At 48.4% G+C, this 142,591-nt stretch overlaps 1 long non-coding RNA gene across 1 annotated transcript, besides 6 other annotated features; it reads left to right on the forward strand.

Moving 5' to 3' along the window:
• Positions 18,740-19,240: an enhancer, noted in NCBI's record as "H3K4me1 hESC enhancer chr13:112041571-112042071 (GRCh37/hg19 assembly coordinates)". NCBI's record gives its function as "activates a minimal SCP1, AML or CMV promoter by ChIP-STARR-seq in naive H9 embryonic stem cells {active_cell/tissue: H9 hESC(naive)}" and the evidence as "EXISTENCE:reporter gene assay evidence [ECO:0000049][PMID:30033119]".
• Positions 30,067-30,236: an enhancer, noted in NCBI's record as "experimental_32439 CRE fragment used in MPRA reporter constructs". NCBI's record gives its function as "activates a minimal promoter by MPRAs in K562 erythroleukemia cells, with activity observed for both the introgressed and non-introgressed 13:112052983 variant alleles {active_cell/tissue: K562}" and the evidence as "EXISTENCE:reporter gene assay evidence [ECO:0000049][PMID:34662402]".
• Positions 32,318-32,863: an enhancer, noted in NCBI's record as "H3K4me1 hESC enhancer chr13:112055149-112055694 (GRCh37/hg19 assembly coordinates)". NCBI's record gives its function as "activates a minimal SCP1, AML or CMV promoter by ChIP-STARR-seq in naive H9 embryonic stem cells {active_cell/tissue: H9 hESC(naive)}" and the evidence as "EXISTENCE:reporter gene assay evidence [ECO:0000049][PMID:30033119]".
• Positions 32,864-33,409: an enhancer, noted in NCBI's record as "H3K4me1 hESC enhancer chr13:112055695-112056240 (GRCh37/hg19 assembly coordinates)". NCBI's record gives its function as "activates a minimal SCP1, AML or CMV promoter by ChIP-STARR-seq in naive H9 embryonic stem cells {active_cell/tissue: H9 hESC(naive)}" and the evidence as "EXISTENCE:reporter gene assay evidence [ECO:0000049][PMID:30033119]".
• Positions 33,410-33,953: an enhancer, noted in NCBI's record as "H3K4me1 hESC enhancer chr13:112056241-112056784 (GRCh37/hg19 assembly coordinates)". NCBI's record gives its function as "activates a minimal SCP1, AML or CMV promoter by ChIP-STARR-seq in naive H9 embryonic stem cells {active_cell/tissue: H9 hESC(naive)}" and the evidence as "EXISTENCE:reporter gene assay evidence [ECO:0000049][PMID:30033119]".
• Positions 35,955-82,243, forward strand: LOC107984618 (uncharacterized). Its single transcript, XR_001750032.2, has 3 exons — positions 35,955-36,185; positions 40,633-40,995; positions 80,468-82,243. It is a non-coding gene; the product is annotated as an uncharacterized LOC107984618 (long non-coding RNA).
• Positions 104,382-104,882: an enhancer, noted in NCBI's record as "H3K4me1 hESC enhancer chr13:112127213-112127713 (GRCh37/hg19 assembly coordinates)". NCBI's record gives its function as "activates a minimal SCP1, AML or CMV promoter by ChIP-STARR-seq in primed H9 embryonic stem cells {active_cell/tissue: H9 hESC(primed)}" and the evidence as "EXISTENCE:reporter gene assay evidence [ECO:0000049][PMID:30033119]".

The raw sequence follows: 142,591 nt of genomic DNA on the forward strand, positions 1-142,591 counted from the left end.
TGTTTGATCAAGGTGGCATCTGCCAGGCTTATTCGTGGCACAATTCCTGCTCAGTTAGTGTTTTGTGTGTTGGGCTTTGAGACGGTGCATACACGAGGTTACCATCATTCTTCATTTTGATGCTTAAAGTCTCTCGTGTTCGGCCAGGAGAAGCCGTGCAGGCTGGTTCCCGAGTCTCTCGGGCACGTCGCCATCATTCTCCGAGGATGTTCCTGCTTTGTGACACCACGCAACATCCCACGTCCTTCCCAGCCCTGGGGTTCTCCGTCCCTGCAGGGAGCCCTGGTTCCTGTCAGTGGTGCCTCCTTTATCCCCAAATTTGAGACGCTGGCTCCGGCCAAGCAAGGGGGTCAGGGTCCGGGAGGGGATTTTTCCTTGTTTTTTTGGGGAGGAGGCGGCTGTAAGGCCACCTCCATCTGGGCCACCTTTGTTTCCACACCTCTGGGGAAGCCGAGGCCCAGCATGGAAACAAGCCCTTCCTGGTGGCCCTGTCTTCCCCGCCTCCCTCCTCCGAGCAGGAGCTCTGCACCCGTTACCAGGGCCCTGCTTATGCGGCTCCGTGGAGTTCTCTTCTTTTCTTCTTCTTCTTTTTTTTTTTTTTTGGTTGATTTTTTAAAAACCCGCTTATCTATTCTGCTTCAAATTAATCCCCAAATGTTGCTTTATCAAACCATTTGTAGTTGCAGTGGCTGTTGATTACAGATGTACATCATTTCTCCCCCAGCCTTTTTAAAGGGCCAATCACTATGGTAACCATATTACAGAAAATTACTGCGTCTCCTTAAAATACCCTTCAGAAAAAGGTCATTCGGTATTAACATGTTCCAGCTAAACCAGCAGCGTGAGCAGTGCTGGAGCATTGTCACCACGCACTGTGCTTCCGAGTGCTTGGCTTTGGTTGCGTAATTTCAGGAAACTCTCAAAACAGGACTAAAGATTGAGAGTGGAATGTGCTCTAATGCTGCACTGTGTAGTGTGTGTGTGTGTGTGTGTGTGTGTGCAAATCTAAAAGCCACACTCAGTTTAGTTCTTGTGCTTACAGGGCAAGGCTTGTTGGCTCTGGGTTCCATTTTGCTGCTGCCCTGTTCTGAGTGTGGGTTGAGATTGAGGGTGCCTGCCCTGCTCAGACCTCAGGCTGACCCTTAGAGCAGGGCAGCCGTGGGCCGGGTGGATGAGACAGCTGCCCCCGGCATTGGAAGCGCTGCACCCAGGCAGGCTCAGGCCAATGAACATTTTTGTTGTTTCTCATGAAACCTCAGGGTTTTGATAGAATATTCCATTGCTGGTGGGGTTTTATTTCCCAGAAATAAACGGCAACTCTCTCACCTCTTTCATCTTCCAGGGGAGGAGACAGAAGCACAGAGGCCCCTGAATCTCACCACTAACTTTTGTCCAGATGGCACCAGACGTTCCACCTTCTGATCCTGCGCTGCTGCTTTCTTAAAAATTACTCACTCGAGGTCACCCATGAGCACAGTGTAATGAGCAAGTAATCCATGTAGTTCACAATGAAAAGCAGCAGCCCTCCCTCCACACCTCCTGCTCCCCGAAGTGGCCACCGCCACGTGTTTGGGTATTTTCCTCCTAACTTCTAAACAATCTCCTTAATAGCCCCTTGGATCTACTGAATAGCTATTTCTCCAGCACGCACTCTGCCAGGCTCTCCTGTGGGGGGGGGCTTTACATGTTTCAACTCTTACTTCTCTCTGCCCAGTGAGGAAGGTATTATTGTTCACCCCATGAGGAAGCAGAGGTCCTGGGAAGAGATGTAGGCGGCCCCAAAACAGGGAGTGAGAGACAGAAGTGGGGTTGGAACCCAGCACTGTGCCTGCGGCGTTCTTGGTTTATCAGCTTTGTATGTTATGCATGGAGTTAATTCCATGAAAGATGAAGATGGACGCCCCATATCCACCAATTCTCATAATTCCTTTCCCATCTTCCCATCTGCATCGCTAACCACAGTGTCCGCACGTGCTGTCTCGCTGTTTCTCTGACCCTGTGCCTCTATATCTGTCTCTCTCTCTGTCTGTTTCTGTTTTACACACACACACACACACACACACACACACACACACACTTCTTGAATCATTTGCAAGGACCCCCACCTGTGTCTCCAGGAACAAAGAGAGCCTCCTGTTTAACTACAGTTCTATTGTCTCCTCAATAAATCGTACACACCCCATGATATGGTTTGGGTCTGTGTCGCCCCCCAAATCTGATGTCAAATTGTGATCCCCAGTGTTAGAGGTGGGGCCCAGTGGGCGGTGATTGGATTATGGCGGTGGGTTTCCTCTTGGCCCTGTTCTCGTGATAGTGGTGAGTGCTCGCGAGAGTGTGGTTATTTAAAAGTGTGCGGCACCTCCCCCTTCACGCTCTTCCTCCTCCTACAGCCACGTAGAACGCACCTGCTTCCCCTTTCACCTCCCACCACGACTGAGTTTTCTGAGGCCTCCCAGCAATGCTTCCTGTACAGCCTGCAGAACTGTGAGTCAATTAAACCTCTTTTCTTTATAAATTACCCGGCCTCCAGTGGTTCTTCATAGCAGTGCAAGAATGGACTAGTACATCCCATGTCCCCACGGTGTCTTTATGTATTTTTAAAATCTCGGGATGTAACCCAGGGCCCTTGGATTTTTGATTACCTACTTGTACCTGTTGCACCTTGAGTTCCTACTGTTTCAGAAGCTTCCAGGAAGAAGCTCAGGCCCCGGGGGGAGGTGAACTTGGGTGAACCCTCCTCATTACCATCCTCAAATCCCCACCCAGGGAGGAGCTCATTCACCATTTCCTATGCATGTGGCGTAGAAGCAAGATCGGAACCTGTGCTGCGCTGCCTTGACTCCCAGCCACATGCCATGACGCAGCGCACCAGCCCAATAAAAGCCCCTATTTCACTTTTTTGGGGGAGGAACTGCTTTCGGAACTACCCGAGTGCTCTCCTTAGTTGTTGCAAGTAGTAAAATCCCTCTGGGTTGTGGTCATTAGACCATCGCCCACCCTGTGGTCAAACCCACCTGTTGTTGGGGGAACAGGAACAGTTAAGGCTCGCGGGTTACATTTGTTTCCAATGTCTCCCTAATTGCCTTTAATCCAGAGTGTGCCCACTCCCTCTACTTTCATTTTAAGACCCCAGTCAACATTCTGGAGTGCAGGTGCGCTCTCCTGCAGCACGCCCTCACTCTGGTTTGTCTGGTTATTTCCTCGTGATTAGCTCAGGTCACAAATTTCAGCAAGACCTCTCCATCGGTGATGTGATACACTTCCTGTTTAATTGCATTAGGAACATGTGACCCTTGTTAAATTTGATCATTTGGTTAAGGTGGCTGCCAATGTGACTGTGATTGTGTGAATATCCTGTTCTCCAATAACTTTTTACCTGGTGATTTTGCTTAATTATAGATGCAGAATGGTGTTCTAATTCTATCCTTCCTCCCGCATTTATTAACTGGCCTTTTCCTGTAATGAATAACTGTCCCTCTCCCCCGTTCCCTGTTTTTTTAAACAATTATAGACTCACATATTCTTTTAATCTGGTGTATTATAATCCACGGCCCTCATTGTTCTTTTTGATGATGGAGTTGTTTCACGTGTGGCTAGTGAGAGCCTCTGCAGTCAGGCTCTGACCTCTGTTGTGCCCTGTTAGTCCTCGAGTGCTTCCCTGCTTCCCAACACAAAACCTGGTCCAGGCTCACTTTGGCCTTTCCCTGCTTAAGACCTGGAAGAGCTGATTTTCTAAGTAGTCTTGGTTACTTTCAGTGGAGAGTGGTATTTGTGAACAAAACCCTGGGTACTGGTGTGTTCATTACTTCTGGGGTGTCATTGCTCCTGGTCCTAGGAATGAACAGAGCAGAAGTTTTATATTCTTACTAACTTCTCCAAACCGAGCCAAACACAACAGCTCCTCCTTATTCCACATTGATATTTCACTTCTATTATGGTGAGAATCTTGGTTTCCCCAGATGTAATATATTTACCTGTTGGCTTTCTGCCATGACATGTACAGAATTATCTCGGAATTACTACGCTGACACCTCCACCAACAGAGTGTTAAGAAAAATTCAAGATTTCTTTGTCATAATTTTTGTCTTTAGAGTATATCACACCAGGTGTGTACAGCCAGAGAACTAGGTCCAAATTTACTTGCATTGATTCTCCTTTCTGTGTGGTTGTGGTATCAGTTTGATATGGCATTAAGTTCATTTGTCTGTTTTCAATTTTAGGGTATGCCTTTTATCAATATATTTGACATTTTTGAATATGTTAAGTTTCTATATGCTCAAAAGACACTATATGAAAAAAAGCATAGTCAGATAATTCTTACTCTCATCCACAACACTTTCATTTATCTCTCACCAGCCCCTAGGATAATAACACTTTTTTTGTTTCTGGTGCATCCTCCTGTATGAGTGTGTATGTATATATGTATTAGGCATGCTTATGCATAAGCAATGGTTTTTTAACATAAGACACTATATGTATATTTCTCATTTAACCTCCTTGTGTATGCAAAAGGTAGAATACTACATATAATCTTTTGTATTTTGCTTTTTAACTTAAAATATATCCTGGAAATCATTGTATATCAATATATAGATGTATTCATTTTTACAGCTGCATGATACTCCATGCAGCTGTACTATCATGTATATAACTGGTCGCTTTTCAAAGAGCACTTGGGCAGTTCTATATTTTGCTGTTACAAATAATGCTGCAATGAATAACCTTGGACATATCTTTGTGAAAATGTCTTTTTCAGGGCTAATTCCTAGAGGTGGGATTTCTGGGTCAAAGGGTAAATGCATGGTTTTCTTGGCTATTGCCAGATTCCCCTCCATAGATGTTGAATCATTTCACATTCCCACCAGTGAGTTATAAAAGCGTACACTTTCCCTAGAAGGTTTGCCAACAGGGTGTGTGGTCAAGCCTTTGAATTTCTGCCAACATGATGTGTGTGATATGGAGTCCCAGAGTAGTTTTAATCTGTATTTATATGTGAAGTTGAGCATCTTTTCATACCATTAGGGCTTTGTGTATATTGTTTTCTGTGAACCATTTTTGTGATCTGTCCATTTTTCTGTAGATTTTTGATCTTTTTTTCCTACTTTTAACAGCATTTTATGTATTAGGGAGATTATTCCTTTAACTCTGAGAGATATTGTATGTATTTTCTATCATTTTATCTCTTGTTATTTGACTTTGTTTATGGTGTTTTTCAGAAGCCAAAAGAATTTATAGTCAAATTAATCCAGTTGTTGCTTTTATTGCTTATGAATTATTAGTTTAAAAGGCTTTCTTCACATCCTTCATCTCCAGATTATATATAAAAAAACTCTTGTGTTTTCTTCTAGAACTTTTTCCATTTAGAACACTGATCCATTTGGTGTTTATTCAGATATGTGGTAGGAGGTATGGATCCCTTTCTACATTTTTTCAAATGGTTATCCAGTTAACATATTTTATTAAGTCTATCTGTTCTCCAGAATTTGAAATGTCACCTTTATCATAGACTGTATTTCTATAAATACTTCCATCTGTTCCTGGACCCTTAACTCTGCACCATTGGTCAGTTTGCTCATCTGTCAACAGCACAGTTTTAACTAGTAAGGCTTTTAGAATACTTTACAATTTCAGAGGGTAATCCCCCTGCCATTGTTCTTCTTGTAGAGTTTTTCTAGCTTTTCTAGTATGTCTAATTTTTCATTTAAACTTTAGATTCAATTTGACTCAGTCCAGGATAAAAACTTGTTGGGAATTTTATTTCAATTTTGATAAGTTTATGTATTATCTCTAGGAGGGCTGATGTTTTTATAAGATGGAATTATCCAAGAACAAGGGATTTTTTTTTGTCATTTGTTCAAGTCTTTTCTATGTTTCTTAGAAGTGGTTTAAAATTGTTTTCATATTGGTTTTGCATATTTCTTGTTAAATTAATTTGTAAGTACTTTATCTTTTTCACTGCATTTGTTGTAATAGTTTCTCTTCCATTGTATATTATTTATGTGCACACACATGATTTTGTTTGGTAAATGATATTGATTTTCATTGTATAATCTGCTAATTTTGAATTCTTTTATTTTCATTATTAAATCTTTTGGGTTTCCAAGTGTATTATTACATCATCTATAAATTATGTTTATTTTCCAAATGTTTATTCTTTCAATGTTTTTTCTTCTCTAATTATACACATTATATTTCTAATACAGTGTTAAATAATAATGCAGATAGTGTGTGTCCTTGTTTTATTTCTGACGTTAGTAGGAAATGCTTTGTTTCCCTATTAAGAAAGATGATGACTTTAAGGTTGATTTTATACATCTACACATACATACATTTATATGTACATATACACGTGGGTGTACATAAAGACATGTGGATACATACATGTGTATAGACACACTCATATATACACATGTTTATATACACATACATATATATCTATATACATATGTGTATTCATATATCTATTGATGTGTGTGTATCTTCTTAGTATGAATAAAATTATGCACTTTTTCCTTATGTCTACTATTAATAGGGCAAATTATTTGGATTTTCTAATATAGATCTACCCTCACATTCCTAGAATAAGTTTTACTTGGACATAATGTACTATTTTTAAGCATGTTTTTCTATTCTTTTTGCTATCATTTTATTTAGAATTTTTTGGCATTGGTATTTATAAGAAATATTAAGCCATAGTTGTCTTTCTGGGGCTATCTCTATTGGCTTAGAGATTAATGTTATATTTGTTTTTAAAAAATTTGGAAGTTTTCTTCTTTCTATATTCTGGGACAAATTATGTGATACTGAGATTATCTTGTATTTTCTTAGTAGACCCTCTGTGAAACCATCCAGGTCTTGTCCTTTTTTATGGGACAATTCTTCGATAACTTTCTGTATTCTGTCTGTGGAAGTAGGACTGTTTAAGCTTTCTATATTTATTTGGATCAATTTTAGCAAATCATATTTTCTTAAGAAGTCATTTATTTTATCTAAATTTTTAATTTGCATAGAGTTGTACAACATGTTCTTATGAGTTTTTTATGTTGTTTTTTCATGGCTATTTTCCCCTGGTTATTTCTTTTTTATTTTTTTCAAGACAGAGTCTCATTCTGTTGCCCAGGCTAGAGTGCAACGGCATGATCTCAGCTCACTGCAATCTCTGCCTCCAAGGTTCAAGTGATCCTCGTGCCTCAGCCTCCCAAGTAGCTGGGATTAGAGGGGTGTGCCACCACACCTGGCTAATTGTTGTATTTTTAGTAGAGATGGGGTTTCACCATATGGTCCAGGCTGGTCTTGAACCCCTGACCTCTGGTGATCTGCCTGCCTTGGCCTCCCAAAGTGCTGGGATTACAGGCATGAGCCACCACACCCAGTGAACCTCCCTGGTTGTTATTTTTTTTTTTTTTTAACTTTCTTCATTAGGCCTAGTATAGGAGAGTCATTTGTTCATTTCTTTGGAAAGAAATAGCATTTTGAATTATGTAATGGTTCTACTTTTTAAAAAAAATTTTCTGTCATGGGATTTTTCTGTTTTCATCCTTATTTATTTTCTCCTGCTTTCTTTTGGTTTATTGTTATTTTTCTAGTTCTTTTAAGTTGAGAACTTAATTCCTTTATTTTTGTTTTTAAATATATTTGTATGATTATTTAAAGCTGTAAAATTTCCCCTGATTGGTAGTTTAGTTCTATCCCACAGATTCTGAATTGTCTTGAATTATCATTTTATTGAAATCTAGTTATAAAAGTTATTTTTCATTGTTGTACTGTTTTTTGAATTCCAATTATATGCATGTTAGATCTTCTTTGTCTATCTTCTTTATGTACTGTTTTATTTGATCCTTTAAAAATCTTTCTTATTTTAATTCTCTTCTTTATATTGTATCCTCAATATTACTTTTATATATTCAGTTGCATACATTTTTCTCCTGACCACTCAATAGTTTAATTTTATTTCCTTTTATTCCGTTTTTCTTAAATTTAGCAAATTCTCATTTTATATATTTCAGTATTTTTTAAAAAGCCATGTTTTGTTTTTAGCTGTTGAATTTTTGATGTAAAGTTTTTTTTAAAATCTATAATTGTTTAATAATATTTAATTTGGTTTGGAGTGTTACAGTTCTCCACTGCTCCATATTTTCTTTTGGGTGGAGAATTTTCACCAGCTGAAGTGCCTTCTACTTTCTGTTCATTTTGAAATGTCTTCTATTTTTCTAGACTAGCAACAATGAGTGATGCTATGTGGGCAGTAGTGAGGAGTTTGGTTCAGTTCAAGAACACACTCTTACAGATGGTGCCTTTGTGGGGTGTGAGTCCTTTTTCTTTCTTGCAGGATTTGTTTTTTTGAGACAGAGTCTTGCTCTGTTGCCCAGGCCAGAGTGCACTGGCACAATCTCAGCTCACTGCAACCTCTGCCTCCCGGGCCCAAGTGATTCTCCTGCCTCAGCCTCCTGAGTAGCTGGGATCACAGGCACATGCCACCATGCCTGGCTAATTTTCATATTTTTAGTAGAAATGGGGTCTCGCCATGTTGGGCCAGGCTGGTCTCAAACTCCCGACCTCAGGTGATCTGCCCACCTTGGCCTCCTGGAGTGCTGTAGTTACAGGCGTGAGTCACCATACCCAGCCTTTCCTGTAGGATTTTTAATTTGCACCACTTGCTTCCTCCTTTTCCTTCACCAAAAGTCTACAAGTGATGCCTCACTCTCCCCAAACATGGTGCCTGCTAAGACTGCTACCTCCAGTCCCACACATTTTCATGCCACTTTCTTTTTAGGACTTTTGATTTTAAAATAATTTTAGATCTTTAGAAGAGATAAAAAGACAGTACAAAGTGTTCTCATATGTACTTTCACTTAGATTTCTCTAATGATGACATCTTAAACATGGAATATTTATCAAAACTAAGAAGTTAACTTTGCTACAAGACTGCCTACTAAACTATGGACTTTGTTAGGCTTACCCCAGTTTTTCCACTAATACCATTTTTCTGTTCTAGGATCCAGTCCAGGATACTACAAGTATTTGTTAGGTCTCTTTAGCCTCCCCAGTCTATGGCAGTTTCTTGGTTGCCCTTTGCCTTTCATGACCTTGGCACTTTTGAAGAATCATGGTCTAATATTTTGTAGAACATCCTCAATCTGACTTTGCTTAACGTTTCTCATGATTAGGCCAAAGTTGTGGATTCTGGGTAAGAATACTGCAGAGATGATGTATCCTTCTCATCAAATCATATTGGATGCACATGATATCAATATGACTTATTACTGCTAATATTTATTTTAATCACTCAGTTAAGGTGGTGTTTGCCAGATTCCCTCATTGTTAAATTAACTGTTTTTTCATTTGCACTCTTTGATCATTATCTTATTCATACTTCTTCATAGTGAGTAAGTAGGTCCAGCCCACACTCAGGTGGAGGGAAAGTAAGCCCCACGTCCTGGAAGTGGGTATCTGAGGATCTGTGGGACTCACATTAAAAACATGATGGTAATTATCACATTTTAGGGGAGATATTTTGAAGTCATGTAAATATTCTGCTTTAAGTTTTGCACATTAATTTTAGCACTTATCAACGCATCTTTATTGTAGCAATTACTCCTCTGGTGTGTTAGTGGTGATTTTCTATTTCCCTTGTTCTTTCTACATGCATTAATGAGAATTTTTCCATAAGGAAGATTTGTCTCTTCTTCCACATTTATTTATAAACTCAGTCATTTATGTCAGTATGGACTCGTGCATGTTTGTTTTATTTTAGGGGTAATAATCCAGTGCTATCATCATTTATTCTGTTGTTCCTCACATTGCTTCAGTTTTAGCCCTCATGACTACCCTCAGGTTGCTTCTGGGTCCTTCTGACACAGCTTCATCTTGTTTGCTTGAGCACTTCCTTGCTTTCTGGCTCTGAAAGGTACCATATATATATACATCCTGTAATTTCCCTGCCTTCCCTGGAATCAGCCATTTCTCTAAGGAGCTTCCTGACTAGAGGATGGTGTTAGAAACCACCATCTGGGCATGGGATGTGCTCACCACTTCTGGGGTGTCACAGCCTCCAGTCCCTCTCAGCACTTCCCTTTCTCTGCTCACTGGATTTCTGGGCATGCACTGGGACCTTCTGTTCAGGTCAGTCTGCATCCTGGCACGGCTGCCCTCGGCTGTCCTCGGCCATCTCCCACTGGCCCCTCTCCCTGAAGGCTCCTTGTGAAGCTGCCCTGGTTCAGGCTCCTGGCATGGCGCTTTATTTGCTGCTTGTTCTCGGTCTCCAAGTTGGACAGAAATGTAGACATGTTGTTCCCAGGCTTCACAGTGGAGGAACTTGGTGTCATTTTTTTGTTTTGTTTTGTTCTTGTTTTTTTTTTTTTTTTTTTGCATAGGTCAGGGTAACCAATTTGTTAAAGCTATTAACCTGGAAAGTCATATCATCCTTTGATTCTCGAAATTTTTAGTTTTTTGCTTTTTAAAATAATTTATTACTTTCCTTTTATCCACTTAGATATGAATTTAATAAATAACCCTTATTGGAAGATTCAAATAACTTTTCAAAAAAGGAACTTTAATACAACATACGTAAGTGAATTTAGTTGCCATGGAAGTTGATTGTAGATTCTTTTGATCATATTTTATTCATCTTATTTTTTCCCCTCCAGCATCTCTTGGCAAAAGAAATTAGTGGAGAGATTTTAACGGTCTTTCGGGTCATTGGTTGTTTTTCCAAACTGGAAGGTTATGTTGGATGCACTGATGTGGTGGGTGAGCAGTCCCAGGGATGTCTGCTTAATGACTGAGAGCACTGGGGTCCTTAGGAAGAAAGTCTGTGAGGGTCTCTGACTGTCTGCAGACACTTTCTCCACTTTCTCCTCATCTGTTCTGCTGTGTCTCCTTACTGGAGTATGATTACAGATGTAAAATCCCTGTAAAGTGACCAGCAGAGCAGCACTGATGCAGATGAAGGTGTGTGTGGAGGCAGCTGGTCCCAGGAGTCTGGCTGTGCTCTGCACCTCTGGACACAGTAGGCGTCAACTCAATGCACATTTATTAGTTGAAGGAATAAGGGAGGGCACTGGTGAGTGAGGGAGCTCCCAGGGCCTCCTGCCCCTTTCAGATGGTGAGATAGTCATTCTGAAGTCAAGGATGTGTGTTCTGATGCAGATGCAAACTCTACAGTAGAAGCTGGGGCAGGGAGAGCTCTGCAGAGATGGTGGAAGGAGTGGCTGTTCCAGGGCTGTGGTGACTGCGGGGTGGGGTCTGCAGAGATGGTGGAGGGAGTGGCTGTTCCAGGGCTGTGGTGACTGGGGGTGGGGTCTGCAGAGATGGTGGAGGGAGTGGCTGTTCCAGGGCTGTGGTGACTCAGGGGTGGGGTCTGCAGAGATGGTGGAGGGAGTGGCTGTTCCAGGGCTGTGCTGACTGGGGGGTGGGGTCTATAGGGATGGTGGGGGGCTGTTCCAGGCCTGTGGTGACTGAGGACTTGGCTCTATAGAGATGGTGGGGGCTATTCCAGGGCTGTGGTGACTGGGGGTGGGGTGGGGTTGCAGAGACGGTGGGGGCCTGTTCCAGGGCTGTGGTGATGGGGGTGTGGGCTCTATGGGGATGGTGGGGCTGTTCCAGGGCTGTGGTGATTCGGGGCTGGGCTCTGCTCTGTAGAGATGGTAGAGGGGGCTGTTCCAGGGCCATGGTGGCTTGGGGGTGGGGTCTATAGAGATGATGGGGGGTTGTTTTAGGGCTGTGGTGATGGGGGGATGGGCACTAGAGAGATGGTGGAGGGAGTGGCTGTTCCAGGGCTGTGGTGACTTGGGGGTGGGGTCTGTAGAGATGGTAGAGGGTTGTTCCAGGGCTGTGCTGATGGAGTGGGGGGTGTGGTCTGTAGAGATGGTTGGGGGGCTGTTTCAGGGCTGCAGTGACTGAGGACTTGGCTCTATAGAGATGTTGGGGCCTGTTCCAGGGCTGTGGTGGTTGTGGGGGTGGGGTCTGCAGAGATGATGGAGGATGTTCCAGGGGTGTGGCAATGGGGGGATGGGGTTGTGGAGATGATGGAAGATATTCCAGGGCTGTGGTGATGGGTGGGGGTCGGGTTGTGGAGATGGTGGGGCCTGTTCCAGGGCTGTGGTGATGGAGGTGGGGTGGGGTTGTGGAGATGCTGAGGGGCTGTTTCAGGGCTGTGATGGAGAAAGGTGGGGTCTGTGGAGATGGTGGGGCCTGTTTCAGGGTTGTGATGGCGGGGGGTGGGGTCTGTGGAGATGATGGGGTTGTTTCAGGCTGTGATGATAGAGACAGGGTGGGGTTATGGAGATGGTGGGGGCTGTTTCAGGGCTGTGGTGGTTGTGGGAGCCCTGCAGAGATGATGGAGGATGTTCCAGGGCTGTGATGGGAGACAGAGTTTGGGCTCAGGGCCACGCACCCCTGGGGATGAATCCAGCTCTTTCCTTGCCTACTGGGTTACCAGGGCAGGTCCTTTTGTGTCTGGTCACAAAGTGAAATTCCCCTTCTTGGAGAAAACTCCTCTGGGTCCTCCCACTGCCCCCATAGGAGACTCTTGTGTGTGGAAGCTGCTGCTCATGCACTAGGTCCCTTGGGCTGGAGACGGGGAGGCCGTGGGCTGGAGGGGACTTGGGCCACTGCACTGGGATGAGGCCACCTCACCAGCTGGTTCTCAGCTCTTTTGTTTTGCATGACATTTCTATTGAAAATAGATAATAAAATTCCTAGACTAATCCTTAAATTGTTTCTTTCCATCTCTGCCTTCCTTTTCTTTGTTTTGTTTTCTATTATCTGGGTTGTTTTCTCCATCTCTATTCCCCAATTAAGTTAAAAAGTATTTTTCTCATGTTGTCTTTTTTGTTTCCTGAGTGATATTTCTTTTATGGAATCCTCTCCCCGTTTCATAGAATCAACCTCTCATCTCTTTGGTATTGTTAGTTATCCCTTTCAGAAAAGTCTTCCCGGTCACCTTGATGACACGTACTCGCTCTGAGTTCATTCTCGATTTTCAGCCTTTCCTTCTCGGTTTGTTATAGGAGGAACTTTTACCAAATGCCTGGGATTTCTGATATTGAGTCCATGTCTGATGCTTGGTTTCTGTGGGTGAGGTTTGCTGGCTGGCGGGTGATTGTGTAGGGACTTCACTATTTTGTCAGAAGACCCCTAACCTCTCTTGTCTTTCCTTGTGGGCATCGGACGGCCCTCCTACTGCTGATGGTGGCACAGGCCAGGCAGCAGGTGGCCCAGACGCTGGGCTCCCAGGGATACGGGCCTCAGTCTATGTCCAGGTGGCACCACATCTTCTTCACCTGTGGCTGTTCCGCTTTGCTTAATGCCACGATTATGGATGCCTCCCACTCAGAGACTGACCTGCCCGCTTCTGCTAGAGCAGAGGGGCTCCATTTCCTGGCTGTGGGGCTGGGAGAAGGGACTTGGGGCTCTAAATGGTGTCTCATTGGAATTCGACGACTCCGTGTCCTCCACACCCCTCACGTCTTGCCTCAAGAGACACAGGTGCCCCTGGTTCCTGAGCTGCTCCGTGGCCCTGGGTGTCTCTGCTGGCTTCTCAGGGCTCCTCTCATCTGGAGGCACCCATTTCCTGGAGCTCTGTCTGCGTCAGTGGCTGGTACCTGTCTGTCCTCATCATCCAGGGGTGCGTCCATACCTCCCGCCGGCTGCCAGCCCCCTCTCCTTTCCATTTGTCCTTGCAGTTTGCGTCTTTCCTCTCTAGTGCGATTAATGTGTAGGGAGTAGAGATGGAGGATGCTTCCCCTGCTCTAAGCAGGAGGCGCTTTCTGCTGCTGTCTAGCCACACCTTGCCTCGCTTCCCAGCACACCTTCTTCCTTTCAACTGTCTGCCTGAGATGTTGACATCTGAGAGTTTCTCATTTGTTGTTACGAAAATGATTCCTGCCTGGAAAATTTGAACATTTCTAAATGAAAACAAAATTAATAGTATTATCTCTCAAGGTGTGAGTTTATTTGTGCATGTGTGTGCTTCTGCATGTGTGTGTATCTGCATGTGTAGGTATCTGCTTATGTGAGCATGCATGTGTGCATGTGTATCTGCATGTGTGAGCATATGTATAAGCGTGCATATGTGTGTACATGTGTGTATCTGCATGTGTGCATGTGTGTGCATGTGTATCTCTGTATCTGCATGTGTGAGCATGTGTGTGTCTGTGCATGTGTATCTGTGTATCTGCATGTGTGAGCATGTGTCTGTGTGCATCTCTGCATCTTGCATGTGTGTATATCTGCACGTATCAGCATGTGCGTATGTGTGTCTGTGCATGTGTGTATACCTGCATGTATCTACATGTGTGAGCATGTGTGTGTGCATGTGAGTGTGCATGTGTGTATCTTTGTGTATCTGTGCATGTTTGTGTGCATATATGTGTATCTGCATGTGTGTGTGTGTATCTGTGTGTGTGTGTATGTACATACCCGTGAAGCAGGGCGAGGAAGTGGTGTGGCAGGATGTTGGGGGAAGGGTACTGGCAGAGGAAGACCTGATGCACAAGTTTAAAAGATGCCAGAAGCACAGCTGAGGCTGAGGCTGGGGTTGCTAATTCCCTCCGATGTGTGCATGCCGCTGATAGCAAGTTATGCGTATGACATTCTGACACTCTCTCTCAAGAAAGAGGAAGAGTGGCGTGAAAGATTCGGAGGATGCTGATTTAATTGGAAAGCCACTGAGGGCTGAGCAGAGCGGGGTGAGGAGCTGCTGTGTCTCTGCACAATGGCGATGGTTGAAGGTTGTATATAAGGTGGCCTTATTAAAGTGACAAGGCAATTTAATTCCTTTGTGCACAATGATTCTACTTCATTGATTTACAATGGGAAGGATATAATTTTGCTAGTGTTGGCAAAAAGCTCAAATGTCAGCCTTTTCAAATCGCCATACTTGCCTTGTTCAGGATGAATAATGAATAAGTCACCTTTTGTCTACAGTTAAATATTCTTGAATAAATACAAAGAACATAAAAGACATAAATGATTGCCTGATTTATATTTAAAATAAAGATCAACATTGTGATAAATGGTTGAAAATGCTGTGTGTGCAGCAATATGACTCTCCTGATAATTACATTATCAGTTAGGGAGCAGCCCAGGTGTAGACCGTGGTTGCGTGCACACACCCACTAACCCACAGCCCCGTACGGGAGCAGGCCCCAGGCTCTCCATGAAGGGGAGCTGGGGCCCTGGTCTCCTCAGACTCCTCTACATCCTGCAAACCCCAGCCAGGGAAGGCCAGGGGCTGGGACCCTTCTAGCTCCTCAACAGAGGGAGGAGGGCAACTTCAGTAGAAGCAGAGTCACACTGGGCCTGGGGGCCTCCAAGGCCCCTGGATCATTTTCTGTTTGTCACCTTTGAAAGGAAGTTTGTAGGAAACATAGGAGAATAAGAAAGCATGTTCATCTGACAATTCAGCAAATCCTTGGCTAAAATAACCCTAGCTTATCCACACCATGGAATTCTATGTAGCTATTGGAAATGAAGGAACAGGGAGAAGAATATTTTATGAGCAAATTACTATCTTCATATTCTCAAATGAATAAAGCATGCTTCAGTAAGATTCAGTAAGATTCTATTTTTATTACAAATGTGTGTGTATGTATATGTATATATATGTACATACATATGTATATATACACATATGTATGTGTATATATACATACACTATATATAGTGGATATATAGAGTGTATATATGGTGTGTATGTATATATATAGTGTATATATATAGTGTATATATATAGTGTACATATATAGTGTGTATATATATAGTGTACATATATAGTGTGTATATATATAGTGTACATATATAGTGTGTATATAGTGTGTATATATATAGTGTATATATATAGTGTGTAATATATAGTGTGTATATATATATTTATATGTGTGCGTGTATATATATATATATATATATATATAGTGTATGTATTAGGGTTCTCCAGAGAAACAGAGCCAATAGGGTGTGTGTGTGTGCGTGTAGAGAGAGAGATTGATTGATTTTAAGGAATTTGCTTACATGATTGTGGAAGCTGGCAGGTCTGAAATTTGCATGGTGGGCCGGCAGGCTGGAAACCCAGGGAAAAATGAATGCGATAGTCCTGAGCCTGAAGATGGTCTGGAGGCAAATTCCTACTTCCTCAGGGAAGTCAGTGTCTTTCTCCTTAGGCCTTCAACTGACTGGATGAGGCCCGCCCGCCTTAGGAAGAGGCACCTGTTTCACTTGAAGCCCAGTGGTCAAAGATTAATTTCACCTAAAATTACCTTCAGAACAACATCTAGACTGATGTTTGACCAAACATGTTGGCATCAGGGCTTAGCCAAATTGACACATAAAATTCCACCATCCCAATGTGTGTATGTATGTGTCTCATTAAAAGAAAACACATCAAAATGTTGACAATACTTGTCTCTGGACAATTGTTCTTTTCTGTATATTTGCATTTTCTCATTGCTTTTGCAACAAATGTGTTTTATTTTTGCAACAATGAGATGATATATTTTAAAAATATCTTGAGACTCAAATCTGTTGTGTGCAATCCACCTGAATCTTGGCATTTCCAGGACCGTGGTCAAGGGCGACATATCTGAGCACTTAACAATTTTCTCCTGCAGCGAAGGAGCCCCTCCCTCCCAGGGTGTCCACAGTGATGGTGGTGCGGCCGGTCCTGGGAGGGGAGGTAGATCTTGGTTCTGGCCTCAGAGCAGCCACTGAGCAGCTGTGTACCCCTGCGAAAGCACCTTGATTCTTGGGGCGTCTCTGTCCTCGCATGTCGATGACATGCCTGCTAGGGCCACGTGAGTAGCTCTGACAGGAAGGGGCATTTCCCAGTGTCCTGTGATTGGGAGTAGGCAGAGATACACTTAGCAAGGGTTTAGGGATGCCACACCTCTCTCTGCTCATACGTGGGACAGTGCCAGAGCACAGAGCTGGTCAGCATCCCACTCGCCCTTTAGTATACTGCTGGGCATCCACGCAGGTGAGAAACTGCTGGGATCGGCTGGGCTGAGCCCTCACCCAGTTTTCCATCCACAGATGCACACGTGCACACGCAGTGCAGTTGCCCTGCTTCAATGCACACTCTTGTTTTCTAAGATGCAGCTGCGATGGAAACTGAGGAGACGCTGCACTTTGTGCTGTTTGGAAGTTGCTGGGGCTGTGCGTCGTGGCAGAGCCTCAGTGCCTGTGGCTCAGCTTGGCAGCTGTGTGTGCACGCTCCCTGCTCAGGTGACTCATACAGATCCACCACGACATCAGCATGTCCTTAGAACGCCTGTGCGTTTGCATATTGAGGACATTACCTTAATAGAAATGACTTTTGCTTATTATAGTTGCAATATTACATATTGCTTGAAATAACAGATGTAGGAAGATCATGGAGTCTGTAACTATTTTCAGGATGGTATAAAGAGGCTGTTACAAAGCACTCATCATGAACAGTGGACTTTGGTCAACTGGATGAGGCAGCACTGCGAGGTGGCACTCAGCATCCATAGCATCCTGACCCTGTGTCACAGCAGATAAGGTGTCCTCATCTGTGCTCTCCCATGTGTGTATCTGACTCCCCTTAGTCCGGGTTTGCAATGGGGCAGGAAGGAGATGACCCCCAGACAACTCTGAGCCCACCTGTTTCTCCACCTCTGCTCTGGGCACCTGCCCCAGCGGCTCCATCACTTACCGGATTATTGAAATAACCTCCTGGCTGACTCCAGTCTCCAGAGGGTGAGTGATTGGAGGCCTCTCTCGGCAGTGCAGAGCTGCTCACGGAGGCCTTTCTCGGCAGTGTGGAGCCGCTCATGGAAGCATCTCTCTGCTCACCCCCTTGGCCTACAGCCTCAACAACGTTGCACTGATCGTAGGATAAAGAGCTGCTCGCTTAGTCATGGGGCACAATGTTGATGCCAAGGTTAGGTGGCTGCCTTCAGTTTTCCTTCCTAGCCGGATGAAAGGCTGTGGGCACGTCACTACTTGTGACCACCTGATTGGTGCTGTCGTGTCCCTCTGCTGGGCCTCGGTCCAGCCCTGTGTCCAGTCCTGGGCCTGCCTCGCTCTTTATGCAGAAATGGAAGGGACACTGACTCTAAAGTACCACTCCTCACTCCTCTTTCAGCCACGATAGCGCTCGCTTAGGGGCTGGATCCTGCTTAAACAGACGTCACAGGACGGCTGCCCCTCCTCGCTTCCCTCCTCCCTCTCCTCATTGTCCTGATAGCCCAGACTAAGAGGCACCATGTCCTTTCTCTCCTTCGGAAGACCAGCCTTTCCGTCATGAAACTTTTATTTTTACTATTCAGTATGTGAGAACGGGTGTGTGAGAGAGTGTATGTGGGTTTGTATTTGAGTGTGTAAATGTATGTGTGAGTGGGCATATATGTGTCACTGCATGCAATAGTGTGCACGTGTGTGTGCACGTAAGTGCACATTAAATGTGTGTGTAAAAGTCCGCGTGTCTGTGCCTGAGTGTGTGCATGTGTGAGTGGGCATGTGTGGGGGAGCAGTGTGAGTAGCTGTGAAGGGCTGGCATTCACTGTAGAGGTCCAGGCTCTGCCCCTTGCCTGGCCCTGGGAGCAGCAGGATGCCAGGGGAAGGACGCAGGGGGTGGTAGGTGCCCAGAGGGCAGGGAGCAGAGCATCCATCAGGTGTTCACTGGTCCCCAGTGAGTCCTGCCCTTTCTGCTTGACTCTGCCGTCAAGAGCAGTTTTTCCGAATGAGAGAACCAAGCAACGCCAAAGTAACCACACGTGGGGCCGTGTCCTCTGGTGGGGGTGTCTCCCACCCAGCTCCCGTGCCCTGGGCTGGAGTTATGGTCCAAGACCTGGAGCGGCGCCATCCAGACCAGAAGGAGATGGTGCAGGAAGCCCTCATGCAGGGAGATCAGCACCCAGCGCCCGTCCGCACAGGAGGTGGTGGGCGGGCACCAGCGAGGAGGAAATGCAGGCAGCACTGAAGTCAGAGCTGCTGCTTGATAGGGCGACAGCCTCATGAGAGAGAATGGAGCTGGCTGTCCTACTTGGCAGCAGGGAAGTAGAAGGAGAGAGGCAGGCAGCCGTGTGTGAGCCCAGGTGTTTGGGGACATGATCACACATGCACACACGTGTATACACAACACACACGTACACACAACACACACATGTACATGCATGCACATGAAGACAGTCCCATGCACATGTACATGTGTGTACTTGCCTGCACAATATGCACACATGCACACACAACATACACATGCAACTGTGTACTCACATGCACACACACACGAACATGAACAGATGGCACACATTTCTCAGTCTAGGCCCGTCAGGAAGCTGTGCCTGGCTCGCTGCAGACTGGAGACCATTCCCGGGTGGAGGCCAAGGCTGTGGCTGAGAGACTCTGGCTGGAGCTTGAAGTTGCTGGGTGCAAAGGCTCTGGGAGCCAGTGCTGAGGAAGTGCGTGGAGCACAGAGGCCTGCGGGTGACACTCCAGGTAGCAGGGAACAGGCGAATGTGTAGAAACTAAGACAGAAAAGTTTATCTACGGGAGTGGCCCCTGGAAGAGGCAGGAGGACTGCAGAGAGAAAGTCTGGGGGTACCTGCCCCGTAGCCCTTCTGCTCCCCTGCCGCTCCTACCCTTACCTTTCTCTGTCAGAACTGAAGAGATCGTGCTCTGTGCTTTAGGCACTGTCGACATGAGGGTGCACATGGCCCATGCTCAGTCACCTGCTTGTTAATCGTTTCAGTCATGTGATGAACACCCACAAACCCACCGTCCACCTGGGCCGAGGATGTCTTGACACCCCCCTTCTGAGCCCTGCACCCCCAGAGACAATCACCCGTTGGTGCCGTGTGGATCCTCACTTTGACTTTGGAGCAGTTTCTGGCTGGTCCCTTCAGGTGGGGTTGCGTCTCCTCCATCTGATGTGGGCAGGAGACCAGTGCGAGGGGCTGGGAGGCTTGCCCCAGGAGTCTGTGCTGCAGATGGGGCTGGCGTTGGGGCCATTCTCAACATCTAGCACGCCCCTCTTTTCAGGCTAGACACTGAGCTCCCTGGACCTCTCAGGAGTGGGCCACATGGAAAGTTCCGGCCATGTGGTGGGTAAGAAAGATGCGAGTGTAGTCAGTTCAAAATTCACTGTACTGGGCAGTCAGGTGGCGAGGCCATGGCTTGGGAAAAGGGGGGCTTGGTGCAGCTCACATGTCACACGTAGCATTGGCAGGGACCTAGCACAAGGGCAGGCTGCTTGACACAGGCTAAGTGGAGAAGAAATGCAAGATATGACAGCGAATTGGCTCTGCCTGAGGAGGTGTGAGGGTTGGGTCATCTGAAACGGGGTGGGACAGGGAGGGCAGCCGCTGAGCCTGGAGCTGTATCTGCAATGGCTGTGTTGCACAGGCCTGCTCTGTGCTGAGAGATGGGTGCCTCTGTCACCGCACACTGTCCTCCAGGACGCAGTGCTCCTGTGATGCTGATTGTATCCCAGCATCTTGCGCGCTCGCTCTGAAATGAACTTGTGTTTCAAGACCATGTTGTGGTGGAATGTGGCAGTTTCCAGGCTGGGGCACTGGTGCCTGGGAGGCGGCCATCAGAGAAAGTGGCTTCCTGCTGCAGTGACCAGCACCATCCAGGCTCTAGCTGCTCCATTCACCTGGGGCTGGGGTCAGCAGGACGGGCCGGTCGGCTGTGGGCATAGAATACGAGAGAAAGAGCTTTATTTTAAGCCACCAAGATTTTTGTTTCTCACCTTGCCATCACCTAGTCTCCTTAAGTGACACATATGCACACAGTCGGTGTGACTGGCCAAAAGGTTTTCTATTAATTCAATACAGTCATCCCTCTATCCTCAGGGGGTACGTTCCAAGACCCCCAGAGGATGCCCGAAACCACAGATAGTACTGAGCCCCATGTACACTATGTTTTTCCTATCCATCCACACCTGGGATAAAGTTTAATTTATAAATCAGGCACAGTAAGAGATTGACAACAACTAGTAAAATTGAACAATTATAACAGTATAGTCTCAATTTTACAAAAAGAAGATTCATTCACACTGGAGATCTTAGCAACCTCAGCGTACTATTTCTTTCTGAAGCCGAGAACTTTTGCTTTCACTTAAAGGAGCACCTTAAGGTTTCTCTTAGGTGTATCCACATCGCCAGCCTCACTGCCCTTGTGCTTTGGGGCCATGATGAAGTCAAACGAGAGTTCCTTGAACACGAGCACTGCACCCCTGTGACTGTTGAGCTGATAACTGAGAGGGCCCCTAGGTGACCAGCAGGGGCTTAAGGGGAGTCGGCAGCTGGACAAAGAGAGGGTTCACGTCTGGGGCAGGGTGGAGTGGGCAGCTGAGATTTTATCATACTGCTCGGAATGGTGCACAATTGAAAACTTATGAATTGTTTATTTCTGGAATTTTCCATTTAATATTTTCAGACCTTGGGAAACTGTGGAAAGTGAAGCCATGGATAAAGGGCCACTATCCTATTTCTCTTCTTCTAATAATTGCTTATATATTGATATCCTACCATGTGGCCTCAGTCCATTGATCCTTTGAGGACAAACACCAAAGCTCTATATACCAGTCAACAAAAAGGGTTTGCTGAGGCCAGGCGCAGTGGCTCACGCCTGTAATCCCAGCACTTTGGGAGGCCGAGGCAGGTGGATCACCTGAGGTCAGGAGTTCGAGACCAGCCTGGCCAACATGGTGAAACCGCTTTCTACTAAAAATACAAAAATCAGTCAGGTGTGGTGGCGGGCACCTGTAATCCCAGCTACTCGGGAGGCTGAGGCAGGAGAATTGTTTGAACCCGGGAGGCGGAGGTTGCAGTATGCCGAGATCATGCCATTGCACTCCAGCCTGGGCAACAAGAGCAAAACTCCATCTCAGAAAAAAAAAAAAAAAAAGGGTTTGCTGAGAATTTATTCATTCTTCCGTCCTGCCCTGGACACCATGGAATTTAATGAAGTGAAGAAGATCTGGAACTGGCCCCCAGATATACTATGAAACATGTAAATGGTGAACAAATAAGGCTCGTTCTTAGGAAAGATTTTCCATGCTGTTTTCACAAGTGTGAAACATGATGATATTTGGTCGGTGCAAAAGTAATTGCGGTTTTTGCCTTTAAAATTAATGGCAAAAGTTCTTGCCTGAGTTCATGCCTTCCTGGGGCCTGTCACGAACGCAGGGGCTTATCTTTCTGAAATGACCAACCTAATATGTTGCGTGTAGATTTCTTGCGACATATGGAAAGTGTTTGCAACATGCAGTATTTGATGAATGTTTATCCCAGATCCCTTCCTGGTGGTTCAGAGGGAGAGTGAGAGGCCAAGGAGGGAAAGGGGGGTTCAGACATCCTGGCTCTGAGGAAGGGGTCAGGGTTTGGCTACTGGAGGGGACGAGAGAGGGAAATAGGGTGAGTGAAGACGCGCCAGCTATGCCTGACCAGGGCCTGAGATGATTGTGGCCTTCTGCTATGTAGAACTTCTCTGTTTATAACCCTATGCGTGTTTTTGGGAGAGCAAATTCACTGTTCCATGCTGCAGATACAGACCACGTTGAGGAAACTTCAACAACACTCGAGAAAAATGCAAGAGAATCCTGCTGGCCATTTTGAGACTGATCACGCGGGCTTCTTCGGCTTTGTTTCTGTGGGATTAGCACTTGTCATCTCTCTGACCGCCTATTGGTTCTTTCTCCTTCCTAGCTTTGGCATTTGTTTTTTCCCTCTCTCCTTATGAACTACAGACTTGACTTTCTGGTGTCTGCTCTGCCCTGGGACAGGGAAGGTCTGCAGGCCGTCTGCTTCCTTCACTGAGGATGTCTCTGCACTGGCCATCTATGAAGGCCTGTAGGCCGTCTGCTTTGATAACTGAGGATGTCTGTGTACTAGCTGTCTGCAAAGGCCCGCGGGCTGTCTGCTTCCCTCACTGAGGATGCCTGTGCACTGACCATCTGCTACTATTTGGGAGGTCCTTGCCTGAGTTCACACCTTCTTTGGGCCTGTCATGAATGCAGGGACTTGTCTTCCTGAAACGGCCAAATGTCTTCTGATTGCATTATCTTCCAACTGCAGGCCCCTGAGTCCTTCATAGCCAGCCAAATGCTGTGTCCTGGGGAGAAGGAATGGCTGGGTGCTGGTCTCTGGAGCCTGTGTGTTGCTGGGAGCTGCACTCAGGCCACTGAGATCAGGAGAGGCCTACAGGGACACACACCCAGCCCCTCCAGTCACTTCCCCCTGGATTGACTCTTTGAAAGTTCCCTGTGTCCAGTGTTAGCACCGCAGAGTGACACACATCTCAGACACTGCAAGAGCGTCGGGATTTATCAGCATCATTGGAAACAGATGTGCCAATGATGGAGCGACTCCTTAATACAGCTCTCCAAGGTCTCTGCCATCCATTGGAAAGGACTCATAAGGTCCCTCCAGCTTCCACTCCTGCCCATGCTCATTTAAAAACTACAACAAAGGCCAGGCTCAGTGGCTCACGCCTGTAATCCCAGCGCTTTGGGAGGCCGAGGCAGGTGGATCATGAGGTCAGGAGATTGAGACCATCCTGGCCAACATGGTGAAACCTCATCTCTACTAAAAATAGAAACATTAGCTGGGCGTGGTGGCACGTGCCTGTAATCCCAGCTACTTGGGAGGCTAAGGCAGGAGAATTGCTTGAGCCCAGGAGGTGGAGGTTGCAGTGAGCTGAGATCATGCCACTGCACTCCAGCCAGGGCTATAGAGAGACTCCATCTCAAAAACCACAACACATAATCTAAAGATGGTGCTGGCTGAAACAGAGCAAACAAAACAGGAAAAAACACTGAAATGAAACCTGTTCTTCCTGCATGATCCAGCAACTGGGCTCCTTGGGATTTATCCAAGGGGTTGGGAACGGTCCTCACAGACCCCTGCCCAGGGATGTTCACAGCGGTTTTATTCGTGTGGCTGAAACCTGGAGCCACCACAATGTCTGTCAGTGGGTGGGTGAATGAACTGTCGCTCCCTAACCCGACAGCAGAATGCTTCCTAGCACTGAACAGAAACGAGCTCTCAAGCCACGAAAAGATGTGCAGGAGCTTTCCTGCATATTCCAAGTGAGAGAAGCTGGTCTGAAAGGCCACAGAGTATATGATTCCAGCTGTTTGTTGTTCTGGAAAAGGCACCTGTGGAGACAGTAGAAGGACCAGTGGTTTGCAGGCTTGGGGACTGGGGAGGAGGGTGAATAGGCAGAGCACAGAGGACTTCCTGGGCAGTGAAACCACACTGTGTGATACGACAATGCTGGGGACAAGTCGCCGGCATTCGTCCAAACCCACGGAGTGCCCAGCACCAAGTGTGTGCCCCCATTTGGGGACTGTGGACCATGCAGGGCTCCTCCGTTGCAGCCAATGGGCCACTCTGCTGGGGGTGTTGATCTTGGGGGAGGCTGCGGGAATTGGGGGCAGGGAATATGGGAACTCTCTGAAACTTCTGATCAATTTTCCTAAATGCTCTAAAAAAATAAAGACCATTTTTAAAAAGTCAGAGTCACTCATACGGTTGGAGGAGAAGACCTTCCTTTTGGTCTGAATCTTGACTTTCTTGAACTGGGAGTAGATTCCTGTTCGAAAACACAACTCAAGGAAAATCCCATTGTGTCATGGGGGACTTAGGAAGAGAGGGCAAGTGACTGCTATCACTAAATAGTGTTGGGTTCCAGGTCTGGCTCTAGACTAACAATAACATGCTGAGTGATTCATCTTGAAGGTTGGGGTTTGGATTCTCAGGTAAAGTTTGAACCCACTGTGATATGTCACTGGCCATAAAAATGCTTCTTGGCCATTGATATGGTTTGGCTGTGTCCCCACCCAAATATCATCTTGAATTGTAACCCCCCACAGTTCCCATGTGTTGGGAGGAACCCGATGGGAGGTAATTGAATTATGGGGCCGGGTATTTCCTGCGCTGTTCTTGTGATAGAGAATGAGTCTCATGAGATCTCGTGATGGTTTTAAAAACGGGAGTTTCCCTGCACAAGCTCTCTCCTGTCTGCCACCATGTGAGATGTGCCTTTCACCTTCTACCATGATTGTGAGGCCTCCCCAGCCATATGGAACTGTAAGTCCAATAAACCTCTTTCTTTTGTAAGTTGCCCAGTCTCGGGTATGTCTTTATCAGCAGCATGAAAACAGACTAACACAGCCATGATAAAGCCTTGCTTGCTCTGCCCACTGGCAGGACTCAGGCGTCACTGTGCGGATGTGATGGGGCATGAAGAGCTCTCCAAGACCCTGCCTAGGGTCACAGCTAAGCCCCAGAGCCCTCACCTGTGCTGTCTGTGCCGGCCTTGAGGCCGTTCCTCCACTAAGCCTACCCTGTGGCTTTCCTGCAGCTTGGTGCTGAGGGAGTTTGCCCACCCTCTCCTCTGTCCTCCTGGCATCCTTCTCAGTGTCTATGTACCATCTCATTTCCCCGACTAGATGGAAAGTTCCCTGAGTATTGATTGAAGCGCAGGCCCTGCTGTGTTCCCTAGGGTGGTGAGAGGATGGTAGCATTTTCTGAGGACATGGGTGGAGTCACACAGGGTTATGGCTGCTGAAGGAGGGCCATACTCCCAGAGGCCTATGGGCATCAGGGCATTAGTGAGGCTTTCAGGGGTGATGGACCCCCTCCTGGCAGTTCTGAGGCCATGCATCTGCTGGGGTGAGCTGTCCTAGCTGCCAAGTGCCTTGCTGGCCTGAGCTGTGGCCACTGGGCTGGGCTCTGTCCCTTGCATCTGACTCCTCTTCCCCCAGCATGCACCGAGGGAGGAGGGGCTCTTGGGACCATGGGCTCAGGGCCGGGCAGGGTGCATTCAGACACCTCTCTGCCTACTCAGTCCCCCTCCTTGTCTTTGGCATTGACACCTTTGTGGGTTAAGAAGTATGTGGAAGTCCCAACCCCCAGTACTTTAGAGTGTGACCTTATTTGAAAATCACATTGTTGCAGGTGTAATTAGCTAAGGTGAGGTCACAGTGGGATGGGCCCTGATCCAGTCAAACTGGCGTCATAGGAAGAGACGCAGAGGAAGACCACAGGGAGGAGCCCTGTGGGGGCGGAGGCGGGGTGGGCACTGCAGCCCAAAGCTAAGGACTGAGGTCCAGAGCAGGTGGGGACTGGAAGGGGCTGAGGGGCGCGGTTTTAAGGTCCTGACACTCTGACTGCAGGCTTCCAGTTGCTTTTGTTTTCAACTTCTGTCTTGCAGTGCTGTTACGGCTGCCCTAGGTGTCTCGCGCAGGGCCCCGTCTTGCACGTGGGAACCACTGTCCTTCACTCAACACTGAGGCACCACCGAGTGGATGAATCCCTGGGCTGTGAGGTCTGGGAAGGATCCACCTGGCCAGTGAGAGGCACCTGGGAATATCTGTGGGCCTGCTGGAAGATGAACCCTTTTCCACAGAGGGGTTTGCACACTGTGCTCCTAGGAACGCTAAGGGTTTTTAGAGACCCCAGAGACTGAGAGATGGAGGGGCAACCCTGCCCACCCTGTTCTGGCAGAGAAGCGCCCCACTGTTCGCTTAATTTATATATACTCATATTCCATATGAAAAATAATGCCCTAGATACAAATTTTCACACTTCTAAACTCTTAGCTGGTTGGGCTCAAGAATGATGGTTTGTTCCCTTTTTCATCCCCTAAGTGAAAAACAAAAGCCTAAATTTCAAATTTGCAGATAAGAAAACCAAGCCAGAGGTCACATAAAACCCAAGGCTTCTGACTCAGCACGAAGACCAAAATTCAGATACTTGAATACGCCATGAACTCTGTTAGTAAACATCACTGTATTCCTGTGGGGAGGTTTACGGGTTAGAACAAAACAGACCTTGAGTTCTTAGTCCATGGACAGAGTTATTTCCCGCCTTGACCCGCACATTGCCATGTGCTGAACAGAGAAACGAGGGGCGATGGGGCTCCGTGAAGGAGCACGAAGGAGCTGCGTGCGGAGCGTCCTGCGGTGGGAGCGGTCCTGATTTGCTGTTCACACAGTCGGGACCCTTCTCACAGTCTCACATGAGCCCTGCATTCAGGTGCCCAGAAGGAATGAACTTCAGAAGCTGTAACAGAGGGACACACGCTTCCCATCCCCACCTCCCGCTCCTCAGCCCCTGCTTCTCCTTTCTCTCTCTCCCTTTCTCATATGGGTTATTTAATTTCCTCCCAAGGGTTCCATGCTGCCTTTGTCAGGTGCTGTCACTGGCAGGCACTTGTTTGAGTGAAGCCATCTCCATTCTGTAATTAGAGTCTGGGCAGGGAGCATCCGGAGACCCCGGGCAGGACTCTGTGGGAGGGTGAGCCTCACCTCACCTCGAACGAGGGGCTGCTCAGGCCCAGACTGAGAACAGCGTGCGGGGAACAAACCCTTCCATTGTTATCCGCACGCGCCAAACCAGCTCCTTTCAAAATGATTTCTAAAATCACTGCGATCACAGAGCTCCTGCTCACTCCTGCCCCTTCAAGCCAGAGGGCCTCACCCTCAGAAGCAGAGGTCCCATGGTCTAGACACGCCCAGTGGGTAAGTGTAGCATGCCTACCTTTTTTTTTTTTTTTTTTTTTTTGAGAAGGAGTCTCACTCTGTTTCCCAGGCTGGAGTGCAATGGCACTATCTTGGCTCACCACAACCCCCACCTTCCCGGTTAAAGGATTCTTGTGTTTCAGCCTCCCGAGTAGCTGGGACTACAGGCATGTGCCACCATGCCCAGCTAATTCTTGTATTTTTAGTAGAGACAGGTTTCACCACATTGGCCAGGCTGGTCTTGAACTCCTGGCCTCAAGTGAACCACCCACCTTGGTTTCCCCAAGTGCTAGGATTACAGGTGTGAGCCACTGTGCCTGGCCTCCTGCCTGCTTTTTTAATGCATATCAGATTAACTCTTCAGTGTGACAACAGCCATTTACCAAGTGGCACCATTGCATGCTCCACCAAAGTCTGAGGGGACAAGCGGGGCTTCCCCCAACCTGGGCTGGATCTGTTCCTCCAAGTAACAAAAATGTGTTCTTGTAACGTGCACCATGGCGTCCCATTTTTCCTGATTGGGTTCAGTCTGAAAGCACAAGAGGTGGGTAATGTCTGAGAGAGGACTTCAGGGAGAGGAGTTTAGGGCAGCAACTGGTCAAACAGGTCAGCCAATAGGAAGAAAAAGATTGGTAGTGTTTAAATGGTTCTTCATCAACCCCAGAATAGGTGGTAGATGAATGAATGAAATTCCTACTTCAGAGAAAGTGATGCCAGATGTTTAGGATGTGGCCCAGCCTGCTTTCCCAGCTCCGGAGTCCCACATGTCCTCCCTCTTGGATGTGCGAATAGAAACGGCAATATGATTTGCACTGAATTTGTAACAGAAGAGATTGGTGGTTTTGGAATTTCAGAATGTTCAGGGCAGCCTCTTCTGTGTGAGACATGTTGCAACACAGGGCTCTTGTCTCTACAGCGTGTGGACAGCGCGCGCCCTCTACAGCGTGTGGGTGCGCGTGCTCTCTACAGCGTGTGGATGCGTGTGCCCTCTACAGTGTGTGGATGTGTGTGCAGATGACAGGGCTGGTCACTGGAAGCAAGACAGGCACTTCCAACCATCTCAGCTTCATGGGTATCTTCTTGTGGCCAAGCTGGAACCGAACCTAGACCATGGGAGGTTCTGGAGGAGAGAGGCTAGATCAGGCTGGGTACTCCTACAGGACGGGACGAGTGTGAAAAGGCTGCCATTTCATTGTTTCTGCAGGTGACATCCATCCTGTTAAAAAACAAAGAGCCCGAACCCATCGTACATGAAAACAACAATTGTGTGGTTCCTCTCCTTCCCCAATGTCAGGCTGTTCCGTGAACATGCTTCATCCTGGCCCCATCTCTGGGAGGACAGGTACTTGGCAGGAATGATGTCTCTTTCCCTCACAGATGGAAAATTTGGGACATAAAGAAGTGAGGATGCATTCAGCTCATCTCTCTGGCAGAATCAAAAGTGGAGTGGGGTGTCTGGAATCTGGGTGGGCAGACCTGTCAACTACTGTCCTCGGGAGAGACGGAACAGGGCAGGATGGGCCCTAATGAATGCAAAGACGAGACTCGAGAGAGAGGAGGAGAGAGGAGCAGAAGCCTGGAGCTGAGCGCAGCAGGGCCCTGTGTCCCCTCGAGTGCGTATGTGCTCAGGAGGAGTGGGTCAGGCGGGAAGTGGAGTGAGCCCTGCTGGCGACCAGCTCCCATCCCCTGCTTCCTCTGTGCAGGCACAGTACCTACCACAACCCCGAGACAGATGCAGCAGTCACCCCGTTTTCCAGTGAGAACCTTAAGGAACTGGACGGTTCCGAAACTTCCCATGGTTGCACAGCTCAGGATTTGTCTCAGCCGTCTCCAAAATCCAGCCCTAAGCTACCCTGCTGCATGGGTCTGAATCTTACTGGCTGGGAATGCCAGGGGTGCTTGGCTCCATCTGAAATTCCCTCCTAGGCTAGTGGAGCATCCCAGGCTCAAACCTGATCTGGGAGCGGGACTGGTGTGGAGGACAGGCCCAGGCAGCCTATTCTGAGCCTCTGTCTGCAGAACTGGACCAGGGGTGAGCACAGGGCTCCTGTGGGGGAGCTTCTGTGCCCAACCTGGTGTGGAGCTCTAAGCTGGAAGCACCCGGGTGAATTGCAGGAATGAGCCTTGGGTTCCTGGCTGCTAAAGTGGGGACAGCTTGGAAGATGAAGCGCTGGCCTCAGGGCATCGTGGCTTAGCTCCCGTGGAACAGATGAGGCCCAACTCTGAACAGGCTGGGCCTGTGGACTGTTTTTGCCTCCACTGGTGGATAAGGTCACAAGATGGAGTGAATCAGTAGGTGAAATTTGTGTAATTTTTCAGTTGCCCTGGGATCCGGTTGCGACGACCACAGTCTTGTCCAAGTGATCTGGGAGCGGCGTTTACTGGGACTCTGTGGTGTCTGCTCCGCCTGGCTCAGGGCGCTCTGCAGACGGAGTCTTTCCGCCCTCATGCTCCAGACACCCACGGTGCACATCCATCCCAGGCCATCACTCACCACCGCCCCTTTACCAACCTTTCCCTCGCCTTTCCCTCCTCCCTCCTCCCTCCTCTCTCTCTACCAGTGTATTCCTCCTGCTGACAGTACCTCTTTCTCCACATTGTGAAGGGACTTTGTGCTTCTGCCATTCAACTCTCACAGAAAGCGTTGCCTCCCATTTAGAACGTTTAGAAACCTCCAGAGTATTTATTTCCTTGCTTTGATTTGGACACAGAAGCAATTCTAGTCCTTTTTTTCTAAGCTGTGTGTGTGATGAAGATAGACACAGCATCGACACATTATTTCAGCCATTTCTATACCAGGGAATCATTCATTCATGGTTCTTCTTACTGCAAGCCCAGCTTTCAAGGGTGATTTTGACTTTCAGGGTAATATTCCAATATTTTGGGTAACATTTTCTCTCTGTAAGATAAAAGGTGTTTTTGTGGTGGCAGCTGCATCCTGTGCTTGGGGGAATGGACACGTACTACTTGTGTTAAGTGATCACTGCACGTGTTCACCGCCTCACCTCTCTCACCACGCCCACCCTTGGCTCTCACACCATCCCTGCTCTCCCTCTCTGCCTCATGCCAGGATTTCCTTCTATCTGGATTTTATTTTCCTTCGCCTCTCTCTGTTTCCAAATCCTCATCTCTTCTGTTTCACTGTTTCTTTTCACCGTCTTCAGATATCTTATTTAGATTTTTTCTATCTTAACCTTTTTTTAGTAAAAAGAAAATACCAGAGGTTTTTCTGATATATTCACTGATCATTTCTGAATTGACATACATTCAGCTATAAGGAGATTCTGAAACTACAGTGTGGCATGTGAGAGCAGATGCGTGTGACTGAGGTCGTGCCAGCACACCTGCAGTCCTGCAGACCTGGGAAGCTCCACTGACAGTTGCAAACCCCACGCCTGTGACTGCCTCCCCCACGGGGCAGGACCTGGCATGAGCAGAACCCACACCCAAAGTACTCTAGTTGAAATAGATGAGAAAAACAGAAAGCCATTAAATAACAGATCTGGAATCCATTCCACGTTTGCTGTGTGCAAAGCCCACGGTAGGTAATTTCACTGTTGAGGGTTCCTAGCCTCAGAGATGTCCTAAAGGCTGCATTAGCCACAGAGCCCAGGTTCGAGGCCAGCTCCCTCTGCACCAATGCCTCTGCTCTTCTCCAGCTCGCACTAGGAAGCACTGACCAGACCAGGCTGGTTAAATGGTCAAAGCAGACTCTATCCTAACGCACAAACCAGAGGTCACTTATCAAAGGCACTTCTGTGTTCACTTCATGAGGCCTGTGGACTTCTTTGGAACATCTCAACCTGATCTTAGCTCACCTCAGACTGCTCCCTGGGTTCTCCCTGACGTAACAACCTCGTTTCCGTCTCCAGCAACTGCCCGTTTTCCTCCTGGATGTGGCCAGAGCTCCTCCCCCGACCTGTGTGTCCACCCCAGCAGGCCCGCTGACCACCTAGAGCAGCGCTCTCCCACCTGGAAGTGGCCCTCCCGACATGCTCTATAGAACACCTTCCTTCAGGCATCATTGGCTGCCTGAGCTATGTCCAGGCTGGATAGAGGTGTAGGCTGAGGGAGGCCCTGGATCCTGGGGAGACTCTGTGCACACGCCAGGGAAGACGCTGGCCCCGGATCCTGGGAAGACTCTGTGTGCACACGCCAGGGAAGACGCTGGCCCCGGATCCTAGGAAGACTCTGTGTGCACACGCCAGGGAAGACGCTGGTCCCGGATCCTGGGAAGACTCTGTGTGCACACGCCAGGGAAGACGCTGGTCCCGGATCCTGGGGAGACTCTGTGTGCACACGCCAGGGAAGACGCTGGTCCCGGATCCTGGGGAGACTCTGTGTGCCCACGCCAGGGAAGAAGCTGGTCCCGGATCCTGGGGAGACTCTGTGTGCCCACGCCAGGGAAGAAGCTGGTCCCGGATCCTGGGAGGATTCTGTGTGCACACGCCAGGGAAGATGCTGGCCCCGGATCTTCGTGGGACTTTGTTGGTGTACACCAGGGAAGATGGTGGCAAAAGTGTGAGAGGCCGAGAGCTCCTCTCTCAGTGCCCCTCAGCTCAGAAAAATATAGGGCTTCAGCTGGGGCTCAGGTCTGCATGATTAAAACGGGCGTGAACGTATGACGGGCCTGAACTCCGAGTCCAGATGGAGCGTGCCCAGGGAGTGGCTCTGTGAGGTCTCCGGTCTCCCCTGCGGCGGCATTGCTATGCCTGTGCTGGCATCCGCCTCGGCCTGCACTGGTTCTCCTCACACTCCCTTCTTGATGTGTGCCCCCAGTAGCCAGAGCACACCTGCTCCAGCCCCCTTAGCAAACCCAGGGCCCCTTTCGTGTTCCCAAACCAACAATCCTGGCCTCATATGGGATGGGCCAACCCATTTTCCCCAGAGCTGGTGTGGAGCTCGCTAACCCCCTGGGTGGGGCGCTGCATATCACAGGAGTGGGGAACGGAACCAAAGTCGCCTGTTCTCAGGGACTGGGGCATGGTTGCTTAGGAAGCAGGCAGTGATGCCCAGCATGATGTGTTTCCTTTTATCTCCACTTCTGCCACTCTGCGGAGTCAGGCTCAGTCCATGCCCCAGGGATTGTGGGTCAGTGTCTCACGTGCTCTAATCAGAGACTCCAGGGACCTAACTCAGCATCCACATGGCTAAGGCAGCCGTGAGGAGTTCTCCAAGGCCCCTGCACCCCTACGTGACTTGTCCTGGTGGTGTGTTAGGCAGACTAGGGATGTTGGAAATGGATTTTCATTGGTTGGCAAGTGTGTGGATGAGGAAGGAATGTGTTCTGGGGCCGTGGCCCCTGCATGACTGGTGAGTCCAGCAGCCCTCGTACCCTGGAGCAGGCTCTGTGTTTCTATCACCAGAGGCCTTGAGAGATGGGCAGCTTACCCCAAACTCAGCAGTCATCTTGTTGCCTTGGAGGGAGTTCCCTGCAAAGCACTTGGAGCATCTGGGAGATGCTGCTGCTGAATGCAGGTGTGTGCCGGAGCTCCGGTGACCAGGCTGGGGGAGCCGGGGTCCTCCCCTCTGCGGTCACATGGGCCGCAGGAGAACCAGCATCAGGGAGCCGCTTCCAAGCCAGAGTCTGAAGCCGAGTGGGTTATGGGGTTGGTGTGTTGTGAATCCCACACTTTTTAGCCACATGACGTAACCCCTCTGTACCTAAGTCCTTTCAATGAAGTGGGGGTGATAATGGCGCTGGCCTCATGGAGTTGTTGGATTTACTGAGTTAAGATGCCCTGAGTGCTGAGGATGTGGGTGACAGAGAGGGCCCCCCCGGTGCTGGCCAGTCTCGCTGTCCTGAGGGCCGCCAGCGCCATTCCTCCTGAGCAGCCCCTTGGACAAGGGTGGTGACGAGATGAGCGAGTGTTGGCCGACACATGTGTTTGGAGGGGCTTGACTGGGTCTCACGTCCCCATTCCCTGTCTTCAGGAACCAAGTGTGAGCCAAGGGGGGGAGGTGCAGGATGGATACAGGTGACCAGCCCCGGGGGCAGGAAGAGCTGAGGACCCATGGCAGCAAGAGGCCCCTTGGCATGTGGACTGACTCCTCCACTTGAGCTGTTTCCTTATGTCCTCGACCTTAGGAAAAACCCCAAGCCTAGGCAGGCCTTGCTGAAATGCCAAGAGGGTCGCACATCGACGGCTCACCTGGGGACACCAAGGGGCTCCAACGCCACCTTGCGGTGGGGGGTGGGGGTGGTGCGTGATAAAAACACATACCTAGTCCTTGCTCCTGTCTCCTGGCAAAGAACTCCTAAAACACTTGGAATTCCCTGAGTGGTAGGAGGTAGTGCCTTTCCTTCTTCCTTTTCTATATTTTCAAGACGGAGTCTCGCTCTGTTGCCCAGGCTGGAGTGCAGTGGCACGATCTCAGCTCACTGCAACCTCCGCCTCCTCGGTTCAAACGATTCTCCCACCTCAGCCTCCCAAGTAGCTGGGACTACAGGCAACCGCCACCACTCCCAGCTAATTTTTTAATATTTTTAATAGAAACAGGGTTTTACCATGTTGCCTAGGCTGGCCTTGAACTCCTGACCTCAAGTGATCCGCCCACCTTGGCCTCCCAAAGTGCTGGGATTATGGGCATGAGCCACTGTGCCTGGCCTTTTCTTATTCCTGAGGAACCCCTTTGATGTTGGGTCTGTGCTAATGAGGTGATGTGTGTCCTCCTCTCCCCACCAGCCACAGGGTGAGAACTTTCAGTCTCACCCTCTGACATCCAGTGACCTCATCTCCCCCCAAAAACCAGCCACAGGGGTGAGAACTTGTGGCCTCAACCTCCGACCTCCAGGGAGGGAAGAAGCACTGGGGTTGAGCCCCGTCAGTCATGCCTTTGGGATGAAACTCTGCATGGAAACCCTGGAAAGACAGGGCTGGAGAGCTCCTGGCTGGTGAGAGTGTCAGTGGTGGGAGGGCAGTGTCTGGAGAGGCGTGGAAGCTCCGTGCCACCCTCCACTCCTGCAGCCCCAAACCTTGCTGGCCTACGCATCTCTTATCTGGCCACGTATTTGTATTCTTCAAAATAAACCTGTCACTTAACGCGCCCGCCTCCCAAAAGCTCCACGTGCTTTGCAGGGAAATCCCTCCAAGGCACCGAGGTGACCGCTGAGTTCTGGGTAAGCTGCCCATCTCACAAGGCCTCAGGTGACAGGAACACAGCCCACTGCAGGGTGCCAGGGCTGCCGGATTCACCAGCCCCTTAGACCACTCATGCGGCATTTTTCAAGTTCCGTAAGTCATTCTAGCAATGACAAAACCTAAAGAGGGAGTGTGGGAACCCCAGAGTGTATAGCTGACAGAAGTACGGGTGGTCTGGGAGCCAGGAGCTTGTGGCTGGCATCTGAACAGGGGCAGCCTTGTGGGATGAGCCCCTTAGCCTGTGAGGTCCGTGCTGACCCCAGGTAGCCAGTGTCAGGATTGAGCTGAACCATTGGACACCCAGGTGGTGTCAGAGAGAGGAGGCCAGGACACACTGGGTGAACATCTGACGCTCCAAGCTTGTTCATGCCGCTCTCCCAGCCCCACAGCCGCGTGTGCTCTTCATAGTAAAATACACTTCCCAGAAGCCTCCCTGGAGGCAGCAGGTCGCCTCTGACTGGAAGCAGGAAGGCTGTAGGGTGTGAGCAGAGGTTGGGGGGTGAACGCACATTTCCTTCTCCAGAATTAGGGAGCATTTTCTAGATGTGTGGAAGTATTTCCTGGGGGGAAGGTTGAGTGAGGACAGGTCCGGTGCATTTGGGGGCCCAGTTCTCCCTCTGGGTGCAGGTGGGTGTGGCTGGGCTTTGCACTCTCTGATAAGGCATGGGACGGCCATGCCCATCCCCGGGGACCGCCTATGACTTTGGAGCCTAAGATGCCTATCACGGGAGCAATGTTGCTGGACCAAATTCAGAAAATTCTCGTTAATACGGAAGGATTTAAAATAGAAACTTCCTAACTCTGGGTTGAACCTGGCTCACTTTCTTACTGTTACATATGCAGGAATAGAGGGTAAAGTAGCTGATACCAACCCTGATTCTAATTCTGAATGTGCATTCACTGTCACAAGCTATGAGCCGACTACTACAAAGGTAGGGCCAGATTCTCCATCTTTTGAGAATTGGAAAGGGGGGAACGAAGGGGTGAGTACACAATGCAAGCACTGATTTAACATGTCTAGGCTATAATTTTGAAGCATGAAGTAGAATAAGATAAAAGCTGGACAATGAATAAAAAAATGGAGTCGGATTTAATCCTAGCGTAATTTTTAGATTTTCTTCTTGAGAAGTGAATGACAGTTTCACCTGCTTCTTGAAATGTCTAGTGAATCTTGAACGTCTCCTATAATACCATCAGACTTATAGAAAGTATCTTCCCAAGCTAGCTAGAGGCTCTGAGGAAACAGTGACGTTTGTTATGTCATATTCTGATCAAGGCACTCACGCATGTCACTGCTTGTCAGCAAGGGGGGATGCGGCCACTCAGGATGGATCAGGGGGAACTTTGGTTGCTTGTGATCACATGGTTATTTCATTTCCTTGGCCTCCTTGGTTATAATCTGTTGCAAAGCTCTGATTTTCAGAGGTCTCAACTCTCCCTACAGGACAAAGATTGGCAGGATATCCTGAAACTCTGGAAGATCAGATGTAACTTTCTGGAACTCAAATTATATAGTTCTGCTGATGGGATAAGGAAGCTGCCTACAGGATAAGGTATTTTCTTGTTGGCACAGTGGTTTTATTTCTTTGCTTCCAAATTCTGGAAGCCAGGGAAGTCTTTGGTTGAAAGGGAGTTTATGTGCTTATGGATGAGGCGGCAGGAAGAGAACCAATTCACTGTGGTGGAAAGAAGCTCTACATTGTTTGGAAATGTGAGTGAGGGTTCACAATTCCAAAGATCTTTTCCTTTTTTCCTTTAAGTAAACAAACTCCTATAGTATTTGAATCCATGGTTTTCCGTAATTGCCTTGCTTCTTGGCATTCAGCTGCAGTCAGAGTATAATATGACACTCAGGATTTCCTCTTTCCGAGTTCTCTAGCCAGTATATCTAGTCTAAGCCATTGCACAGTGGTATTTTATTGAGCAGCTACTGATGTGGCAGGTGTCCACTTGAATAAAGGTGCACCTGCCTTTGAGGGGTTCACAGTTTGACAAAAAGGCTGGGTTGTCCCATGAGCAAATTGCAGGTGTGTCTGACAGGAACACCCAGTCTGATTTTGATATCCTTTTTGGCTTTCTGGACAGTGCCACAGCTGGGAGGATAAATGCCCTTCCATGGTCAGTGCGCCCTTTGTATTTATTTTGAACATAAAATCACTGACTGGGGAGTGTGCATCTATTTTGTACATGATTTTGCCCCTCAGATTTAGGGCTCTTAAGGGTTGAGAGCACCTACACTTTGTAGGTGTCACTGGGTGGCAAATCAGAAAAGCAGGTTGCCAGGGCCCCACAACAGGGATGCCAAGCTGACCACGCAGGACAGGCCCGGAAGCTTCTATTTCTCATCATCCGCCAGGTGACTGTGCTGGTAGGGGTGCGAGACCCACATTTGGAGAAAAGGTCCCGCCACCAGGTGGTCACACAGGCTGCAGCCTCATCTCCCAGCTCCCCCAGATGGGCTCAGGCTGGGCCCGGCCCTGTGCCCCTGCCGAGGAGCTGCCCTTCTCTCCCTCTGGCTGTCGCTTCATTCTGTAGCCTCGAATGTCACCACTCCTCGAAACGCGGGCCCAGCGTCTTCCAGGGCGCTCCTCCGGTCTCACTCTTTGAGTCCCCCCCACACTCTGGGACTCTCCAGTCAGCTCTGGTCCGGCTCATGCAGACACCAGTTGGTAAACAGGAGGTGCTCAACGAGTGTTGGCTGGTCATAGAGCGTGCCTCATGGATGTTCCGCTTCTAGCTTTTATCTTCATCAGCTTGGGTTGTTACAACACAGTACTGCAGACTGGGTGGCTTAAACAGCTGACATTTATTTCTCACTGTGGCGGAGGCTGGAAGTCCAAGGTCAGGGTGCCAGCTGTTTCGTTCCTGGCGAGGGCCTCCTCCTGGCTCACAGATGTCCTCACCATGTCCTCACGTGGTGGAGAGAGGGAGAAAGAGCCCTCTCTCTTTTCCTTGTCTTACAGGGCCACAGACCTATTGATCAGGACCCCACCCTCATGACCTTATCTAACCCCAGTTACCTCCCAAGACCCCATCTCCGAATCCGGTCACGCTGGGTTTAGGACTTCAACATATGAGTTTGGGGAAGATGCAGTTCAGTCCACAGCAGCTTTGCTACTTGCTAGAATTTGTAACCCCCCCAAAATGAATAATCTTGGAGATTTTGCGGTCGTTTGCAGGCATGCTTAGAATGGTAAAACGGTAAAACATGTGTCACTGGGCCAGGCGTGGTGGTTCACGCCTGTCATCCCAGCACTTTGGGAGGCTGAGGCCGGTGGATCACTTGAGGTCAGGAGTTTGAGATTAGCCTGGCCGACATGATGAAACCCGTCTCTACCAAAAAAATACAAAAATTAGCCAGGCATGGTGGTGCACGCCTGTTGTCCCAGCTACTAGGGAGGCTGAGGCAGGAGAATCGCGCGAACCTGGGAGGTGGAAGTTATAGTGAGTCGAGATCGCGCCACTACACTCCAGCCTGGGTGACAGAGTGAGACTCTGTCTCAAAAAAAAAAAAAAGTGTCACCAGACGTGCGTATCCCCAGATGATAGCAAGCAAGGAGATACTGAGACTTCCTCTCATCCTGTGGACAGTGTCCTTTTTGCAGTCTCTCGAGTGCCATGTTTTTCAAATTTCTGTGCTTTTGCTGGTGATTTCACTATGTAAGATGACCCACGAGAACAGGACTGAAGGGCTGTCTAGGGTTCCTAAGTGCAAGAAGGTTGTGCTGTGCCTCATGGAGATAACATGTGTGTTCAAGAAGCCACTCAGGCATGCTGCTGGCTGTGAGTTCAATGTTAATGACTCCACAATCCATATTGAATAATGTGTTATTAAATAGAAACAAACATTAAACAAGGTCATGTATGAATTGATTGACAAAACTGTTGTGACCAGATGTATTTCTCTGGGAGCAAAGGCTCAGTACTTGCAAATTCAGTATTCACAGTAGCTTTAGAACGTCACCACCATCAACGTTTCACTTTAGAACTGACTGTATATTGTTAATGAACAGGCTGCGTGTGCAGAAACCGAAGCCCTAAGAAAGGCAAAATATGCATGGGTTACTTGTCTTTTGTTGTCAGCCCAATGCCAAGCACTGAGATATCTGTAAGCACATGAATTCTTGATGGAAGTTTGCTTTTGTAAATGATCAGCCTTGACATTGTGGAAATACAGTGCTAGTGGTTACGAGATTGTAGCCACTCTGGGGCCAGGACGAGGGGAGCCATGGAAAAGGATTTAGCACAGCTGACATCTTCCTGTGTTCTACCAAACAGTCATGTTCAGGTGCCTTTAAGTCATTCAGTTTAGAGCAATGATTCTGAGAACCTTCAAGGCACATGTGGCAACCCCGAGACCCCAGAGGATCTCCTGTGAGAAGCCCCAGATTTCAGGTGGAGCCCCATGGGGCGGGTGGTTGGGGATGAGTTCGAGGCGGCAGGGTTGAGCCGGGCCAGCCTCTCCTGGTGTGTGCGATCACCTGGGAAGGACGCGTGGCTCCTATATCAACCCAGCTCCTCCCCGGAAGACAGCCAGTATAATTTCTGTGCTTGAGAACCTGTCTGAGAGAGAGAGAGAGAGGTGACAGATTGCTTGACTCTGACAGAGAACTGAGAAAACATTGATGCTGTTTGAATTCAACAAGTCTTTTGAAAATGCAATGGCCAACGGGGGGAGTTTTACCTTTTCTCTGGCATGTTTTAAAATACGAGCACTCCTTACCAAACAAAACATTGAAGATCACAAATTCTTCGCTTATAAATCCTGACTGTGCTGGATGAGTAAGGCAGGAGAGGAGAAGGGTCCCCAGGCTGATGACAGGTTTTAAGGCACCTTTCAGTGCTGGTTGGCCAAAGTCATTGGATCTCACCTGAGGCTTCTACGTGAACAGGCTGTTGGCTGGGGGCCTTGAGGACACCAAGTTATTACACTGCAGGCTCTATTTGCATAACCGCAAGTGCAGGTTTCTTTGGCAACCCCACTAGCTTAGCCATTATTGCTCAAATTTTAATGAAAGGAAAAGTGCCGTGCATGTGGAGAAAGTCATTTAAACAAGAACTACCTGTATCATTTAAACATGTACCCCTAAACCACTCTTGTGAGCACTCCAGTCCTCGCAAACTTCTCACTTCTTTGGGGAATGAGAACAAACAGGCGGAGGGGCACAAGCCCACCAGGGCCCTCCGCCGCACCGCGCAGGTGCGGGGCAGGCACATCCGCCTCCGGGCCCCTGGGCTATTGTTTGCTGGTACAGACTTTTTTTCCACTTTAAAATTGTGAAGATGAAAACCTATTCTGGCGTGGGGTAAAGATTCTCCACAGAGCCCGAGTCAAGTCCAACGACGACCACCCTGACAGCTCTTGGCGCGCAGCGTGGGGTGTGCAGCGGCGGCTCCTGGGTGAACTTTGTCCCTGGGCGTGTGGTTTTGGAGCGTGCCGGGGTGACATTCAGCCTCTACATTCATTTTTATGATAATTCCGAGTAAATTGTGGTGCAATAAACTCTTCAAGCCTGTCTTTCTTGTGAAAGCCATGAATCAATCAGCTGTGGGCTTTTTTGGGGGCCTTTCAATGTATAGTGATCATTTAGATTTGACGTGCATTGTGAGACCTTAGCGTGCCTCCTCTCCCTGGTCTGTCATTAATTCCAGCCTCCGCTATTCTGGAGTACAGTGAAGGATGACTGAGAAATCATTGCCCCTCTTCAGCTCTGTTATTGCACAAAATAGCAGCGCAATAATTTTTTGTCAATGTTTTACTCTAAAAGCTTTCTACGTCAGTTTTGAAAAGGAAGCAATAAAGCCCATTCAATGGTATGAATAAAAATCCTTTGAGGGTTAGGAGCAGAGCTTCTTTTCTTCAGCTGGTAATCAAATTGGAGCTAAAATGAAATTGAGTTTTCTTATGAAAATAGCCTTTGTTGCTGGGAAGGCTGGTAATTCATAAACAATAACCTGCTCTTTTGTGTGGATAATAATATATTCATGTTCTTTCAATAGGGTAAAAGCCAGACCTAGTGCATTATGGTACAGTAAAAATAGCAGAAGGAGCTGGCTGGAATGATCTTGAAGAAGAAATGAAGCACTCGGTGGCTCTGCCCTTCTGCGTCCCTCGGAAACGGCAGCCGGCTTTATTTGCGCGCCGGTTTCGTTGTTGATTTGTTGCCGCTATACAATATTCGGTTAATTGTGGACGGGCTCAAGCTGTGCTCATCCCTGCGAAGGCTGCCGCGGCTGCACGGTGCTCACAGGAGCAGGCTCGTTTCTCCGGGACCCGCCAGCTCCACAGCCTGGCACCAGCAGGCGACGGGACGCGGCGCTCGGGAGGTGAGCAGGCGGCGTCGCGGGCTCAGCTGGGACCAGGTAAAGTGTTGGGGGGACAACTTGCTGTGGATTTTCTGCTAAGTCTGTGGGGGTGGGGGGCAGGGTGGAGAGGGAGAGAGCAGGACACGGTGCGTGGGTGCGTGGAGGGAAGCGGCGTCTGGACTGCGGCGGCTTCCACCTGGCTCCCAGGTGGATCTGACGGCCGCTGTGCCTCTCGGCCGCGCGGGACCTTTCGAGGGAGCCTTGTGGTCATGTCTGCTGGTCACAGGAGCTGTCCTGGCCCTCATGGCCATGTCTGGGGTCCTTGGAGACCCAGTGGTACCTGCCGGCGCCGGGCATAGTGTGGCCTGGAGGCGGAACGATGGCTTCTTCTGGTGAAATCTGTGTTTGCTGAACTTAGCTTGGAAGTTGGCTGTGCAGTTGCAGGAGGCTGCTGGCATCCGGGGGGGGGGGGCTGGAACTGCTGCCTGCAGACAGCTCACTGGACGCTGCTCCTTGGGCAACAGAGACTTTTGTTCTCTATCTCAAGTTGGTGAAAAGTTGTGTTCTGGTGATTGCAAAAACGTGTGCCATCCCCATCTTTATGTCGGCATGTGGAAATAGCCTCCGTCTTCCCAGATCCACAGCCCTGGGCCGGGGTCCGGGCCAGTCAGATAAAAGGGGACTTTTCCATGAGGTCATTTGTTGTTACCATGCAACACAGTGCTGTAGGAATGATTCAGCTTAGCATGTCTACTGAGATTGTAAACATGAGATGAGGCTCCTCATGGAATACTCTACTTGCTCTTTTGGGAATGATTTTTGGTTGCTGTTTTAAGTTCCATTTGCTTGGCTCTAGACACAGTTCAGTGGACAAAAATAGAAAGAAAGAAAAGAAAACACACCTTTGAAAGCAGAGAAGTGTCCAGAATGAGGTGGGCAATGACAGCAGCAGGAAGGGAAGCGTCAGTCTGGCTGGACTGCGATTGTCAGGGGGGACAGCGGTGCTTTCCGTGTCCCTGGTGGCTTCTCTCCGGGTTACCTTTCCTGTGAGGCTCCTAACGGATAGTGGGTATCTTCCTGGCTTAGCCTAAGGGCTCTACAAACTCTGCACTTGGTCCAGAACTCAAGAATGGAGAAATTGAAATGAGTACCACGATGTGCAATTTTAAACGACTAAACTTTGACAGTGTCCGGAGAAGCTGAATCAGTGCATGGTGAGCCTGCCCTCATGGAAATGAGAGCAAAATGGAAACGGACAGAAGCGCAGGAGTGCTTGCGTGCACACAGCTATGTCAGGGATGTGTGCCAGGGTTAATGCCGGCTATCAGGTATTTGTGTGTTGTTTTGGTGTTTTAAGAATGAAATTACATGCTTAACAAAAGGAACTTTTTAAAGGCGCAGTAGAAGTTGACAGTTGTGGTAACATATGTCATTATCCAATTAGTTGATGCAAGTGCATGTTTTTATGCCTTCCTGAAATGCCTCCATGCGTTTCAGCTCTAGCAAATATTACTTCATTGAAGTCTTTCAAAATGAGGATTCTAATTGTATATATTTTACTCTGCCTCAGTAAGTGTTCTGTGCTTTTCAATATCATGAGCACCTTAATACATTCTGATTTTTAAATCTATTTCATATTTATTTGGGGGGAAAAAACCCAGGATTCTTTTGGCTCCCATTGTACACTTTGTCAAAAACCCCCTGCAAGTGACAGGTTCCTTCTGACTTTCTCCTGCTGACAGAGCTGCAGCTCATGGGGGCTTTATTCTTATGCTGAAGTTGAATCGCTGAATCAATGTGAAAGAAAAGATTGCTAATTGTCAAAGAATTACCCTTCAACTCAAGGTAAAGGAAACTGTGGAGGAACGCTCCTGGAGCATTTTTACTGTGGAAGAAATGATAAATAGATTTCGTCTGGATGCAAATCGTGGATCATATGTCACAGCACAGTTCAGCCTGAAAATGATAATTTCCTTCATTTTAACTCTTTGGTAGTGTTGATGCAAAGTTCTTCCCTTAACAGTACATGTTTTAACGGGTGATAACTTGGCTTTTTTTTGCCTGAGGGTGTGCAGGCTGCTGATTCTGAGCTGTGCAAACCTTGCTGCAGAAGTGTGCAGAGAGGAGAGGGGAGGGAAGGAGGGGTTCTGTCGGGTGGGTCTGGGCATCTGGCCCCGAAAGGGGAAGCCCACTCAGTGGGCAGGTGTCGGAAAGGACGGCTTTGGCCTGTTGGACTCTGGTCTTGAGTCTGATGTTCTCTCCGGTTATTTGAAGAGATAAAAGCCACTTATGCTGACTGTCCCCTGTTTTCCACGGCCAAGCACATGTTTTCCCTGCACTGCTCGGGGTAGCCCTACTCTCGGCAGAGGAACAGTTCCATGGGGAGGGCTGGTTACAGACGGTGGCTCACACACACCACTGGGCACTGCACAGCCCCAGAGCTGAGCCAGGTGGCATCTGGGTGTGTGGTGGGCATATGGCCAGAGCAGGCCTTCAGAGGGGAGCCAGGACTGAGTGCCGACACATCGGGGACAGGGGACCTCAGCAGACAGAGGGCCGGGACGTCGTTGTGCGTGCAGCTCTTCACCCAGGCCCTCTTCCCAGCTCCACTGGATGCCAAGGTCCCCTCCTATCCCCTGCTCGTGCCCCGAGCCCACTCTGCCCTTACTCCGGCTAAAGCCTAGGGCTGACCCTGAGGAAAGACTTCTTCCTCCTGACTCAGGGCCCCAGCAGCCCATGTGCCAGCCACAAGTCCCTCTTGTTGGGGAAAGAGCTGCTCCTTTCTTTTTGAAAGGCTTGATCTCCCCGGGGACCAATGTGGGGCATATGTGTGGGAACAAGGGGGCCCAGGGACAGGATAGGGGTAGATGAGGCAGGGACTTGGGGGTGGGGGGGATCACTGGTGATCTGGAACTTTTCCAGGTGAGTGCCCCCCAGCCCACTCATCTGCCCTTGCCTGGTGTCTGGCCGAGGCTTGCTGTACCCGGACGGCAGGTTGTCCGCATCCAGTCTGAAGACCCACAAGGGTCAAACATCTACCACCCACCTCCAGGCTCCCATCTTGTGCCCTGGGGCCACCTGCTGTCATGACCATGGTGGGTGGTGGCAGTTTCTTTGGTTCTGTAAGGAGACCCCATGAGGAGGTGACCCATGGGAGTGTGACCACCTGCCCCCTCTGACCGTGGCTGGCTGCTCACGTCTCCTCGGACACACTGGGACAGCGCCAGTGCTGTTCTGGTCTGGAAAAAGACTCAGCTAGGTCAGTGGGTGTTCCTGATGGGTATGAGGGCCACGGACTCACCTGGCTCTGATGATTTCTTTCTTAAACTGTAGGACTAGCTATCAAGGTGGAGGAGGGAGACAGAGAAATGGGGAATAAGATCCACAGTGCAGCACCGATTTGTTCCCTGTGACTTTTCTCCTCCGGCTAACATTTCCTAATATGGGGAAGCTGATCTTTTAAATTAGAGGCAAATACAATGAACTTACGTTAAGGTGAATGTAAATAAAGTCAAAGTCTTTTCATTATTGTTACTGATCCTCTATTTTCCCATTAACTTCATTTAAGCCTTTTAATCCTTAATCATCAAATAATTTGTATTTATCTTGGCTGGACTAGATTATCTACAAGATAAGAAAGTCTACACATATGGAATAGAGGTGTTTGAATACATATATTTTATTTGTAAGGGAATAAGAATGTAGATTAAAAGTGACGAGTTTTGGTCATTAGAAAAATATTAGGGAAATCTGGGACCAAATCAGCAGGTGCATTTTCATGTTGCAGCTAATGTCAACAATTTCAAAGGACATTATGGCGATAATTATCTGTCAAAAATTGCACCACAGCACGTCCATTTCTTTTTTCTCTTTTAATCCTGCTCTACTCGACCTTCTCCTTTCTGAAACTTTGGGGGCGTGGGTTAAGTGCTTTTTTACTGCTCTATGCAAATTGCACCTCCAAAGTTCAAAGATCTGGTACAAAGCCTGTCACTACTTGGAAGATTTCCTTTTTTTCCTTGTGCTATTGAGAATTAGGAGCTTATTTACAGATGAGTGCTTCTTGTATACTGCCGACACAGAAGGTTTGCCAATCTCATTCTCCCTGTGCTCTCCTGAGCACATGATTCAGAAACCTACGGCTGAAGCTTCCTCCGGCGATTTCTGAAAAATACACGTTGCTGACAGAAAAACCTGAAAATATCTAATTATATATTTTACATCAGTTTTAGTTTTGCCTTATGTATATTATTAAGGATGCCATATACCAAGGATGTGTTATCTCAAAAACGAAAAAAAAAAAAAAAAAAAGGCTCCAGTCCTTTCTGCAAAGTATTAAATACATTCTTAAAATATCATTTCTTTTCTTTTTGAAAAGTTAAAGTGTTTTAGGAAACAATTGTTATATCAAAGTTCCTGGCCCTTTGGAGAAAGTGTTCAGTAGAGAATTTGTTAATCATTCTAGAAATATCTGGTATGTATTTTCAACATGAAGAACACATTTATTTCCTATACCATGACTGTGCAGAATTGATGTTTAAGGACTTACAATTGTACTTATTTCTGGAGACAATGGTTAATTAATGAGAGTTAATTTTTATTGTATCAATATCACCTTATACTGCAGCTATCTTTAATTTTAAAGAAAGTATATAATAGCGATACATTTTATAACACAAATCACCTATCTAACTGGTTTTACTGAAATGGCTGTAATTGAGTTCTGCTATAGACATTTTTGCCATCATTTTTAGGTTTGCAGCAAAGATTGTGAAATCATACACTTAAAGGGAAAGGAATTAACCAAGAAAATCCACACAGCGCCACACTCAGCAACACCGAGCATTCAGCAAAAGTCTAGTGCAGTGTGCGGTGTCTGGCAGGGTGACTGTGTCTTACCCTGGTCATTTTAATTCTTTAGAAGTGGCTTCTTACCTTTGCATATAAACATAGGCGTTTCCCTTCTTTTGGATTTTGTTAATTATATGAAACCACCCGTCATTTCCAATCCTGACTCTAGGCCTTATTTCCTTCAGCCAAAATCAAAGTGCTGACCCCCGGGCCTATCTAAATCCTCACATTCTGTCTTTTGTGGTACCGTCATCCATGAAAGCAGGCTTCCAGCCAGCAAGCCACTGAACTCCATAAAAGCAGGCTTCCAGCAAGCAAACCACCAAACTCCAAAACAGGAAGAGTTGGCTTCTCCTCCCTGATGTTTGTGTCGTCCAGAGCACGAGTGCAAGAGTAGCTCTTATGTTTCATGTCTAAGCATTTCAGTTATAAATCAGGTTGCACAAGCAGGGTCTGTCTCCTACCTGCATGAATGTGCCTTCACGTTCGTGAACCTAAAAGTCTAATTTAAACGCAGAATCCTCACCTTCTAGGGCATCTGCACAGGAGCTGGGTGGATTCAGGCCAACCAGCTTCAGTGCCATGGTGAGCTGCCCCCTTCCTGCCCTGTGCATCTCAGCTCCATCCACACGCCCCACAGAGAGCCTCTTACATCTTCTTTGGGAAGACATGTCTGGGAGAAGTTCCCTGCAGGCTCAGGAAGGGGCCTTGTGGGTGTCTGGGGAATTCCGAGGTCCTGGCACCCATGGTATGTCATGGGGGGGCCCAATCTGAGTGGGTGTTTCTCCTGGGTCAGGATCCCTGAGGGATGCCGTGTCCCGGGGAGGGTGAGAGAGGGAAGCTCTGAGGTGTGGCATTCAGTACAGGTGTCTCTTTGCCCTGGTCTAAGGTCAGAGTCATCTGGCTTCCCGGATTGGGCACTTCTCCAGAAAATGGCTGAGGTTATAGAATGTGTGGACTGCATCTCTGTTGGGCAATGTGGTCTTAATATGATGGTTTATTTTCTCATCTCACGGCAAGGACTTCTCTTATGAAAGGTTATTAGTATTATAAATGGCATGTGTTTAAGTTCACAAATAATTGGACATTGTGGAGCCTGAACTGGATGCTGAAATGTAAGCATAATGCTGCCCAGAAAGAGCGGACACCTGGTCAGTTGGTGGTGGGAGAAAATGATTGGAGAAAAATGGGGAGCGTGAGACTCCGGAGTCCAGCTGTCTGGACAGGCACCTGGCTAGACCACCTTGAGCAAGTTCCCACATCTCTCCAAGCCTTCACCTTCTCAGGTGAAGCTGGGGAGATGGTCAGGTCTAGCTCATGGGGCTGGTACAGCTCAGGCTTGGAATGACAGCTCGGGATAAGCTCTCAGTAAGTGTTAGCTCTTGTCACACTGTATCTCATGAATTCTAGCATGTGCTTTTCTCCATGTCAATATCTTTAAATCAGGATGTTTCTTTCCATTTTCATAGCTTGGATTTGGTGGAAGATGGTAATCAATCTGCGTGACTCTTCAACAATAAAAGGATTCTTTAATTTGAGAATTTCTGAGAGGGAAAGAATATCTGAATTGATTATTGTGGGAAAATCTATCCCCCAGGATCCATTTCCCTGAGATATGTAGGTAGAAGGGAACCGTGGAGGTAACATTTAGATTTATAATGGTCAACGCTTTAAAACAGGTGTGAAACAAACAGAATCTCGAGGCGATCAGCCGCACAATCATTGCACTGAACACCTGATGCTCAGAAAGACACAAAGTGCTCGATTTTGAAAGGGATAAAATATTCTCTTTTATCCTGGGCACAAACAGACTTTACAAAAAGAAGGCAATTTAGTTGAGATCTTCATTTTCCCCTTGAAAAGAGATCAACTATATTCAGGCTCTAGCAATAAATGCAAAACCAAAAGTTTTCTCAGAATCACTATGCTTCCCATTGGTTTGTGAAAGCCCTCTCATCTCAGCTTCCACACACGCTCCAGGGTTCCGGGGAAGCCCGTGCCTGGGCCTCGTCTTGTTTTCAGGTGAGTGCCCTTCAGTGCTGCTGACTTCATTCACCCCAGTACCAAACCCTCCCAGGATGGGGGTCCCGGGATCTGTGTTCTTTCCATCTCCCACCAGAAATGCAGCACTCAAGCTTCACCAAGCTTGTCTGGTCTGGGCAGATGCCGCTGCCTACTCATGAGCCTGGGAACTTCCCTCAAAGGAGCTCTGGGGCTCTGTTCCTGAGGAGCCCCGAAGATGCTCTAAACAACGGCTTCTGCAGAATAAAGCAAATGAGTGCTTTATGACCAGTACCCAAGACAAGAACATGGTGTCCTTTGTTGATTCGGGGCAAGACTGTACGTGGTGGCTCCGGGAGCTGGCCGGATCCTGGGGGCTCATCTTCACGGGGGAGACTCAGGCATCTTGAATGCTGAAGAGGGCAATGGGAGGGGATGGAGAAGGCTGAGTCTCCTGTTTGAACATGTCCTGCCATCCAGATTGTCTATGTGGACTCTTCTGTAAATTTTTATAATTAAATATTTAAAAAACTTTAAAAGTTCCCCGAACAGGAAGGAACCCATTCAGAAGAGTCCTTACATTGACCCCGAGCTGTGGAGAAGACATGCTCCTGGGTGGCGGTCTTGAAACCTTGTTAAGCCCCTGCATGCAGGAGAATTTGCAGACACTCCCAATCCATGCATGTTCATTCTTTTACACAGTTTGGGAATCACTGTTCTAGACTCTATGTGCATTTATTAGACCGGGTCCCGACAGGAAAACCATGGCATATTCAGAAGGGAGGAGTGAGAGGCTAAGGGAACAGAAGCATCTGTAGAGAGGTGGGCAGGGCAGGAGAGCCAACCACGATGGGGAGGCCTGGGTGTCCGAGGTGGCCCTCCTGAAACCGTGGGCTTAGTAGGGCATGTAGACACTGCTAGCCCACAGCCTGGCTTGATGAACATGTGACCGAGCTCTCTTTTCTGAAATACTCTAATTTTGTACAAGCTTCTGCCATTGGCCCAAATCAACCTGGGGTGGGGCTGGTGACAGATGACAGCATCCCAGCCTGGGGAAGGACAAGCCCAGACGGCCCAGCAGGGGTTTAGTAACAGCCATCCCTTCAAAACAGGTGATTGCAAAGACGAATTCCAACAGAACAGACTTCGGGCGTCCTAGAACTTGTCTCTAATGTCAGTCCAACAAGAGAGAGAAGGGCCCCGCTCACTCGTTTCTGCTGCTGTGGTGGGAGCAGAAGAGATGCCAAGAGAGGCCCAGGGAAGGTGTCTGCAAACTTGAATTGGGCCACAGAGATCCTGCAGCCTGAGGACCGGGCCCTGGTCACCGGCAGCCCCTGGAGCTGCGGTGGTCCTAAAAGACCCCTAGGATCTTCTCAAACACAACGTTGACGGTCTTCTCTCTGTGTAGGGTATTCGCTGATGTGGCCAAATGTGTTCAAATAGAATTAGCCATGTGGTATGAAAAAATGATAGAATTACCACCTGAGGGACAAGAGGAAGGGCAGTGCAGTCTCACTGAGGTAGGCTTTTTATTTTTTTAAAGTGAGATGGGACCTTATGGTTTTTACATGTTTTGAAATTACCGTTAAAACTTGCTACCCATATAAAATTCACCGGGTCATCACTTAATTTCCGAACTTTATTTTTCTTTATAAAAGTAATAAAAGTTCATTCTAGTCAATTTAAGACTAGACAAGCAGAAAAATAATACACACCACCCAGACAACTGTTGGTGATCTCTGGAATGATTTGGAGCTTTACCTGTATGAGCAGGATGCCTCCTGAGCCAGAGGAAAAGTGTCCCTGAACCTTTGTGCTAAGAGGGGCAGCCCCACCCTGAGCACCTCATTCCTCCAGAGCAGCACACAGGTGCCAGCGTCCGCAGCCTTTAGGGCTCTGAAGGAGCGAGCACGTCGCTGGGTCTTTGTAGGAAGAACCACCTTTGTGTATGGGGAAGTTGTGGACATAAAAGTAGGGGAGGGGCACAGGAAAGGAGCTGGAGCAGGACCAGCCTGGCTGTGTCTGGAACCTCCCTGTGCCTCTGGGCAACCTCCGCCATGGGATCCTGTACTGCGGGACCCTGTGCCGCCCTGAGTCGAGAGGCTGGACACAGGCTTTGCCTACTCACAGTCAGCTCCATTTAAATTTCTAGTCCTCAGGAGAATGTGAGCAGAGGTGCTCGCCCCTCTGTCCTCCGTGTACTGTGCATTCGTGTATTCGTGTCACAGAGCATGGAGCCAGCATGGCTGGGGTGAGTGAGCGATGCCACGTCCCATGCTTTACTTGTACTGTGGTCAAAGGGGCTGTGAACTTCTCAGGTGCTCAGTCCCCATGCCCTGAAGTCCCCTAGAAAGAAGGCAGGCTGCCTTCTTCCCGGGCCTGGGCCTCCCTCCCCTGAGCATGGCTGCTCCCCTTGTGTGGCCACTGCGCTGAAGGCTAGAGAACACCACCGCCACCACCAACTGTGGCCCGAATGCTTCCTTGAACCCACGGTCCACTCATGAGATTTGCTGGGATGTGTATAAAATGTCCAATTTATAGTCACAACTCAGCTTTGGAAGCTGGAACTCTGCAATGTCTGAAGGGACTGAGGGAGCCCTGCCTAGCTCTCTCTTCTCAGGAGATCAGCTGTGTAGGGAGGGCTCAGGCCGAGAGGGGCGCTGGGTGGGGGGCAGCAGTGGCCACATGGGGTGCTGGGGTGGCTGGTGGCTCCCTCCCCTGGGAGTGCTGATGAAAACACCCCCTCGATTCTCTGCACTTGTACTGGGTGTTCCCTTGGCCCTGGTGTGTGCCTTTTTTTTTTTTTTTTGATAGTGGGAACTTTCCATTAAAGACTTTGAAAGGACAGCTGGCCCCTGGCCTGGGGGCTGAAGCTACATCGGTAGAAGGAAGGGAAGAATCCGATCGGGTGGTGGGGACCCAGTTCTGGCCATTTCCTCTTTTATTTTGGGACATTCTGCTTGGCCTTGGCCTTCTTTAATGGGTATGCAGTTCAGGGATGAACTACGACGGGAACCTGTCAGGGAAAGGGCTGTGAGAAGCTGGGGCGAAGGGTGCAGGGGATGTGACGGGGGACCGGGGACCTGTCGTCCTCGTGCTCAGGCCAGGGCTGCTCCAGCAGGAAGGGGGTTGAGGTGCAGTCTTGGGAAAGCGGTGCGTGGCTTCTCAGGCCCTTCCAGGGTGCCATGCGTGGGAGGGGCTTACCCTGGAGTAAGTGCATGGAGGGGTCAGGGCTGCCTGGCAGGAGCAGGGGTGAGGTGGGTGTGGTTCCACGGGTGGGACCTGCCTTGGAGGGCTGTGCATTTGGGTTCCTCTCTCTTGTATGCATCAAAGGCCTGTTTTCAAGAGATGGATTAAGTTTTGTCATATATCTTCTAGGCAAACATACTTTCCTGATATTTCAAATATCGGTAGCTTCCAGGACTGGGGGCGTAGGAGTGAGCTGGTGATAGAGCCAGCTATGTGGGAATCAGCACAGAGCACAGGCCGGGTGTGATGTGTGCCCTGCAGGCAGTGAAGGTCTTCCAAGAGCTTGCTTTAGCTAAGCCAACCCAATTAAGATACGCTGCATCTCTCCCGTGCACCAGGAACGTGCCCTGCATGATGGCCTGGCACTTGGGGCCAGCATGGGCCTCTGCTCCTCAGACCTAGATTCAGTGTCCTGGCCCATCCCCCCTTGAGACTCTGCTCGTGGGCTCTTGGCCGTGTGAATGTCTGTCCTGTGACCCTGGGGGTCTCTCTTGCTTTGTCCCAGACCTGGAGCACATGGACCCGGCAGGAGAACCCTCCAATGCTCAGTAGCACCAAAGTGCCTTGTATCCACAGGCCCCACTCTCCCGAACAGCCTCAGATAGCAGCTGGTGTCCTCTGTTGTACATTCCTACTTCGTGTAACCTTCACGCAGGCCCTAGGAAGCCAACTTGATTTCTTTATCATACAGACAAAGAAACCAAGGCCGGGAGGTGTGCGTTCACTCACCCAGAGTGACATCCCTGCAAAAGGGAAAGGGCAGGATGAAGTCATCATGGACCCTCTGAGCCTGACTCGGTGGTTGCGTGAATCTTTGCAACTCACCAGGTTTGCAACAATGACCCTTCATTGAATGAAATGATCAGAAGTTGCCACTAGTGACAAGTTCTGAAAATGCCACCGTGAGCAACAGGCTTGAGAGGGTGGCAGGAATTCCCTTCAAATGCAGAAGCTGGCACTCGGGCAGCAGTGAGGCGTTTGGGAGGGACGACGTTGCCATCTGCCCGTGTTAGGTTGGCACAGTGCCCGCCTCAGGAGGCGCTTGATAAATGCTTCCCTGTTTGCATTCTTGCTTGGGGCTGTCTAAGGGGAAACGCGGTAAAGATTCGGGACACACGAGACCAGAGATTTCCAATAGAGGAGGTGGATGTCAGAGAGAGAGAGAGGGGCTATAGCCATAACTGGGTGTTCACTCTAGAAATAACCATTTCGTACCATGGCTGAGCCGCCAGACCTTTGAGCCTGATGTACCCAAGGCTCTGTCATCACGAGGCTTTTCGAGGGATGCATATCCCTCTTCAGTAATGTGATGCATACTTTTTTGGGTTCATGTCAGCAAGAGAAATGTAAAATTGAGGCATTGAGAAGAAATGTACAATTGAGGCATTGAGGAAAATTCTGGATTTTCCATGGATGGAGTGACCATGAAATTCTTGAGCGACAGAAACAAAGTAATCTGAGCAAAATGTCCCCAAACAGAATTTTTTCCTACAACATTAAAATGTGGTTAAATAAATGCAGTATTAAAAATCATGTTGCAGACTGGCCACAGGGATGGAAACGACCCAAAGGCCTCCAGGCTGGCTGTGAAGAGAGCCAATGTCCCTGTCGCCAGGCTCCGGAGGGCAGGGGGGAGGGCAGGTGTCTTTGCCTCACTTTTCACTTTTCATCTTACTCCTTTCACAAGGAATGCATACATACACCAGGACCTTGTGGTTGTGAGAATGAAGGGATCCTAAAACCTGGTAGAGATTTTAGCTTCTGCACTGTCTCAGGGTGAGCAGGGCTCCGCGTCTCATCCCATTGCTGCGATGACCACAGGATCACACCACCACAGGGCTTCCCCTCCCACGCCTGTCCCTCCCAATGGCTGACGGGTGTCAGGCATTTCCAGACATTCCGTACAACATGGTTGAGTTCAGGAGAGCCCTCCCGCTCTGTCTGATGTTTTCCAATGATGATTTTGGCAGTCAGATCTGAGGTCCCTGTGTCCTCCTAGCGCCTTTTCATGCAGAACTCTTCACCGTGAATTGTAATTTCCTGCTCACTCGCTGATTTCCCCATGACTCAGAGAGTTATGACATGGAGCGAGGGGAGGGACAAGGTCTGTCTCAGGTGAGACTCTCGCTGCTGGGCACAGGGGCTCGGAAGTCTTGTTGAATGCACGGATGAATCATCGTGGCCCTGGCGTATTTTGAAAGGAAGAATCTGGGTAGAGTGAAGATAACATCTGAGTTATTTCCTCAGCTCTGCCACTCTGTATCTGGGGAAAGATATGGATTTTGGTTTTTTCATTTAAAAAATTTGAATAACAACATCTGCTTTGCATATTTCATAGTTTGCTTGGAGGATCCAAGAAAAGTGCTTTGAAACGCAAGAGCCCTCTCTGGAGCAGGTGTGGTTGGTGGAAATAGCATGAGTGTGGATTCCAGGAGCCCAGGGCTTAGAGTTGGCTCCTTCCAGGCACTGCGTTTTAGGAGGGGTGGATAGTAAATGGTCGATCCTTACCGCTGGTGGAATCTGCACTTGCAAATTTGCCTGCTCACTAAAATTTATTTATAATTCCAAAGTCAGTACTTGCAGAGCTTTTGAGGACGTGCACAGAGGGGAGAAAAGAATTGAGTCGCCAGACGTGTGTGTGTTTTTCCTACACATGTTCCCAGCTGAGATTGAACAAGGCCACACGGCCTTCTTGCTTCAGGGCTCAGGCTGTGAAGAAGTATCCTTTTCATGGTCGCGCGTCTTGTGTTTAAAACAGGCCACGCACAGTGCTGACACGCTATCTGATGTCCTAAGCGCAAGGGGAGGGGAGGCCCTCTCGCGAGAACACACGCGTGAGCTGAGCTTCACTCAGGTGTGAGTGACGATGCTGCCGGCCCAGAGTCAGTGCCTCTTAAATCAGGTGCCTTTCAACAGGACCACGCACAAAACGAGGCTATGCCTTGGTCCATTGACAAAAATGTGACTGGAGGCTCGCGGGAACCTAGCCCCGTGTCTCCTGAGTAGCGGTGGTTCAGGATTCACTAATTCATCATTTGTGTTAACTTCCTCAAATATACCTGCTGTGAGTAATGAGAAGCCACTGTATGTGGGAATGTCTGGCCAAAGACAGCCCCTCAAAAGATTCCCGTATGCCCTATTATTTTTCTGACCCTCCAGAAAAAAACGTACACATAAAAATCTAATTAAGGCCAGGCGCGGTGGCTCACGCCTGTAATCCCAGCACTTTGGGAGATCGAGGCAGGCGGATCACAAGGTCATGAGATTGAGCTCATCCTGGCTAACACAGTGAAACCCCATCTCTACTAAAAATACAAAAATTAGCAGGGCCTCGTGGTGGGTGCCTGTAGTCCCAGCTACTCGGGAGGCTGAGGCAGGAGAATGGCGTGAACCCGGGAGGCGGAGCTTGCAGTGAGCCGAGATCGCGCCACTGCACTCCAGCCTGGGCGACAGAGCGAGACCATGTCTCAAAAAAACAAACAAAAGTAATTAAATCCTGAGGGGAGAAGAGTTGGAAGACGAAGAAGCATTTACACAGCTGCTGTCCCTCCTGACACCACGCGAGTCACCTTCTCCTTCCAGCAGTTGCCCTGTCCCTCCAGCTGGGCATCGTGTCACGTCTTGTTTCTGTAATTTTATGGAAGTGCCATCTGACGGAAGTTTCTGTGGTGGTGGAAATGTTCTTCTGTGGGCTGTCCACTACTACAGCCGCTGGCCACGTGTGGCCGCTGAGCACTTACCATGTGGCTTATGTGTCTAATGAACTATATTTTAAATTTTACTTAATTTTGATGTATTTAAATCTAATTTGCCATGGTTGGCTGGTGGCTGCTGTTTTAGACAGTGTGGATTTCTACAACTGGTCCCTGGTGAATGGTCTGTGGTTGGGGTGAGCTGTGGACTCAGCTGGCTTGTCCCAGCTCTCCCAGGAAAGTGTGGCTCATATGAGGAGGTGCGGCGGGCTCAGGCTGGACACGGGAGCTGCCGGTCTGGCGCAGAGGGGAGCGAGGCAGGGCTGTTTGCCGGGGGTGCTTCCCATCCTTTGTGTCCTTGCTTCTCCTGATCCCTGGAGCTCCTTCATCTGATTCCAAGGACCCTGAGGCATGGTGTCCGCAGTGCCCAGGTGGGCAGGCATTTTCTGCCAGGGCCCCTCCTGCAAGTTCTGCAGCCCTGGTTGGGTCCTGCTCTCTGGGAACTGGCCCCTCCCTGGCACTTTCTGCCCCAAGACGAGCACTGACCCACCCAGAAGTGCCTCCTTCTCTAAAGTGACCCTCTCCCGTCTCTCACTCTTGGCCTCTCCTGCAGGGCTTCTGGCCTCCACTTGCTGGTAGAGCATTTGAAAAAGGACTCTTTTATCCCAAATGAAAGCTCGCTTGAGAGGTTTTCAGACTTTTGACCAAGGAAAGTAGAGTGTTGTGGGTGCTCGGGGGTGGACAGGCCTCTGGCGGCTGTGGGATGCTCTGCCCGCGTGGCTGTGGAAGGAGACTGAAGTCAGAGATAGGTGGTCAGGCTTTCCCAGTTAAAAAAAATAGCTGAACTTGATGGCGTGTTTAACATGCACCTGGCATTTTGCCACACACTGTCTCATTTAACCAGCGCCGCTGACTGGGAAGGAACCACTGCGGCCACCTCCACCTTGTGAAAGAGTGGCTGAGGCAGATCCCGCAACCTGCCCACCGTCCCCTCATCAGGAAGTCATGGTGTCAGGTCCAGGTCTTGGGCCCAGAGGGCTTTCTCCCTGAAGGGAGGTGAGCATCCTGAGCAGCCCTCATGCTTCCCCAGGTACAGTAAGACGCTCGGGCTTCTGGCACACACCTCTCCCGTGACGTTCAGTGACACCACGAGAGAATTGTTTGGATCTTCCAGCCGAGGCTCTGTAGCCTCGGATTTCCATCCAGCGTTGATACCAGATTTTGACACGCCACTGTTCCTGCTACCGATCTCCCTCCCTGTTTCCTAAAAGGTCCATCTCAGCCTCCTCACTGCCTCTGTGACTTCAGTAGCAGAGACAAGGTGGTGGAATCCACCACAGGAAATGGGGACCAGGTTGTTTTCCCATATTTAATTAGCAGGATTTCTCCTCATTTATTGCCAACAAAAGAATAGGGCTGGTAATGAATAGAGTTACACAGTTATTTTTTGGAGGGGGATAAAGTGGAAACCTGTGTAGACGAAGAACCTGTTTCTCCAAGTGTCTGCTCCAACTGTGGAAAATGGCCAAGCTGTGTAACCGTGGCCCTCAGGAGGGAGGACAGAGCCCCTCTCGGCCCCTCTCCCTGCCTGGCTCCAGAGTTTCTGGATCAGAAAAGGCAGCTATTGTGATGGGTAATTCTTTAATCATTGTAGAAATGCTGTGTTTTGCAAGCACTTTTATATTGTATTGAGCTGGTATTGAAGGTACTGAGTCCTTCAGACTGGTCTGATGTCCTTCCTTTCCCCAGGTAATTGCAGAACCCAGGTCTGGATGGAAGCAGAGGTGGTAACAGCAGGTTTTATCCTTTCCTGTGTGGTTCAGGAATGGCCTCGCCTCAAAGGGAGGACTTTAGGAATCACTGTCTTTTCTATCCTGGGACCCTACCAGCCTCCATTCAGGTCGAGCTGCCTCACATCTGGTCTGTGTTGTGCACTTGAAGCTAACAAAGTCTTTGCTTAGCTATTTGGACTTCTGTGTATGGAAAAAGGTTCCTTTGTTCTTTTCCTTGGGCATACATTTGGCAGCCTACATACCGGATGATGTTCTAAATATTTAACGACCAGCAGGCTCGGGACCCACCAGCCAGGAAGGGTGACTGCAGTGAGTGCCCAGGGGTATGAAGCTCGCAGCAGCCTTCCTGCCTGGGGCTCCCTGAACCTACTGAAGACGGCAGGGAAAGCTTAAGTTTTGTTCGGAGTTCACAGTATTTTCTGTAGTGCAGTGATGCTTATTTTTTCCCCAGTGGTTCAAAAGTTAAGGACCCATTCCCAGGAGAAAGGTACACACACGCTCCATTTTGCTTGCAAATGAAAGGGCTCATAGATTCACTGAAGCTCTCAGTATCAAAGAGCACTTTCTCTGAAGTGGGAGATCCACAAAACCAAGTCCTAGCACCCCTTTGCAGGCGCTAGCATCCATATGGGTGGAGTCCCAGAGAACAAGGACCTTTCACCATTTGTAAGAACTGCAGGAAAGGGGTCATATTTTATTTCAATATTTTTAGTAACTTTCAATTTTGATAGCGTTTCAATTTTAAGGAAAAGCTAATAAACAGCAAGAACAGCCTAATACATTTCCATATGTCCTTTAGCTAGGTTCAATTATTATTGACCTTTTACACCATTTGCCTATCTATCTGTATACACACACACACACACTTTTCAAGCCATCCGAGATTAAGTCAAGCCCCTTTAAGTGTGCATTTGCTAAGATCAAAATATTCTTATACATTTATGCAACTTAACTATCAAAATTGGGAATGTTAACATTTGGCTCAGTTATGTTTTCTAAGCCAGTGGTTCTCAAAGTGAGGTCCCCAGATCTGTGGCAGCATCTCTTGGGACCTTGTGGGCCATGGAAACCCCTTGTGGATGGAAGCCTTGGTGATGGTGTCCGACAGCCTTCCCTCTACATGCCTCCAGGTGATTCTGACATCAGCTAGGGTTGTGGAATTGCTAATGTAATCAACCGACTCAATAACATCAGCCCTAGGTTTTTTTTTTTTTTTTTCCTGTCCAGAATTAAATCCAGGAATCCACATAGCACTTAGTTGTCATGGCTCTTTAATTATCTTCAATCTGGGACAGTTCTTCAGCTTTTTCTGGGTCTTTCTTAATCTTGAAGTTTTTGAAGAAGACAGGCCCATCCTTCCGCAGACTGCTCCTTAATTTGGATTTGTCTGGTGTTGTGTATGATGGGATTCGAGCCATGCACCTGGGGTGGGCCTGTCACTGAAGCCACACTGCATTCCTTCTGGGCTGCACTTCAGGGGCCACCTGACATTGGTAGCTCCAGCATTGGTGACATCAGCTTTGATCCTGTGATTAGTGTAGTGTCTGTTATGTTTATTTGTTTGAAAATTTTATTCTAATTAGTAATTTATGGGGACATACACTGAGACTATGGAAATATCCTATTCCTCATTTTAGCATCTACTGGTGGTTCCCTAGCTTCATCATTTCTTCTATATTATTAGATATTATAATAAGTATTATTGATATATAAGATATAACAACATAAAATATAACATATAATATAGAGACAGACATAGGCATTCTTTTATAAGGGAGACCTTTCTCTTCTCCCTCATTTATTTATTATTTATTTACATCTATATAGTCTTTTTTTTTTTTTTTTTTTTTGAGCTGGAGTTTCACTCTGTCGCCCAGGCTGGAGTGCAGTGGCATGATCTCAAGTCACTGCAACCCCAGCCGCCTGGGTTCAAGCAATTCTCCTGCCTCAGCCTCCTGAGTACTTGGGGTTACAGGTGCCCACCACCTTGCCCAGCTAATTTTTTTTATTTTTAGTAGAGATGGGGTTTCACCATGTTGGCCAGGATGGTCTTGAACTCCTGACCTCAAGTGGCCTCCCGAAGTGCTAGGATTACAGGTATGAGCCACTGTGCCCGGCCCAGTCTTTTTCATTCTCATTTTATTCAATGGGTTATATGTAATCCAGTAGAATTATCTTTCATTTTGATGCCTACATTGTTCCAGATTTGGCCACTGGGGGAGCTGATGGGACATTGTGGCATAGGACATTATCCGACAAGCTTGTGGCCCCAGGTCATAGGCAGCCAGCAATCGGAGCTAAGAGTGTACAGTTCTGAAAAACCTGGACCTTGACCTTAGAAAAAGACATTCTGGCTAATGAAGCTGGGAGTGCAGCGCGTCTTCAATGCCCTCGAATCTGCTCTCTGACGGTGCCTTCCCAGTTCCCACACCCGTGCTGCTCTCCATTCCCCGACCCCTCGGTGGCTCCGCCCACTCCAGGGCTGCCCCTGCCCTCTGGCTGCTGCCCCTGGCTCTTCCCAGTGGCTCCATCCATAGAGCTGCTCCACTCCAGAGGAGTGCCTTCTCCACTTGAATGTCCACAAGCAGCAACTTGAATTAGGTATTGCTCCCTTCCCAGCCTGATGTTCCTCTTCCATGAACTAGCTCAGCTAATGGTGTACCCAGGTGCCCAAGCTAGGACCCTGGGCTCATTCTAGACTCTTTCCTCGTGTTCAAACTTCATATGTTATGAGGCACGTGATATTCAAAGTCCTGGAAGCGTTAATTCAGCTCTGGCTAGAAATGGTAATTCTGCATGAAGTCTGACGGAGGTCATTGCAACAGTGGAAAGCTGTTGTGCCCCGAGTGCAAATCTTGGGATAGTCCTTGTGTCTTGTTAGATGCTGGTGAGTGTTACGAATGCAAATCTTGGGATAGTCCTTGTGTCTTGTTAGATGCTGGTGAGTGTTACGAGTGCAAATCTTGGGATAGTCCTTGTGTCTTGTTAGATGCTGGTGAGTGTTACGAGTGCAAATCTTGGGATAGTCCTTGTGTCTTGTTAGATGCTGGTGAGTGTTACGAGTGCAAATCTTGGGATAGTCCTTGTGTCTTGTTAGATGCTGGTGAGTGTTACGAGTGCAAATCTTGGGATAGTCCTTGTGTCTTGTTAGATGCTGGTGAGTGCTACGTAGCAGCTGAATTGTTAACTTGAATTGTCTTAACAATTCAGGTTAAAACTCTATGCATTTTGTATCTTATAATCATGAAGTTGAGTGTCTACATCTGTTTATGAAGAGAAGCAAAGCCCTTTTCTGCACTTATTGAAAGTCTTGTTTTACTATTTCCAAGATTTGTTGAAGGGTAACTTTGAGCAGTAAATGTGTGTGTTAGAAATCTATTTTTCATAAAGTGTTTGTTGTAGAAAATAGAGTTAATTTAAATTTAAACTTGTGTTTGTCATCAGAGGCAGGTTTTACTGATCAACTGTGTGATGATTAACTCAGCATCCTTGGCCCCAGGAGGTTTGTTTCTTCCTCCTCTGCTACCTGTTGCCTCCATGGTTAGGCAGCCTCAGGACTCCTTATGGACATGTGTGTAATAAACCTGGTGGCTTTTGCTGATTTGTTTCCTTAAAAAATACGTGTAAATTCAAGATTGGCTTCATCCTATAATCCCTCCATCTTCTTAGTACTTTTCACATCTTTTCTCTTCCCACAGCTGCTGTTTTATTTTTTTTTCTTCTCTAGCTGTGGCCATTCCACTGGTCCCCTAATCAGTCTCTCTGGACCGGGTGTGCTGCACTCATCCCGCCCCCGACAACCTCCCTCTGCCTTGGGTGGCCTCTGTGGAATGCAGGTCTCTGCTTGCTTTGCCCCTCTGTTGAAAGCTCTTCGTGTCTCCCCAGATGGAACAAGGCAGGTTGCTTGGGTTGACAGCGAGGCCTGCGCTGGGCTCCATAGCCTTGTTGTGTGTCTCTTTCCAGCGTACCCACTGTTTTGTCCACCCTGAACTGCTCATAGCTGCCCAGCACAGCGTGCCTCTTCCGCCTCCTTCCTCTCTGGTTCTGTTCAGGTCACCCCTCCCCTCCCCTTTTCAGCCTGGTGAATGCCCGTTGCCCGACACGACCACCTGCAGGCCAAGCCAAGCTCTCAAGCAGCTACTGATGGTGTCCTTCTCTGTCCTCTCTCAAAGCATTTGACTGCTTTTTGACACCCACCTCTGTTACGTCATGCATCCAACCAGACTTTAATTACTTGTTTACATTAACTATTTCCTAGTAGGCTGTTAGCAACTTGAGAGAATGTCTCTGTCTTTTAATTATCTTTTCCCACCTAGATTACTACCTGGCACACAGCAGATGTTCAACAAGGCTCTGCTGGATGAGAACTTAATGACTCCCTAGCATGACGGAAAGAGGTTACATAACAGAATTGAACACAGAAGAGTGTCACCTAATGACAGCTGCTAGGAAATCAGCTACTTTAAATAGACTCTAAAACATCCATTCCCTCCCTTCACGGAGGGCCTCACCTGAATAGACTGCCTCCACTAGAGGAGAAGTTGTTCTGTGATTTGTTTTTATGATTAAGGTATTTTAAATAGTTTATAATTACCACCACCACTAAACTTGAGCCCATTGTTGTCATTTTGTTGGTTTTTCATGGAAAATTTGCTACAGTTTGAATCCGAAATATGTCTGTAAGCCTTTAGGCAATCTCTTTCTGGAGTCATGTTTGGCCCCCCATGATTGGGGATTGGCCATGAGATTGGCCCCCCATGAAAATTCTACTGCAGATGGAAATGATGTTTTCAATGAGTTAGCAATTTTTGGCCCCATTAATGACTAAAATAAACCATTGAAAGTGCTCAATTTGAAGTGGGTCTTGAAGAAAGATGTGAAGTTAGGAATGAAAATAAGGTTTTCCAGACATCACAGTAAAATGCATAAAAAGAAGCAAACAGAACCAGCAGGAAGAATATGAAAAGATCTTAAAAGGAAGGCAAGAAGGAAGACCAAAAGCCTTGGAGGGCATCTTCAGCACAGGGTAGAGGGCCAAGGGTCTTTCTTGGGTGGGTGTAAATAGAGCCAAAGGAAGTTTCAGGAAAGAGATCATTCACACATCAGCAAGCACCACACACTGCACTGCAACAAGGTCGAGTTGTGCACGTGGGCTGTGCTTTGGAAGCGTCCAGACGTCCGTGCAGGTGTTCTCTTTAGAGTGTGCCCTGAATGGCAGTAAGCAGACAAGGACATTTTATGTAGAAGAGCATCTGGTATAGAAGGAACTGCTTTGATCAGTCCCACGCTCTCTTCTCTTTGGATGGTGACTTGCATCACAATCAGAAGCTTCTAAAGTTAGTAAAAAAAAAACAAGTGGAGACACATTTATTAAACTCCCATCATTGCATATGTGGTATGCTCCACAAATGTGTGCCTTAACACCACAGCTGTGTTGTCAAAGGTGTTTTGTGTAGGCATTTACTCTAGAACACTACTGATTCTTAGGAGAAACAGAGTTTAGACGTATAGAATCACAGAAATAAGGTTTAGGTAGTTCACTTAAAAGTGATCCAACTTCCTTAGTTTACATTCAAGGACATCCTCCATCTGACCTTAAATTTTCTTCCTGCTTTTCTTCCTCCCTCCCCCAACCTTTTTTTTTTTTTTTTTTTTTTGGAGATGGCATCTCACTCTGTCACCCAGGCTGGAGTGCAGTGGTGCGATCTCAGCTCACTGCAACCTCCACCTCCCAGGTTCAAGCGATTCTCCTGCCTCAACCTCCTGAGTAGCTGGGACTACAGGCGTGTGCTACCACACTTGGCTAATTTTTTGTATTTTTAGTAGAGACAAGTTTTCACTGTTAGCCAGGATGGTCTTGATCTCCTCACCTCGTGATCTGCTCTCCTCAGCCTCCCAGAGTGTTGGGATTACAGGTGTGAGCCACCGCGCCCAGCCCCTCCCTCCCTCTTTTCTGACCATCTCTTTATGCTGCTTATGTTTCCCACAAAAGCTCCACCTCCCATGTAGCATTTGGATCATGTTCTTTTCTTCTTCCTGCTCTGCAAACTCTTCAAACTTTTCATCCATTTTCCAGGTATTTTCCGCACACTTTTGACCCCCAAGACTGTATGTCAAGCCTAGACATGTTTCCTGAGGGCCAGATCCCTGAAAACCTACTATAAATCTCCAATTAAATGTTTCACTGGCACCTCAAACTCAATATGCTCCAAGATGGACTTGTCATCTCTCTTCCACCTTACCCTGATATTGATGTCTCTGATAAGCTGTTCTGTGTCTTCCCACCTGATGGCATCACCATCCTCCTGGATTCCTTCAACTTCCCCTTCACCCCATGTTCCCAAGTCCTTTGTGTGACTCTAAGTCTGACCTTGCACCAGACTTTCCCTATGCCTTCGCCATGGTAACCCACTCTAGGCCAGGGGTCTCCCCACAACCCTCCTCCCTCCAGTCTACTTTCTTCATGGCCCTACATTTCTCTACTGGCTACTAGTTGTGTATACAATAAATGTCAGAACCCTTTATTCTGCCTTATACTGGTGGACAGTGTCCCTTTCAAGTGGACCCCATCCTACTCCTGGTCTTACCTCCCTCTGCCCCAGCCCATATATCCTTCACCCCAGCCATACAAACTTTTCAAGCCCCCACATCACCTTGTCTTTTCATGGTTCTGAAATTTTCACATATGTTCCTTGGGCCAGTAATACCCCTTTATTATTTCTTATTTTGGCAGACTTTTACCCATAAGATGTACTTCTTTTTGCACTGGAATTTGTCAGTGAGCAAATGTTGTTTAATCACTTACTAAGAAGGTAAGTTAGGATGTGAGTTCCTTAACTTTTCCAAGGTTCATTTTCCTCATCTTTAAGATGGCAATGATAATATGCACATGGATATCCATCACATTCATGAGTGCCTGTGTTCCAGGGAGGAATTGTGCCAGCCTTTGTTCTTGAAGGGCTTAGGTAAGTGGAAAGAAGTGGGGAAGAACACAAATTAAAAACAGCATCTACAGGGAAAACCCATGGCAGGTCAGGTACACAGGCTGTGGATGACCATCTGTAGGGTGGGGAAAGGCTTTGTTAAGGGGGTATTGGTTTCATGGAGGGGACTCAGGATGATCATGAGAGCTGGCAGGTTTTAAACATTTATGTACTCGGTGTTATGCTCCATGTTTTACATGCATAATTTCACTTAGTGCCCACAAAACTCCTCTGAGGTAGATTCTTGTTATCCTCTCAGATTTGGGGTGTGGGGGTGTTTTGGGAATCCTTCTGAAGGAAGTCACAACTAAGCTAAGACCTGAAGGCTGAAAGGGCTTGGTGGTTGACTCTGTTCTATGAGACAGTATCTCATAACAGGTTGTGCTAAGACCTAGATGGAGTGAGGAACTTGAAGCATGACCTGCTCGAGAATGGGATGAGTTCCTTGTGTGGAGATTGGAGGGAAAAGGGTGGAAGGAGAGCAGGACATGAGATAAGGACAGTAAGTAAGCAAGTATCAGACCATGAAGGACCTTGTCTATTGCTTGAAAAGTAAGCCATTGCAGGAAAACCTACATGCCTTCCCACTAGATGGAGCACAATGGCTATGGTGTGGCTACTAGATTGGTGGATGAATGGATGGGTGTGTGAGTGGGCAGAAGGATGAGTGTGTGGATGGATGGATAAATGGTGGATGTGTGGGTGGATGGATGGGCAGATGAATGGGTGGATAGATGGGTGGTATGAGGATGTGTGGATGGATGGATAGGTAGATGGATGGATGAATGGGTGAATGCGTAGATGGACGAATGAGTGGGTAGGTGTATGGATGAATGGATGGATGGGTGGGTGGATATGTGGATGAATGGGTAAGTGGGTGGGTGAAACGGATGGAGATGTGGATAAATGGATGGATGGATAGATGGGTGGATGGATGAGTGGGTAGATGTATGTATGGATGGATGGATGAGTGGTAGGTGGATGTGTGTATAGATGGATGCATTGATGAGTGGATAGATGGATGGGTGGGTGAATGTATATATGGATGGATGGATTGATGAGTGGATAGATGGATGGGTGGATGAATGCATGAGTGAGTGGGTAGGTGGGTGGATGTAGGAATGCATGGGTGGATAAGTGGATGTGTGGGTGGGTGAGTGGGTGGCTGTGTAGATGAATGGATGGGTGGTGGGTGGGTGGGTGAGTGGATGTGTGGATGGATGGGTGAGTGTGTGTGTGGATGGATGGATGAATGGATAGGTGAATAGATGGATGGGTGGGTAGATGTGAGAGGGGAAGTTGGGAACAGAGCCAGGAGGCCGAAGGCAGAAGATAGGTGAAAAGGCTACTGTAAGAACAGGTGGGACAGATCAGCGGTCTTACATGGGGAAAACAATTGGGGTGGAGTGAAGTGATCAGAATTTAGAAATACTTAGAAACCAAATTAATGGGATTTGGTGATTGGTTGAGTGTGAGGAGATTAAGGGAAGAGCCAGGAGTGACTCTGCCACCAAAGAGGGCAGAAAAATTTAAAACAGATCCCTGAGGACAGTGACTGGGAGGCCATGGTGGAAGAAATGAACTGACTGAAGAGTTAAAGGAGTGAACTTTTGAAATGGAAACACCATGGGGATCGGGGAGGTCTGCACAGAGGCTGTGGATGGAGCAGTGCGGAGGCTCCTGGCCACAATTTTTATGAAACATCTTTTAGTATTAGTGGCATGGAGTGAACAGGTCAGAGTTCTCCCTTTTCCTTAAATACCGAAGAGTTGATGCTGCTTCAGATTCCAAACTCAGGCTCTTTCCTGAGTCCACACAAGGTAACTGGCCGTCCAGCATGGAGATACTGGCTTAGGTGATGGTTTCTGCTCAAGGGGGTGGAGCTGTGATGCCACTTCTGTCCTGCTTTGCTCTCTAGTCATTTGGAAGTCTTCATTTTGTCTTTTCTGGGATTTGAGAGGGGATATTATAATCACTAAATACCAAAGTCTTTTTATTTAATGTATTCCTAATATTCTGAAAGTTCTATTTTAAAGATAACAATTTTCCTTGTTCCCATTAATAGTCCTTGAAAATCTGGGATTTGATTAGGGAAAAGATCACTTACGTACTAACACAACATAAGGATATACATTATTAATGGAAACGAATGCAAAGCCAAGGTTATTCAGGGACTCCTTGGCCTCTGGGGCTGATATACAGCAAAGTTGAAATGCTCCCCACTCAGGTCCAGCTGGACCCTCTGAATTTCTTGCTTCACCTCCCCACACCTTCCCCTATAGTCTGAACCCTCACTCCCTCCAGATGTTTGGCACAGAGACCAGAGTTTAGACCTTGATTCCTACTACCTATTGGGTGTATTCTGCTGAAGGTTCTAAAATTTAAGCAGTCTACACTAAGTGTGTCCAAACGGGTGTTCATTTCCTTGGTGCATTGGTTCACTGGAGAACGTGGCTGGATGCCCCTGCGCACTCCTGCCCATCCCACTTGGCACCCCTGCTCCTCACTGCCTCGCTCCCCCACCTCCAGTCCAGGGCATCGCCCTCCAGCTGATGTCTCGGTGTGGACTCCGAGGGTGCAGGGTGAATCTGAGCCGCTTGCAACCTGTGAGATCTTGAGCAAGCTTTGTGATTCCTGAGTCCAGAGCCCTGACCCGTGCACCGAGACAGAGCAGCCTAAGCCTCCTGTGCTGGGGAGGCTGCTCCATACTGAGAGGGACAGGGGCTGGCCTCATGCTCAGCGCGCTAGTGAGGAAGGAAAGCTCTTCTGTAGCATCCTCTGCCTTCTGGATCCTTCCTCTTCCTCTTTGGTGCTGTGGTGTCAATGCGAGTCCTCACTGTCTCTGGTCTGGTGCACGGATGTCCTCTCTTCTAGAGGCACTACTTGAAGCAGGAAGCTGGACACCTCCCTTCCCTATATAAAAACATTTCCTTTCAGAAGACTAAGTCATTTCAGAGCCTGACCTCAACCTACCTAGTTGCTTCTCTCTCCCTCTCCCTGCCCTCCCATGACTGAGCGCACACATACACTTTATGCAGGACGTGGAGCTGCCCAGACGCCTCGGAGCACAGGCCCCTTTACCTCCTCTGAAAGGTCTTCTTCTCCTTCTGCCCTGTGCATGGGGTAGGAGGCCCAGCCCCTCCCCTCCAGGCCTGGCTATAGGATGTTTAACTAACTTGTGATTCTCCTACAAGCCTGGGAGCTTCTGAGGATGACAAACGTGTCCTTAAATACTGAGCACCTACAGAGGCTCTTTGTACCCACCCACTCCTGTGGAATTCCCTCCAGGTCATCTCGTTATCCCCATTTCACAGATGGGGAGACTCCATTGCCCAGAGACTGAGCAGCATTCTGAAGGCCAGTGAAGTAGCAAGTGCTGACACCAAGATACTGTCCCTCAGCTGGGGCCCCTTTACGTCCCAGCTGGAACTGAGCTCGCCATTTGCAGGATGGGGGAGCCACAGCTGCCGCAGGGGTGTCCCGGACACTTCCCAGCCCAGATGGAGCTCCCAGGGCACCAGGGACCCCACCTGCCGGGACCATCCAGCCGGAGGCTCTGGTTGCTACCCCTGACCCCCAGGCTGCTGGGTTCACTTCAAGTCTCTGCTTGGAACCAGCGCACAGGAGGCCTCGGCCTTCGGTCAACTTCCCACACCCCCAGGGAAGAGAGGTCCACAAGTTCCCAAAGTGTGGTCCCAGGCCAGCCTTGCCTGCCTCCCCTGGAGCTGTGTGGACATGGGAGGACAGGTCCCACATCGGCCCAGGGACTGCCGCCTCCTGCTTCCGCCCTGGGGAGACCCCCCTCATCTATCAAGGCCAGTCTGTGGGACTCAGAAAATCCATACCATGAGAAGGCGTCACCCCTGGGATCGGGAAAAGGCCCTGCTTCCAGCACAGGCTCTGTCTTGGCTCTTTATCTTCTGGATTCTTCACTGTGGGGACAGTGGCCGGTACCTTGTGGGTGCCCTGGGAAGAGGCTCACATAAGGAACTGGGGAAGCCCCGTGACAGCTGAGCTGAGGGCATGGCGGCCGAGGGCATGGCAGCTGAGACTGGGGCGCAAGATTCTGGCCGAGCTCCACGGCAGCCTCGTGGAACCTGCCCCCGACCCACCAGGCAAAGCCGCTCCTGAATTTAGACCCACAGATGCTCGGGGTCAGTGGTGGTTTCAGTTTCTAGGCTTTGGGGCAATCGGTGCGCTGCCATAGACAGCAGACACCCCCGGGAGTCAGAATCCTGGGAGGGTGTTCACAGGCCTCCGGGGGTTCTGACACGCACTCAGGCCAGAGAACTGGTTTCCTTTGCACCAGTCATTTATTCCTCCACTCTGGTGATTTCGCGGCTGAGGCCTGTGCCTGTTGGGCTCCCAGCCTCCTCCGACTTTTCACGGGCTCCTTCCCTTTAAGGGCTGATGCTCCCAGGGGCTCCCCGGTGTCCGGCTTTTAGCAATCTCACTGCTGTCACTGCTGCAGCCATCGCCCCTCTGGGGACAGCTCTCGAGGGCACCAGGCAGCCCACCACCGTCCTGCCCTGATAGGGGAGGGGCTTGGGGCCAGGCAGCTCTTTGAAGAGTACCTGGGTCAATACGTCGGAAGGCAAGGTGGCTAGAGCGCTTGGCCTCGTGGGCAGGAGGAGGCTGAGCAGCCAGGAGCATGGCCCTGAGGTCACCCACGTGGGTTCCCCACCTTGGCTGGGCACTGACCCAGTCCGTGACTTAGGCCCACCTCACTCCCTCTTCTTTCAAATGGTAATAACTGTGGAAACTTCTAGAGGGCTGTTGCAGGGATGACATCAGCTGGGTATGCGAGCAGGTAGCAGAGTCCCTGCCCAGGTCCAGCACTAGCCCGGGCTGTGGCTGTGGCAGCCCGTGTGAATGGCTGGCTTGACCACTTGTAACGGTGTGTCTGGGAGACCCGCATGTCTCAGTCAGTTGAACCAGTGATTTTAGTAAAGCTGGTTATACAAGAGGTGGTTTCTGGAGAAGGACTGCGCTCACTGGCAGACTTAAGTGTTTCTTGCATTCGGGACCTGGGTTGGGGCAGGGGCCTGCACAGGGTCCTGTTTCTACCAGCTCTTCCACTCGCAGCCCTGCTAATCCAGGCCTCATTGTTTGGGGCTCCGTGAGCTGCTGCCTGGCCAAGTCATAGCCTCCTCTGTGGTCCTCTGCTCTGGGCTGAGCTGCAGACTCAGGAGGTCTGGGATGGCTGGCTGGAGTCAGGAGTGGGGGCCCATCCTCCTCTCCCCCCATAAACATCCCCCCACCTGAATGTGGCTTATGTAACATGACTCTGGTGCAGTCCTTCTCTGAGGGAAAGGAGCCTACGGCCTCCAATTAACCCAATTAGAAGTCATTACAGGCAATCCTGGCCTCCCCCTAACTCTTGGATTAGCATAATGAGCCTGTATGAGTCGCCAATTATAAACACATTCTCCATGGATTCATATTTCTCTAAATTGCACTTCCCCTGTTGATGACAAGTTTTCTCCAGAACAGTTCCCTCTACACAGAAATACATTTTCCTGTTTCTTCCAATATTCAATCTACTTCCCACCTGGGGAAAGGCACATTGCTGGATGTCTGATTCTTTTCCTGTGCTTAGAGATTCTACAATTCTGTGTTTTTGAAGTTTTGGCACTTAGCAATAGGTCACTGGGAGGGACGCATGTCTTAGCTAGGGCTTATGTTATGAAAATGACATTTTCTTGGGCACAATTTCTGTGTGTGGCACAGTGGTTGGTTTGTGTGAGGACTGGGCTTTTTGAGCCTCTTGTTCCTTCTCCTGCTGTTTTCCTGAGTATGAGGAGCCCAGCTCTCCCTGCACGCTGTCGAGGCTCATCAGCCCAATGCCCTGGGCACCCTGGAAGAAAGTGCTATGTGATACGTGCAGTCGGCTGGGTGCCCCATGCTGTTTCCCGCTTTTCTTCCAGCCTCTGTAGAGAGGGGTGAATTAGGCATTCACAGACCTTCCTGCGGCATAATGGAGACACTGGTGGAGCTTTTTGTTGGGGAGGGGTCAGAGGGAGGTGGATGGTGTTTCCCTTCCTCCCTTCCTCTTTTCTTTGGAACCCCACAGCAGGGGTGGGACACTTCCAAGGCTGGCAAGACCCTTTTGAGAGATGTGGGTGCCTCTTGGGTGCAGAGGGCAGGGAGGTGGCAGGGATTCAGGTGGCCCAAGGGGTGAGGAGGAAGGGAACGGCCTTCATAGCCCCATCCCACTGACGCCTGCACACTACCAGTTGCCCTTGGAGAACATGGATATGCTGGGAAGCATCTCAATGCATGGAAGCAGGGAGGCAGTTTCTGCAACTGTGGAGCCCCCGGACCAGAAGTGCAGAGAAATTCCACAGCCCGCGTAGCGTAAGCGAAAGAAACCTTGACTGCTCAGCTCCGTTTGGATGTTCACGGACATCTCAGCTCTTCTTGTCCAAAGCAGAGATCCTTGCTTTCCTTTCCAAACCTGCCCCCTGCAGCTTCCCCTGCAGCTCCCCCTGCAGCTTCCCCTGCAGCTCCCCCTGCAGCTTCCCCTGCAGCTCCCCCTGCAGCTTCCCCTGCAGCTCCCCCTGCAGCTTCCCCTGCAGCTCCCCCTGCAGCTTCCCCTGCAGCTCCCCCTGCAGCTCCCCCTGCAGCTCCCCCTGCAGCTCCCCCTGCAGCTTCCCCTGCAGCTCCCCCTGCAGCTCCCCCTGCCTGTGCTGAAGGTCACTGCATCCTTTCAGTTGCTCAGACCAAACCTTTCAGCAGACCCCACTTTACTCCATCCAAAGGTCTTGTTGGTTCTACCTTCAGAATATACTCAGAACCCACCCCTTCCCACCTCTCCATCCCCGCCACCCTGCTCTAAGCCCCTAACCACACCCTCTCTTGCCTAAATGACCAGCCTGCTAGCTGGTCTCTGTGTCTTCTTCCTTGCCTCTTCCTCCTATAGCCTCTTAGTAACACTGAAGCTAGGGAGATCCATTTAAAATGTCACTCCGGGCTCTGCCCTGCTCAAAACTTGCCAATGCCTCCACCCCATGTCATTGAGAGCAAAGCCCAAAGCCCTTACCGTGGCCAACAAGACTCCATGTGTTTTCACTCTGCCTAGCCCACCTCTTTGCCCTCATCTACTACTTTCTCCAGGCTCTCTCATCTCCAGCCTCTGGTCTCTCTGCAGCTCCCCAGACCTTCCAGGAATGCCCCTACTCTGGGGCCTTTGCCCTGGCTGCCTGCTTTGCTGAAAGCATCCTTCTGCAGACATCCACACACATGCCCCCTCAACTCCTCCCGGAACATCCACACACATGCCCCTCACCTCCTCCTGGTACATCCACATGTGTACCCCTCACTTTCTCCCTCACCTCCTCCCAGCACATCCACACACATGCCCCTCACCTCCTCCCGGTACGTCCACACACGTGCCCCTCACCTCCTCCTGGCACATCCACACACGTGCCCCTCACCTCTTCCAAGTCTTTGCTCAAACATTGCCTTCTCAAGGAGGCACCTCAACCACTCTCCTTAAAAGTAGACTGGGTGTGGTGGGTGGCTCACGCCTGTAATCCCAGCACTTTGGGAGGCCAAAGTGGGTGGATTACCTGAGGTCAGGAGTTTGCCAGCCAGCCTGGCCAACATGGTGAAAACCTGTCTCTATTGAAAATACAAAAATTAGCTAGGCATGGTGGCACATGCCTATGATCCCAGCTACTCAGGAGGCTGAGGCAGGAGAATCACTTGAACCCGGGAGGCGGAGGTTGCAGTGAGCTGAGATTGCGCCACTGCACTCCAGCCTGGGCTACAGAGCAAGACTCTGTCTCAAAAAAAAAAAAAAAAAAGTGATACCAGTGTTCAACCTTCACTCTCCCTTAGTCCTTACCTTGCTGAATTTTCCCTGGAGCCTTTATTGCCTTCTAGCAGACTGTGTAATTTATTTACTGATAGTGTTTATTACACACCTGTTCCTGACACTAGACTCTAATCTCTACACGGGCAGGGCTTTCATCTCCCTTGCTTTCAGACGTGTCCATCCTAAGCAACTACACAGTGCCTGCCATGTGTGTAGTAGGCATCTGTCAACTAAAGGAAGGAATATGAAAATTGTTCCATATGTGGGTCTTACTTTTCAGCTCCCAAGTTCTCAAGATCTCATCTTGAATGAGGTTCAGGAAAATATGCTTGATAGTTTGAGCCAAGTCACGTGGCTCAGTGTGGTAGTGGCATCCTGTAAGATTTCAGGGATTGGGGAAGCTATGCACACCAGTGGAATTGAGCATGGGGTGAGTACTGGTGTCCTGGGGCAGCCACAACAGCAAAGACCTGCAAACAAGATGGCTTAAACAACAGAAATTTATCATCTCAGCCTGGAGCTGAAAGTTTGGGACCAAGGTGTCAGCTGAGTTGGTTCCTCCTGGAGGCTCTGGGCAAGAGTCTGTTCCAGACCTTGTCCCTGGCATCTGGTGACAGCTGGCTGTCCTGGGCATCTGTTGGTTTGTAGACACATTGCTCCATCTCTGCCTCTATCTTCACATGGCCACCTTCCTGTGTGTCTGCCTTCACATGGGGCTCCTCTCTGTGTCTTACACATTATGGTGATGATATCATCACCAAAATCAATGCATTTAGCTTTAATTCAATTCCTTTTAAGTTTGTGTCCAAATTTTGTCTGTTGTTACAATCATGTCCTCTGTAGGCATTCTTTTTCTAGTCCAGAATCATCTCCTAGATTTGGAATAATGCTTCACATTTTTTTTTTGGCCTTTCTTGATAATTTTGAAGAGGTCAGGCCAGTTATTTTGCAGATTGCAGAACATCAAAGAAGTGATGTTGTGTTCTTCTCAGTGCGCCCTATCAGGAGGCACAAAATATCGATTTGTTCCAATATTGGTGATGTTAGCTTGGTAAATTGATTAAGGTGGTGTCTGCCAGGTTTCTCCAGTGTAAAGTGACTCTTAATTTTTAGATGACCTGGCCCTGCATGTGACACTGAGTAGGTCATGGTGATGTTGGCAGTTTGAATGCCAGTGAGCCTCTTTCCTTTTATCCTCCACTCTCTTTATTTGGAATTAGTGAAAGCTCTGGACTGGGGGGACAAGATGGGAGGTAGATATGATTAAGGTGGGTGAAAGGCAAGGCTATTTTTGAAGTTTCCGCTGAACTCTACATCCACAAAGCACCATCTTAGGATGAAATCCCTAGTGCAGGTCAGCCTGCTTTTTGATCTCACTTGTGACACAGACAACTCAAAGTAGGACGTTGCTGACCACATGAACTTGTAAGGCTGTGCCTGAGTGTGTGTGTGTGTGTGTGTGTGTGTGTGTGTGCACCATGCTCATGTTTTCCTCCCACATCCCAGCTTGGTTATGATGGTTTCACATAGTCTGAGAGGTCAGTTCTGTTGGAGGTGGCAGGAGGCGGGCCTGGACACACAATGGCTTGCCTCATTCACCTTCACACCCTCCATCTTCATGTCTTTTGCCTCTAGTGCCTTTTCTTGCATCCCTGTAGCCCAACTCACTTCAGAGTGACCTCACAAGGCCTCACTCAGGTTAAGCTCTGCCTCTCCCGGTCTCTTCACTTGCCTGCATGACTCTAATACCTAGTGATGCTGTCTGCATGGAATTTGTGTTTGGAGGCCACCAGAATAAATTAATGCCCCCTTTATAAATTTTAAGTTTTTAAATTGTGGTAAAATAGATATAACATAAAAATTTGCCATTTTAAACATTTTTGAGTGTACAGTTCCGTGGCATTAAGCACACTCACATTGCTGCTCAACCATCGGCAACACCCAGCTCCAGAACTCTTCATATCCTAAATGGAAACTCTTTCCCCCAATCCCTGCACCTACCATTCTATGTTCTGTCTCCAGAAATTTGACTACTCTAGGGAGCTAATACAAGGGGAATCACATAATATTTGTTCTTTTGTGTCTAACTTCTTTCACTCAGCATAATGTCTTCAAGGTTTGTCCATGTTGTAGCACGTGTCAATTTCATTTCTTTTTAAGGCTGAATTATATTCCATTATATGTACATACCACATTTTGTTTACATTGTCATCTGTTGATGAATACCTGGGTTGCTTCTGCCTTTTGGCTATTGCAAAAAATGCTGCCGTGAATTTGAGCATACAGACATCTGTTCAAGCCTCTGCTTTCTCTTCTTTTGAACACACACCCAGAAGCAGAATTGTTGGATCCTGTGGTCGTTCCCTTTTTTAATCTTTTGAGAAACCACTAAACTGTTTTCCATAGCAGCTGCACTACTTTACATTTCCACCAGCAGTGCACAAGGGTTCCCATTTCTCCATATCCTCACCAACACTTGCTATTTTTTTCTTTTTCTTTTTTTTTTATAATAGTTATCCCAGTGGGTATGAGGTGGTATCTCATTGTGTTTTTTATTGCATTTCCATAATGATTAGTGATGTTGAGCATCTTTTCATGTGTACAGTCCCTTTTTAAGAATATAAATGTACCCTTTTTTTGGTGGGTGGGGATGGATATAGCTTTGTTAGTGTCAGTGTTTCAAAAGCAGCTATGAAAATGCTCAGCTGTCTGTGGAGGTGACCTGCTGGAGGGAATTTAGAGGCTTTTCTGTTCATCTTTTCCCTACTCATTGCTTCCCTTTATTAAATGTAGAGAAAAGTGAAGGCCCTGGTTGCCAAGCACTGCCCATTGGACTTCCTGTCCCCATGCCTTCTCCCTGTGCCCGTGAGCTCTCCCCTCCACATCAGCCCCTGCCATGGCACACAGAGGACCAGCCCTAGACCCTGGCAGCCCTTTGCTGTCATTTGCACAGTTGGTGGTGACGGTGGACACTGAGCTGACTCTTCAAGCCCCGTGGGAGGACAGAGGACTGGTGCTAAAAGGAGCAAAGGGCTGAGCATCTCTCGCTCGCTAAAGTGAGTACAAAAGCTAGAACAAAAACGAGAACCCGAAAACAACACAAAACGTGAAAGAAACTAAATAAAAATGTGTGAAAAATAGAATGTCAGCTGGATGAGGACAAAAATAAAATGACTGGAAAAATATTCCAAGTAAATACTGCTGATTGTCGTCAGAAAGCCATTGAATTGGAGATCACTGAGGCAGCATGTGCATTTTAATCTTTTGAAACTGTAGCCCAGGTGCTGGAAAAGTCTATTCTTGGAGGGAAGACATCACCACAAATGGGACTGAGCTTCACAGATCTGTGTGCCAGATTCACAGGTCTGCTGTGGGGTGCTGGGGCTCAGTCTTTTTGTCTAGATGCCATCACTTTTTTAAGATTGTGCCTTCTCACAAATACACCCCCTGCCAACAAAATTATGACTCTAAGAGTGAGAAGGCTGGACTGAAGCCCCCAGCTCTCACTAATACCATCTACGTAGGAGAGGCTGTACAGTTATGGCGGTGGCAGGTACAGACTTTGTATCCAGGGAAGCATGGACTGAAAATCCAGGTTTTCCATTCACTATAAGTGCAATGTTGTGTGACACATTTAGCCTTGCACACATTAGTACTCTAATCTACACACTGAAGAGAATGCCTTATGGAGAGTTGTTATGATTCTATGTGATAAATGATATAAATCACCTCACTCAGGTCCTGGAACATAGTATGTACTTGATAAGTGGTAGGTGGTGGTGTTATCATAATCATAATCTTGTACGGCTGATTAGGAGATTGAAAAGAGGTAAATAAGAGAATATGAGAACAGTGGACAATCAAAAATATGAGGCAAAGTGGTCTTGGGTACTGCCTAATTAATTTTGGTATGTTTATTTTGAATCTGGGTACTTCATTTACTTCATTGATTCCTTATTAAAATAGTTTTGTTGTGCTAGTTGGCAGTTATTGTTGATTTTGGTGACTGTTTTAAGCATACAATTATGTTACTATCTGCAAATAGTGATATAATTTTCACTATCTAGAATGGACACTTCTTATTTCAGTTTCAAGTAGTATTGCATTGGATGGAAGAGTGGCTTCAGGGAGCGTGTTAGTCACCTGGAGAGCTTGCTGAGAAGAGATCCTATTTCAAAAACCGTTCAATTTGATACCGTAAAAACTATTCTAGGAGTAGAAAAATATGGAACATTTTTAATTCCTGTCTTGTTTTATGGATTCTTTTATGCCTTCTGTTACTCTTTTAATCTGTTGATCATTTCATTTTCACTATTTTAGCATGTATATTTCTGCAGTTATTTTTACCTCTAATGTTTTCTAAACCTCCTCCTGTAAACTACATTTTTCTGGTTAAAAGAATGAAAGGTTTTTGATTTCATCTATGTCAGATGCCCTTCTTCACTGGCTTATCCATCATATTTCTTAGCCTTTGATGATGTAATCTGTGGTTTGAAACTGAGATTATTGTTGTTGTAGTCCTATTAAAACATGCAAGTGGTCTAGTCTCAAAAGCTTTAGGTCACAAGAAGATATCCCACCAAAGAGGAGTCAATTTAAAAATAACCACATTTTTTACATATCCATCTCAAACACCACACTGGGGCTGTGGAGATTATGACAAATATTCTAAAAAACCTTATTTTCTCTCTTATCTACTTTCTTCTATCCATCAGCTTCTCCAATACTTTCTTTAAATTCTTTAAAAATTTATATTCCCATTCCTAACCTTTATATCTCTTGTCCTTTTCTGTTTTCCTTTGATTTGGTGTTACATATATCATCCCCTACCTCCCCCCAAAAACCCAGCGTAACAATGCAAGAAGATTCTTGGAAGGGAGAGGGTGGATGATTTAAACAAATGAGCATAACCGGAATTTGTGTCATTGATTTACTCCTTTGTTTTTCTGGAATACATTCTTGTTTTTGTTCTATTAAAACAGTACATCCTAAGTCAAGTTTCTTTGTATTTGTATGCTTGGAAGTATATCTTTAAGCCTTTACTTAAAGCCTTTACAGCAACTGAGATAAGAAAGTGGCACCAGCAGGAAATTGTAGAAATTCTGTTAATTTTTCCTGAAAGTTTTTAGGACCTTTTCTTTATCTTTGATATTCTGAGATTTCTTTCTCATTCTGCTGGCACTTGTTGGCAGAATATTCTGTGGTTATGAGATGTTTTCTTGTATTATATCTTGGATTATTTTCTCCCCATTTTGTCTAGTCTTTCTTTCTGGGTCTATTTGGAGGATGCAGCTTGGAGGAATCCTTCCTGCTCTCTCCTCACTCTTGGACCACCAAGGTGGCACCCTGGAGAAGAGATGATCAGAGTACTTGGCTTACTCCTGTTGCTTCATGTGTTGGGGGATGTGTTCTCTTCCTTGGTCTACTTTTCTGTTTCTTCTCTGTTCTTATCACCAGAGTGGCAAAATCTTAAAAATCTAGAAATCTAGGTTTTCAATTAGGGGCAATTGCTAGAATTGCCCAGGGGATTCCTAGCAATATCTAGAGACAGTTTTGATTGTCACACTGTGTGTATGTGTCAGGGCTTGGGGGGTGTGTTATTGACGTATAGCCAGTGATGCTGCTAAGATACACAAAACCAACCAAGAACTCTCTGGTCCTGAATGTTGACGGTGCTGAGGTTGAGCAACCTGCTCTAGAGGACTGAGATATGATAAAATCCTGGAAGATGCAGACTAAGAAGGCTGCTGCCTGATTTTAGTCTCTAAACCACAGAAGCAAAAGAAAATGTGTGCCTCCCATGTAGCCAGCCTGATTTACTGGGGTCAGAGACCTGAAGAGGAACCACTTCCAGGGGTAACTCTTGCATCTCCCTTTCCAGAAAACTGCCTGAGCTGGAGAAGTTAGGTAACAATATAGGCATCCTGAATTCCAGAAGTCTCTTTCAATCTTTAGTTTGGGACAATTGATAAGTGCAATAAATGTTTACATCTCACCTCTGTGCTCAACTTGCGGATACAGCAGTCATTGGAAAGGATGTGGTTTTTGCCTGCAGAGTGTGGAGTTGAGTGGGGAAGAGAGGTAATAATACAGATAAGAATCACTGCATTGTGCGTGACCATGGGAGGTTATAGAGGCTTATGAGGGCCTGTGGCAAGGAGACTGAAAGTCGTCCAGGGGCACGGGGAGGAGGACGCCTCACTGAAGGAGTGGTGTTTAAGGGGAATCTGGAGAATAGCTCAGCAGAAGGGCAGTGTCCAGGCAGAGGGAAAAGCATGTGCAGAGGCTCAAAGACAAGGGAAGGCATCAGCACGAAGACGAATGGAGGAATTGCAGCGTGGCTGGGGCATTGATGTGAGAAGAAGGGGTGTGTCAAGGGCCAAGGCTGGAAGGATGGTGCCCTAGACAGCAGAGGGCTGGTGAGATCGATGGACATGGCAGATAATTCAGTGTCTGCTGGGCGTGGTCACAGCATCCAGGTATCTGGTCACACACCAGCCTAGGTGTGGCTGAGATGGTATTTTTTAGATGAGATTAACATTTAAATCTATTGACTTAGAGTAAAGGGGATTGCCTTCCATAATGTGGGCCTCATCTAGTCAGGTGAAGATAGGTCTCCCAGAGGACAGCAGACACTGCCACCAGCATCCTGGGATCACACATCTGTCTTGACTGCTCAGGGTTTTGTGTGATGTGGGCAGGAAGCCTGACTTTCAGGGAACGGGTGGGATGTGGTGTCTTGATGTCCAGGGGACCGAAGTGTGGCCGCATGGTCTCTTTGGCTCAGAGCAGAACTGACAACCCCATTTGCCTGATGGGGAAACTGAGGCCCAGAGGGAATGATGTGGTGTGCAACAGGTCCCATGGAGACCAGGAGCCCTGATGCCCCAGCTCACACTCTTGGCCACATGTGGCTCGACCTCCCCATGTGGGATTCTGCCACAGCCAGAGGGGAGAGAAGGAGAAGCAGCTCGATTTACAGAGAGGGCGTGGCTGGGGGCCAGGTGGGTGCCAGCCCCACAGCCTGACCTTGTCTCTGCTGTTTGAGATTATGGGGAAGTCTCTGATCGTTGTTCATATCTGATCCTATTCCAGTTTATATCTCTGAAACCAAACCTTGTATCGCCTCGTGAGAAATTCTAACTGTGGAAGGATTGACACCAGCCTCCAAATTAATGATGGCAACAGGGCCATGATGAGGCTTTCCAGGTGGGTGTGGTCACCCGGAACGCCTGGCACTACCACAGCCTCTCGCACTTGGGTGGTGCTCTGCTGGCTGGGGCTGGAGTGACCTGTGGCTGTTCCAATGGCTTGAAGAGGCCTCCTTCCCACTCCCTCCCTTCCCCTGCGCAGCCTCAGAAGGCACCTGAGGTCCACCCACCAGGCGCTACCTGCTCCTCCAGGCCTTAGGCACAGGAGGAGTAGTGCACGGGAGACTCCCCGGCCCTCCTGGCCCTGTGACGTGTTCTGCAGTTGCCAGCGCAGAATGCATTACAAGGGCTGCATTGTCTCTGGGTTGTGGCATGATGGTTGTTTCCACTGTACTCTCCCCAGTTGAGTAGTAAGTTCTCTGAGAACAATGAAGTAAGGCCTTTATACTTTTTAAAAAATCCTTCTAATGCTTAGCATGGTATCTTGGGTTTAACTGTCACTTAAGAAACTCTGAGTGATGGTGATTCATGAGGCTGACCCACAGGTGGCAGGGACTGGTGTGAGGGGTGTCTTTTGTCCTCCACCCAGGTGGTTACTCTTTGATAATTATTGGGTGTGCTCCTGTCCATCAGGAAGAGTCCCTTGTTCTTGGAACATCTGGTCCCTCCCTTGCTCATCAGACATGAGTGGCTCCTGTTGCCCTGGCATGGCTTCCTACATTCCTGCCACAGGGCAAGTGCAGGTGTGCCCCCCTCGGTATGCTGACACCAGCCTCAGTGCTGTCAGCCTCCTCCTTCCTCCCAGCTCAGGGTGTTCCAGGTTCCTCCTACGTGTATCCTTGGCCCCCTCCCCGCACTGACAGGAAGGCCCTCCCCTCTCTATTCCACAGCAACTTTCACTCTTCTCCCATCTCCCAACTTTAACTGTCCCAACTTTCACGCTGCTCCCAGCGAAGCACGCACATCCCATGTCACAGCATATGTCTCTCCTATTACTGAAATGATCATGCTTTCTTGATCTCCCAGCTAATTAATTCCATGAGTCCAGGGACATCCTTCTCATCTTGTCTGTTCCATATTCCTGCACATAGCAGATGTTCCTGGCCAGTTGGGTTTGATGGGCTATTGTGAGATGTGACTTCTCGGGACTCCACCCTGGCTACAGCTAGTGCAAATGCTGAACGTTGTCATAGGCCAAGGACACTGGAAGGCATTCTTGCTCTGTGGCCCAGTTTGAGGCTTGCATTTGGTGTCTGGCCCTTTAAGAAGGAAATAGTTGGGAATCTTTGGTGGATCCTGGCCGGACAAAAACCTGGATATTTATGGAATATTTGCATCATTCTGGACAATTTATTATAGACATATATCTGTTCTATCGTCTGTCAAATGAGAAAATGACATTAACATGTGAGTGGGAGAGGCCTCAGAAGAGATGGATTTAATAATGAATGAACTCAACCATGCAGAAACATCTCAGTTCAGGGTGGCTAAAAAGGAAAATTTGTCTTTGTGCCTCAAGCCTTCACTGTCTGTACAGAATTTCTCCATTCCTGAAACATTTTATTCTTGTAACTTTTCTACAAAGAAAAAACTGTGTTTCAAAATCTCCAATTAAGTTCTTTCTCTCTCTCTCTCTCTCTCTCTCACACACACACACATGCACACACACACACACCACACAGTAACTGATAGCAAATGCTCAAAAATGGCCCCTTTGTAATTTTTATGATTACTCGGAAGTGAGATATGGAGATGGCAAGAGAGACCCTGTTGTGTGGCTGTACTGGACACCGTTGCCAAGTGTTTACTCAGAATTGGCTGGAGGTGAACAGTTGAGTGTGGGAGACTCTTTGTGAAGGTGTGACTATCGTCACAAACCTACTCAGCCTTTTTATTCTGTGTTAATCTGTGAATTGGATTTGAAAGAGATGGGATGGCTCTCCATGGCCCAGAAGAACTAATTTAATTTCTCTGTGTGTCTACTTAACAGGCATGGGTAATATCCCGGTCATTTGTCTAGAAAAGACAGAAGCCAGCAAGCTCCTTTTGTACATTCCACCTGCATCCCAGACGCTAACTAACCCGTATGCAAACAGAAAGAACCCTTCCTATTGTTGCATGAGAAACAACAAAGGTCTCCGTCAGCAGCCAGCCAGCAATAGACCCAGAAGTCACTTGGATTCTGTGTTTTCTGGCACAAAACCCAACGCCACACACTCGGGCTTTGTTCTCTGTGCTTCATTTCCAGAATGTTTTATGTCTCAGCAACAATCGGGCATTCAGCAGTCCATTAGCCATGTTGCCAATCTGTTACTCCATCTTTGATTTTTTTTAATGTGCAGTAGTTTTCCAAAGATCAATATCTGACATTAGTTGCCTTGTGCAGTGGCCAAAAAATGATAGGGCTCTGACCTTGAAGAATTTGGGACTGGTTTTTCCTGGGGACATGTCTTAGGACAACATCGAGAGAAGCAATCTTTCATCTCCGACCCTCCTCCGATGCGCCCTCCTCCAAATGGCACTGCCCGGGTTTCACTGATTCAGTGAGTGAATCTTTCCTGAGCAGCCGTGTACCAGGCACTGCACTAGGTTTGGGAACTTAAGGCTCTGCAAGGGAGCAACAGAATGAGGTGATAGGTAAAGCAAGTGCCGTCCACGCGTGGCACCACAGCTGCCTACTTCCTCCCGTTTTGTCCACTTCGCTTTTTGGGACACTGTTACGAGTTCCGTGATCTAATAACTGCTGCCACTGCCCTCTCTCTCAGCATGAAGACTGTGGTCAGATTTCACAGGTCATGTCTCACTATTCCATACGTGACTGCTGGAGATGCCTCATCAGAGGCTGGACAACCTACTGCCAAGTGTCCTATAAAGAGGATAGAATCTTGCTTTTGATGGGAGGTTGCATAAGCTGGCTTCTAAGGTCTAATGCTGATACTGTGCGATTATTTTTTCAAACCACGTCGGGATAGAAAAACAGATATGTCAAGTGCTTAGCATCGTTCCTAGAGGATACCAAATGCTCCCTAAAGTGGTATTGTTATAATTATTGCACACAAAATATTTCAGTGATTTCTCTCTTCCCTTTCATTGTCCCAGAGCCTGTTCTCTGATTTCCAACCTCCTACTTATAAATTCCAAAAGAAAAGGGATCTTCTCTTAGCTGGCATCTCCCACAGTGTGTTAGATAAAATTGGCAGTCAAATATTGATTGAACATAGGCCTTGTACACCACACAGAACTAGCAGATAATTTTTAGGGAAGTGTGTTGTGCCATACACCATAGGGAGCTGGGAGGCCGAGGAAGAAAGCACTGCGCCTGGGAACACATGCAAGCTTGCGTTCACGGATCCACACGCTGTGCCAGACTCCTTCTAAGGCCTTTCATTAAAGCCATTTCTATGTCAGGACAAGCAGGTAGGAGGAGGGTACAGGTGATACTTTCAGACTTGGTCCTACAATGGGCACTGCTGCCTAACAGAGTGTGAGTGCAAGAGGCTCTCACAGTGTGTGGCTGCTTCCTCAGGGGTAAGACGGGGTGAAGCCCCACACCCCAGCTGGCAGCCACCGACACATGGCTGGATCCCAGTACAGTTCCCTCCTGATATGGTTTGGCTTTGTGTCCCCACTCGAATCTCATGTTGAATTGTAATTTCCAGTGTGGATGGAGGGACCTGTTAGGGGGTGATTAGATTGGGGGGTGGATTTCCCCCTTGCTGTTCTTGTGATGAAGTTCTCAGGAGATCTGGTTGTTTGAAAGTGTGCAGCACCTCTCCCTTCTCTCTCTCTCCTGCTGCATCTTGTGAAGAATGCTCACTTCCCCTTCGCCTTCCGCCATGATAGTTAAGTTTCCCGAGGCTTCCTAGTCATGCTTCCTGTACAGTTTGTGGAACTGTGAGTCAATTAAATTTCTTTGTATCATAAATTATGCAGTCTCAGATAGTTCTTTATAGCAATTCAAGATCAGACTAATACACCTCCCCATTCTCCATCCTTTTAAACCTTATTCCAATGTCAACATTCACTCTAACATTTTTTAAGATTCCTACAATGAAGAAAGTAATGTCCTTAACTTTACATTAAAAAGAAAAACAAACTCGGAATATAGAGTTTCTCTGCTGTTTTCTATCCAGGCATGGAATAGAAATTAATGTGCATGAGTGTTTTCTCTGGATGTAAATGACAGGCTGGTGTTTCTATTAGAAGATGCCATTTCAGACCAACTCTCTATCTGGGAATAACTCTCCAGGAACATGCTGCTACATTTGGTGAACCCATTTACAGTTGTGGAAAAGCCACAGTGAAGTCTCTTTGTGGAATAGAAGTGACATGATTTATAATAAGATCAGATCTGCAATCTATGACCTTTGATATAAATTATTTAGGACCAATAATATCAGAAAAGATGTTTAGTTCTAACTTGTCAAAAGTATTTTTTTAAAAGACAGCTTTTTTGAGGCTTAATTGACACACAATAAACTGTTCATCTTTAAAGGGTATAATTTGATAAGTTTTGATAAATGTATAGAAATGAGAAACCATCAACACAATGAAAAGAACAAACGAATTTCTCACTCTTAAAAGTTTTCTTATTTCATTTTGTAACCTCCTCTCTCATTCCCTTGTCCCATCAAATACTCTAGATTAGTTTATATTTTCTAGAGCTTTATAAAGTGGAATAATATAGTATGTGGTCCTTTTAGTCTGGCTTCTTTCAGAGTCCAGTGGGATTCTCAAAAACAGCTACTGGAACTAATCAGTGAGTTTAGCAAGGTTGCAAGATATAAGGTCAATATGTAAAAATATATCAAATTTCTAGGTACTAGAAGCTAACATATAGAAACAAAAACTACTATTTATGAAAGTAGCAAATAATATAAACTATTTAGAAATACATCCAACAAAAATATGTAGAAAGTTCACTGCAAACTATAAAATATTGCTGAGAGAAATTAAAGAAGCTCTAAATAAATGTAGAGATATACCATGTTCATGGATCAGAAGATTTAATAGTCTTAAGATGTCAGTTCTCCCCACATTTATCTGAAGATTCAACATGATACCAATTAAAATTCTAGCAGGCTTTTTTGGTATAAATTGATGAGATGCTTATGAAAATTATACGGAACTGCCAAGGACCTAAAGTAGCCAAAACAATTTTGAGAAAGAGAAACAAGTTTGAAAGACTTACACTTTCTATTTTATGATTTATTATAAAGTTACGGAGATCAAAACAATGTGATTTTGGTGTACAGAGAGAGACAGACAATTAAAGGAAGAGAGTAGAGAGCACATACATAGAATCACACATATATGGATAATTGATTTTTGATAAAGATACAAAGGCAATGGAGTAGAGAAAGAATAGTCTTTTCAATAAATCATTCCAGAAAAATTGGGTATCCATTTACAAAAGGGAACTTTAATTCATACCTCACACCACAAGCAAAGGTGAACTCAAAATAGATTGCACTTATAAATGTAAAACCTAAAACTATAAAACTTCAAGAAGTAAACACAAGATAAAATCTTTATGACCTTGGATTAGGTAAGATTTCTCAGGCATATTATAAAAAACACAATTATAAAAGAAAATAATTGACAAATTAGGCTTCATAAAAATTAAGATCATCAGTTTTTCAAAAGATGTTTTTTGGAGAATGAAAAGTCAGGGCACAGACTAGGAGAAAACCATGTGTCTAATAAAGAACATGTATTTAGACTATCAAAGGGACTCTTAAAGAAGATATGCAGATGAGGAGCTGGTGGTTTCCTAAGTGGTTAGACATACACCTACCATAAGGTTGCCATTCCACCTATGGGTATTTACTCAAAAACAAAACAACAACAACAAAAAAAACCTTGTATGTCCAAACAAAGACTTGTACATGGATGCTTAGCATTTTTTTTCTTTTTTTGTGATGGAGTTTCACTCTTGTCACCCAGGCTGGAGTGCAATGGCATGATCTCTGCTCACTGCAACTTCTACCCCCTGGGTTCAAGCAATTCTCCTGCCTCAGCCTCCTGAGTAGCTGAGATTACAGGTGCCCACCACCACGCCTGGTTAATTTTTATATTTTTAGTAGAGGTGGGGGTTTCACCATGTTGACCAGGCTGGTCTTGAACTCCTGTCCTCAGGTGATCTACCCACCTTGGTCTCCCAAAGTGCTGGGATTACAGATGTGGGCAACCACACCCAGCCAAATGCTCAGTATTTGTAATAGCCCAAAGTGAAACAATTCAAGCACCCCTCATGTTGAAATGTAATCTTCAATGTTGGAGGTGGGTCCTACTGGGAAGTGTTCGGGTCATGGTTGTGGATCACTTATGAGTGGCTTGATGCCCTTCCCATGGTAATGAGTGAGTTCTCACTCTATTAGTTCACAGGAGAGCTGGCTGTTAAAAGGAGTCTGTCACCTCCTCCCCCGTCTCTCATGCTCCTTCTTTTGCCATGTGACACACCTGTTCCCTCTTTGCCTTCTGCCATGATTGGAAGCTTCCTAAGACTTCCTCAAGAAGCCGGGAAGATGCTGGTGCCAAGCTTGTGCAGCCTGCAGTACTGTGAACCAATTACACCTGTTTTCTTTATAAATTACCCAGCCTCAGGTATTCCTTTATAGCAACACAAAGCAGACTAATACATGTACAATAGAATACTACTTAGGAATGTAAAGGAATAAATATTGATACTTACAACAACATGGATGAATTTCAGAATAATCATGCTGAGCAAAAGTCAGGCAAAAGGATGCATCCTTTATTCTTTCATTTATATAAAATTCTAGAAAATGTAAACTAATCTACAGTGACAAAGTAGGGCAGGGGCCTATGGGAGGGAGAGAGGGAAGGATGATGAAGGAGCATGAGGAAGCTTGGGCTGATGGACGTGTTCGCTATCTTGATTGTGGTGATGGTTTCGTAGGCATATGTTTATGTCAAACCTCAAATCACACAATTTAAGTAAATGCCATTTATTGTATGCCAATTATATTTCAATAAAAATATATTCTTCCATTTCCCCCAAAAAACGCTAGAGAAATGCCTCAGGCAGAACCTTAGTGAGACAATGTATTTAATGCATCTAGAGCAGGGCCTGATGTATCAGGTGCACTCAATAAAGGGTACTTTTCTTTCACTTTCCTTCCCCACCCCATCAAAATATTTAGATTACTGTACATCCAGTACAGAAACTTGTAGTTTCTCCTGTACAGATTATGGTGGAGCAGAAAGGCACTCATGTTTTGATCCTCAAAGGTCATTCAATACTATTTGTTTGAGGCTGAAACTTTTCAATGCTTTCACAGTATTTGGAACAAGACATGATTACCAGAAGCACATGTAGTTCAGTGTTGAAATTTCATTTTTTTGAAATGCATCTGGGTTTTAAAAATGTAGTTGCATGATTGAGCTTTTGCATGGAGGCCATCTTCATCCAGGAAGCATTTATTGAGGGCCCTCCGAGGTGTTTCTGACGCGTAGCAAAGGCTGTTAAATGAGTTACAGAAACGACCCAGCACGGCCGACACCTCCTTGTTCGGCTGTTGGCAGTTCTGTTCTTTGCCGCCTCCTTCCTGGTGGGCTCTGGGTGAGCCACTGCCATATACACTCTTTTATGTTGGTGTCTTTCCCTTTATCGCTGTCACTGTGTGCCTGTCTCAGCAGTGTCGTGCCTAAGTGTGTTGCGACATCTCCACTTCCACCCATTTCTGTGGAGGCTTCCTTCATTTTTGGTGCCAAGAGGTACCACGTGCCTGAAGCTGAGTTGCACCAAGGGAGGCTCTGGAATGTCAGGCACCAGTCTTTGAACCTACATGCAAGAAACGGTGAAATAATTTGATTTCCTCTCAAGAGGGGAATACAGGATGCAAAATGGAGACCTTTGTGTATGGAAGCCTTTGATGAGACTTGTGCCTGGAGGCCTTCTTTCAATGGTGACCGCAATGTGGGCAAAGCCTCCCTTGCAGAACCTCCAGCGAGTGTGGAAGAAGCCGCCCAGGAAGCTTTTGCCATATGGTGAGGGGGACCCACAGGAGGGAGCCATGCTCCCTGAGAGCAGGCTTCATCCCGGACGCTGGCCTGGGGTGTCTGGCACGTGCTGCCATTCCCCCATTTCCACCAGCCTGGCGCTGGGATGCAGCAAATGACTGCATGCAACTTACAAATGCATCGTGGATTCCACCAAATGATAAACGAGAGGATATTGTCCCCTGAGCTCACAAATGAAAAGTCAACAATTTAAGCAACAGTTGATGTCCCGCTTGTCTACCCCCAGTGACCCTGGTTTCATGGGGCAGAAAGGGCTCTTGCCTCTGTCTCTGTGTAACTGCTGACTGTACCTTGAAGTGCACCCTTTATCAGAGATAGATGCTATCAGTCAAAGTCGGTATCAGGACAATTCTCCACTGATACATGGAGTTAAATCTACAGTTGTGTGAGTTCCCAGGAAGCTCTTAACTCCAGGGAAAGTGGAGAGATGGAGAGCTTATTCCATAACATTTTTGTTAGACTTCCTCTCATTCTTTTCTTTGCAGCATCTACACCACTTGCAGAGACCCTGAATTAGTGTTTTTGGGATTATGTATGTGTACTGAAGACAGCAATTTAACTCTGAGTGTACCCTCCTAATATTCATGGAAACTGATTCTAATTACACTCTTGTCTCTTGGGTTAACGACTTCTAAATAGTGCCTTCACTCACCGCCCTTTCCCGATTGTCTGGCATTGTAAAGCCTCCATGCAGCGTGTGCGGGGAGGTAGGGTGCTATGCTGTTCTTTCTCAGGGAACTCCCTGGCTGCTGTAGTGACCGCCATTCCTTATCTAAATACTCACAGTGGGAGCTTTTGAATTTTCCTCCGTTGCATGTTTTTGGCACTTCTCAAGACAAGGTCCATGGGGCATTGGTGACCTTCAGGGGTCCTTTGGTGCTCATGGCTCAGAATGCAGGGGAGCAGCACCAGGGCTGGCTATCTCCTGATGGAGGCGGGGCGCTGGGGGTCGGAGGCACGGGCCCACAGCACGGGCAGCCCTAGCTCCGCTGCTCCCCAAGCTCTGCTGCTCCCCAGCTGTGTGGCCTGGGGTGCAGTAACCGGGTCTTTCTCTTTTCTCTATTTCTGAGTCTTTGACTTTGCTGAGCCTGGAAGGACGGCCCATTGCAGGGTCGGCCAATTCCTTGATAGTGATCACCTCACCTATGCACGTGCCTATCGCATGCAAACCCACAGTCTGGAGCCCACGCCCCACCATCTCCTCCTCTGGGCACTCACATGGCTCACACTGCAGTGGCCACTGTCCCCCTGCCACGGTCACTCCAGGACAGGTACCAGACACTTAGGGGCAGCCCCAATTCCCCAGAGCCCACTGAAATCACTCAGTAACTAGGACTGAAAGCAGCCAGTCCTGAGCTTGTCCCACCCCACCCAACCTTCCCACGAGGAAGGCTCCTGCCCCACGTTCCAGGCCTGGCCCCAGTGCCTGCCTTTGCCCAGGCTGCTCTGAGGGGCCGGTGGTGCTGGTCACCTGGGACACTTTCAGGACTACAGGTTGCCGGCATCTCTTTCTAAGCGTTCCTGTTTAGTGTAGGGCCTGGGGTCTGTGTAAGACACAGTCAGCGGGGATTTTCTGGCTCCTGCATTTGACTCTGGTACCTGGGATCCAGGATCCTAATGGCCTTTAAACGTGGAGGGTCTTTTTTGGTGCCTGTCTTCTTAGCACCCAGCATTGAGAACCTATGAAATCTCAGAACCTCAGGGTTGGGGGCGGTTAGGCACCCTTTAGTCTCCCTCGCTAGTTCTTGACTCCCCATTGGCACAGGCAGAGCTGCCTCTAGGCGACTTGCAGTACCTGGTGCGTAGGGAAACCCGGCTGTACCAGGTGCACAGAGAACGGGAAGCCGGCTCCACGGAGGCCGTGTGTCTGCCTTGCTGGGGTCTGCACAGCGAAGACCCTCCCTGCGTTGACTGGGCCACAGGGGGATGTCTGGATGGAAAGTCTGCACAGGATGTGGGCGCTCCTCCCAGGAGGGGCAAGGCACCTGTTGGCCCCATCGGTTCATGGGTGACACTGCGCTGGGCCAGCCTCCTTGTTCCGCTGTTGGCAGCTGTCCTTTGCCGCCTCCTTCCTGGGAGTGTGGGTGTGTTTTGCTTCTGTGGATAAAGCTGTAATGAACAGACTCGATTTAGGCTGTGGCCCCTTTCTCAGTTTCCCCTGTGAAGACCCAGAATGGCCAGTGAATCCCATGAGGGTCCCGAATGGGAGGAGTGGGATTTCGGGGATCCAGTAGGAACTAGGAAGGACACAGGTGGAAATGCCAGGGCCGCAGCCAGCCTGAGGCTGCAGATGCAGGGAACTTTTGGAGGCATGACCACCTGGGATTCATGTTATTTACCTGATACTGAAAGTTATCAACCAACTGTAAAAGTTATTTATATTTTATAGTCCAGATTTACACATCCTGTGCACATATGTGGTGCAAAAAAACAAGATTTTCAAATTTCACGGGTAAGAAAGCTTAGGTTCATATAAGAAGTGATTGACAAAAACGTTATAGGGAACAAGAGAAAGGGAAGAGCATGTTTTCTGTTTTGAACTTGTGTTCCTTGTGAAATAACTCATGAAAGCTTTAGAGGGAAAGGAGGAGTGGAGGAGGGGTGTGTGTGAGAGAGAGAGGGGAGGAGGAGGGAGAAAGAGAAAGAGAAGGGGAGAGAGAGAAGGAGAGGGGGAGGGGGAAGAGGGAGAGAGAGCGGGAGAGGGGAAGAGAGAAGGGGAGAGAGAGAAAGGAAAAGAGCGGCAGGGAGTGGGGGAGAGGGGAAGAGAAGAAGGGAGAGGAGAAGGAGACGAAGAGAGAGAAGGGAGGGGGAAGGAGAAGAGAGGAAGAGCAGGAGAGAGCGGGGAGAGGGGAAGAGAGAAGGAGGGAGAGAGAAGGAAAGGGGGAAGGAGAGAGACAGGAAGAAGGAGAGGAGGAGAGGGAGAAGGAGAGGAAAAGAGGGAGAGAGAGAAGAGGGGAAGAGGGAAAGAAGAGGGGAAGAAGGAGAGGAGTGGAGAGGAGGAGACAGAGAAAGAAGGAAAAGGGGAGGGAGAGAGACAGGGAGAGGGGGGAGGAAGAGGGAAAGAGGAGGAGGGAGAGAGGGGGAGAAGGGGAAAGAGGGAGAAGGAGAGGAAGAGCAGGAGAGAGGAGGAGAGAGGGAGAAGAGAGAGTGGGGAAGAAGGAAGAAAGCGGGAAGACAGAGTGAAGAGAGAAGGGGAAAGGGGCAAGGAGGAGGGATATGAGAGACATGATAAAGCTGACTTATGAGATGGGGTTCCGTATTAGGGAGGAGACCTGGTTGCTGGCCACACTGGACTGGTGTTGCTGTAAGGCCTTGTCTCGGGGCCTGGTTGCCTCCTGAGGTCCGTGCTGCTCAGGGTGGAGTGGGTCCCGGCGAGGGATCTGGGGGCTCCTGCCTGCAGCAGATTTGCTTTTCTTCGCTGCAAGTGAAGGTGGTTTGCAGTTGTGCCTTTCCCTCTGCTTGGCAGATAATGCAGGATTGTGAACCGCAGCTCAGGGCCAGGCAGGGTGAGGCCCCTCTGGTCAGCATGCCCCAGCTCAGGCTCAAGCTTCGGCCTCTCCTGTGAGGACCGGTGCAGGGATGGTTTCAGCCACAAGGCAAGGCACTGCTCAGGATATTTTTCCTAAAGAAACTGCTGGAAGCAGTTGCTGGCCTTGGGACAGGTGCTGGCTCAATGGATTAGGAACTTGTGAGGTCGTCGCCATCTAGTGAGGAGATGCTGGAACGTCCCTGTGGGCTGCTGTGGCCGACTCACCGAGCCACGAAGCCGGTGCTGCGTTTGTCTCACGCCCTTCACCACGGCAGAGATGAAGAGCTAGGATGAGTTATTGTCATCCTTCTAAGAATGTGTGCTTTCAGGCTCACCAGGCAGGTCTCTCCAGGTAGCTCCTCGCTTTTTTAAAAAGGAACACACAAACACCTTTGAGGAAGGCAATGCCAAGAAGGCACTGGCAATTGATGGGGCACGTGGTCGTGGAATCAGTTCTGAAGAACACAGTGCTGAGTGGCATTGTGGAGCCTGGCACGGGCCTGGCGAGCACTGCCTAGGTGGGTGAGCACTGTGCCTGGGGAGGCAAGCACTGTGCCTGGGCAAGTACTGTGCCTGGGTGAGCACTGTGCCTGGGCAGGCAAGCACTGTGCCTGGGCGGGTGAACACTGTACCTACATGGGTGAGCACTGTGCCTAGGTGAGTACTGTGCCTGGGTGAGCGCTGTGCCTGGGTGAGTGCTGTGCCTTGGTGAGCGCTGTGCCTGGGTGAGTACTGTGCCTGGGCGGGCAAGCACTATGTCTGGGTGAGTACTGTGCCTGGGTGAGTGCTGTGCCTGAGTGAGCACTGTGCCTGGGTGTGTATTGTGCCTGGGTGAGCTCTGTGCCTGGGTGAGCACTGTGCCTGGGCGGGCAAGCACTATGTCTGGGTGAGTACTGTGCCTGAGTGAGCACTGTGCCTGGGTGTGTGTTGTGCCTGAGTGAGCGCTGTGCCTGGGTGAGCACTGTGCCTGGGCGGGCAAGCACTATGTCTGGGTGAGTACTGTGCCTGGGCAAGCACTGTGCCTGGGCGAGGACTATGTGTGGGCGAGCACTGTGTCTGTGGGGTTGAGCACTGTGCCTGGGTAAGCCTGGGTGGGTGAGCGCTGTTCCTGGGTGCTCAGAACCTGGACTTGGTCCTCCTGCACACTCGCCTGGGACTGGTAAACTGTGGACCTTGAGCAATAGTGGAGGAGAGGAAGCGTCAAGCATGCATCACATCATTGTCAGAGAAGGTAGTGACACCCAGAGGAGAAAAGCCAGGGGAAAATGTCACATCAAAGAAAGACACAGGCTGTTTCCTCTGGGCCAAGCGTGGGCTCTTTAGAGGAAACCCTGCCCTGGAAAGGGCTTCCTCTCAGATAAAGGAGCTCCCCAAGGCTGCAGGTGTGTCCTGAGTGGTGAAGCAGGTGCATTCCCAAGGAGCTGCAGAACAGAGGTTCTGCGCCGGTGCCCCAGTGAGTCAGGGCACAGAGGCTGGGGACTCGCTCCCCACCAGGCCCTGCACAACAGCCGGTAGGGGAGGGTGGGGGGAGGAGGGGGAGGGCAGGCCGGCCCCACCTCTTCCGGTCAGTGCTGGAGGACTGCCGCCCAGTAAGAAGGGGTTAGCACAAGGGGACTGTGACCCTACACCTGGTGAAGGTGGTCAATTGTATATGTGGCTTTCACCAGCGTTTTTAAAAGGCCCACATTGGACTGGGATGGAATGGGGAGGCCCGCTTGCCTTGCACACTAAAATTGCCTCTGATATCAATTGCAGTTCACAAACCTGGGCTCAGTTTTCCCACCTAGAAAGTGGGTATCAAAGTTCTGTCCCAAGCACCTCGGAGCCAGTGGCATGGGCTGGACACTGATGGGAGGGGCGCACTCTCTGTTTGGAGCAGGATACAGACTCCAGGTGTGGACGGAGGACAGGCTGCTTTCTGCCTCTTGTCTGAGGGGTTCGCTCCGGGGTTTGTTCCTTGCCTTTCCACACCCCCGTCTTCTCTGCCAGCCTAGAGATGTCAGTCAGGTCAGCACAATGCGGCATCTTCGAGAATTTGGAGTCTGTGAAATCTAGTTTAGAAAAGTTCTGGTTGAGCCTGTGTTGTGTCTACACTTTGAATCAAACTCCAGGTAGAAGGACAGCAGCACAACTCAAACTGAGAGAAGCCGCAGCGTTCTGGGAGAAACGCAGCCATCGTCGGAACAAATGGCTTCACCAGAGCATTGCAGGGCATCTTTGAGCATTGCTGTGTGCTCCTGGGAGCTACTGAGGCTGAGGCCAAATAAATAGCTATTTATTTATAAGGGGCTTCCTCACCTGGCGGGAGGACCCCTTCCAGGATGGGGTCCCTTCAAAAGAGTGCCTGCTTGGCCAGAGGAAGCAGCCTGCATCTTTCTTTCATGTGACATTTTCTCCTGACTTTCCTAGACTGATGCCACCTTTGGGAACTGTCTGGATTCAGTCCTTTATGAGCCCATTACAGCCTTGAAGCCCTGAAAGAGCTAAGGCCACTTATGCTACATGGCCCAGGCTCTGCAATACAGTCTATTTACTTGCTGTCATTTTGAAGAATGTGGAATAAAATGATTAAATTCTGCTTTCTTCTGTGTTTTCCGAATGTGCAAGCTAAGCTAATTATTATAGTCCAGGCGTAGTGGCTCATGCCTGTTATCCCAGCATTTTGGGAGGCCAAGGCGGGTGAATAGGTTAGGAGTTCAAGACCAGCCGGGCCAACAAGCTGAAACCCCGTCTCTACTAAAATACAAAAAGAATTAGCCAGGCATGGTGGCGGGTACCTGTAATCCCAGCTACTTGGGAGGCTGAGGCAGGAGAATCACTTGAACCCAGGCGGTGGAGGTTGCAGTGAGCCAAGATCGTGCCACTGCACTCCAGCTTGGGCAACAGAGCGAGACTCCATCTCAATTTAAGAAAAAAAAGCAAACAAACAAACAAAGAAAACTAATTGTTACAGAGTCTCGAATTTTTCCTTCTTCATTGCTTCCCAGTGTATCAGTAAGGTGATGCTTTTAGCCTTTTGTTTACCAAAACTGAATTGACGTGGATAGAAATTTAAATGAGTGAGGCTGAACCCTTGTAGTTAAGGATGGCTGGATGGACACGGCTGTATGTCATTTTCTTCCACACTGGCTGCACTTTGCACCCATGTCCTCCCAGTGGAAGAGCCTTGAGAAGTTTTTGCATGTGGAGTCTCTTTCGTAGCCGGCAGCTCTCTGCCCTCCTCCAGCTCGCCAACTTTTTGGCGTGTCTTATGCAGGGGGCTGCTCTTTGTCAGACCCCTCAAGCCTTTTGGAATATTCCCCTCCCAGAGTTTCATTTCTGTCTGCCTCTCTTTGAATTTCTCCCTCTATTTCTATTCTGCACCCAGGTGAATTTCACCCCAAACATTTATTTGCTTTCCTAACTTAAAGCCTTACACTTTATTTAGAATTATAAATTTATTTAGTTATATGCTTATATGTATATTTATTCAAATTTGTAACTTACTCTGTAAAATGATCTAGGGACAGAGCAGGACTGATCAGGTTATTCACTTTATTTCAAAACTGTCCCATGTCTAAGGACGTACATGGGCCCCTCCGGAACTGCATGCCGCCTTGCCAAAGACCCAGCTGAGTCTCTCCTCCAGCCCAGCGCAGCACCGACTTTCTAGACAGAGGCTGGATACGTGGTCTTAGGAATATTCTGCGTCCCACCATCATGCTCAATAAAACTGTTTTGCTTGTGTCATATTTGACACTAAATGTCATGGACATTTTAAGAGTTATAATTCCTACTTTTTAATCTCACATTTTTTAGTTTATTACAACTTAAAACCTTGTAGAGACTTTACCAGTAAAATTATCACAAAAGATTAGATTTTAGATAAAAGTTTTTAGGAAGGAAGGAACTTGAAAGTAATTCTGGCAGATTTACTGTTGTCTGAAATGTGGCCGCATTTTTCTCTGATTGGTAAAATAGAATAATTTAGCTGCTGGTGTGCAGGCAAAATATTCACCTGTCCAGTCGACTTGTAAAAACTGTGGTTTTAATGATTTTTACTGAATTTATTCGTTATCTTATCTCTGCTACCTCTAGATTTTCCTAGCATTCAAGACCCGGTAATGGTGAATGGTGTATGTGGTGTGTGTGTGTATTTTAACCAGGCTTTAATGTATGAATATATACGCTCAAATGAGAGAAGTTTTATCTAGATTATCTTGTCCCTGTAAAAGCATGTTTTTCTTTATTTACTTATTTTTAATAACTTTAGCTTTTGTTTTAGATTCAGGAGGCAGCTGTACAGGTTTGTTACCTGGGTACGTTGTGTGTTACTGAGGTTCACGAGACGATCCTGTCACCTGTCACCCAAGCACTAGGCAGAGCACACAATAACTAGTGTTCCAGACCTTTCCTCCCCCATTTAGTGGTCCCCAGTATCTACTGTTGCCATCTTTATGACCATGAATGCCCATGATTCAGCTCCCTATTACAAGTGAGAACATGTGGCATTTGGCTTTCTGTTCCTGTTCTCCTCTTAGGATGATGGCCCCCAGCTGCATTTATATTGCTGCAAAGGACATGATTTCATTCTTTTCTTATGGCTGCACAGTATTCCATGGTGTATATGTGCCACATTTTCTTTATTCAGTCTACTGTTGATGGGCACTGAAGTTGATTCCATATCTTTGCTACTGTTAATAGGGCTGCAGTGAATACACATGTGCATATGTCTTTTTGGTAGAACGATTTATTTTCTTTTGGATATATACCCAGGAATGGAATTGCTGGGTTGAATGGTCATTCTGTTTTAAGTTCTTTGAGAAACCTCCAAACGGCTTTCCACAGTGGCTGAACTAATTTACATTCCCATCAACAATGTATAAGCATTCCCTTTCTCCGCAGCCTCTCTAGCGCCTGTTTATTTTTTATTTTTATTTTTTTTACTTTTTAATGATAGCCATTCTGACTGGAGTGAGATGGTATCTCATTGTGGTTTTGATTTGCATTTCTCTAATGATTAGTGATATGATGTTGAGCATTTTTTCATATGTTTGTTGGCTGCACGTATGTCTTTTTTTTTTTTTTTTTTTTTTTTTTTTTTGAGATGGAGTCTTGCTCTGTCACCCAGGCTGGAGTGCAGTGGCACGATCTTGGCTCAAGGCAACCTCTGCCTCCCAGGCTCAAGTGATTCTCCTGCCTCAGTCTCCCAAGTAGCTGGGATTACAGGCACCTGCCACCATGCCTGGCCAATTTTCTTTTGTATTTTAGTAGAGACAGGGTTTCACTACATTGGCCAGGCTTACCTCGAACTCCTGACGTCAAGTAGTCCACCTACCTCATATGTCATCTTTTAGGAAGTGTCTGTTCATGTCCTTTCCCCACTTTTTAATGCAGTTACTTGTTTTTTGCTTGTTCAATTGTTTAAGTTCCTTATAGATTATAGATATTAGAGCTTTGTTGGATGCATAGTTTGTGAATATTTTCTTCCATTCTGTAGGTTGTCTATTTACTCTGTTGATAGTTTCTTTTGCTGTGCAGAAGCTTTCTAGTTTAATTAGGTCCCACTTAACAATTTTTGTTTTTGTTGCAGTTGCTTTTGAGGACTTAGTCATAAATTCTTTCCCAAGGTTGACATCCAGAATGGTGTTTCCTAGGTTTTCCTCTAGGATTCTTATGGTTTGAGGTCTTACATTTAAATCTTTAATTCATCTTGAGTCAATTTTTGTATATGGTAAAAGGTAGAGATTCAGTTTCATTCTTCTGCATATGGCTAGCCAGCTAGCCTGGCACCATTTATTGAATGGGGTTCCCTTTTTTCATTGCTTATTTTTGTTGACTTTGTCAAAGATGATATGGCTGTAGGTGTGCAGCTTTATTTCAGGGTTCTCTGTTCTGTTCTATTGGTCGATATATCTGTTTTTGTACCAGTACCATGCTGTTTTGTTTACTGTAGCCTTATAGCATAGTTTGTGATAATGTGATGTTTCCAGCTTTGATCTTTTTGCTTAGATTTGCTTTAGCTGTTCAGGCTTCTTTTGGTTCCATATAAATTTTAGAATAATTTTTCCTAATTCTTTGAAAAATGAGATTTGTAGCTTGATAGGAAGCATTGAATCTGCAGATTGCACTGGGCAGTATAGCCATATTAATGACATTGATTCTTTTGGTCCATGAGCATGGGAATTTTTTTCATTTGCTTGTGTCATCTATAATTGCTTTTAGCAGTGTTTTGTGTTTCTCCTTGTAGAGATCTTTCACCTCCTTGATTAGATGTATTCCTAGGCATTGTATTTTTGTGTGTGGCTATTGTAAATGGGATTGCATTCTTGATTTGGCTCTCAGCTTGAATGTTACTGGTGTACAGAAATGCTGCTGACTTTTATACATTGATTTTGTATCCTGAAACTTCACTGAAGTTGTTTATTAGTTCCAGGAGCCTTCGGCAGCATCTTTAGAGTTTACTAGGCATAGAATCTCATCATCAGCAAAGAGAGTTAGTTTGACTTTTCTTTTCCTATTTGGATGCCTTTTATTTTTTTCTCTTGCCTGATTTCTCTGGCAAGGACTTCCAGTTAAACATCACACTTTTAAAACACAGAATAGTTGCAAGTAATGAAACATGAGAACTAAAAGTCTTTCCCCAACCTGATTCCTCATATGTACTCCTTCCCCAGGGCTAACTAATCCTTCTGACTTGTTCAAAATCCTTCCAACATGTCTGAATGAAGATTTGAGTGTAGATGCAGATCTAGATGTGGATACTGATGGGCAACACACATGCATGCACATAAACACACGTGTGCTTCTCTTTTCTCACATGGGGAGTGTCATGCTGTATGTCCTTTCTAGCTCAGACTGGACCCGATGTGGTCAGGAACAGTATCAGTGCCCTCTCAAGAGGAAAGGGACTTGCTTGAAGTATGATCCTTTCCTCCTTCCTCCTTTCATGCAGTAAACACTTACTGAGTGATAATACTGTCTTTCTCCTCCAGGGATGTGGCTGGAATGTGTGTTGTAAGTGGGGTGAGCGGGCGCCTGCCCTGGGATGCTGAACAGGAGCTAGAATGTGAGATGTCCCAACAGGAGAACCACTGCAGAGCCGTTCAGGGGACATTGCTGGGGGAGGGAGGGTCCAGCCAGTGCCTGACAGGAGCTCCATGGTTTGCTCTGTGAGTGCTGGTTAAGGGCGGGCATGAGGCTGGCTGTGGGACGGGGACATCCTATGCTAAGGACAGTGGCCCCCATGAGGGCTGGGGCAGGTCAGACCTTTCCCAGCAGGTGTCCTAGGTGGCTGCAGGAAAGAGAGAGGGCAGTGGCCTGGTGTGAGGCTGGAGAGACACAAAGACCAGGCTGTGGACCAAGTGATGGGGTCTAGACTTGATCCTATGACCGAAGGGACACAATTGATGAGCAATGTGTGTGTGTGTGTGTGTGTGTGTGTGTGTGTGAAAGAGAGAGAGAGCGCGCGAGCGCGAGAGAGATGGGACATGGTCTATGTTGTAGGCATTGCTTTGCCTGCAGTGTGGATGATGAACAAGTGAGTGGTAGGCCCCACAGGGGTCAGGAGGACGCGTAGTAGGAAGTGATGGGCGGTGGCTGGGACCAACGTCTGGACCAGGGGTGGCATGGGAAGGAAGGAAGCAGGTAAGACATTGGAAGAGTTGAGGTGGGAGAGGAGTCAAGGGGGTTCAGTGGGCCTGTGTGGTGGGCATGCAGTGGCAGACATGATGAGGAGCCATGCTTGGGAGCACAGACAGGGTCTCTGGCTCCTGGGACCCTGTGGCCTTTTCTCTGTGGCCTGTGTGTGGCTGAGACAGCTACTCTGTGCCCAGGTCCTCCTCGGCTCCCCCTGGGGTGCTGTGGGGATCCCGCCATAGCCACAGGATCAGCCTCCACATCACCTCTTGGCCCAGGTGCTCAGAGACCCAGAGCTTGGTGCTGCCGGCCAGAAGGGGGACTCATGTTCCCAGGACCCTCACCGGCCCGGCTGTGGGCCGGTCCAAACCCATGGGCATGCTGAGCCACTTTCTGCTCTTCTTGGAAGTTCCAGTTCAGATACCACCAATTGTGCTCCGTTATGGTGTTCCTGGCTGTTATCTGCTTCAGGCTTATTGTGTTTGCAGTGTGCACAGATCCGGCAGCGTCCCTACTCCAGAGGTGCATTTGCGTGTAAAGCTCTTAATCATTTAATGAAGCACTGAGGTGCTGGCCATCCCGTGGCTGGCGTGGGCTGCGAGGTGCAGGTGAAGGTGAGTGACCACAGTGCCTGCGAGATGCACTCGTGCTTTCTAACGGGCTGGCCGGGCCTCCCACTGTTCTATGTGTATGTCTATTTTCCATTTTGAGAGGCTTTACTTTTTTCTCTCTTTTAAAAATTAAATAGCGTGTTTGTGCACTATTAAAGATGACGTCTCTTGGGAAGGGCTTTTGAGGAGGAGGAAGAGCAGTGAAGGCCTCGATGATTGCCCATTCGTTTAGTCTGCTATCTGTCCTTGACCCCATCATCCAGCAAGCCCATTGGCTAAGGCTCTGATGGCTGGGTGGGCGGAAAGTCCAGCTAGGGCTGCTGTCCACCCCTAGTGTGTGGCAGTGTGTTAAATCAAAGCTCCCAACTTTCTGAGTTGATGTCCTATGGATAGAAACCTTATCTTCCCTGAGGACTTTGAAGCCAGGCTGCCTGGGTGCAAATCCATCTTCCACCCACTGCTGGTGTGACTCCTCCCACTATATTGCCTGAAATGAGCATACAAGTGATTCTCCTGCCTCAGCCTCCTGAGTAGCTAGGATTACAGGCACACGCCACCATGCCTGGCTAATGTTTGTATTTTTTTTTTTTTTTTTTAAGTAGAGACAGGGTTTTACCATATTGGTTAGGCTGGTCTTGAACTCCTGACCTCGTGATCCACCTGCTTCAGCCTCCCAAAGTGCTGGGATTACAGGCGTGAACCACTGTGCCTAGCCGGTTTATGGTTTCTTTAGAGGTAAGAGATTAGGAGGGGATCCCAGAGCTTGGTCTTTTGGGGATCCCAGCTGCCTCTGAGCCAGGGCTGCTGCTGTTAAGGAGGGCACCGATGCTCAGAGCAAGGGCCACTTCCCACAGCTGCATGGCCAGTCAGAGGTCCAGTGAGGTCCAGGGCCCGGCTCTTCTGATGCTCACCTCTTGAAGGAGCCAGAAACCAGGACACCTCCTTCCAGGCTCGTCCTGACCACTGGCCCACACCTGGTTATGGCAGGCATCCCCACCAGGAGACTAGAACTGGCTTCTTATTCTGATTCCAGTTCTGCCATTTGAGCCTCAGTTTCTCCCTCCTTTAAGTGGGGAAGACAGTAGCAGGGCCAGTTGTGAGCAGATTGGGGCTGGAACAGGTTGGCTGCCTTCATTCTATGCCACCCGAATGGTGGGATTCCTGCTCCAGGGGGTTGGTGAAGCCACGTGGAACACTGAGGGGTGTCGCCTGCGACTTGGGCCTGCTTCGGTGACGTTTGGGAATCCATGGAGACGTTGCCTCCACCCTTGCAGCCAGCATGCTTCCTGCCCGTCACAGCCTCTGCCCTTGCAGCCAGCACGCTTCCTGCCCATCATAGCGTGCTGCCGGCGGCGTAGTGTCCGTTTATTTAAGGCCCACTCGTGCTGGCCCCCGTGCAAAGCACAGACTGCCTGTCCGTCTCAGTGCTTGAGACAAGCAACAGTGGAGCAATGGGGGCTGATCTCATTTTTACAGTCAGGGAAGCAGGACTCAGAGAGGGGAAGCAACTTGCCCAAGGTCAGGACAGGGCCTGGTGGATTGAACACAACCCCGCACCGTGAGCCTTGAACCATGGCTCCTGGCCAAGAGCCTGTGTCCGTCCACCTGTTTGACTCCAGCTGGAACACCCAGATTTGACTCTCCTGCCTTTTCTTCAGTCCCTTTTTACAGTTTAGGAGAAGTTTAATTTCACATCTTTGGTGAGAAAATATACATATCTCCTCACACATGCGGCTAATCCCCCACCCTTCACTCACTCCAAAGCAAGTTTTCTTGTCCTTTCATCGAAGGTCACATATAAAATAATAAATATACTTCTCTTAAGAGTATGTGAACTCTGTCATCTGAAATATTTGAAAAATGACTTTTGAATTTTTATGGTTTCTATGGCAAAAAAAATTGCTGAAACAAAAACTCTACTAAATTTTACAGAACTGGAGGTTTGGATCTGCAAATGTGATCTCTCAATACCCATGGGGTCTGTGAAAGTCCCCGTTCGTGGCACTTCCTTCGGGATGAAGTAGGTGGGATTTCTTCCTGGGTCACTCCTAGGCTTCCAGAAGGCGCCCAAACAGGTGTTCCCAACAGGGGCCCTAAGCGCCCACTCCATCCACATGGGGCCAGAATCTGCCTCTCTCCTGAGCACCTGTCATGGTGCTTGTAATGCACCATCCCTGGGGGGATTGAAAGGTGAATCCCTGCAGTCATTTTCTGGGTTCTGTGGCTCAGATGAGGTGTCCCCTGAGAATGATGGCAGAAGCTTGTCATCACCTCCCTCACTGTCCCCAAACCGCAACGCTTCCAGTCTACCCAGAGAAGCCTGGTGCGGACATCAGTCAGTGTTGGATGCCATGGTTTGTCCAGAAGTGGGTGAAGCCCCCCCCCGCCCCAGTATCTGTGCTGACTGGAGCAGAGGACGCATGTGCCTGCTAGGGTGCACTGGCCAATCACTTCCCTCCCCCTCACCCCAAATCACAGTGAGGAGTTCAGAGGGGAGTGTGGGGCGCACATGAATCAATACCGCGTGTACACGGACCAGGTCCTGGCCTGTCTCTGCATCTATAGATCCACATGCGTGTCAGATCCATGTCTACGTATCTATGCATCTCTGCATGTTCCAGACCCTGTCTCTACATGGGTACGATGTCCCTGGGGTGCTGGAAGCCTCTGGCAGCAGAGTCTGCTCCTCAGATGCCACCTGGCGTGCCCCACACCCCAGTCATTCTTGCTTTGCTCCCTGGAGACTCCATTCCTCCAGTCACAGGCATTTGGCCCTAGGGGCACGGCTGGCACAGCATAAGGTGAGGGAGGTGCGTGGTGCGCACAGGTTAGAGGCGTTTACCCTCGGGACCATGCAAGTGCAGCGGCAGAGCCCTCGTGGGCCCCTGAGCACAGGCACTTCTTTGCGATTTGCTCTCAGGGTGCCTCCATTTCCTCATCCCAGTCTACGTGATTCTCAGGTGAGTCTAGCTCACAGCAAAGAGATCACTGTTCACTGTTAAATTTTAAACTGTGGTCATTAAATGCTATTGCACAGGCAGTATCTAAAGACTGATATCTAAAAACATCTGATTTTCAAAAGCCAGAGTTTGAGAGAGAAAAGATTTGGAAAGAATTCTACGGACGTGGCTTTGCCTGCGGAAGGTCAGAGAATGAGGGTCCAGGACAGAATCACACCCTGACTACAGCTTAGGGAATCCTTGGTGACTCTCTGGCTGCACCAAAGATCAAAGAGGGCCTGGAAGGAGAAAGGTGACAGGAGGGGATTGGCCCGAGCCCAGGTGTAGTAAGCCCATGGAGGCCCTGGGTAAGGGCTCAGGGCTGCAGAGAAGGGTCCGGTCTCCTGGGGTGGGTGCAGCCTCACCGAGAAGCCTACAGTGGCCCAGCCCTGGAGGGGCAGTGAAGGATGGTGACCAAAGAAGGCCCCAGGGCAGCTGCTGACCTGCCTTGACACACAGGATTCTGGAGCCCCAAGGGGGTTGTGGAAGAGCCGCATGGGCCACAGAGAACCAAGGATTCTGAGATGGGCTAAGGGGCATAGGCACGGACCACCGGCCTCAGGCGGGGATGGGGTGAGGGCTGTCAGCAAGGGTGAGGGGCATCCCGGGGCAAACGCCAGTGGAAGACCCAGGCCAGCTCAGGACTGGCTGTAGACAACTGGAAGGACAACGTGGAAGATTCTGAAGCCTGGATAGCCTCCTGGGAGAAGGAGATGCGTTCCAGCGACCACCTTGAAGTCTGGAGAGGACCAAGTGACCTTTGATGGGTGAGATGAAGTTTCGTGCTATTTGTGCAAATGCGGGTCAGTGGAATATGTGACTTTTCAGTTACGGAGAAAGAAAATCAAGGCATCCCACCGATTTCAGGTACTGCGGCTCTGATACTTGTACCTGCTACACTTTGCAAGGAGGTTGGCAAACAATCTTCCATCTGCTCCTGTGTGTCTCGCTGTCGGGAATGGGAAGGGAGGCATTCCTAGGGCTGTTGGCTTTGTGGGTTCCCACTGTCCCACTCCAACATTAGGTCTCGCAGGAGCTGGGATGCAGACCCTGGTCTAAGGCTCATCCAGGAGACCTGTGACGATGCATTTATTTTCTAGCGATCCTCCCTGCAGAGAATGAGCTCCTGAAAGGTGGCCCATGGCATTCTGGGAAGAGACTGTTGGGTAGGGAAGGTCCAGGGTTGGGGGTGAGTCTTGGGGTGGGCAGGAAGGAGGCCTGGCTCATCTGGATCAGCATCTGGTCAGGAAGCAGGGCTGGGGACAGGCAGGTGTTTTCCCATGAGCAGTTTGCATGGAGATGCCTTTCCTGCCCCCAAGAGTGCAGGTGCCGATGTCTGTGTACGTGCTGTGCACGTGGGGGTGCAGACTTGGCACAGCCCTGCACAGTCACTGGATGGGCAGCGGCAGACGTGGAACAGGTCAAACTGCCCTTTGTCTGCAGACTGGGCAGACCTGAGGGACGTGGGGAGAATCAGGCAGGACTCACTGCTGCAGGGCTTCCAGTCACTTTGGGAACCCAAAGGAGCTTCCAGTGCTGAGCCCACTGCAGGCCGTGTGCGGGCAGGGCAGGGACTGAGAGCAGGGGCTTTCCACCAGGACTTCTGCCTGCTGCAATGAGACGGGGCCAGGCAGGCATGAAGCGGAGGCCAGGGGGCTGTGCCAACCTGGAAAAAGTACACATGTAGAAAGTACATGAAGAACGTGATTACCTACAACAGCCCCAGCCAAGCACAGCTGTTCACATTGGGCCCATTTTCTAGGAGTGTGTCTAAGTGGGTGTGAATGGCTGTGTTCAGACTGCATACTCTTTGTATTGTCCCATTTGTCAATGAAAAGTAAGTCCTTCACTTTGGACTGGAAGTCCAACTTTTTTTTTTTTTTTTTTTTTTTGAGGCAGAGTCTTGCTCTGTTGCCCAGGTTGGAGGGCGGTGGTGCAGTCTCGGCTCACGGCAACCTCCACCTCCCAGGTTCAAGTAATTGATTTTCCTGCCTCGGCCTCCAGAGTAGCTGGGATTAGGGGCACCCACCACCATGCCTGGCTAATTTTTTTTGTACTTTTAGTAGAGATGGGGTTTCACAATGTCGGCCAAGCTCGTCTTAAACTTCTGACCTCAAGTGATCCATCTGCCTTGGCCTCCCAAAGTACTGGGATTACAGGCGTGAGCCACCACGCCCGGCCTAGAAGTCCAACTTTTTACCCTTTTGTCCAGACAAGACCTAGTCTTTTTTAGGGGGAGGTTCTGATTAGTGAGTGTAGATTTGCACTTGGTACTGAGGCCTGGTCATGTTTTTAAAGTGTTTCATTGATAAGCTACGGGTGCATGAAAATGTCTTATAATCACACCAGTGTTTGCACCTTAATGTTGTCGTGGGGTGAAACAAGGCTCTATCCATTCACGCTTGGACCACAAGGTCACCTGTGCTTGTTCCCTGCAACTTTGATGTGGGGCTGGTAGGAGACCTCCTGCTATGGGACAGGGGCCAATTCGGGGAGTGTCGAGGTCCCCCTCCGCCAGAGGGAAGCTGCAGCCCCAGTGAGGGGTCAGGAAACCCCGAGTGCTCGGGAACAAGGCTCCAGGGAGTCACTGTCCCAAGCTGGGGAGTTTTCTAAAGGTGTTCGTTGTTGTGGATGGAAGCGACGTTGCTGCCGGACTGGGACGCAGGTGCCAGGGGATACAAGCGAGTTCCGGCTTCACCCACTTTCTTGGTGCCTGTTAGGGAGGCGGGAGCTGTGAGTGTCCTGGAACCCTGCATTTCTTCTCTTGGCTTCCTTTTTATTCTAGAGCTCATGGTCTCTGATGGAGGCTGATTAAATCCCTGGATCTGGTATTTCTAAAGAGTGAGGTTTCTTGTCTTGCCACCAGATGTCAGTAAAATCCCTCTTAAAATAAATGTGCTGCTGGGCAGGTGGATCCAGAGAAGGGAGTCCTGTCTAGGATTTGAGGCTTGGCTGAGGTGCCGGAGAAGGCTGTGGTCCTGTGTGCTGATATGGGCAGCTCTGGTCCCCAGGCTCCTTGGGGAGGCCTGACTCTGAAAGCTCCCCCAACTTGCCTGCCTTGCAATCCCAACTCTGCTGGCACCCTCGCTTGTGCAGGAGGCCACTGCAGTGCAGGCGTGGGACGCGGAGCTGCTGCTGAGGGACCGGGGAGGGGCCCCACGCTGGGGTCTCAGCACTCAGGTTCCTCTGCTTCCGGCAACACCTCGGGCTCCATCTGTGCAGGATTTGTTGCAGGAACAGGGGAGGCTTTACAGGGCTTTGTTCAGCGTGGTTCTGCCTGAGGGCGATGACATTTTTATTTATTTTAATTTATTTTTTTGACACGGAGTCTCGCTCTGTTGCACAGGCTGGAGTACAGTGGTGCGATCTCAGCTCACTGCAACCTCCGCCTCCCGGGTTCAAGTGATTTTCCTGCCTCAGCCTCCTGAGTAGCTGGAGGCTACTCAGACGTGCGCCACCACGCCCAGCTAATTTTTGTATTTTTAATAGAGACAGGGTTTCACCATGTTGGTCAGGCTGGTCTCGAACTCCTGACCTTGTGATCCGCCCGCCTCAGCATCTCAAAGTGCTGGGATTACAGGTGTGAGCCACCACTCCCAGCCAACATTTGTTAATATAACTGCAGAGCCACATCGCGTCCACACCAGGGATGCTGTCGGGGTGACTCTCCATAGGCTGGAGAGGACCCCAGGAGACAGGGGAGGGATGGTGCTGACGGAGGTAGCAGAGGGCCCCGGGTGCAATCCCTATAATTCCCATGCTTTGCCACTTTACCTTAGAAATAGGGACCATCTCTGGATTGTATTTATTGCTCATGAAACAGTTTCACGCCTCTTTTCCACTTGTTCCAGCAGAAGCGTGTGGGTGGCACTGATTCCATTAACGTGTTGTCATCTTATTTACTGGGTTGATACTGATTCCAGAAGCTCTGGGCTGAGAGTGGCCCAGGGTGGGCCTAGCTGTCCTGCTGGGGGCTGGGAGGGCGGCGAGGTGACTGGATGTGCAGGCTTTAGGTAGAGCTGCACTTAAGTCCCAGCCACACTCGTGATTCCTGGATCACCCTGGGAAGTGTCCTGATCGTCCATCTTGCTCCTGTATCTCTAGAATGGCAGCAGTAATGCCTCTGCCATCAATATTTTGAAGTTTAAACAGATACTATCTGAGCTGTAAGAGCAAGAAGTCATGGTGAGCTCTGCAGAAGAGTGAGGAGGGACAGGAGCTAAGAAAGGGCCGAGCCAGCCCTGTAGGCCTCCCACGGGCTTGGAGGGCCCTTGTCTTAGTGGACAGATGAATTGCTTGGGTGATGATGAGCTGGCTGGGGGTTTGGTGGGCCCCTGTCTTAGTGGACAGATGAATCTGCTTGTGTGAACATGAACTGACTGGGGTATCTTTACATGAATAAAGAGCAGATTCGCCAGGAAGTGGAGAGCCTTGAACCAAGGCTTCACGGAATGTGGACACAGAGAGAAGGTGGGACTGCCAAGGCCTTTCCTGAGGCCCCCGCACCTGGCCCAGTGGCTATCAGGTGGCATTCACCTTTGCAGAGCGTGAGAAGGCACGGATGCTGCTGGCAGGCCTGGGCATGGTGGCCCAGCAGCCAGGGCTATGGACAGGAATTCCAGGAGCATGGCCGCTTCCTGGTGCCAGGGGCCTGCTCACCTAGGAGGCCTCTCCCAGGCATCAGATTAGCTTCACAAAGAAGGGAGGCTTAGTGACACCCTGACTCATCTCCCTGAAATAAGAAAACTAACTGCCTAATTCGAAGGCCAAGTCAAACCCTGAAATAGTCCTGGAACTGGAGGGTTATTTTAGGGATAATATAACCACACCAAAAAAATTCCAATGCTCGTTCCTCCTGCCTCTTGCTTTACTATTTCAGATTTTCAGAGTGTTTTTTGTTTTTTTGTTATTTTGGGGGAAAGAAAATCGTTGTACCTCTGCTATTTTTTCCTAAAGTTACATTAAAACCCAGATGGATGCTTTCTTTTCTTCCGTTCGGTGGTGGTGGTGGGGCATTCCTCTAAGATAAGAAGCAATCTTCCCTTCCGGGGTTGTTGAGTCTGGGACTCCTGCTCCTGGGTCATGTGGTTTGGCTCCGTGTCCCCTCCCAAATCTCAGAGCTGTGATTCCGGTGTTGGGGGCAGGACCTGGTGGGAGGTGATGGGATCCTGGGGCCAGATTTCACCCTTGCTGTTCTGGTGATAGTGAGTGAGTTCTCAGGAGATCTGGTTGTTTAAAAGTGTACCGCACCTCCCCCTTCACTCTATTCCTCTTGCTCCGGCCACGTAGGACCTGCCAGCTTCCCCTTCGCCTCCCGCCATGATTGAAAGTTTCTTGAGGCCTCCCCAACCATGCCTCCTGTACGCCCTGTGGAACCAAGAGCCAACTGAACCTCTTTTCAGTGACCCAGTCTCAGGTGTTTCTTTACAGCAGTGTGAGCATGGACTCATACATAGGATCTTTTTTTCCAGCCCTGACTGTGAGAGACTTGCTGGGGTCTGGGCTTGAGGTTCACAGGTTTCTCCTGGGGTGGCTGGGGTGGGGTGACAGCCAGGCTCTGGGCTCAAGCACCTGACACACCTGGCCAATGGGACCACATTCCCTAGAAAGGGGCCATGGGAGAAGCTGGACATCCACCTGCCAGGGTGAGCCAAAGGGCAGGAAGACTGACTGACATTTCAGAGCACGATTCACCAGGAAGCTGATGTGCTAGCTGTCTTCATCTTTGAAGAGTTCAGGAAGTGTTGGAAAAACCAGCTGCTTCTAGAAATTTCTCTCGTATTCTATTTCCTGACATAGAGATTGCCCATTTTTGGTTCCATGGGAGTGTGTATGTCTCTTAGGCCTCAGGCTGGGTTGCAATTCCCAACTAACTGAGACCACTTCCATTTCAGAGAGGGAGGCTCTGTGTGCACCATTCGAATTGTCTTGCAGAAGGATTTATTTTAGATTCTGATTAAAAAAACAAAACCTGAAACAAAACAAAACCTCACTTGCCTGTCATTTTCTGGAAAGTTATCTTCTCCATTCTTAATTTATTTCCTTACGACAAATGTTATTTATTTTCATTATTAAAAATTTAGACTACACATATGAGGTAAAACACAAAAATAAAAATTCATTTTTCCTGGTGATAACTGCTTTTGTGGGCCATCTTTTAAGACTTTTTTCTATGTGCGTATTTTTTTTTACAGTAGTGATATACTTGTCAGTATTTTTTAAAGGCAGGGATAATGGTGTACAATGAGAAAAATTTAGCAAATTCTACATACAGGTTTTTTTGTTTTTTATAAAAAGTAAATGGAAATAGACTAAAATCACATAGAACTAAGTGGCCGTTCTTCAAATGATTCAACATGGAGTTACCATAGGACCAGCAAGTCCGTCCCTAGGCACATGTGAAATGGAAACTCAAGAGAAATAAAAATGCACGTCCACACATCAACGCGTGCATAAATGTTCACAGCCACATCACTCAGTTGCCGAAAGACGAGAACAACCTGAGTGTCCGCCCCCTGAGGATGGGTAGACAACTGTGCTGTATCCACGTGGTGGAACGCTATTTGGCCTCAAAAAGGAATAAAGTGCTGGTACAGGCTGCATGGAGGAAGCTTGAAAACGTTATATAGTAAGTGAAAGATGTGAGTCACAAATCACTACCTAGTATATGATTCTGTTTCTATAGAATTTCCAGGCCGGGCATGGTGGCTCATGCCTGTAATCCCAACACCTTAGGAGGCTGAGGCAGGCAGATCACTTCAGGTCAGGAGTTTGAGACCAGGCTGGCCAACATGGCGAAACCTTGTCTCTACTAAAAATATAAAAATTAGCCGGGCATGGTGGTGTGTGCCTGTAAATCCCAGCTACTCAGAAGGTTGAGGCAGGAGAATCACTTGAACCCGGGAGGTGGAGGTTGCAGTGAGCCGAGATTGTGCCACTGCACTGTAGCCTGTGTGACGAGCAAGACTCTGTCTCAAAAAAAAAAAAAAAAAAAATCCAGAATGGAAAAATCCATAGGGACAAAAATCTATAAGACAGATTAGTGATGGCTTTGAACCTGAGGGCAAGGGCAGAAGGGGGCTAGAGGGTGACAGCTGAAGGCACAGAATTCCTCTTTGTGGTGATGGAAATGTTCGAAAATGCACTGTGGTGAAGGTTGCACGTACCTGTGAATATATTTAAAAACCATTAAATTGTACACTTTTAATGAGAGAATTAATGGTATGTGAGTTATATTCCAGCTAAGCTGTTGGAGGAGAAATGTGAGGAACCCTAGACTTGGGAATGTGAAAGGATTTTAGCAACTGTGTAGCTGGGAACCTCTGTATTTGACCATGTGATGTATTAGAGAGCCCCAAACCCCTTACTAAACAAGGAGAAATATTGCACAAAATGCAGCAGACATTTTAAATGGGTAGTTCAATTCGCAAGAAAGTAGGAAAAATCTCCAAGGGCTCTGAGACGAAGAAGAAAATGAAAATCGGAGTGGTCTATAAATAAGTGGTATTTTGGCAGCCAGGGTGGGGCAGGCGGCATTGTGGGTCTCATGGTCTCAGTCACCCAGAGACCTGTGTTTTGGTCCTCCCCAAATAAACAAGTGGAATATTGAAAGCAATGTCACTTCCCCCCCACCATAAAGCCAGGGTCCTTGCTAAAAGTTCCATTCTTGGTAAAAGCACATTCTAGAAATCATCTCTGCACTGGTGCTTGGTGGCCAGGAGGCTGGACCGCAGGAGAGGATGGTGGCGTTTGGATTCCAGCCCCAGCTCCGCTCCTGCCCTGGCTGGACCGTGCTGCCAGCACAGCCTGCGGACCCCCCGAAGAGAAGTCACCCAGGCCGTCCCAGGACGGGGCATCCCCCTCTGAGGCCCTGCAGACGCAGGCCCTAGACATGCCTGGAGGCCGCACCTCACAGGTTTCCCGCAGATCGAATCCTGCTGAAGAGGAGCTCATCCTCCCCAGATGTGAAGCCCAAGAGGAACCAACTCACCCAGAATTTGCTGAGGAAGCTGGCGTGCCGGTTCTCTTCATTTCTGAGAAATTCCAGAAGTGCTGGGTAAACCAGTGGCTTCTAAAATGTTCTGCCAAGTCTTCCATGTCCTGACGCAGAGATTGCCCATTTTCAGCGCTGAGGGGAACTCTTGTCAGGTGCGTCAAATAGGAGGAGGATGCAGGATCGTCACGTAACAGAGCCCAGAGAGAGGCAACAAGACCCAAATCTTCCCAAGAGGAAACTGAAACAGAGGTCCATGAAAACCACTGGGAAGAAGGTACGGGAAGCTTTGAAGAAGAACCAGGCAGAGCTTCCAGCAACTAGAAACACGACTTCAATCAAAACATAAGTGACGGGGTTAGAGGGGAATTGTGTCTAGCTGAAGGGAGAATCTGCTGGCATTTGAAGAAATTGCTCATGGTGCGGAGAAGCCTGGTGGAGACGGGAACTAGGAAGGGTGGCTACAGACCTGCAGGCCAGGGCGCCGTGTCCCCATGTCCCCATGTGTGTCCCTTACCCTGCACACGCGGTAGCACATGAGGCTCAGGGAGATGCTAGGGGTACCCTGGGTGGGCAGGGTGAGCCACACGTGCCCAGTTTGGAGCTTCTGAGGTCCGGTGCTCCCATCAGGAGACCAGACCCCTGTCTGTGAAACAGCAGCAAAACCTCATCGCAGGGGCTGACATCTGAGAAGCCTCCTAGGAGGCCCCCCAACTCCTTTCGAAGGGCAGGAGCACCTCTGCTCTTCTCCTTCCAAACCAACAGGCTAGTGTGGGCAGAGCCTGCACCATGAGAAAAGGAGGGGACTGACTTGTGTTTGGTAAAGAGATTACTCAGATGCATCACTTTTAGAGGATTTGCACAAAATGATGTAATAACATGTCAGCAGGGGCAGTTGGTGCTTGTCGTCAGAAGTGAAGACGATGACGGTGGTGGCCATTCCGGGCGGTGTCCATCCTGCTGCCCTGTCCGGCAGCACAGCATCCTTCTCCCATCCTGTGGGCACCTTTCTGGTATTTTGCCCCCTCCTTCTTCTGGCTCCCCATTCCTTCCTCGGCCTTTTGCAGCCTGGTTTATGAGACTCAACCAGGAGGAGAAAGCATTCTCTGAAAGTACCTTTGGATTAGAATGGGACCGCCAGGGAGAGAAGCCCAGACGGCAGGAAGTGGATGTAGGAAAGTCTTCTGGGGGGGCTCTCCTGGGATGAGGTTCACAGGGACTGTGAGTGAAGAAAGTACATGAAGAACGTGATTACCTACAACAGCCCCAGCCAAGCACAGCTGTTCACGTTGGGCCCATTTTCTAGGAGTGTGTCTAAGTGGGTGTGAAAGGAGCTGGCTTCACTCACAGACGGCCCCCGTTGCCCAGCTGCCGGGGAACATGCGCATGTGGTGAGGGTGGGCGCTGGCCAGCTAGGTGGGGATGAGTGATAGAGTCTGTAAACACGGTCGCAGGAGAGGGCCGGCTTGGCTCATTGTAAGGCAGATCTGGAGGCCCTTCCCAGCTGAGCAAACACCCACTGGGGACATTGCTGGTGCTGAAACCCCAGGAGGAACCAGAGTAAACATGATGGCCAGTTATTAAAATATGAAGTCACATCATCATTTAGGATTACGCTTCAGCATCCCCGAGTGGTGTCTGGAAATAGAGATGGTGACTGTTGGTAGCAACGTTCTCAGGTTGCTTTTGAAGCTGTGTCTGCACGGAGTTTCAGGTGCAGGCTTGGAAACAAATTAGAATCTGTCTCGGTGGGAGTGAGTAGCTATGGGTTCTATTTTATGAACACTTTCCAGGGCAGCCATTTTATACCAGCCCAAAGCAATTACAGCTGAAGAGAGAAACTTTCCAAAGGACCTCTCCCAGGATGTCAGTTACCTCATGTCATAATTAAATCTTTGCATATTTCAAACCTTGACTTTCTGTGCCCAGATCAGCACGACTTGAGTGCTTCCATGAGAAACTATTTTGCATTTTTCCTTTTGTTTAGCTGTGTGGAAATTTGAGTTCTGTAAAATGCTTATTATAAACTGGGACTTCATTTCTAAAAACTTGAAATACGCTTTCTAAAATCTCCTGCAGTTAGGCAGTTAGTAATTTTTTTTTTTTTTTTTCTGAGAAGAGTTTCGCTCTTGTTGCCCAGGCTGGAGTGCAGTGGTGCGATCTTGGCTGACTGCAACCTTTTGCCTCCCGGGTTCAAGCAGTTCTCCTGCCTCAGCCTCCCAAGTAGCTGACATTACAGGTGCCTGCCACCATGCCCGGCTAATTTTTATATTTTTAGTAAAGATGGGGTTTCACCATGTTGGCCGGGCTGGTCTTGAACTCCTGACCTCAAGTGATCCACCCGCCTCAGCCTCCCAAAGTGCTGGGATTGCAGATGTGAGCCACCGTGCCTGGCCACGTTAGTCATTCTTTTTGTGTCAATCAAATGTTACAGAAAATGTACAAGATTTTAAACAATCAGAAATCTGTAATGCTTTGTGTTTCCTGTGGCACTGGGGCTGGCAGCACATCACTGGCTCTTAGGTTGCAACAGTGACTCCTACCTCGGCCAGGGCGGGGTGGTGACGCTGGTGCTGGAGGCCAGCTCTCAGCTTGGGTTCCCCAGAACCGTGCCCATGAGGAGCCACATCCAAATGTCATGACTTGCCACAGACTCACCTTCCTGTTACCCATGGCAGGGTGTTGTAGGAGAATTAAATAAGATACTCCAAGAGCTGTGCCTACTAAGATCCCCCTGAAATTGGGCAATAAATCTTAGCAATTAATTAGTAATGGATTGGCACTAGGAAATCATAAGATTTAGGATCTAGACTCAGACCCTTGGGTTATTACTGCCTGATATGTAACAGGGGAGTGAGGAGGTCATTTCAGATGGGTAGCACCTGAACCCTTATGTCCTTGTTAGGGAAAAGATGGTAACCATTCAATGCACATTGAAGGCCAGAAGTGGAGAGTAGACTTCCTAAACAAAGGCGAGCATGATGACGCAGAGGTTGCTATCATCCAGCATGGCCTTCATCCACCATGCTGCTCCCTGGCACATTGGCCTTTCCCTATGGAGACACCATCCTGGAACCCTGGGCCAGGCTGCACAAGTTCGCACCCATCACAGACCTTCTCTAAGCCTGTAAGAGGGGAGGGACACATGCCCCCACCATCATGAGAGTTGGGTCGGGGGCTGTGTGCGGACCTTGGGGCAAGGAGCTGGCTGAGCAGGTGTGAGTCTGCAGCTCCCGGGGCCAGGCTCAGCCGCTATGCACCTCGCTCGGTGCAGGGGGGTGTGACTCAGCAGGAGTGCGTTGCTTTGGGACTTTATTTTCAGGAGAAGCTTCCAGGGGGGAAGCCCAGAGTAGTGGGTGAAGGAGCTGAAGAAAGGTGGGTTTTGGTGACTGCTACGGAGAGGATGAAAGGGGGCTGGAGACACCCACAGGTCTGTTACTCAGGGAGCATTAGGAGGTGGATTGTGTCCACAGAAGTGCAGGGAAGATGAGGAGCACGTGGGGCCCCTGGAGCTGGTGAGAGGAAGGGACCAGAGTCTCCCTTGCACCCCAGAAGAAGCCAGCCCACCTGGATGTTGGCCTTCTTTGTCCAGAACTGGGAGGGAACACACGTCTGTTGCTGCGAGCCACCTGGCCTGTGGCCTTTGTGACAGCAGCCCCGGGAGACTAATGGGAGGCCCTGCTCTGCTCTCGGCACAGCTGCTGGGGTCCTGCTTCCTCTCTGAGCCCTGACAGGAGTGGCCCGGGAAAGGCTTGGGGCGCTGGCCTGGGGAAGGCTTGGGGTGTGGTATCCGGGAGCAGGTCCCAGGTGTGCATAGGACTTGCTCAGCTCTTGGCTTTCTGCGTCTCTTCAGGAAGCTTTGTTATGTTGCATGCAATGTGCCCAGCACATAGTAGGTCTCCACATGAAGAATGTCACAGCACTGGGCCACCTGCAGGCCATATGTCACCGATGAAGAAACTCCTGAGTTATTTTATGTTTTCTTTTCTCTATATAAGTATATTGCACACGTGGCCTGGCCACACACATGTGCTCCTGGCCATGTGGGTCAAGTGGTCATCCTGTTAGACTGTGCAGCCCTACCCAGTGCAAAGCCCAACCCAACTGCTAAAGGCTCAATGACTTCACGGGCATTCATGATCCACGGAGTCCGGGATAATTAAATATTCAGCCCCCGACCCCATGGACATGTGGACCATTAGACACATTTCCCATGAACGCTTCTGTGTGAGGCACAGAGAAGCCACAAACCCACCTCCTGCTCTGGGAGCTTAGGATCAAGTTGCAAAGGTCACACGTCTATAGATATTTGAAGCTAGAAGGGTTGAAAGAAGGAAGGGATTACTTCTGCTGGGAAATCTGGAGGTAGGAAGTGAACAAGCTTGGGGCGGGGGTAGAGGAGGACGGGCAGTGTCTTGTTGAGGCTGTCGGTCGGGGAGGGCTGGCTAGCACCTGACTGCAGTGGTCCTTGTTCAGCTGCTGAGAGTAGGAGGCCCGCAGGGCCTGCGCCCGGCCTAAGAGGCCTTGTGCACGATGGCTGCCCAGGTCTGGGCAAAGGAATTGTTTGGGAGATACTCTGTGTTTTGTCCAGACATGAGACCAGGAGCAGTGGTGATCAGAGGCTGCCCTCTGACTCCTGGTGCTCAGGAGCTGGTGCCTGGAGTATGGAGCGCACCCAGGAGACGTTTGCCAAATGCATGAGCTTCATGTGACACCTGCTGTGCGGAAATGGACACACAGGCGGCAGCTGCGCTGCGGACACATATTCCTTGTCTCCAGCAGCTCAGCAGAAGCTCCTGCTCTTCCTGCTTGTGGCCACCTTCCCATGAGCAAGCAGACCTGAGATCTGCTCACCCGGCTCCCCAGGGCGTTGCTTTGGTGGTCTTTCTGCCCCCCCTCACCCCCCGCAGCATGTCTCTGCTTCCATAGTTGTTACTTTGAAACTGCTCTGCCTGGCCCTGGCTGGGGGCAGTCTGCGGGCCTGAGAAGGGCTTTGTCTCAGGGGAGGCATCCAACTGTTCCCAAGCAGGCAGTACCCGGCTGGCTGGAGAGCTATTCACGGCCGCAGGGTGAAAGGGGCTGCTTGCCATGAGCAGTCCGACAGGGCTAATGGGGTATTTTTCCCTGAACTATTACCCCATCAGTTTACCACCTGCCTTGTTACTAGGCTGCGGGCTATTTACATGGTCAGCTGATAAGTGATAGGTAAGCATGTTAATTGAAATCTTGGGGGAGAAAACCTGATGTTTCAAAGATCCCAGTGTTGGGGGGATGGAGCATGTGTATTGCCAGTAGGCATTTATTTTCTGTGTTGGGGTCTGGTGGGGACAGAGATGGTGGCATGTTCATGGGGCTTCCACTTCAGAATACAAATCCCGCTGACAAAGAAGAAGGCAGGGGCTGACCTCGCCGGGGAGCATGTGCAGGAGCAGGCACGTGTGTTATGTTTGTGGGTAACAATGTCCTGGCAAAGACACCACGCAACAAGATGTCCGCAAGCCCACTGTCCCATCTCAGTGTCTCTGAATTTGCTCTTTAAATATTTTTGAAGACCTACCGTGTGGTTGGATTGTGTTAAAGGTTATTTCTTTTTGTAAATAAGTTAGCATTGGGAATTTGTTATTTACAAAGGAACCAGTAATAATTCTTTTTATGTAATGAATCCTTATCTCCTGATTTATCTGATTTCAAAGTTCAGGTTTTTAGCAGGTTGGATATTTATTTCAATGTCAACTTCTCCTCAAGCCCCATGGACATTCTACCAAGAGGTAGTAGTTATTTTCAGAATCCAAAAATACATATATACAATGCAAGAAGTTTAAGAATGAGTGAACACTAGAGTTAGGAAACGGAGGCTTTCATGGAAACAGAATTCATCCTCGTGGCTCGTGGCATTCCGATCACAAGTTAAACTATTTGAAATGATGGCTTAATAGGCACCCCTCGCAGTGTGGGGGAGATAATGAGTGTAGAGTGCTCGACTTCTCACTGCCTGACTGCTTCGTGTTGAAATTAGTAAATGTACTATCATAGGAAAATGGATTTTTGAATTTAATTTTCATTCTTTCCACATTCCTATGCCCAAAAGATAGGGAAGAGACAGCATTCTCGAGAGTCATGTTTTAAAGTCATCCAGGTGGGCTCCAAATTAAAGTGTCCTGCTGCCTTTGGCGAGTGGCAAGGGACAGGCGTGGGGAGCTAAACACAGCCTGGATGGAGACTGAGCGGAGCCTGCCGGCATTCGCTGGGGGAGTCAAGTGCGGGATGGGCGGCTTATCACGGACCATGAGGGCATCTCAGAGGACACAAGACGGCCATATGATCACCCGGCATGGGGTGTCTGGGGGTCCATGCTGGAAGCAGACAGCATAAGGGGACACCCACCCTGAGACGCTCCCTCTGCACCCCTTCAAGGTTGGGCTTGGGTACCAAGGACACTCCAGGTTTACAGTGGGCGACTTGAGTTTACAGGATGAGTCCTGTTAGTGCAGAGAGTGGCCCCTGATCTTAGTTGATCTGCCACCAAGTTTTGCTAATTATAGAAGTGTATGTTTGTGTGTTTCTGGGGTATGACTTGCCTTATCCCAGCCCCAAGTGCCTTTTTCAGGAGTTGCTGAAGAGCTCTCCTCACAGTCACCCTGCTTCTGTCCAGCCTTTTCTGCAAGGTCACTGAGAACAACGTCTCCGCTGTGCCTCTGCCCAGGCCCGTGCCTGGCTTGCTTCGCCAGGGCCAAGTCAAACTTTGAGGCCTCCCAGGGAGACCCGTGTCAGTCTTGGCCTCCAGAAGCTACTGCCCACAGCTGGGCTCTGTGAGCCCTGAGCATCTGGCCTGGCTTCCTCCTGCCCCCAGCACCGTCCCTCCTCCCAGTCCAGCTCCCAGCCCGCTTCTGCTAGGAAACCCGGTTTCCTAACACACCACTCACAACAGCTCATGCCCTGTCTCTGTCAGATCCCTGTGGGGCAAGTGCCTTCAGCTCGGCCACTTCCTAAAGCTCAGTTTCCTCATCAGTAAGAGAGAGCACTGCTGGCTTTCAGGGAATTCTCGTGGGAGTAAAGTAAAAGTTAAACTTATTTTTATAAATAAAAACTACAGTTAGCAGTTGGAGTTTACAGAGCTCCTGCTGTGACCCAGGCACGACTCTTGGTGTTGGGGATCCACTGTGAACTAACGAAGTGAACTCAGGAAGGTAACCCTGGAAACCACCGCATGCACCCTCCCTGAGGGGATTCACATCCCATTGCTGCATCCACCCCACTGGGCCTGAACTGGGGGACCAGGACCCCCACAACTGCTTGGGTGAAACTCAGAGGCGCCTTGCATTTTCAGAAGGCCACTTTACTAGAAGTGACATCTCCAGGAGCTGTGCTATGTGAGCCTCGCCTTTTACTACATCTCTTTTAACTAGAAGCACATCCTGTAAGAGCCTAGGATGGCGTCCTTGTGGCGATGTTTGTGGCAGTCCCTGTTTTGGTCCTGCATGAGCCTGTGCTCGGCAAGAGCAAAGCCCAGTCATCCCTGGGTCTGCTTTTGGAATATGTTGTGGTGCTTAATGAGAAGGCTCATCATACAAGAGCATGGCGGTGTTGTAAATACACAGAATAGGAATTACATGTATAAATTAGGAAGTTAGAGACAACCGGTTCTGACTGCAATTTGCCTGTTTAAATTTTGTAGCATGTCTGATTTTCCATCTTCTTGTACAATAAAGCAACTTGTAAGCAAGGGCTGTGTAGGGTTTTCTCACTGCTTTTTCCTTTTCCTTTCTTCTCTCCCTCTCTTTCCTACTAAGTTCTTGCTATAGGAGGAAATAGAACTTTTTAAAAACTTCTTGGATTGTGTGTGCCTAACTCTTCAACCTTTGCATTAATATACATTTTTCTTTATATTTAATTTTGGTGACAGCCAAATTACATGCCCTTAATTGAATTAACACAAATTAGAGCTGAAAGGGGTTGAGGTATGAAAATTTGGGATGTTTCTTGAAAGCTTTCTTATTGCTGAGGCATGCTGAAAAAAAATCTCTCTTTTTCAGGAACGACACCAATTAAAGACACGTTAGAGTTAATACCGGCAATGCCTTCCCATAGCGGGAGTGATTCATCACTGCTTCTGAACCTATTATTTAGAAACTCAAATGCCATGCATTGAAAACCAGGACTAGCTTCAGGGATGTGCCTGGGTCTGGAGGGACTCGCCCCTCTGGGTGGCTGCTCCCACACCCACTCAGGAACCTGGAGGCACTGGAGCTGACCCTTACTTGAGGTTGACGGAGGAACTTGACGTGCCAACATGCTTTAGAAAATGGTGCAGGAACGAAAGAGCAGAGACACATTTTAGAAACTCCAGGGACCTCAGGTTGAACTGAGCCTTAAAGGCCACTGGACTCAGACTCTCCTGCTGCCAGCCCCTTGCTGAGGTTCTTCTTCCTGTTAGCACCTCTGTGATGGTCCATTCCCTCCACCTCCTGAGAGCTCCCGCCATCTTTCAATGGTGAAATCTATAAGTGAATGGTTTCTTAGATGAAGCAGGGCTCCATCGCCCTGTAGTCCCCTGACTGTTGATCTTGGCCCCAGCTCAGAAACACTGGATCCTGACTCGATAACAGCACGTCTTCAGGCATTTGAAGGCAGCTACCCTGTCCATTTCAAGTCTTCTTCAGAGTAAAACCCCTCAGCTCCTCCGGCTTTCTCTCCTGGGCTGTGCATTTGTGTCCCTTCACATCTTTGCATGGAAGGAAACACAGCCGCTTCTTGAGGGCACTGGTCTGCAAGTGAGGTCCCCAGGCAGCAGCATCAGCAGGTGGGCTGGGCACAGCTCTCCATGTTCTAACACGCTTCCCAGGTGTTCGAATGCACGCTGAAGCTCAGTGGCCATTGCTCTAGCTTTCTAACCATTCCTGTGCAAAGATGTGATAAGGATGCAGAAATACAGCTTCCTCTGCACACGAGGGCAGGGTGGGGACTCAGGAAGCCTCCCGCCTGGCCCGCAGCGGCCCCTTTCCTCACTCTGCATGTGAAGTGGTTCTCGCTCTCTCTGCATAACCTGTGGGGGGAAACCCTCCCTGGATATGCTGAGGTCAACTCCAGGGCTGGGCTTTGGTGGACCTCCCAGAGCTCACGAGTTTCTGTTGACAGCCAGCTGCTACCAGGTGTGGGCCAGAGCCCCGAGCTTCTTTTCCTATAGCATGGGGGGTGTTTGTCCTGTGCTCAGCCCTCCCCTAACCCGGCTAGTCCTCAGCTGCCCCAGGGGCACCTGGGCCCTCACCAAGCAGCTGGCCTGGAAAGAGACTCACGGTGGGCCATGGGTGACTTGGTTTAAAGGACAAAAGGACTCTGGGTGCATTTCTCCTGCCATACAGGCCATGAGGGAAGAGAAGAAGCAGACATGTCTCTGTCCCTTCACTAAGTGTCAGGAGAAAGGAGGAGACGACTGCCCATGGCTGCACTTGCTGCTCTTTCTGGCATTTCTGAGTTACTGGGGCAGCCAAAACATCCCTTCTGTGAAATGTGTGTGGCTGGTATCAGCTGGCAGCCAGGACAAACTTTGTGCAGCACAAGTGTGGCATTGGAGACCCTCTGTTTCTTGCATCTGCCCTAGGTGAGCTGTGAAAGAGCAAGGAGGCCAGGGGAGAGGAGGAGGAGGAGGGCTCAGTGCAGCCTCCAGGCAGCAAGCACCTGCCCAAGGGGCTGCCGAGGGTGAGCATGGGCCTCACCGCCAGCCCCCCGCTCATAGGCCACGCCTCACCAGAGAAGGTCCTGGAAGTGGAGAAGGTCCTGGAAGTTGGCCACGTGCAACAGTTAGGGCTGAGCAACCGGGGGTGCTCAAGGCATCAGTCACAACAGGAAGAAAGTGAAATACCAGGGCTGCTCCCCGCTGGGGAAAACCTGTGTGCCTCCTGTACAGAAGGGCCTTTTTATTGTTAATCTGAGAAAGAATGTTCCGTGAGGCTTGCTTCCAGCTACAAAGGGCCACCTGTAGATAGATATTGGTGATGTCTTCTTAGGTTGGAATTACTGCTCAAGCTCCATTGGGAAACTCAATTTTCCTTTTTTTTTTTGGAGGGGGCAAAGATTGAATGGAATCGATGATGTGGTCTGAGCAGAATTATTGCATTGTGTGGGCCAGTGAGAGCAAACCTTAAGAAATTTGTAGTGTACACTTGAAATTTGCTAAAAGGATAGCTCTTAATCCCAGCACTTTGGGAGGCCAAGGTGGGAGGATAACTTGAGGCCAGGAGTTCAAGACCAGCCTGGCCAACATTATGAAACCCCATCTCTACTAAAAATACAAAAATTTGGCTGGGTGTGGTAGTGGGTGCCTGTAATCCCAGCTCCTTGAGAGGCTGAGGCGGGAGAATCGCTAGAACCCAGGAGGCAGAAGTTGCAGTGAGCCAAGATTCCTCCCCTGCACTCCAGCCTGGGTGACAGAGTGAGACTTCATCTCAAAAAAAAAAAAAAAAAAGATCTTAAATCTTCTCAGCGTGGACACAAACAGGATAACTACACAGAGGTGATAGACATGTTAATTAGCTGGAATGTAGTGTCATTTCATATGGATAGGTGCATCAAAACATCAGGTTGTACATCTTAAATATATACGGTTTTTAGATGTCAATGCTATCTCAATAAAACTACTTTCTAGAAAGTAAAGTCTGAGCATTTGGGAGGGTGGGAATGGAGAACTCTTTTATCCGGATAAGAGCAGGCCGCACATAGACGTGTAACTGAGGGAACCAGCCAGGTGAGCCTGAGGCAGATCAGAGATTTGCAATGTCCCAGCAGGTATGGCAAGGGGTGCCCTGAAATTCTCCTGGTGGAATTTTGACAGGGAGTCCTCATAAAATTACATATAAATAAAGAATCCTATAAGTCTATAACAAAAGAGAAAATAAAATTTCCTTTTTTTCTCTTGTTCTCTCAAGGACACACCTGGTAAGTCTCCTCTTTCTAGGAATCAAAAAGCACCTTGGCCAGCAAGTGGGTTTTCAGCGCTTACCTGACTTGCAGGTACACCATGGCCTGCTGAGCAGTTCACTCACATGCACGGCGAGAAAACAGGACTGTCCCTGCCGAGTGTCATGATGGCAGCGGTCACTCTATTAAACAGGGACTGTGAACACACCTGACAGGTGTCATCCTAAAGACACGCTAGGCTGTGGACTAAGGTGTAAGGCTGGCTCCATTCTGTGGATCTGGGTTCAGGCAGTGTTTATTAGAACCAGCTTTCTCCAGTCTGTGGTGTGACTTCCTGGCTTGCTCATGGCACGGTGCTGCGAAGCAACTTTTCCCTCTGGGCCCCCTTCCTGAGTATATCCCTGGTTTCTCTGGGAAAGCCTTCCTCACTGCCCTCTCCCTTCCCTCACACCAGCTGCATTCATTTCTCCCTTCTCTGTCCCCTGGGAAGGAGCTGGAATGTGGGTCACGTCCTGCCGAGATACCTGCTCCATCCAGCTTGGGGCTGGGAGTGCCTCAGAAGCTGACGGCAGAAGGCCCCAGCTTAGCCCGGCATCCGGCACACAGCAGACACCCCGGGCTCTGGGCTTGAGAGCTATGAGCAGGTGCACATTACTCTACTCCAGCAGGAGAGTCGGGCCTTGTGAATGACTCATTCATTTATTCTTTTTGCTTCTCTCATGTTTTCAGCCGAAGGGTGCGTTTTGCCAAAGTTTCCCTCCCTCCCTTTCTCCCTCTCCCCATCTCTCTCCCCATCTCTCTCTCTCTGTCTTTCTTTCTCTCTCTTTTTTTTTTTTTTTTTGTGATGGAGTTTCACTCTTGTTGCCCAGGCTGAAGTGCAATGGCACGATCTCGGTTCACTGCAACCTCTGCCTCCTGGGTTCAAGCGATTCTCCTGCGTCAGCCTCCTGAATGGTTGGGATTACAGGAGCCTACCACCATGCCTGGCTACTTTTCTTTTATATTTTTAGTAGAGATGGAGTTTCACCATGTTGGCCAGGCTGGTTTCGAACTCCTGACCTCAAGTGATTAGCCCGCTTCGGCCTTCCAAAATGCTAGGATTACAGGTGTGAGCCACCGCACCTGGCCCCTTTTGCCAAAGTTTCTATGTCATATAAAACCTAGAGAGTGGACATAGTCATCACTCCTGGAGTCACAGGGCTGCGATAGCTCTGGGCTTCGGGAAAATAAGCTGCTCACATCTTGCTTGCAAAAGCACGGCTTCAAGTGCCGGAGTGGACTCACCAGAGATAAGCATAAACCTCACAGTGGCAGCTGTGTGGAGATGATTTTTCATTTGCTGGAGGGACTGTCAAAACTCACGGTCCTCGGAGAGTGTCTTTCCCACTGTCATGGGTGAGATAAACTTCCCCAAATGCTACCACGGCCAAGCTGCCAACTCCACATTTGCATTAGTAGTTTAGCTACAAATTAAACACGTTGCCAGCATGCTTTATTTTGGTTTGGGAAGGTAAATTGTAGTAATTATATTGGGACACAGGAATGCATACTTAAATTTGAGGAGAAACACATTGCCAAGGCTTGAATCTGTCATTTAGGGATGACTTGGCATATGTGCATCGCACCGAACAAGCTATATTTGCAAATGGGTGCTCCCTTTCTCAAGGTGAACAAGCCAAAATTAACCAATGCTTTCTTGCTAGCAAGTCTTCCCGGAGCATCTGAAGGATGATGGGGAACGTTAAAACCATCGTGAAATGTTGGAAACGACAGAAGTTTCTCCAGGTCTTGCTGGGGAAGCCATTGTGCATCTCCGAGTCAGTGGCGGAGGAAATGTGTGAGTTCATGCAGTTATTCTGAGGCTCTGCATTTACCCCCATAGTCGATACCAGGACAAAGGGGCCCCTGGCTGGGCTTTGTCTAGTCAGAGTTCAAGAAAAGAGCTGCAGAAGAAGACGCAAGTGCAGCTCCTAGTTTCGAGGCCTTGATATATAGGGAGATTTTAAAGTCCTCATCGTAACTCTGCGACACTGTTTCTGTCTCCTTTAAGAGACCAGCAAGGTGATTGGAAAGGCCGGGCCGGGTCCCTTGTCCTGTGCAGCATAAATCTCTGGAGGGTGACAGGCGCACAATGGCCACACTCCTGTGGCATCAGGGTGGCCGTGTCTGAACTATTTATTAACTGAAATGTGAATGGGCAAATGAAGGGCCCATTTATATGTTGTGCCGGGAGATGTATTACGGCTGCCTTAAGCATTGATTTCTTTCCTTCGTTGATTCTTGGTTGGGATATATATGCAGAAACTGCAATCAGGAGGGGTGGTCTTATCAGATCCTAGATATTTCCTCAGACTGTCTGCAGCCATTAACCTTGCATATTATCTGACTTTAGTGATTAGTACAAGGCACATAAAACCATATTGATGGCCAGTCTTGGGTTAGAATGGTGAGCTGAGTTATTAGAGGCTGGATTTTGCTGACTTTGTGATACAAACGATAGTATTATGCTGTTGCCGCGAAATTGCTAATTTGTCATTTCTTTCATGGTGTCGTCAGTGATGTGGTACTAATGAATGAAGCACATAATTGTGGGATGCAGCTTTCCTGAGGCTGTATTGAGAGGCAAAGGGTGTCAAGATGCTCTTTGTCCAACAATTCACTCCCTTTTCAGTGCTGTGCTGGGGTCGTCACAAACACAGTCTCTCATGAATGCCAAGGCCGTTGCGTGTTGAGTTTCCAATGCCGTTCAACCTGCTTTATTTGCTATTTCCAATGGGCAAACTGGTGGGGTTACATCATTGTCATCTACACTCAAATTCAGAGTCTCTTCCTGCCCTTGGTGATACACAACCTGATAGCTGCACATGCAGTTTTTCTTGACCACCAGCAACTCCAGGTTCGCAGACCCCCCTGAAAATGTGCTTTCCAAGCTTGCTCCTCAAAGGGAGCCCTGGATAATGGCACATTGCCAAAAAGACAAATAGTCCCATTGTGTATCCCAGCGTGGGATGGAGGCTGAAGCTGCTTCGTTATGTTCAGGGCCCAGTGCCCAACCTGTGTTACGGTATCAGTGGGGTCCGGGCAAACTTAGAATCATGGAGCTTGAACATTGGGAAGGGCCACGGTGATCTTCTCAGCCCTTCCTTTCTCCTGATGAATCTATGGGGCCAGAAAAACCTGAAGTCAAGAGATGGTTAGTGGTCCAACCAAAACTCACATTAGGTTTCTAGTCCCCTAACTCAGGGCCATCTCCATACTAGGATTTGCCCCTGGAAGTGAGAGACAGAGCATGACTGCTTATGGGCCTTTTTTTTTTTTTTTTTTTTTTCCTGTTGTTGTTTGAGATGGAATCTCGCTCTGTCACCCAGGCTGGAGTGCAGTGGCATGATCTCGGCTCACTGCAACCTCTGCCTCCTGGTGTCAAGTGATTCTCCTGCCTCAGCCTCCAGAATAGCTGGGACTACAGGCATATGCCACCACGGCCAGCTAATTTTAGTATTTTTAGTAGAGATGAGGTTTCATCATGTTGGCTAGGCTGGTCTCAAACTCCTGACCTCAGGTGATCTGCCCACCTTGGCCTCCCAAAGTGCTGGGATTACAGGCATGAGCCACCACACCCAGCTAGGGCCTTGTTCAAAGACTGGATTTGGTTAGACGTTGCTGGAGTTGGTCAGCTCCTCCCTGTTTCTGCATCTAAATGTGCCGGGTGCCGCCAGTGGATGGCAGGGCATGGAGGGATGGAGGACAGAGAACTCAACTCCAAAGGACGGAAGAGAGAGGAAGCCTTTGTTAAGAAATGCTTTCTTCTAAGAAATTTCCAATAAAAATCTGCATTGGCTGAACTTTATAAGGCATCATTATACTCTGAAGTGTAAACTATAGCAAGATATAAATGGAATATAAGTGCCTAGGCCCAATGTAATGCTCCTGAAGAAATAAACATGAATAATAGTTAAGCATTTCAAACTTTGGCTGGAGCACCTACGTTGGGTCAGCTCTCTTCTCGAAGCCAGAAGGTGTTGGTGGAGTGTGTGCTATACCTGGGTTCACGCTGCGTCACCAGCCCAGAGCTCCTGTGCCTGGCTTCTCTCGCCCACACATTCACAATGCTTGCTGAGCACCTGCTCTGGGCTAGGCTCTGGAGGTAAAGTGCTGCACATGCCCGCCACAGCTTCTGCTCTCAGGGAGCACCACGGTCCCATGAGGCAGAGAGACGGTGAAGAGGTCACTGTGGCAAGGGGCTGTGGGCACGTAACAGAGGCGCTTACCCGCAGGGTGAGGAGGCACTTGGCGGGGAAAATCCCCAGGTCTTGTTTCCTCTCAAGATACTATGCCTTGTGGTCTTCTGGCCTCTCCTTCTCTTTCTTTTCAGGGCTGCCTTGCATAGTAGCAGAACAATGCCCAGTGGATCCCGAGTTGAGAGCCTTCTGATGTTGTTCTAACATATATCCGTGCAGTCTGCTCATGTACGTCGCTGGTTTTTCTCTTGGGAGGTCCATGCCTGGATGGGTTATAGCAATCATTCTTGAGTGTCTAACAGAAGTCCATAAATGGGCAACTCCAGGCTTTCCATCTGTTAAACATTCATCGTCCACGGCACATGTGGGTGTTGGCACCAAGTCTGAGTGCCCCTCAGAGCAGATTTCCCATGACAGTTCTTATTGTTAAAACCCTCCTAATTTTTTTAAAAAAATTTTCTTACAGAAAAATTTAAATGTATATAAAAGAGGACCTGAGTGTAATGAACCTGTACATGCCCATCACCCACGTGCAGTCATTAGCCATTTGTGGCCAATCTTGATTCATCCATAACCCTCCCAGCTCACCTCATCTTATATTTTTAAAACAAACCCAAGATGTCAGATCGTTTAATCTGTAAATATTTCAGCATGCATCTCTAAAAGACAAAGACAATTTTAAATATAATAACAATGACATTTTAACACCTAAAAACTATCATTTTCCCCTTAATATCATCAAATATCCAATGTCCAAATTTCCAACAGCTTCAGACGATCAACAGTTTTTCTTTGAATCAAGATCCACATAAGATCTGTAGACTGCAATAAATGGCTGTCTCTTACATGTCTTTTTATCTGTAGAATTCCTCCACCATCTTGGTTTCTTCCCTTTGCAATTCGTGTGTTGGATTGGAGAAATCAAGTTGTTTGTTGCATAGTTTCCCACAGTTCGGATTTTATTGATTGCATCTCTGTGTTGTGTCTAACTTGTTCTTCTATCCCCTGTATTTCCTCAAGATTGGTAGTTGGATGCCAAGATTCTCAATGAGGAAGGTAACCACTGTTCAGGGGATGCTTGGCAATGTCTGGAGATATTTTCAGTTGTCACAATGGGTTAGTCTGGTGGGTAGAGGGCAGGGATGCTACTCCACACCATACAATGTGCAGGAGAGCCCCCACTACAAAGAATTATTTTTATTTTTTATTTTTTATTACACTTTAAGTTCTAGGGTACATGTGCACAGTGTGCAGGTTTGTTACATATGTATACATGTGCCATGTTGGTGTGCTGCACCCGTTAACTTGTCATTTACATTAGGTATATCTCTTAATGCTATCCTTCCCCCCTCCCCCACCCCACAACAGGCCCCGGTGTCTGATGTTCCCCTTCCTGTGTCCAAGTGTTCTCATTGTTCATTTCCCACCTGTGAGTGAGAACATGCGGTGTTTGGTTTTTTGTCCTTGTGATAGTTTGCTGAGAATGATGGTTTCCAGCTTCATCCATGTCCCTACAAAGGACATGAACTCATCCTTTTTTATGGCTGCATAGTATTCCATGGTGTATATGTGCCACATTTTCTGAATTCAGTCTATCATTGATGGACATTTGGGATGGTTCCAAGTCTTTGCTATTGTGAATAGTGCCACAATGAACATACGTGTGCATGTGTCTTTATAGCAGCATGATTTATAATCTTTGGGTATATACCCAGTAATGGGATGGCTGAGTCAAATGGTATTTCTAGTTCTAGATCCTTGAGGAATCACCACACTGTCTTCCACAATGGTTGAACTAGTTTACAGTCCCACCAACAGTGTAAAAGTGTTCCTATTTCTCCATATCCTCTCCAGCACCTGCTGTTTCCTGACTTTTTAATGATCACCATTCTAACTGCTGTGAGATGGTGTCTCATTGTGGTTTTGATTTGCATTTCTCTGATGGCCAGTGATGATGAGCATTTTTTTATGTGTCTTTTGGCTGCATAAATGTCTTCTTTTGAGAAGTGTCTGTTCATATCCTTTGCCCACTTTTTGATGGGGTTGTTTTTTTCTTGTAAATTTGTTTGAGTTCTTTGTAGATTCTGGATATTAGCCCTTTGTCAGATGAGTAGATTGCAAACATTTTTTCCCATTCTGTATGTTGCCTGTTCACTCTGATGGTAGTTTCTTTTGCTGTGCAGAAGCTCTTTAGTTTAATTAGATCCCATTTGTCAATTTTGGCTTTTGTTGCCATTGCTTTTGGTGTTTTAGACATGAAGTCCTTGCCCATGCCTATGTCCTGAATGGTATTGCCTAGGTTTTCTTCTAGGGTTTTTATGGTTTTAGGTCTAACATTTAAGTGTTTAATCCATCTTGAATTAATTTTTGTATAAGGTGTAAGGAAGGGATCCAGTTTCAGCTTTCTATATATGGCTAGCCAGTTTTCCCAGCACCATTTATTAAGTAGTGAATCCTTTCCCCATTGCTTGTTTTTGTCAGGTTTGTCAAAGATCAGATAGTTGTAGATGTGTGGTATTATTTCTGAGGGCTCTGTTCTGTTCCATTGGTCTATATCTCTGTTTTGGTACCAGTACCGTGCTGTTTTGGTTACTGTAGCCTTGTAGTATAGTTTGAAGTCAGGTAGCGTGATGCCTCCAGCTTTGTTCTTTTGGCTTAGGATTGACTTGGCAATGCGGGCTCTTTTTTGGTTCCATATGAACTTTAAAGTAGTTTTTTCCAATTCTGTGAAGAAAGTCATTGGTAGCTTGATGAGGATGGCATTGAATCTATAAATTACCTTGGGCAGTATGGCTATTTTCATGATATTGATTCTTCCTATCCATGAGCATGGAATGTTCTTCCATTTGTTTGTGTCCTCTTTTATTTCGTTGAGCAGTGGTTTGTAGTTCTCCTTGAAGAGGTCCTTCCCATCCCTTGTAAGTTGGATTCCTAGTTATTTTATTCTCTTTGAAGCAATTGTGAATGGGCGTTCACTCATGATTTGGCTCTCTGTTTGTCTGCTATTGGTGCATAAGAATGCTTGTGATTTTTGCACATCGATTTTGTATCCTGAGACTTTGCTGAAGTTGCTTATCAGCTTAAGGAGATTTGGGGCTGAGACAATGGGGTTTTCTAGATATACAATCATGTCATCTGCAAACAGGGACAATTTGACTTCCTCTTTTCCTTTTCCTAATTGAATACCCTTTATTTCTTTCTCCTTCCTGATTGCCCTGGCCAGAACTTCCAACACTATGCTGAATAGGAGTGGTGAGAGAGGGCATCCCTGTCTTGTGCCAGTTTTCAAAGGGAATGCTTCAAAGGGAATGCTTCCAGTTTTTGCCCATTCAGTGTGATATTGGCTGTGGGTTTGTCATAAACAGCTCTTATTATTTTGAGATATGTCCCATCAATACCTAATTTATTGATAATTTTTAGCATGAAGGGCTGTTGGATTTTGTCAAAGGCCTTTTCTGCATCTATTGAGATAATCATGTGGTTTTTGTCTTTAGTTCTGTTTATATGCTGGATTACATTTATTGATTTGCGTATGTTGAACCAGCCTTGCATCCCAGGGATGAAGCCCACTTGATCATGGTGGATAAGCTTTTTGATATGCTGCTGGATTCGGTTTTCCAGTATTTTATTGAGGAATTTTGCATCGATGTTCATCAGGGATATTGGTCTAAAATTCTCTTTTTTTTGTTGTGTCTCTGCCAGGTTTTGGTATCAGGATGATCCTGGCCTCATAAAATGAGTTAGGGAGGATTCCCTCTTTTTCTATTGATTGGAATAGGTTCAGGAGGAATGGTAGCAGCCCCTCCTTGTACCTCTCTAGAATTCGGCTGTGAATCCATCTGGTCCTGGACTTTTCTTGGTTGGTAAGCTATTAATTATTGCCTCAATTTCAGAGCCTGTTATTGGTCTATTTAGAGATTCAACTTCTTCCTGGTTTAGTCTTGGGAGGGTGTATGTGTCGAGGAATTTATCCATTTCTTCTAGATTTTCTAGTTTATTTGCATAGAGGTGTTTAGAGTATTCTCTGATGGTAGTTTGTATTTCTGTGGGATCGGTGGTGATATCCCCTTTATCATTTTTTGTTGTGTCTATTTGATTCTTCTCTCTTTTCTTCTTTATTAGTCTTGCTAGCAGTCTATCAATTTTGTTGATCTTTTCAAAAAACCAGCTCCTGGATTCATTGATTTTTTGAAGGGTTTTTTGTGTCTCTATCTCCTTCAGTTCTGCTCTGATCTTAGTTATTTCTTGCCTTCTGCTAGCTTTTGAATGTGTTTGCTCTTGCTTCTCTAGTTCTTTTAATTGTGATATTAGGGTGACAATTTTAGATCTTTCCTGCTTTCTCTTGTGGGCATTTAGTGCTATAAATTTCCCTCTAGACACTGCTTTAAATGTGTCCCAGAGATTCTGGTATGTTGTGTCTTTGTTCTCATTGGTTTCAAAGAACATCTTTATTTCTGCCTTCATTTTGTTATGTACCTAGTAGTTATTCAGGAGCAGGTTGTTCAGTTTCCATGTAGTTGAGCTGTTTTGAGTGAGTTTCTTAATCCTGAGTTCTAGTTTGATTGCACTGTGGTCTGAGAGACAGTTTGTTATAATTTCTGTTCTTTTACATTTGCTGAGGAGTGCTTTACTTCCAACTATGTGGTCAATTTTGGAATAAGTGTGATGTGCTGAGAAGAATGTATAGTCTGTTGATTTGGGGTGGAGAGTTCTGTAGATGTCTATTAGGTCCTCTTGGTGCAGAGCTGAGTTCAATTCCTGGATATCCTCTTTAACTTTCTGTCTCGTTGATCTGTCTAATGTTGACAGTGGGGTGTTAAAGTCTCCCATTATTATTGTGTGGGAGTCTAAGTCTCTTTGTAGGTCTCTAAGGACTTGCTTTATGAATCTGGGTGCTCCTGTATTGGGTGCATATATATTTAGGATAGTTAGCTCTTCTTGTTGAATTGATACCTTTACCATTATGTAACGGCCTTCTTTGTCTCTTTTGATCTTTGTTGGTTTAAAGTCTGTTTTATCAGAGACTAGGATTGCAACCCTTGCCTTTGTTTGTTTTCCATTTGCATGGTAGATCTTTCTCCAGCCCTTTATTTTGAGCCCATGTGTGTGTCTGCACATGAGATGGGTTTCCTGAATACAGCACACTGATGGGTCTTGACTCTTTATCCAATTTGCCAGTCTGTGTCTTTTAATTGGAGCATTTAACCCATTTACATTTAAGGTTAACATTGTTATGTGTGAATTTGATCCTGTCATTATGATGTTAGCTGGTTATTTTGCTCGTTTGTTGATGCAGTTTCTTCCTAGCATCGAAAGTCTTTACAATTTGGCATGTTTTTGCAGTGGCTGGTACCAGTTGTTCCTTTCCATGTGTAGTGCTTCCTTCAGGAGCTCTTGTAGGGCAGGCCTGGTGGTGACAAAATCTCTCAGCATTTGCTTGTCTGTAAAGGGTTTTATTTCTCCTTCACTTATGAAGCTTAGTTTGGCTGGATATGAAATTCTGGGTTGAAAGTTCTTTTCTTTAAGAATGTTGAATATTGGCCCCCACTCTCTTCTGGCTTGTAGAGTTTCTGCCGAGAGATCCGCTGTTAGTCTGATGGGCTTCCCTTTGTGGGTAACCTGAGCTTTCTCTCTGGCCGCCCTTAACATTTTTTCCTTCATTTCAACTTTGGTGAATCTGACAATTACGTGTCTTGGAGTTGCTCTTCTTGAGGAGTATCTTTGCGGTGTTCTGTGTATTTCCTGAATTTGAATGTTGGCCTGCCTTGCTAGGTTGGGGAAGTTCTCCTGGATAATATCCTGCAGAGTGTTTTCCAACTTGGTTCCATTCTCCCCGTCACTTTCAGGTACACCAATCAGACATAGATTTGGTCTTTTCACATATTCCCATATTTCTTGGAGGCTTTGTTCATTTCTTTTTACTCCTTTTTCTCTAAGCTTCTCTTCTCACTTCATTTCATTCATTTGATCTTCAATCACTGATACCCTTTCCTTCAGTTGATCGAATCGGCTACTGAAGCTTGTGCATTCATCACGTAGTTCTCATGCCATGGTTTTCAGCTTCATCAGGTCATTTAAGGACTTCTCCACACTGGTTATTCTAGTTAGCCATTTGTCTAATCTTTTTTCACAGTTTTTGGCTTCTTTGTGATGGGTTCGAACTTCCTCCTTTAGCTTGGAGAAATTTGATCTTCTGAAGACTTCTTCTCTCAACTCGTCAAAGTCATTCTCTGTCCAGCTTTGTTCCATTGCTGCTGAGGAGCTGTGTTCCTTTGGAGGGGGAGAAGCACCCTGATTTTTAGAATTTTCACCTTTTCTGCTCTGTTTTTTCCCCATCTTTGTGGTTTTATCTACCTTTGGTCTTTGTTGATGGTGACATACAGATGGGGTTTTGGTGTGGATGTCCTTTCTGTTTGTTAGTTTTCCTTCTAACAGTCAGGACCCTCAGCTGCAGGTCTGTTGGAGTTTGCTGGAGGTCCACTCCAGACCCTGTTTGCCTAGGTATCAGCAGCAGAGGCTGCAGAACAGCGAATATTGCTGAACAGCAAATATTGCTGCCCGATCCTTCCTCTGGAAGTTTTGTCTCAGAGGGGTACCCGGCCATGTGAGGTGTCAGTCTGCCCCTATTGGGGGGTGCCTCCCAGTTAGGCTACTCAGGGGTCAGGGATCGACTTGAGGAGGCAGTCTGTCCGTTCTGAGATCTCAAACTCCATGCTAGGAGAACCACTACTCTCTTCAAAGCTATCAGACAGGGATATTTAAATCTGCAGAGGTTTCTGCTGCCTTTTGTTCGGCTATGCCCTGTCCCCACAGGTGGAGTCTACAGAGGCAGGCAGGCCTCCTTGAGCTGTGGTGGGCTCCACCCAGTTCGAGCTTCCTGGCCACTTTGTTTACCTACCCAAGCCTCAGCAATGGCGGGTGCCCCTCCCCCAGCCTCGCTGCCACCTTGCAGTTTGATCTCAGACTGCTGTGCTAGCAATGAGCGAGGCTCTGTGGGCATGGGACCCTCTGAGCCAGGCGCAGGATATAATCTCCTGGTGTGCCGTTTGCTAAGACCCTTGGAAAAGTGTAGTATTAGGGTGAGAGTGTCCTGATTTTCCAGGTACTGTCTGTCACAGCTTCGCTTGGCTAGGAAAGGGAATTCCCTGACCCCTTGTGCTTCCCCGGTGAGGGGATGCCTCACCCTGCTTCGGCTCACACTCAGTGCACTGCACTCACTGTCCTGCACCCACTGTCTGACAAGCCCCAGTGAGATGAACCCGGTACCTCAGCTGGAAATGCAGAAATCACCCATCTTCTGCATTGCTCACGCTGGGAGCTGTAGACTGGAGCTGTTCCTATTTGGCCATCTTGGAACTGCCCCCCCTCCCCCCACAAAGAATTATTAACCCAAAATGTCAGTGGTGCCAAGGTTGAGAAACCCTGAAAGCCTGATCAGTTAGGTCATAACTTTTGGCAGGACGGGTTTGTAAGTGGTGAGGTATTTTTCTGGCGCTGGGTGCATACTATCTGACTGTCTCTGTGTATTGCATTCATTTCTTCCCAATGCCTAGATTCATTAGGGGTTACGAAATGGTGATGTTCTGAGTCTGTCTATACTGTTTCCTTTTTGTGTCTGGAATACTTCCATAAAGAGGATGCTCCTGCTCCTAAACCTTTGGAATGTTCCCTTAATCAATATTGTACATTCATGTTACACCTCCAAGACTGGTTCTTGTATTCAGAAACGGTGTGAGCATCCTCTGTTGGATCATCTGTTCCTGGTACAGTTTGGGTTAGAGCCAGGGTCACCAAAATTATGGGAATACATGGCATTTTCTCTTTCCTTGCCCTCCAGGTGATTTCTAATAATGATAGGGAGATGAGGTCTACAATGTCAGTTATGTAGCAATAACATGCTTAACAATGTAAGATAAAATAGTGATGCCACGCAGTGAACTGCAAGGGGATGTACCATCATGGAAGCCAGAGTTTGCTGAAGAGATGGAGCTGGATGCTGTGGGAGGCCTGACTCAGGCAGGGTGGGGAGTGGTGGTCTTGGAACCTGCATCTGGTTTGGGGAGGGAGTTGTCCTGGGGTTAAAAGCATGGATTGTGGAAGTGACTCTGGCTGGAATCCCATCTTTTCCGTGTCCTGGACCCACAGCCTCAGCTAAGTCTCCCTCCTTAACCTCTCACAGCCTTGTTTCCTCTTTGACTGAATGAGGCCCACACTAGTGCCCTCCCCTTGGGTGTCACGAGGGTCCCATGTGCTGTCCCGTGTGGAGCTCTCTGAACAGCATGGAGCACAGGGTGTCCGCAGCATCTCCCTAAGGGATTATAAGATTGGAGCATGACTGAATGCCTCTGATTTCCCTTCTCATTCCAGCACTCCATGACTCTGAGCAGAGAAAGCTCAGTGGGAGGTGTGGGAGCCGAGCTTGATGAGTGGGCGCAGGGAGGCAGGGAGGCTGAGGAAGGCCCTTGGATGGATGAAGGCTGGTGAGGCCACCATGGGAGCCTTTGGGGATGGAGTGTGCGCAAGCCAAGGTGGAAGGGCACTCAGAGGTGCTCCCAGCAGTTTATGCATAAAGTAGGATGATTTGAGTGCCTGGGCCACTTGGCTGGGGTCATCAGGAGCGACTCTTCTGCACTGCCTCCACGTCTGTCTATGCCACGTCACTTGTGGAAGTGTGGGCTATGGCTTCTGGCCATAGATGATGGAGGAGAGCGTGGTAGCCTTGCCTGGCTCTCCCTACATAATTGGCGAGTGCATGAGACATCCTCAGAACATGTGGGCTGGCCCTGCCTCAGAGGGAACTGGTCTTCAGGCAATTTTCAGACTGTAAAGGTGAACAGGCATGGAGATTCATTAGGCTGGGAGACTCGACTCTGGGGAAACTGCTCCCTGATTTCCCAGTGTTGTTAGGGAGGGAGGGAACAGAAGTTCAAGGAGGACAGCAACTTCAGCCTCACTGAAGAGCCATAGAGCAGCAGGGCCTGTTTTTGACTTCCAGCTCTGAGATGGGTCTATCAAAGTCATTCCAAAACCCCCCATTCTTAGAACCTATTTCCTTTGCAGCCCCTCCCTCTGGCCAGCAAAGAAACTCTGTGGCTTTGCTGGAGAAGGCTTGTCTCTTTCCCGAGCTTGCAGCTTTTGTTTGCCCTCCACCGCCCCACGGGAGGGTGCGCTTAGCAACACTGCACCTATTTCCATCCGAGTAGGCACAGATACAGATCAGTCATTTTTAAGCTCCATTAGTCACTTCTCTTCCTGCGCCCACTCAGCTCCACACTCCCACGGGCACAAACTCCTTTATAGTGAGATGTACTTTCTTTAAATTTCACTTCAATTAATCCCCAAGAGTTCAATATGTTTAGAAGTGCAGGAGGTGTATAGTTTTTCCAGAAAATGCTAAAATTCAAAAATTATCACCATTCACCAATTTGCTTTTTAATAGTAGGTGTGCTTGCACCAAAATACTCAATGCATCTTAGCATGCAGATAGACCAAAGCACTGGCACACCCTCCTGCCAGAACACGTACTCCACGGGTTCTGGTAGGAGAAGTAAGAGAACCTTGAGGCGTGGCGTCTCTTACTTCCTCTGCCAATTGACAAACCTGCTGAGGCCCTGACTTGCCAAGAGCACCTGGAATATGAGAAATGTGAGAATGAGGTACAGCCTCATGCCAACACCTGCCCGAGTTGTTCTTCTGTGTTAGGAGTTCAGCCGTGGTGCTGCTGCATCTGTGGGTTCCACCTTCTGGAGCTGCCTTGAGTTTTGGCTTTGAAATACCAGAGAACTTAAGTTCCACGCTCTGAAGTCCCAAATGGCAATCTTGATTATGAATGAAAATGAGTGATAATGCCAAAAAAGATTTCCTTTATGTTAGAATTTAAGAGGATAGGCTGGGTGCGGTGGCTCATACCTGTAATCCTAGCACTTTGGGAGGCCGGGGTGGGCAGATCACGAGATCAGGAGTTCGAGACCATCCTGGCCAACATGGTGAAACCTCATCTCTACTAAAAATACAAAAATTAGCCGGGCGTGGTGGTGGGCGCCTGTAATCCCAGCTACTCCGGAGGCTGAGACAGGAGAACTGCTTGAACCTGGGAGTTGGAGGTTGCAGTGAGCCAAGATAGCGCCACTGCACTCCAGCCTGGGTGACAGAGCAAGACAATGTCTCAAAAAAAAAAAAAAAAAAAAAAAGAGAAAAAAAAAGAATTTGAGAGGATAAACACCTCTTGGGCATTTGAAACAGTCACGAGTTATTGATAATATTAGACATACATGTTAGGTTAAGTGATCTCCTCCAACAATCCCGAGGGAGAAGCACCACCAATAGCTCCGCTTTTCAGAAACAGAAAGCAAAGCTCATAGAAGCTGAGAGCTCATCCATGGTCCTGCAGGTGGAAGACCACAGGGAGGCGCTGGATCCCGAGCTGTCCAGCTCCAAATCCGTGCTGCCCCCTTCCTCACATCCACAGACACCACACGCTTTTCTTTGAGCCGCATTTGTTCTTCTCGAGGGTCCCTACATCTGGGAGACGTCAGAAGTCGGACTCTTTTATCTTTGGGTGTGGCTCTCCTGGCACCTTGCAAAGTCCACGCATACACCCATGAAGCCTTCTGTGTTTGGGCAGTGGTGGGGAGGCTGTCCCGTTTCTTCTTTGCCTTTGCGGCGAAGAGGATCATTGAGAACGCTGAGGACATGCACACCGATGTCGTGGCCTCCCAGCACTGCACGCCCCTAGGGAGCTTCTCGTCAGCTCATCTTCCTGTCTTGTTCCCCTCCCCTATAGAACGTTGGGATTAAAACATCAGATCATTGCCTCTCCTAGGTTTTTATTCTTGATGAATGCCAACAGAAACTATTGAAGACTATGGTGAACTAGAATGCATCATTGTCCTACAGGCTCTCAGATTACTTTGAAAAATATTGAAAAAAATCCCAGAACTTTGGGAGGCCAAAGCAGGCAGGTCACTTGAGGCCAGGAGTTCGAGACCAGCCTGGCCAACATGGCAAAACCCTGTCTCTACTAAAAAAATCCAAAAATTAGCCAGGTATGGTGGCATGCTCCTGTAATCACTGCCACTCAGCAGGCTGAGGCAAGAGAATCGCTTGAACCCAGGAGGTGGAGGTTGCAGTGAGTGGAGATCGTGCCACTGCACTCCAGCCTGGGCAACAGAGCGAGACTCTGTCTCAGGGAAAAAAAAAAATATATATATATATATATATTACAGAGGTCAATGAAAACAAAATACGCAATCAGAAATAAACCATGCCTCTGTAGTCTCTGAGCTCAGGGCGTGGAGCTGTGGCCCTGGAAGGCGGATCCCCTCCTGCCTTTGCATCTGGAGAGCTGAAGGCCTCAGGGCATCTGCTGCCTGGGGGTGTAGGTGGCTGCTGGTGCTGCCTCCATGAGCACATGCAGCTGTGACCTGCACTGAACCCTTGTCCTCATCTGTCTCTAGGGCACACATGCTGTCCGGGGAGGATGCAGTGCCCGGCACATAGGCAGCTCTTGATGAGAGTGTTGTATTTGTATTTGGAATCTGGGTGACCCCTCCATCCCTGCACCATTGCCCTCCTCAAGGACTCCACTGCACAATTCGGGGGATCCCCATCTCTGACAGCACCTGGGAGGCTGGGCCGCTGCAGCAAGTCCTCCACCAGGAGTCAGAGCCACTCGGTGAAAACACAAATGTGGCCATGTTGCTCCCCGTCCCACCTACCTTTGGCAAGTAACGCTCATTTCAAACACAAGGAAGGAGCTCTGTGACCTTCTCAACTCGGTCTCCGCCACTCCAGTGTGTGGATGGAGCATATATTGCCTGTCTCCCTTCCTCTTTGGGGCTGAGGAGGACTCCAGTGTGTGGATGGAGCATGTTTTGCCCATCCCCTCCTCCACGGATGGTTGCGTTGTATCCTTCTCTGGGCAGCTGTGAGCATCACTGCTGTGAGCGAGAGTGGATGGATGTCTGAGTGCCCAGTGGGCCCCTGAGGGCACCATCTGCCTCTTCTCCAACCCTTCACAGGTGCTGCCCTGCCATCAGGTGCCAGCAGCACCCCCACTAACCTGACGGCCTCTGCTTGCCCTTCCAAGCCTTCAAGCAAGTGTCCCCCTAGGGACAGCCCAGGCTGCATGTGTGCCCTTCACCCAAGCCTCCATGCGAATGTCCCCCCAGGGACAGCCTGCACTGCGCGTGTGCGCTTTGTCCAAGTTTCTATCACATCCTGTACCTCGGTCCCAGAATCTCTTACTTTTTGCGCTGCCATAGCTGCTATACTTAGTCAGCTTCCCTGCTCAACTGCAAGACACTTAAGAGACAAAAATGAGGCCTGAACTTTTGTGACCCCAACAAATAAATATGTGTTGGCTGGATTCATGGCAAGAAAATCAGGCAGCATGGGTGGCTTAGGGACAACCCATCTGTAAACCCATTTTAACTGCCAGTTTCACCTCATCCCTCCAGCCTCAGCCTCCACCCTCACCCTCACTTCCCTTCTGAGCCTAATGTCCTAGGCCTTTGTTTGGGATGGACTGTGGGGCTCCTCATCTCCCTGAGCACAGCCCCTTTCTGCAGATGCTGAAACCATGAACAACCCCATGCTGGTGGCTGGGTGAGTGAACGGGGGTGCTGGTGGCTGGGTGAGTGAACGGGGGTGCTGGTGGCTGGGTGAGTGAACGGGGGTGCTGGTGGCTGGGTGAGTGAACGGGGGTGCTGGTGGCTGGGTGAGTGAACGGGGGTGCTGGTGGCTGGGTGAGTGAACGGGGGTGCTGGTGGCTGGGTGAGTGAACGGGGGTGCTGGTGGCTGGGTGAGTGAACGGGGGTGCTGGTGGCTGGGTGAGTGAATGGGGGTGCTGGTGGCTGGGTGAGTGAATGTGGGCATAGGCTCCACAGCGTGGATCCCTCCTCCTGGAAAGACCACCAGCAGCCTTTGTTTGAGGAAATTCTGTGCTTTTATTTTCATACAATACAAGGTGACATTATTCACAATGGGAAAAAATATGGCAAAATAAATAACGGAAACCACTTTTCATTGACTTCCCCAGTCATTTGACCTGCCCCCCAGCCTCGGTGCTCAGGTCTCTGGTTAACTACTGATGGTATCAAGAGATTCACTGCACCTTCGGGGGCTGAATTCCTTATTTGTCAATTTTGCTCATTTTATGTTCTTGGTTTGCCCCGACCCACAACAAAAGCTTGGTCCATCAAGAGAATAACATCTATTCGTCACCAGCCAAACCAGATCCCAGGAGAGAACCACATCAGCCACACATCAGCATCTTTTGGGATCATGGCTTTTTGACCCAGACTAACAGAAATATTTATGTGACCAGCACTTGCCCGGAGGCCCCCGTCCTCCTGCAAATACTGTGACCCGGATGCAGGGCGGGTGAGCCTCACAGCAGGGCTTAGCCGGGAGGTGGGGCGGGGGGGGCTTTGCTTTGCCCAGGAAAGAATGCAAGGGTGAGCCAGTGGTAGAAGAGAACACCTTTTCTGAAGCCACAGTGCCACGGCTCTGGAGGTGTTACAGCTCTGTGACGGCCCCCGCGGAGCTGGGCTACCCCATAGGCTGAGAGTTGCTGCTTAAGGTGGTTTTGTTGTCATATTTATACCTACTTTTAATTACATGCAGATTAAGTGGCAGTTTATGCAGAAATTTCTAGGAAAAGGTAGTAACTTCTGGTTCATTGAGTCTGCCGCGGAAAGCGGGGGGTAACGCCCAGTGGCAACAGTAAACTGACAGGTGCACTGGGGGCGTGTCTGATGGAAAACTGCTTCCACACCTTCCCTGTTTTATCTAGTCTTCAGTTGGGTCCGGTGTCTGAGTCCTGCCTACAGAGTCGAGTCCCACCTCCTACCAAAATCTCATACAAAAACAGCATCTGCTGCCCCGAAGCTGGCCAGACATTGCGAAAGGTAAGAAACCCGCCATTGACAGTTGACGACCATCCCTCTGGCTACTCCCTCCCACCCACATCTCTATCTTTAAACCACTGAAAGCAAATGGAGTGAGTTGCGCCTTCCTTCAGTGTGTCTATCTGTGGTCGCTAAGGTGACATATTACATGACATCCTTGGGCACTGGTTTTGCAATAAGCCATTTAAAGATTATGTTACCGGTGGGTCTTTGTTCTTAGAGCTCCCAAGATGGCGGCGGGCCGCTCCCAAGATGGCGGCAAGCCTTTTGTTCTCTGACCTGGGGTTCTTGGCCTCACAGACTCCAAGGAATGGAACGTTGGGCCATGCAGTAGTGTTATAGCTCTATCAGAAGCCGTGGGTCATGGAAGAGAACCGTGGAACCCAGTGACAGGTGTTCAGCTCGATTAGGACGAATCCGGGCACTTAGCCATGCAGGAACAATGGCGAGCCTCTAGCCGATCCGGAGCGGCAAAGTCTAGCTGGGTCAGAAGCTCAGTGGACACTCTGCTGGATCCAGAGGGATGGAAGTTAGAGGCGGGCCTGTGACGGCGGCGATCAGCAGTGGTAGACGGCAAGTGAAAGCTCAACTTGAGCCAGAACAAACACAGACCAGAAGAGTGAGCAGTTGCAAGATTTAGTAGAGTGGAAACAGAGCTCCCGTACAACGGGAAGGGACCCAAAGGATGCTGCCCGATCCGGCTTGAATGCCTGGGTTTATATCCTGATCATTGTCCCTCCCCCTGTGCTCTCAGGCGACAGATGATTTGACTATTTCTTTACCTCCTGCTTTTAGCCTAATTGGTATGTTAGTGAGCTGAGTTACAAGCCCCTGTTTAAAGGTGGGTGCAGTCACCTTCCCCAGCTAGGCTTAGGAATTCTTAGTTGGCCTAGGAAATCCAGCTAGTCCTGTCTCTCAACTAGAATGTCTGTGTGTTTGTGCTGGGCAGTTGTTTGTTTCAATGGGATTAAAGCACTCTGCACTTTCAGTGGGTGCTATTTACAGTATTGAGCTATGTTGAGGGAAAAGTCTGCCGCTTTGTCAATGATGGGAGTTTCTAGTTAACAGCACTTTAAAGAAGTGGAAAATGCTCAGTTATCACCCAATGTGAACAGGATCAATAATAGTTTAGTAGTGCCTGATAATTGGAGTAGCTGTTATACACAAGAGCCTGTATCTCCTTGAGTGACTCTTATCAATCTATTGTCCATCATCATCTGATAATCAGACCGAAAATATGGTGGGGAATTTTCCCTTTTTAAATCAAGCTTGTGAAAAACATTTGAAATAATAAAGAAAAAAGCCCCGCTCATTGTTCATCTCAGCGGGGAGGAAAACCCAGGAGCTGGGTGACTCTGTAAGGCGAATGAAAACTAAGGGGTGTGTGCTGTGTGGAGGGATGCTGGGTGATGTCAGAGGAAAATAATTATATTCAGAGAGCATTTAAAAAATTTGCTGCTTAGAAGCCAAAGTAGTTGCTACAGTCAGACTTCGGGTGGAATTTTTAGTGACATATCTGCTGTGGATCTGGGAGGCCCTCAGAGGGTTTTATGTCATATTAGCCAAGAGGCATTTGAATCACACTGAATCTAGCCCTTCGTGCGTGCTTGGAAGAAGACATGGCATGGTGATGTTAGAGTTCTTTTCTCTGTTCATCCGTTCACCCAATCAAGGATTTGTTGAGCCTCTACTGGGTGTGCCAGACACTCCTGGGAGCAAGACCTCAGCTGTGATCTGCCACAGGTCTGAGGAACCCCTCACCTGGTGACAGCATACGTTGTGCTGTGAAAATTAAGGAAGACGCAGGCAATGGCCTCTGAAGTGCTGGCTTGCGCTCCTGTCCAAGGAGAGAGAGGCCCAGATCTGGGCTCCAGGGACCCCAGGGACCCGTGGGAGGGCACCAGGCATGTTGTCCATGGTGGTAGACTGGCTTGTTCCTGCTTCCCATGCCCTCCCTCTGCCACGGAACTTGCCCTGTCTTCCAGCATTCCAGGAGGAGTCCACCGGTATCTAGATGGCTGGATTTGGGCTTGATCCTGGGACTAGCTCTGGCTGGTGGAGTGGGAGTGCCATAATGCGAGAAATGAGTTGAATGTGCTTGTTTCTTCTGGCCTGGACTGCTGCTTTCCCATGCTCCTTGGGAAGAACACGCCGCAGGCAGCTGCTGGGTCCAGAGTGAGGAGGCATGGAGCCTGCCCCACCCTGTCCTCAGCCTGGAACCCCGCCTAATGCATCCCGGAGCAATGCAGGTGGCCCTAGACCCACGAGCAAGAGCCAAGCCCCTGTGGTCATAGCCCCTGATCGTGGAGTTGGTAGTTACAAGCATTCGTGCAATGAAACTCTAACACACATGCGCCTCCTGCAACTGCACGTGAGCCTGTGTGAGTCTCTGCAACTTTGGGAGAAAATCCTAGCTTTCATCCCGTCCTTAAAATCATCCCTGGAATGTAAATTAACGCAAACCACCCCTGTCAATGCTAACAGGTGTCCAGACTAACAAAATGTGTGTGTGGTGTGTGTGTGACATATGCAGTGTATGTATGTGTGTGTTGTGTGTGTGTGGATGTGAATGTGTGTGTGGTGTGACCATGTGAATGTATGTGTATGTGCATGTGGTGTGTGAATGTGAATGCATGTGATATGAGTGTGTGTATAAGTGTGTGTGATGTGTGTATGTGAGTGTGTATGTGTGTGTGTGGTATGAATGTGTGGTGTTTGTGTGAGTGTGTGTGGGGTATGAGTGTGTGGAGTGTGTGTATGTGAGTGGTATGAGTGTGTGTGAGTGTGTGTGTGGTATCAGTGTAGAGTGGGTGTATGAGTGTGTCTGTGTGTCTGTGGTATGAGGGTGTGTGTGTGCGTGTGAGGGTGTGTGTGCTTCTGCAGAAATCATGTCCTCACTCCCCCATGGTTTGCTAGGTCCACCAGGGACACAGGCTCCTCTTCTGAGCCCTGCCCCTCAGTCCCATCTCACCCTGATCCCTGACGGGGAGAGGCAAGCCTGGTTCTTCCCCACGCGTATGTGCACACTCTCACATATGTGTGCGCACTCTGGCCCTCGCACTCACCCGCACATGCCTGCCTCCGCTGCCTGCCCTGGCCGCCAACCTGCCCAGCCTGTGAGCTCCATCCTCAGCCGCCCCCCGCCCAGGGCATTCCAGCAGGAGCCGCCCTCTCAGCCCTGACTCGACTCTAGCTGCCCTGGAACCAGGCTACTCCGGTTATGGTCTCCCGAGCCCGGGCAGCGCCGTCCGCCTTGGTTGGGTGGAGAGCTTCTTTTCTCAAGCCCCCCTGTGCGGCCATGCACCCTGTTCCTGCTGCTGTAGCCTGAGGGTCCCCTTCTCTACCCTGATCCTCTCCCAGCTCCTTTCGAGATCTGAGCAGATGTGAGGCCCTGGACAAAAAGGGCCTGGGAACCCAGTGACTTAATCGCTGAGCCTCTCTGAGCACCAGGCTGAGTCAGCCCCAGGGGATGGGATCCACACAGCCTCCCCTCCAGCTCCGTGACCCGGGGCCGTTTCTCACCCTCTCTGGCCCTCGTTATAAAGCGGGCACGTCTTCGCCCATTCTAGGGTGGCTGTGCTGTTGGCAGAGGTGGTGTGCAGCCAGCCTGTCTCGCAGACAGGGCCCGCCTGGGTGTGCCAACAGCACCTGGTTCATCAGTTACCTTACTCTCCTGCTGCCCCTGTAAAACCTATACAGGGCCAAGCTCTCTCGCTGGCCCAGGATGGAAACTCCTGCGTTCCTGGGACTCTGACTCTCACGCAGTCAGAATGTCGCCCTCAGTTTTGTAATTAGCACACGTCGGTTGAGCATATTCACTAAACGTTGCCCTCCCCCTGCCCAGCCGATAGCTGGGACGCCCACCAGAGGCTGCCACGCTCTCCTCCTGGCCCTCCTGGCTGCTGTCCAGGAATCCTGGGTCCCAGGAGGAGGAGGGGTGGGATTCAGGGCCAAGGTGGCTTCCCCCAGCCAGGGGCTCCTCCCTCCTGGGTCCGGCAGTGGGTAGGGCTGACGCTTGCTCCCATGGGGCATGTTCATGACCCTTCCGGGCCCCACCACTGCACGTCCCAATCTCCAAGTCCCCCGGACCTGGGAATATGCATTTCTCTCTCGGGAGATGTTGCGTCCGCAGTCCAAGCCTATCGTACTTGTCTGCACATTGCTCATAAGGTCTCTGTCCTCTAGTAGCCCATTGGACACGGCTGAGGTGACCCCACGCTGGCACTCCCTCCACCCGGTCTTCGACCAGCCAGGGGC

This window comes from Homo sapiens, chromosome 13 (assembly GCF_000001405.40).
Source record: "Homo sapiens chromosome 13, GRCh38.p14 Primary Assembly".
Classification (NCBI taxonomy): Eukaryota; Metazoa; Chordata; class Mammalia; order Primates; family Hominidae; genus Homo; species Homo sapiens.